Source organism: Saccostrea echinata, unplaced genomic scaffold (genome assembly GCF_033153115.1).
Source record: "Saccostrea echinata isolate AGI-Se365-2 ecotype Australia unplaced genomic scaffold, CSIRO_AGI_Sech_v1 ptg000025l, whole genome shotgun sequence".
NCBI classification, from domain to species: domain Eukaryota; kingdom Metazoa; phylum Mollusca; class Bivalvia; order Ostreida; family Ostreidae; genus Saccostrea; species Saccostrea echinata.
The window spans coordinates 26,751,303-26,895,481 of record NW_026889774.1 but is presented as its reverse complement, the minus strand read 5'-3'; the positions used below and the strand labels follow the sequence as shown (position 1 = coordinate 26,895,481).

The window sequence follows — 144,179 nt, the reverse complement described above, 5'->3', positions numbered from 1 at the left end:
CAAAATAAAATTTCATGGTTAAAATGTGATTTGCATCTTAAATTAAGATGTTTGAACTTGTGTGATGGTAGAATGTAACCTCTAGATCTGACATCCCCTTTTTTACAAACTGCAGTAAACTACAGTAAAATCTCACTATTTAGACACAGTGAAAAGGGATGAAGAGAGAAGGGAAGTAAGTTTTATTTCTCATATATTTCTTCATATAGAGAGGGGAGATTTTCTCTTAATTAAATAGGATGCCAGTGAAACATGGTATTTCAGTGAAACTATTTCAGAAAAGTGCAGTTCCTATTGACTGGATTCCATGTGGAATTCCTCAGAGAGAATCTATGTAAACCTCCTCATCAAATATGTGGTCAGACAGACAAGAGAGATAACTCTCCTCACCTCTTCACAGAGTTCCTCATCAGACAAGGTCCCAGTAGATAGAGAGAGGGAAATATCAGAGCTGAGGGATGTGTCTTCTTCATCATAGCCATAAAAAGTTTCCTTTACACCCTGTAATTAAACAAAGTTCTTAACTAACATTATTAGCAAGGTATTGAATACTGCATAGGGGGAAAATAACTTGCGGTGTAAATATTTGCTATATTCACGGTGTTAACAAATCCGTGAATTCAAGAAACAGTCAATACGTTTTCAATAAACGTTTTTTTTTTTTAAATATAAGTATATAGACTACAATAGGTATATATACATATGTACAGTACGTAGACATTCAGTAATTAAGAATGATGCTTGTCATTCAATTATTTTAATTATCATGCTTTATTTAAATTCAAATCAGCAGAAAATGACCTGTATTTTTTGTTAAAAAGCTGTTTGAATTAAAAAGCTGTTTTAATGCTTGAACAATCAAAACACATGGGTCGTGGATTTTGATTACCCATGCGTAACTAAAATTACCAAGTGTATTTGTTACCTGATCATGCGTATCAGTTTTTATCAACATCTAGGTGTTATTCAAATTAACTCTTAGCATTGCTGTTGATATGGAAAAAAAAATTTTTGTTGAGGTACATTTTTTATCGTCCAGTGGTTTTCGCAGTGATGTGTTATTCCTTTGGAGAGATCTTGGGGTGTACATGTACTCATTGTAATAGCATACAGGAAAGTCATTCGACGTTTATAGTCGAAGACGTTTAATGGCTCTTGTTTCAATTAATTGTAAGTTAATTACCAAATCTAACCACTTTATTTAAACCTCCCCGAGTATTGTTCATGAAGTGACTACATAACGCTGGTGAATGTCGTTCTTGCTATACTGGATACACAAAAGGGAGGTAACTTTAATAATATACCTATTCCGTGAATTCATCAAACCATGATCTTGTCAGGGAAGAGAAAAACGTGAAAATTACAACCCGTGAAATTAATCCCCTAATAGCTATATAGTATCAAAAATCCAACATTTTTTAAAACAACTGAACAATTATTAATTATATAATAAATGTAATTACAGCATATCAAAAATCCAAAAATTCAAAACTGTAAAAAAAATATCTATAAAATAAAACATTTTTATGTACTTTTTTCAAAACACACTTTGAATTTACATGAACATAGCTATATGCCCATACATTTATATCCTTTAAAAAAGCTTTTGGATAAAGTTGCTACCTTCTCATGAGGCCTTAGGGATTTTTTCTTCCTTTTTCTGTGCTGTACCAACTCTATCCTTCTGTCTTTCTCCTGTAAATAGAAAAGACAATCATTTAAATGGAATTATTAATACCTGAATTTACCAGAGTCGACGGAGTCAGCAGTCCTACCTTTACTAAGAATACAAACTTCATTAAAATCATTTTGCCTTAATCAGGGCCTAAGATGATTGAAAGTTATGATGCTAGTTTATTCATCTCACCGATCATTAAACACAAAATTTAACACTGACAACAAGAGGCCCATGGGCCACAATGCTCATCTGAGTCACTTTGACCCTGCTGTTCTGCATCACATTTTCCCCCTATATATATATATATATATATATATATATATATATATATATATATATATATATATATATATATATATATATATATATATATATATTCCAATGTAAATTAAACTTTAATTGCCTTTTGTGGCTCCAACCAATTTACAGGGGGCCATGATTTGACCACCCAATTTACAGGGGGCCATGATTTGAACAAAAATGAATCCACACTACCAAAGGATGCTTCCAAGTCAATAATATGATTCATCATGACTTTACTGTTCTTGAGAGATTTTCCTATATAATCCTATGTAAAACTATGATTCCCTATTGTGGCCTCATATACTCCCAGGGGCCATGATATAACCAATTTTGAATCTATACTACCTCAGGGAACTTCCATATAAGTTTCAGCTTTTCTAGCCAAATGTTTTTTAAGAAGATTTCAAAAAATTTTCCTATGTATTCCTATGTAAAATTTTGATTCCCTATTGTGGCCCCACCCTATGCAGGGGGCCATGATTTAAACAATTTAGAATCTACTCTACCTAAGGAAGCTTCCTCCTATTTTGTTTCAGCTTTTCTGGCTCAGTGATTCTTGAAAAGATTTTTTAATGACCTAACCTTATTTTTGCCTTTTCTTGATTAACTCTCCTTGGAAAAGGGCTTGGCCCTTCATTTGAACAATTTAGTATCCCTTTGCCCAAGAATGCTTTGTACTAACTTTGGTTAGAATTGGCCCAGATTCTTGAGAAGAAGTTGAAAATGGGAAAAGTTTACAGACGAACAGATGGCAGACAACCAGTGATCAGAAAAGCTCAATTGAGCTTTCAGCTCAGGTGAGCTAATAAAGTAATCATGACAATGACCAACAGGACTTTTCACACTTAATTCAGAAAATCTGAAAAATTGTACATATCACTTTCAATTTTTTTCTGGTTCAAATGAATATCCCAATTTGTGTACCACGTAGTATAAACCTGTATGTTTACAATTCATTGCATATCTAGGTGTCATACTGAATAAATGTAAAGTCCAACTTCAAAATCTGTAGTTATCTAATCTGCACACTAAAAAGTAGGTCATTCAGGTAGGCAAAACATGGCTGCCGGTACAGTCAAAAACTATTCATTAGGTTCTCCTCTTGTGCACATGAAAACATGTGAAACCCATGAATTACCTATTGATATTATATGTGAGGAGTGTGATAAATTCATTTGTGCTAAGTCTGCCAAAACAGATCATAGAGATCATGACTGGAAAACTTTACCCACGGCCGCCACTGAAAGGAGAAGAGATCTACCTAAATTTCTGAAGAAAATCAAGGAAGAGGATCTGCCTGGGATTAGTGAGAAGATAGCAAAACAGATCGCAGAAAATAAAGAACTCTGTAACTCTGAGGTTAAAAAGCTTCAGAAGCATTATGATGAGATAATGACCAGATTGACAGAAATCAAAGAACACCATGAAAAAACACTGATAGACAACTTGGTTAAAAAGAATAATCAACTGAACCATGTGAAATCTGAGTTAGACAAGAAGAAGAAAGGAATTCTTAACACACTGGAATTCATGGAGAACAACAGTACCATGTCAGATTACAGCTTGATTGACAACCACAGAGAACTGACAAAAATGCGGCACCGTGTAATTCATGGACTGGAGGCATGGAGTGGAGTTATGGAGTGGAGTTTGGAGTCAAATTTTGGAGTCTGATATTTTTTTATTTGATTTTTGCTATTTAGAACAAAATTCTACAGGTGACAACTCTCTAGTCTTATTATATTCCCATGTTGCTATAAAGCACCAGCTATTGCAACGTTTAACATAACTCCTGTTACTAAAATTAGGTTACGGGTATCTTGTTGAATCACCTTAAAATCTGCTCAAAAACAGACAAATAATGTTTCTTGCTACTTTTTTAGATGGTGTCATTCATGCCTGTTTGATACTCCATAATCCATTTTAGATATTTTTCTGCTCCTTTGGCCTGAAGTTTTCCGATTGTTTAAGCAAATATATTCTTTCTTGCAATACCCCCAAAATAAGAGTTACTGAATGTGAGCTTTACATTGATCAATCTTGGTATAAATGTGAGATTTTAATCTGTCTTACTGATGTATAGAATAAAGATACAAAATTCTTCAGGTGACAACTCTTTAGTTTTATTATATTCCCATGTTGCTATTAAAAGTGATGCGTGCGTTCCTTGGAAAAGTGTAGATGAACATTTTAGTTTATATTTCTGTAATTTAAAACTAGAAATATTTTCATAGGACATGAATGCCCCGTCCAGTGTATATTAGTAATGCAACATGAAAATTTGTATTAGTGTATGAAGTTTGAAGCAAATGTCTTGAATAGTTTCTTAAAAATTGAAATTGAAATCTTAAAATATTGGATATAGATGATAAATTATCACCAAATTATGTATAAGTGCATAAGCTTACATAAAAATACCTTAAATGTTTTTTTTAAACTAAGCAAAATGCAAATTAAAGAAAATTGAGGTCAAGATCACAGGAAAGCCTAAGGTTAAAAGATTTCATACAGTTGAATATCCCTCACTAATAGGTATCAGCATATTAATTTTCATAAACATATCTTGAATGGTTTATTTAAAACTGAGGTGAACACTGATTTAAGAAAAGTGAGGCCAAGGTGAAAAAAATGTTGATGCAGTTGATAGCTCTCATCAGTATGTTTTAGCATGTGAAGTTTGATGAAAATATCTTGAATTCTTTATTTAAAATTGAGCTGAACATTATTTAGAAGAAAAGTGAGGTCAAGGTCAAAAGAAAGGTCAAGGTAAAAAAAAATGTTAACATCAGTATGTATCAGCGTATGAAGTTTGATTACACTATCCTGAATGATTTCCTTAAAACTGTGCTAAACACTAATTTAAGAAAAGTAGGTCAAGGTCAAAGGAAAGGTCAAAGTCAAAAAATGTTTACAGAATTGAAAAGCTCTCACCAATACCTATCAACATATGAAGCTTTATAAAAATTATCTTGAAAAATATCTTTGAAACTGAGCTTTGAACTGAGCTAAATGCAAAGCTTGACGGAAGGAAAGAAGGACGGAAGACAGACATGACAAACTCAATATGCCCCAGCCATATTCATGGCGGGACATAAAAATATTTTGAAGTAGACTAGTGGTATGCTTTTTTAAATGTTTATTTGAATTATTAAAAAATATCAATTTTGATGATTTTTCATAATAATCATTTATCAAATTTCTTAGTAATATCAATTAGAGCTTTCTTTCACAACCAAATTTATACTTATGAAGGACATTGTATCAGTCATATTTGAAAGCTTATGTTCTAGGATTTGAGATAATAACAAATATTCATTTAAGATATTGATGGTTAGAACAAGTCAGTCGAAGATCACATTATCTATTACCTAAATCTCAGGATTGATATTATATTAATGTTTAATTTTATTTAGACAGATCAATCTTCTGCTCCAACTCTTCGAAAATGAATTACCCATAATTATTGTACAATGTACTTAAGTTTAATGAATAGAATACTGATGTGAATAAATGGGTCTGTTATAATTGCCTAACACTGCCTGCATGCTCTTGTATAAATAACTCTTGACAGATTATGTGGGACATACAGTGGCTGCATCAAATTCCCGCAAATTCTTTCAGACAAGGTCGTGGGTATTAATTTCACTCTCATTGTCAAAAAGTGTGTTATCTAAAACACTGACAGTTTATTCTATGTTTTAATCAAATTTAACTGTTACATAAATAATGATCACCAAAGCTTTCAACACATAATTGGAAGGTGATAAAACCCTTTGAACTAAATTTTAGCTTTCTGTCACATCTTTGTTATGTCTGCTAAAACTTTGATAGGTTTTTGACCACACAGCTGAACAATGTAGGTTAATACATTGTTACAAGGTTTGTTTGTAGAATAAGATTGATGATTTTTCTCTCTATATAATTTACTGTAGATTTGAAACCATCTATTTTGTATCTTAAAATGTGAATTAAAAAAAAAGATTATCAGTAATTGACATACATTTACTTAAATAATTAAATAATATTATGATACTGTAATATGAATACAATACATTGGTGACTCACAATTTTTATCAATTTAGAAGTTAATGGGAAGGAATGCACTGTGATGCTAGTTAAGGGATGATAATATTTATATAAACTCCTAAAGAATGTGATAATTTTAATATATGCATGCTGTTCAAGTTAATTCAACACTAGATCACATACTCCAAAATTAAATGATCATCGTTCAAAGTTTAATCAGCATCTCTGAAACTGGGTGTGAGGATTCTGGCTTTTCTGTATGAGCCAGTGCAGTCTTACATAGCTTTCACTATCAATTAGAAAACTGAAAATTTATTCAATGTTTTATAAAGATAAACTGGAGTAAAAACAATTAACACATTGCTTTCACTTGAAGTGTGATATGACCCATAGTTGATTTGTTGTTTTTGAGGATGAGGGAGTGACAACCCAAGGAAAAGGGAGAGATATTAGTATGATAATTGCTATGTCGCTGAAGTAAGGGAGTGAGTGAACCTTTTAGTACTAACACCATATAATAGTGGTATAAAGTGTGAAACTTATTTTAAAACTGATTATAATTTCTTTTTTTTTATTTAACATGGAAGGTAATGAATAAGTGAGTGTATATACTGACACTTATAAATTGCTTTAAACACAGAACCTAGTAGCTCTTGACAGGTTTGTTAACACGTAAATTAAATTGTATTAAAACAATCAGTAAGACGGACTATATCTGTTGATTAATTATATTCAACAGTTTCCAAATATTTTTAAAGAACAGGGGTTATCTTGTCAGTATCATGTCTGTCTATTCAATACTGATGTAATTTTCTAAAGTTACAAATACATTCTTAAGTACTTACTTAAGTTTCAGAAACTTACAAATTTTAATTAAGTCATAGTACCTATGAATTGTCAATCTGTTTAGTACAAGACAAGAAACAGCAAACAAATGTCCAAAAAAGAATTGAAGACTTTCATAATAATGCAATTTCCTGAACATCTTTTTCCATTCATGTTTTAAAAAAAAATACAAGACTCCAAAATTTGACTCCAAACTCCACTCCATAACTCCACTCCATGCCTCCAGTCCATGAATTACACGGTGCCCAAAAATGCTGTCTGAATGGAAGGTTCATACGACTAACTGTAAACATTCAGCAAGATACACTAAAGGTGAAATAAATGATGACTTACTTGAGTCTTTGGTTGGAAAGACATTGGACTTGGATAATATTGGTGTGACTCAAATAAACTCATTTCAATATAGATATAAAGGAATACTTTCATTGGAGACATTCAGTGAAGATCAATGTTACATACATGAACTAAATGCAATTTGCATAGAAAAAGTCATTCGGCTAGGCATAAAAGAACATAGATTTAGTATTTTTCCTAATGACATGTGTATGTCTGATAATGGTGAAGTTTATTTCACTGATGGTAGTAACAATTCCATCAGTCGTCTGTCACCATCAGGATCTGTCTCTACAGTCATCAGTACAGCTCCACTAAGACCACTAGGAATCTGTCAGTCAGTGGACGGTGGACTACTGGTCACCTTGAGAGACAATGAATCAGATCGTTACAAAGTAGAGTCAGACAGCAGACGTCTGGTGAGACACATCACAGTGACAGGTGATGTCATCCATGAGTATGAGTACCAGGAGGACAGTCATACCAGACTGTTTACATTGCCAGTCATAGTCACACAGAACAGTAACAGTGATATATGTGTTGTGAGCCGTACAAGTGACACAAAAGGTGATCTAATGATTATGTCTGCCTCTGGTCGTGTGAAGTCTGTCTACCATGGACAGAACCTGGTAGAGAAATTTAGACCAATTGATGTGGTGTGTGACTCCCTCTGTAACATCCTTGTAACTGACCTTTACAACAAACAAATCCATCTGCTGAGTCCTGATGGGGAGTTCATAAAGTTCTTACTGACAGACAATGAAGTGAATAGTCCATTCTCACTGTCTCTGTACAAGTCTACACTGTGGGTCAGATACTTTGAAGGATTTGTAAAAGTGTTTCATTACAGAATGTGAATATAGAAGATACCTGACTTGAGAATACACAGTTATCTGAAATTATGTCTTCACAAAAGTTATCAAACAGTAAATCCATACAAGGGCAGTGTACATGTATAAACTGGATATATATTTTTTTCCTTTGCTTGATATCTACCTGCAGTGGATAATTACACTTGTAGAAAATTACAGTACCATACTATTGATACCACTGAAACGTTTAGTTATCAAACTTTATATTCACAACATTAACAGAACTAGAAATCTGACCAGTCAGCAAGGGCCCCGCTGAGGGGTAGAAATATAAGGGTGCAGATTACGGGATGAGAATTTTACTTGATTACAAAAATTTAAAAATATATAAAGAAGAATAAGCAACAACAACTGCTAAATATCCAACAACCTGTAAATAGCATCCTTGTATTTACATAAGGCAGTAAAAACATCATATCTATAATGACTCAATTAAATGTATATTTAAAGAAGAATGAAGCATGTGTTTTCTAAAATGCCAGTCTTCAGTGAATGCAAATATCACCCAGGCTTGACCTTAACTTCAAAATAAACATCAGTTGCAGACAAAGGTGTTAATTAATCTTAAAGTGACAGAAACACAACCCTCTAAAATTTTCTGCGACCAGCAAGATAATTAATCCCAGGGGATTAACTATACTGCTCTCTCAACCTTTTCTTCTAAATTTACAACAAGAACTCTTTCAGCAATGATAGAATGAGGTTATTATCTGATTACCTCTTAAAGTAAATAATATTCTTGAATTTACATAAGGCAGAAAAAAGAAAGAAAAAAGAAAAAAAAGAAAATAATTATAAAAAAAGATATCTTTATCTATATCTTGTTTTTAGAATTCAACAAAATCATAAATAACTCACTGTGTATTTTACCAAAATAAAGTATGAACATTATTTAAATCCACATTCAGAGAATGTAAACATCATTCAGAATTGACCTTAACTTCAAAACAAACTTCATTTGCAGACAGAGGTGTTAATTAATCTCAATGTGACAGATAAAGATAAATGCTTTGGATTTTCTTCAAGAGAAAAGTTAATTAATCCCAAGAGACTCATTGCAGCCTTTCATAGTTTACAATAGGAACATTCTCCGCAGTTATCTCTCTTTGCCGATTCACTCTTATATAAAGTTAAGGAATCTACCCCACCACCCCAGCTCCAAACCAGATGACATAGAGAACCAAACTTAGCATCAAAATATGTCTTACTGTCTATTTAACCAACATACCAAATTTGAACTTAATTGGTCAACCTTAAAAAAAGTTATTAGAAAAAAACAGAAAATTTGTGGACGGAAGAATGACAGACGGACAGACAGACGGACGGACAGACAGACAGACAGAGTGATTACTATAGGGCACCAGCAAATCCTTTGCGGGGCCCTAATTATATTAACTGTGTTTATAATCATTGTTTTAATACAAAACCTCCATTTGTTTATATGTTATGTTTGATTTTGTGAATTAAATACCATAAATATATTAACCTGTGATCACAATTTACAACATTTTCAAAATCAGAGGAATATTTTCCCTATTGTAGGGACATATTCAAATTTTTGATGCAGGTCCATTAATGTAAGTGACGAATCGTATAGTAAATCCTACCTTGAACGAACTTCCATGGACAATGCACTAAGAATGCACACTACCAGACTAGCTTCATGGCCAAGTTTAAGGTTGGAGCGGATTCATTCCTTAGCACCCATAGGCTTAATGCCTTACTTATACAGTGTATATAACAATTGTGGAGACAAGCTCCATTATCTGTTTACATGTTTTCATGCCCCTGTAATTGAAGATATATTCCTTGTCACAAGACCATCCCTTGGATACCAACAATTTTGACTCTTTGACCTTAACCTTGGAGTTTGACCTACTTTTGGAAAACTTAAACCTTGGTCATAACTTTTGAACAGTTGGTGCTAGGGCTTTCATATCTCACAAGCTGCCATATGGAGGCATCAGTGTTTCACAAACACATCTTGTTATTCAAGCAATACACAGTATATGTACTATCTGTTTTATTGTACTTCACCTAAAATCTGAACATGTCACCCAATTCAGTATCAAAATAAAAATGGGAAGTCAATTCAAAGAATACATTCAAGTTTACTCTACAGTGAGTTTTTATGGCTAATTTTATATCAAGTGTGAGAATGCCTATATCTGAATTTTACACACAAAGAGGATGATAGTTAATTCTATGATGGTTGTGGAAAGAATATATGACGTATCACATTCAGTGGTCAGCAATTAGGGAAACAGAACAATTTACTCACAATGATTAAACTAAGGAAACTAAACATGTACCTGATTTTCACTTTCTTCCATTGCAACAGTTCACATTTCTAGACATCAAACAATATTCTATTTCTGTGAAACTCGGTCTACAAATGTCCACACATGCTTGACACAAGGGAAGTAACAAATTAACAGAGCAGTGCTATAGTACATAACATACTTCCTTAAAACAAGGAATAATTTCTGGGATTATGAATTGATTGAGTAACAGTTTAAAATTATAGATATATTGTGTTAAAATGATCAAGGGATTAAATTTCCCACACATAATTTCTCTTCAAGAGCCAAAAAACTTCTTTAAGTAGTGAGCTGGTATTCCAATGCACGGTCATTTATTGTAAAAAAAAAAAAATTTACTGTACCAGGTACATATTTCCAGTACAGGTTTCCATTCTTAAAACTGTGTTATTGTTGTTTTTTTGGTTTTGTTTTGTTGTTTGTTTTTTTTTATCAGGATCAAATACTCATCCATTCAAATCAAACAGTGATTCAAGAGGAGGAATTTAAATACATGTTAACAAACTTTGAGCAGGCAATTAACACATTCTGATAAATATTCTGTTTTACTAAATTTGATATTTTATCCATTGTAAAATATTCTCACCTGTACACTGAGTTTGAGAGCTGTCAAAGCACTCTCCAGGTCAGCACACCTCTGTTTGAGTGTCTTACCTGTACATTGAGTTTGAGAGCTGTCAAAGCTTTCTCCTGGTCAGCACACCTCTGTTTGAGTGTCTTACCTGTACACTGAGTTTGAGAGCTGTCAAAGCTTTCTCTTGGTCAGCACACTTCTGTTTGAGTGTCTTACCTGTACACTGAGTTTGAGAGCTGTCAAAGCACTCTCCTGGTCAGCAAACCTCTGTTTGATTGTCTTACCTGTACACTGAGTTTGAGAGCTGTCAAAGCTTTCTCCTGGTCAGCACACTTCTGTTTGAGTGTCTTACCTGTACACTGAGTTTGAGAGCTGTCAAAGCACTCTCCTGGTCAGCACACCTCTGTTTGAGTGTCTTACCTGTACATTGAGTTTGAGAGCTGTCAAAGCTTTCTCCTGGTCAGCACACCTCTGTTTGAGTGTCTTACCTGTACACTGAGTTTGAGAGCTGTCAAAGCTTTCTCCTGGTCAGCACACCTCTGTTTGAGTGTCTTACCTGTACATTGAGTTTGAGAGCTGTCAAAGCTTTCTCCTGGTCAGCACACCTCTGTTTGAGTGTCTTACCTGTACACTGAGTTTGAGAGCTGTCAAAGCACTCTCCTGGTCAGCACACCTCTGTTTGATTGTCTTACCTGTACACTGAGTTTGAGAGCTGTCAAAGCACTTACCTGGTCAGCACACCTCTGTTTGAGTTTCTTACCTGTACACTGAGTTTGAGAGCTGTCAAAGCACTTACCTGGTCAGCACACCTCTGTTTGAGTTTCTTACCTGTACACTGAGTTTGAGAGCTGTCAAAGCTTTCTCTTGGTCAGCACACCTCTGTTTGAGTGTCTTACCTGTACACTGAGTTTGAGAGCTGTCAAAGCTTTCTCTTGGTCAGCACACCTCTGTTTGAGTGTCTTACCTGTACACTGAGTTTGAGAGCTGTCAAAGCTTTCTCCTGGTCAGCACACCTCTGTTTGAGTGTCTTACCTGTACATTGAGTTTGAGAGCTGTCAAAGCTTTCTCCTGGTCAGCACACCTCTGTTTGAGTGTCTTACCTGTACACTGAGTTTGAGAGCTGTCAAAGCTTTTTCCTGGTCAGCACACCTCTGTTTGAGTGTCTTACCTGTACACTGAGTTTGAGAGCTGTCAAAGCACTCTCCAGGTCAGCACACCTCTGTTTGAGTGTCTTACCTGTACATTGAGTTTGAGAGCTGTCAAAGCTTTCTCTTGGTCAGCACACTTCTGTTTGAGTGTCTTACCTGTACATTGAGTTTGAGAGCTGTCAAAGCTTTCTCCTGGTCAGCACACCTCTGTTTGAGTGTCTTACCTGTACACTGAGTTTGAGAGCTGTCAAAGCTTTCTCTTGGTCAGCACACTTCTGTTTGAGTGTCTTACCTGTACACTGAGTTTGAGAGCTGTCAAAGCACTCTCCTGGTCAGCACACCTCTGTTTGAGTGTCTTACCTGTACACTGAGTTTGAGAGCTGTCAAAGCTTTCTCCTGGTCAGCACACTTCTGTTTGAGTCTCTTACCTGTACACTTAGCTTGAGAGCTGTCAAAGCTTTCTCCTGGTCAGCACACCTTTGTTTGAGTTTCTTACCTGTACACTGAGTCTGAGAGCTGTCAAAGCTTTCTCCTGGTCACCACACCTTTGTTTGAGTTTCTTACCTGTACACTGAGTTTGAGAGCTGTCAAAGCTTTCTCTTGGTCCCCACACCTCTGTTTGAGTCTCTTACCTGTACACTGAGTTTGAGAGCTGTCAAAGCTTTCTCCTGGTCAGCACACCTCTGTCTGAGTGTCTTACCTGTACACTGAGTTTGAGAGCTGTCAAAGCACTCTCCTGGTCAGCACACCTCTGTTTGAGTGTCTTACCTGTACACTGAGTTTGAGAGCTGTCAAAGCACTCTCCTGGTCAGCACACCTCTGTTTGATTGTCTTACCTGTACACTGAGTTTGAGAGCTGTCAAAGCACTTACCTGGTCAGCACACCTCTGTTTGAGTTTCTTACCTGTACACTGAGTTTGAGAGCTGTCAAAGCTTTCTCTTGGTCAGCACACCTCTGTTTGAGTGTCTTACCTGTACACTGAGTTTGAGAGCTGTCAAAGCTTTCTCTTGGTCAGCACACCTCTGTTTGAGTGTCTTACCTGTACACTGAGTTTGAGAGCTGTCAAAGCTTTCTCCTGGTCAGCACACCTCTGTTTGAGTGTCTTACCTGTACATTGAGTTTGAGAGCTGTCAAAGCTTTCTCCTGGTCAGCACACCTCTGTTTGAGTGTCTTACCTGTACACTGAGTTTGAGAGCTGTCAAAGCTTTTTCCTGGTCAGCACACCTCTGTTTGAGTGTCTTACCTGTACACTGAGTTTGAGAGCTGTCAAAGCACTCTCCAGGTCAGCACACCTCTGTTTGAGTGTCTTACCTGTACATTGAGTTTGAGAGCTGTCAAAGCTTTCTCTTGGTCAGCACACTTCTGTTTGAGTGTCTTACCTGTACATTGAGTTTGAGAGCTGTCAAAGCTTTCTCCTGGTCAGCACACCTCTGTTTGAGTGTCTTACCTGTACACTGAGTTTGAGAGCTGTCAAAGCTTTCTCTTGGTCAGCACACTTCTGTTTGAGTGTCTTACCTGTACACTGAGTTTGAGAGCTGTCAAAGCACTCTCCTGGTCAGCACACCTCTGTTTGAGTGTCTTACCTGTACACTGAGTTTGAGAGCTGTCAAAGCTTTCTCCTGGTCAGCACACTTCTGTTTGAGTCTCTTACCTGTACACTTAGCTTGAGAGCTGTCAAAGCTTTCTCCTGGTCAGCACACCTTTGTTTGAGTTTCTTACCTGTACACTGAGTCTGAGAGCTGTCAAAGCTTTCTCCTGGTCACCACACCTTTGTTTGAGTTTCTTACCTGTACACTGAGTTTGAGAGCTGTCAAAGCTTTCTCTTGGTCCCCACACCTCTGTTTGAGTCTCTTACCTGTACACTGAGTTTGAGAGCTGTCAAAGCTTTCTCCTGGTCAGCACACCTCTGTCTGAGTGTCTTACCTGTACACTGAGTTTGAGAGCTGTCAAAGCACTCTCCTGGTCAGCACACCTCTGTTTGAGTGTCTTACCTGTACACTGAGTTTGAGAGCTGTCAAAGCACTCTCCTGGTCAGCACACCTCTGTTTGATTGTCTTACCTGTACACTGAGTTTGAGAGCTGTCAAAGCACTTACCTGGTCAGCACACCTCTGTTTGAGTTTCTTACCTGTACACTGAGTTTGAGAGCTGTCAAAGCTTTCTCCTGGTCTGTACACTTCTGTTTGAGTGTCTTACCTGTACACTGAGTTTGAGAGCTGTCAAAGCTTTCTCTTGGTCAGCACACCTCTGTTTGAGTGTCTTACCTGTACACTGAGTTTGAGAGCTGTCAAAGCTTTCTCTTGGTCAGCACACCTCTGTTTGAGTGTCTTACCTGTACACTGAGTTTGAGAGCTGTCAAAGCTTTCTCCTGGTCAGCACACCTCTGTTTGAGTGTCTTACCTGTACATTGAGTTTGAGAGCTGTCAAAGCTTTCTCCTGGTCAGCACACCTCTGTTTGAGTGTCTTACCTGTACACTGAGTTTGAGAGCTGTCAAAGCTTTCTCCTGGTCAGCACACCTCTGTTTGAGTGTCTTACCTGTACACTGAGTTTGAGAGCTGTCAAAGCTTTCTCTTGGTCAGCACACTTCTGTTTGAGTGTCTTACCTGTACACTGAGTTTGAGAGCTGTCAAAGCACTCTCCTGGTCAGCACACCTCTGTTTGAGTGTCTTACCTGTACACTGAGTTTGAGAGCTGTCAAAGCTTTCTCCTGGTCAGCACACTTCTGTTTGAGTCTCTTACCTGTACACTTAGCTTGAGAGCTGTCAAAGCTTTCTCCTGGTCACCACACCTTTGAGTTTCTTACCTGTACACTGAGTCTGAGAGCTGTCAAAGCTTTCTCCTGGTCACCACACCTTTGTTTGAGTTTCTTACCTGTACACTGAGTTTGAGAGCTGTCAAAGCTTTCTCTTGGTCCCCACACCTCTGTTTGAGTCTCTTACCTGTACACTGAGTTTGAGAGCTGTCAAAGCTTTCTCCTGGTCAGCACATTTCTGTTTGAGCTCCAGTAAGTTCTGAGTCTGCAGCTCGAGTGTTCCCTTCTCCAGCTTCTCCTGATTTAACTGCTGAGTCATCTGTTTTATCTTCTTCTTACAATGCTCATATTGGTCCTTCTGTAATGGTTAATATTTAAATGTTTATTAATTAACAGAGTGTGGCAGAAGGAAAGGCTACTAGTAGCAACATGCTTGTTGTGAATTTGTTGTTGGATGGCATAAAATTCACAAGCGAGTTTATTGGTCTGTAGAGAAGACTATAAAGGGTTAGGAATTGGATAAAATATACAGGTTGGTTATAGAATATGTCTAGAACTAGGGGATGAAAGGTCGTTGACTGACCAATGCTAAAAGTGGTGAAATACATCCCCAAAGTGCGCAGAAAATCTTGTGCCGTAAATTGCACTTTATTTACATTACAGGATCTGTAGCATTATGGTCAAAGACTAAAATATAAAACCATAACGCTACAGTTCTGCAGCTAGGTTGTCTGTATCATGTACTTACCAGTTTTTATTGTCCTCTTTGGACTCTGTAGTTGGTCCTTCAGACTTCTAGTTAAGGTTGTCAGCTGTACTTACCAGTTTTTTATTGTCCTGTGTTGTACTCTGTAGTTGGTCCTTCAGATTTCTAGTTAAGGTTGTCAGCCCCATGTGCTGCTTACCAGTTTTTTATTGTCTTCCATTGTACTCTGTAGCTGGTCCTTAAGACTTCTAGTTAAGGTTGTCAGCCCCATGTACGTACCAGTTTTTTATTGTCCTCTGTTGTACTCTGTAGCTGGTCCTTCAGAATTCTAGTTAAGGTTGTCAGCCCCATGTACTTACCAGTTTTTTATTGTCCTCTGTTGTATTCTGTAGTTGGTCCTTCAGACTTCTAGTTAAGGTCATCAGCTCCATGTACTTACCAGTTTTTTATTGTCCTCTGTTGTACTCTGTAGTTGGTCCTTCAGACTTCTAGTTAAGGTCATCAGCTCCATGTACTTACCAGTTTTTTATTGTCCTCTGTTGTACTCTGTAGTTGGTCCTTCAGATTTCTAGTTAAGGTCGTCAGCTCCATATTCTTCTCCAGAAACCTCCTATTTTTCTCATTAAGAGGCTTCAGCCTCTGTTCCAGGGTCTTGATACTCTGGTGCTAGAAAAGGAAATAAATTTCAGTCTTCCATAAACATGATAAAGATTACTTTCTACCTTGCGCCGTAAATAATTTCATAAAGATTTCAATTCTAAAAATCAACAACGTTCATTAATGTTTCTTTTTTTCAGTTTTCAAAAATATGGTTGACCTTAACTAGACCTGACATTGTATGGAACAAATAATGAGTATTTTCTTTAATTCCAACTTTCTACATTTGCAGCTACGTTAATTAGGCTGTCTGAAGGCTTAATATGCATTATTAACATTATCTTTTATTTCGAGGTAGGTTTTTTATTTTATTTTGTAAACTATGTATACATGTACAGCCAATATGCTAAAAGAGTTTTATCAGGTATTACAATAAAGCATATTTGTCATGTAACATGACTTTGTTGATCATGTGACGGACACTTATAATTTTTCCTCAAAGCTGCACAAAAATCGCTTTGGAACAAGTGATAATCAAAATTTTTGTGAAGATTTTGTTTAAGTCAATTATACCTATGCTATTGTATACAGGAAGTGCTGGGGGCAAGTCTAAGTTTTACTTGTAAAGTAAATATTTCACGAGAACTTTAAGTTACCCACACACTAGGGCATTTTGCACTCTTCATCGCAATTTATGCAAAATAGGCTATTATAGACACAATCCCCCAGCAAGGTTCTGTTAGAGGACATAAATCTCTTATTGAATCACAAAAAATATTTTTAATTTATCTTTTTTTATCACTTGTGCCAGTCTAATATATAAACGATTTACAAATTCTAACTCTGTATGGACGTGTAAGGGGGTCATTTCACATTCTACTTTTAGTTATTGTTTGAATACATTGTATATCAGACAAGCGAAAGGCACATTGAAGCTTAAAACAATAATCCAGACATCTTAATTTAACATCAATGTAAATAAGATTCTCCATGTCATAAGGAAGGAATGTAAAAGTTATGACACTTTCCCCTTCATGTCAGCTCAAATTTGCAGTGACTTGATGTCATATCTAGGTAGTTGGGAGAAGTTACTACTGCTGGTACACTAGTACTGTGATATTTTATGGACAGCCTTATCCTAGCTGCATTTTCAAACTTTAAAGCTATTTAACTTTTTGTATATATTCAATTTTCCAATCAATTTCTATTGGTTCTATTAGTCAGACAGTTCTAACAGATGTCCCTAAACTGGTTCCCGTACCTGACTGATGTTCTCCTGTGCCAGACTCTCATTGGACTGTTGTAGTTTTCTGAGCTCCAGTTCCAGTGTACCAATCACCTGGGGAACATGTCAAAACTTATTATTGAGGAAGATAGTTTAATGTATAATATTAAAACCTTAATTTTTATTTTTTTCACATTTAATGAATACTTTGTATGAGATAGTTCTATGTTAATTTATATATATTAATAAAACCACTGTAATGAATATCTAAAATCATGAAAACAAATAATCATGATTTAATCAGATGCCACATCTTGAATAAGAGATAAACATCACAACTTCTTAATGCCTCACAATTAACAGATATACTAATTTATTTTCAGTGTTAAGATCATCTCATCTGAACTTAGAGTAGATAACTGTTTTGATTGCCAAGTGTTAGACTGACTTACAGTTGATAACTGTTTTGTATGGCCATATTAGATTGACTTGCAGTAGATACCTGTTTTGATTGGATAATGTTAGACTGACTTAGATAACTGTTTTGTTTGGCCATAAGCTGCCATTTTAGATTGACTTACAGTAGATAACTGTTTTGATTGGATAATGTTAGACTGACTTACAGTAGATAACTGTTTTGATTGGATAATGTTAGACTGACTTACAGTAGATAACTGTTTTGATTGGCCAGTCCCACTGATTCCCTCCATCCTGTCCCTGCCCTGTTCACGCTCTAACCACCTCAAACCATTGTCTATGTCTGGCACTGCATAGTCTCTGTTTCGAAGTTTCTCAATCTGAAAAAATAAAAATCATGAAACTAAATAGTTTAACTTACTAAACAGAAGCCTGCAAGTATTTTAAGAACCAGTGAGTGAATTTAATCTCTCCTGTACATATCACTCTCATAAAGTATCTCAGTTTTGTAGATAAATTACATTTTCTTCCAAATGTAAGTATCCTAGCTGATTAATAAGTAATTAAACATGTCATCATTTTGAACTGTGTTAATTCACTAGTAAAAAGTACAAACTAGTCTAAATAAAATTTCTGCTAAAAATTAATGTATATCAGCCATAGAAGAATTTGAATTAACAAGAAGTCAAAATAAACATTTCATCAGCAAAATTACTAGTTAATTTATAATCTTGAAGATAACTGGCAATTAAATCTAAAGAATACATTAAATCATGTCACCAATAAATAAATTCAGTGGTTTTTTTTCCCCAATCATGTAGATCTATGTTCAACATGATTCCTTGAAGTTCTTTCTGTAAATTCTGTCTCCCAGTCATTTGTCTGAAATCCATCCGCAACTATAAATTTTGGCATAGCTCCAGCTGAAAGAGCACCTGCTTTCTAGAAATGAGGGGACTTGGGTTTGAATCCTGGTCTGATCCATTGCTTTTTCCTTTGCTGTTACATATGCATCCATATATTCATAACAACACGAAACTTATTACTCTTTGTTCATTTCCTATATGAGGAGAGTTGTGTTATTTAAATATTATAGAACTACTATTTATAAATAAATGGAATGTTTCTATGGAGGGCCATTTATGGTTTTTCATGTCACCTTTGAACGTGTTGAACCTTAAATAAAGCACCTGAAAGATGTTCCATTCTATTTTACAACAGTATACTACCTCATTCTGCCAATGAATACTTTGCTCTGATTTCAGTATAATTTGTTGTGAGTTGTAGTGTATTCATAGCATGTATAAAGTGGTTTTATGAATCTGGAAATGAAATGACTGGGGAAAGGGTCCAGGAAATAAATTCCTCTGGTTTTCTGTATGTTCACCATTCTGTTACACTTGTTGCTTTGATCTACAACTGGAAAGGAGAAAGATGCAATGGACCAGACCAGATATCAAACCTGGGTCCCCTGAATCTCCAGTCAGCTATCTGTCCACCACGATTGAACCCATTTGACTGCCACATACCAATCCCCTTGAAAGTACTGTGAGGGTTACATCAGGGTTGTGTCTTCCAGGATGAAGAAATTTAATTACGAAAGAATCTGACCAGGTTGAATGTGATGAAGACACAATAATTGACAGAGTAGTTCATCTGCTTTGTGAGCAGATGGTCTATTGGTTAATGAATCACCAGTAAGATCTCTGTATTTTAGCCCTTAAATTTCAACAAGTCGATCATGTTTAGATTAATCCAACATACTCTGTAACCAGTGACAAATGTTCTTATTTGTATGTATTGTATGAATTCATCAAGAACATGAATTGAAGCAGGAGTTCTAGAGTATAATGAATTTTCAATGTATGGGCAACTTACTTTAAGCCTAATCCTGGGGCCTAAACCCTGAACCAAGTGAACATAAATTTTCAAAATTCTGATAGAGGTTTAACTGCTTATGTCTTATGATAAGGATGATGTTTCCTTGCTTGATAATTATCATGATTATGAGTAAAGAGAGTATTTTTGTAAATGATAATAAATGTTCTGTAAGTAATTAAATTTCTTTTCGTTTTCATAATATCTATAAATGTTAAGCGTAATGTTTTTGCGCACTTATTTCTGTGTGCTTAGGTCAAGGGTATTTAAATCCGGTCTTAGGGCGTTTTGGTCATTCGAGTTAGTACTCAGCTATAAATAGCAACAATACCATGAATATTGATATCGAACACGAAGAAAGAGCACGTGAAAAAGAACCGCCTGGGGAGGATTCTAGTCAATCTACGGAGAGTAATATTACTATAGAAGAAGCTTTAAGTCTTTTTTCATCAAGACTGAAGTCAGTTTTAAGAGATGAAAGGGCCATTTTTAGACACAAATTAGAGGAACAGGTATCCAATATTAGACGTGAATTGGTTCTCAAGAAACCGGACAGTAAAAGCACTGTACACTTCAAATACTCAGGTTGTATAAACCAGTTTGACTTTAACTCCGAAAGAATAGACGAATTACAACTGGAAGACAATTATTTTAAGTTTGGTAGGATTGAAGAGGCTCATGAAATTGTGAAACAAGCAAAAGAAAAGTTATCGAAACGAAACACTCATATTAAAATAGCCGACAAATATGGATGGGACACGCTTGAAGAATATCTGGGGGATGATTTTGTTAATGGTCCTGACGAATTGGCAAAACTACGAAAAGCAGAATCCCGCACCATCAAATGAAGGAAGGAAGCTAAGGATAAGAAGCCTTAAGATAGAAACAGCAACTCAGGCATGTGGAATGATCTTTTTGTGTTGACAATTCACATGCTTCTTCAGGTACATTGGAATACAAAAAAGTAAGCTAAAAATTTTCTAGATTTGTTAGAGAAACTTGAAAATAATTTGTGTGTGTGTGTGTGTCTACAGGAATATTAGCTAAAGTTACAGTGAAAAAATATCTTTTTTAGCAAGCTTGGGTGCAGTGTGCAGATTTACGACAAGGCATATGTATTTGTCTACATGTTCAAAAAATAAATCGTGGTACACATTTTTTTTCAGCTGTCCAATGAAACAATTGCTAAGATCAATTTTCTGGGAAATTAATTTATGTGTTTATCTTTTAAGAAAATTTTTAAAGAGTACTAGTATGTATTGACTCTAAGGGTGCAACGATAAACCGTTTGACGGTATATCGCGGTATATTTTTCCACGGTTCAATTCACGATACGCTAAACTGATATCGCGGTTCGGTTCAATCGGTCCAGAATTATCCGAATCGTCCGTTTTGTTTCCTTTTTTTACAATTTCAAAATGGCTTCCGCGCTAAACGTGAGGTAGCCGATAACGCATTAACGGAAGTTAAACTCATCTCCAGCATCTTACAGACCTCAGATTTAACACGGAGAAGGACTTAATGTGATTATAAGTTTTAGATGTTAAGACAAATGATAAACCCTTTAGATCTAAACGTATTCTTTGGTAATACACGATATTTCATCACGTGTGTATTTCGATGAAAATTCACTTTCTTGTTGACTAAAACGTGTTAACACGAGAAATATGACAACTGGTTTTCTACGTAAATAAAATGAATAAAAGAATGGATGTCTTCCTTTTTCATTCCAATTTAAAAGGAAGATTATTAGGAAAGGTCCCCGTAGTTCCCTGTAAGTGTTCATCACTGGTTTAGAAAATTGTCAAAACTCAACGATCTACCTACAATCCAATTCAAGTTAACAAAATTTTATTTTATTTATTATAAAAAAAATATGAACATTTTATAAAACCCTGTCAAGTTTAAAAAAAATATGACACAAACTTGAAAGACTTTTTAACCTTGTCATGTATCGTGATACGTATCGTATCGTGAACTGAATACCATGATACGTATCGTATCGTGAGGTTAGTGTATCGTTGCACCCCTAATTGACTCATTTACACTGATGCAAGCGATCACGCAGGTACTGGTTGTTGTTTAGCAAATTCTTGGTAAGATTTTTCATACACTGTGGACCGTGAGTGAGAGGAGGAATTCAGGAGGAGTTCAACTTGGAGAGAACTCAAGGTATAGAATTGATATTAGACTAATTTAAGGTAGAAGTTAGAGGTAAGTGCATGGATGTAAATGCGGATAATTAAAATGCGGCAAATATCATGCTATAATAGCTTTCGTCATTGTCAAGATATGTTTTTTTTATGTACAGAATAACATTTGATGTACATACTACATATGTATATTGGTTACCACGAAATGAAAATATAATTGCTGATTATTTCAATAAATTGTATGATCCAGATAATTGGGCCATTAATAAAAGAATTGTTTTTTTTAATAAAATGGGGTCCATTAATTTACTCGCGATTTGTTTGCCAATTACTACATGTACTATCATATGCATAAGGTAAAGAAGTTTTATTCAAAATTTGCAGATAATTGAAATTCAGGTGCTTGTGAATTTTCTTTCGACTGGAGTGTAGACAATAACTTGATTGTTTTCCAGGTAATTTTTTTTCTAAAGTTGATCTGCATTTATTTTCACGTAAAGGAAAAGGTGTTCTGGTTGCGCCTAAATATCATCCCTTTTTTGGTCCAGTGTTGTAAATTGTTAAAGTTTTGTAAAGGATGATGTCGAGTTTGAATATCCGTTCAGATTTTTTGTCAAGAGGTCACAGAGGAACAGAGTTTTTAATGAAGGAAGGTTTCATTACACTAATCAGAATATTTGAATTGACTAATACGTAATAATCAGTGTTTCAATGAATGCTATGTTGAATTTGTACTATGTTTCACTCGCGAGTGCTTCGTAATATGTACTAATATAAACTGCATTGAACTATGTTTCACTCGACTATGTGAGTTCTTTGTTATACGTACCATTTTGCTGAATAATTATGTTATATATTTATTTTTTCACGTATTATCTCTATATATTTACATTTCCAAATATTTTCCCTTAATATTCTTTGCAAATTAGAAGACTGTTCATTTTCTTATGAACTACCATGGATGAGCATGAATATCCCCATTGTTACGTCATAATACCGCACTTGACGTCAAAAGTATAGTGCAAACTATTTTGCTTTAAAAAATGACAGTTGAATGGTGTAATTAATAGCAACTCATCAGAAAAATAATGTAAATATAAGAAATGAATTTATTTTTTGAAAATTCATGAGGTACATGAACTACAACGCTTCACGCCGGCATATTTATCATAAAGCGCTAACGCGCTTCATGAAATATGCCGGCGTGATGCGTCGTAGTTCATGTCCTCATGAACCTTCAAAAATTAAATCATTTCTTAAATATACGTGGATTATGTTTATTATTTAGCATCGTTATTATGCTATATTGTACTGTATTGTTTGTTTTTTGTAGAGGATGATCAGTTCCACCACTTTTCAATATAATGAGCTAGAAGGAAAAAAGGATAATCAGAATTATCCTGCTTATAATTAGTAAACGAAGTTGGAAACATGTACAGCGGAAAATACTAATAAACAATAAGTGTCTTTATTTTAGAAAAAAAAAATCAGAATAATGTCTCGGTTATCACTTTTCAGCCTTACCTGCTGATGTTTGCACAATGGTGAAATACATTTCATTTTTGGTTCAATATAATGTTTAAGTCTCTAAATTTGGTTATTGATATTTAATTTATATTTTAGCTTTGTTGTTTTGAGCTGGGTACATGACTCATATCTGTAAGTTAATAGGTTCTTCATTTGTTGTTATGGATTAGAAAAGAAATGTTTTATTTGCGGATGAACAGAGTGAAGTAGAAAATAACCAACATCTTGGTTCACAGACTATTCTGGGACCTAAATCCTGAACCCAGAGGACAGGAATTTCAAATTTGTGGCAGAATTAGTCCATGTAGCTGGTCATAATGTCATTTAACATGCTACTGTACTTCCAGGAGTGCAGCAGATTTTTAAAGATGACAAAATTTTTGTTAGGTTGGCCCCCTCAGGGCTCTTCATGCCCCATGGGAGGGGGGAAGGTGATGGAATGAAATTGGTTTAGTTATTTCAGAAAGGAAACTGGAATAGTTCAAGTTTTTAATAACAATGCACAGGCACATTTATACATGTATACATGTATACACTTTAATTCATAAGATTTTCCTACTCAGACATGTCAGAATAGCTTCCACTTTCTAACCAACTTAACAAAAATACAAAGTTAATAAATCTGTCAAAATCTTTAAAATAACACAGTATCTACTGATACAAGCATATATATGCCAATATCTTAACTATTTACATCTACAGACAAAGCTGGAATGTAGCCGTAAGTCAAGAGGTTTGTTTTGGCAAAGTGATCAACCCAAACGAACTTTGTACAACCCACACTCCAATGAACAAACCAGCCATTAAAACAGGGTATTAGTGCCAAAAATTCTATTAATTTCTCCTCATAGATTTGAGAAAGATTATTTATCAAAATAGCTTGAATATTTCAAAAGTATAATTTCATCTTTTAACCTAAAAGTTTTAAGTCTTATTATTATTTGATAGATAACAGTTTCATGAAGTTATTTATCTGCATGTTTAATCAGTGTATTCCACTGGGAAAATTTATAAATCAACAATATTGTCTCACAAGTGCTTAAATAGCAAACTGCAGTAGTTTGTACCTATAGTTTTGTCAAATTACCAGGTACTGAGAGCTTGATAAAAGATGGTGATCATTTGAACAAATTTTCAGTATAACAATACTAGTACATTAAATTCTTACTATCTAATTCACCTACACATGGTACATGTATGCTAAATGCTGATTCACAAATATTGGTAAGTTCCTCATGGTGGGAAATAAAATATATATATAATAAATGTCAAAGATAACAGCTTGATAAAAATAAATGTGTTGCATCATTAGGTGCATCATGCTGTGTTCTGATTCAGACAGAAAACATGCTGCATCATAAGAAGCTCTCAGCATATTCAGCAAACAACTCTATTGTCACCATAGGTCCTTTAATTCAAGGTACCTTACATGGAAGGGACATAATCTCAATCTTTCATTCCGAGTGACCTTGATCTTTTAATTATGACCTTCAGTCAAGATTGTGATACACATTGGATATTCAGCAACAACATACTCAAGTTTGTATCCATTCTAAACAATGGTAAAAAACTTAAGATTTATGGCCAGAACATGATTTTGTAACAGACAAACAACCACATTAAGACCCTAGTTGGGAGTACAGTAAAAGATGCTTATAGAAAACAAAAGTTTATAATGAACTGACACTTACAGCAAAGAGATTTTCATTCCCCCTGACTTCAAAATATATTGTGAACTTAACAGATACTGTGAAATCACTTACATGTATTTTCGTTGTTGTTTAATGTTCATTGTTTTCCAGGTATGGGGAGACCCAGAATTCATGTCCACCATGAAATGTAAAATGTCATGTACATATCTACTCAACAACTCCTCAACCACGAAAAATCAAAACCCCACGAACCTATAGTTTTTCCCCAAACCAAGAAAATGTGACCCGACGAAAATATGTGATTTTACAGTATAATCATGATAATGAAGTTTGCTTATAATGAGGCAAAATTGTCCATCCCTGGCACTTTGTGTTTTACTGTACCTTGATAAAAAATTAGTCTAGAAGTTTCAAATTCTCTGCCTCTGTGTCTAAGTTCATCCTTATCTACTATCATGTTTGCTAATGATTTCATCTTATTTAATCACCACAACAATTGGCATGATGTGTGTATTTCATTTTAAAATAAAACATCATGATGATAATAATGATTTATTACTATGTTGATTCCAATTTTTTCCCTTGATTATTTTTTTGTCTTCAAGATAACACTCAAGTAAAACTAATCTGGATTCCACTGACTCCATAGAAATTGGCCAGATTAGGCCATCCTTAAAAAAAAAGTTTGTTTGGAATTGCTGCCTGGGAGGTTTCAGACCCAGGAGGGAGGGAGGGAAATTATTTTTTTTTTTTTCAAAATTAAAGTTAAATTAAAAATCAATGATAAAAATCTCAATAAGCAGTGAACCCAATATTTTCTGCCTTTTTGTAAAGGGTATCTCCCATCAACCAGGACCCCAGTTTTGCTTAGATCCTACACTTATTAAGTGATTGGGTGGCACATGTGGTAACAGGCCAAGAATTGATTGAATGAAAAAAAAAATCTTATTTTTGGTCAATAAAATTTTTCCAGGAGGGGTCATTTCAATGAGGTGGGAGGCAACTCCAAACAAACCTTAGACAAGCCTTAGACAAATTACTGAAATGGACTTAAAGTTTACATCACATTAGGCAAGATTTCAGAATGCACAAAACAGGATTAGACAAGTTTCATTATAGAGTACTTTCAATGCCATGGCATCGGACTTTTTATTCTGAACTCCTCTTATGAGTAAAAAAATAAACCTTTTACTGGCCATTCAGGATCCATATATAGCAACAAACAAAAAATTTGTCTGGTCAATTTGATTTCAAAATCTTAATGATCAGAAAGGACCACATCTTTCTTAAGTTGATTCAACTTAGAACCTTCTACGGACGCAGTGAAAACTTCATATGTAGATTCAGAATATGATTGATATAAAAGCTGTCATCTTCATAACAACAGAGTATAATTAAATAGGTAATAATTAATAACATACTAATTACTGTGCAAAGTACATACATGATATGCAAGTAAACAAATAAATATATTTCAAACTAAGTATTCATTTTTTTTTTGGGGGGGGGGGATTAATAAGAAACAAATCAGTCATAACTAAACCATACCCTAAAAAATAATTGACAAAAATATTACTTACAATTTTAATGAGGTGTCCTAGCGTTGAATACACAGGGAGGTGACAAGGATTCCGTGGTGGAGAGATTAATTGATTATCTGTATAATTAACAGAATGACACGATTCCATTTTAATTCATTAATTAACCTGAGCAGTTAATTAATTAACCTTGGCAGAGGAAGGAGACAGGTCTACACTACAACAGTTCTCGGATGTTACTGAGGAGGGATTCTATGTTTGCTGGAGTTTGAGGGAGGTTTGGGGGGATGCCAGAAAATTAATGTACATCTCTGAAGTAATGAAGGGGGGAGAAGTAGGGGGTCCTGGATGTCTACATCAGGGGTAATTACACCTGATTTTTAATTATTAGGCAACAAACATCACATGCCGAGATGGAATGCTTTTAGAAATTAATAATTTAAAATTGAAAGTGTCTTCTTTAAGCTTTAAAAATTTTATCATAAGCCACGTCATGTATCGTGTTGGTTAATTATGAAACAACTTGAAAGTTACAAATGATTACAGTTTCTTAATCAATAAATTAATTTACATCATGTACATGTACTAGTAATTCAAAATAAAAATATTAAATTACATTTTTCATTAATCTCTTTCAAAATTTAAAATTTCTTTTCCTTTATTTATTTCTAACAGTGATATTGAATAATGAAATTAATTTGCTTCTTCAAAATATTTACATACAAAATAAAATTACAGGCTCTATCTTGTATGATCAATCATGTCCGACTCAATGGAGAAAAAAGTTAGTGAATCCAGACATCCAATGTAAACATCCCAGTATGTGTAGTTTGTTAATGCTACCAATGTTTTGGTTGGTAATACATGTAATATGTCAACCCATAAGTCTGACACAGTACACAATCACACCAAAGTCACCTGTAAGTAGGAAAATAAAAGGTGTGTTTGTCTTATTGGTAACGTTACACAAGTCATTTCTGACTGAACAATTTGTCTGGTATATATATAGTGAATTATTATTCATTTTCAAGGATTATTTGAGCTACATTTTATAGTCTAAATTGAAATAAACTGTACAGTTATATTATTTGAGAATATACATTTATAAAGTTTAAAATCAAATGTGAGTAGATTTAAAGACACCCCTTCCCTCCCTCACAGTATAGTTCACTGCAGAATGATATACAATGTTCAGATTTGTACAACAGCTGGGCAATAGAAGCAATGTACTATAGAAGTGCTTAATTGTTTGTATGTGGTGGGGAGGGGGAGGGGCTACTTAATAATCCCCCTACTCTGAAAAACATCAACAAATCTCTCTTTTCTCCTCTGCTTAAAAATGGTGGTGATGGGGGGGGGGGGGGGGTATGAGGACTCTTCACCTCTTACCCTGGATCTTCATAAACCCCACCCTCTTTCCAAAGTTTAATAAAATTGTTCCCTTTTCGGAACACTTGAATCTCTTCAAAAATCATGTGGGATTCTTGATAAACTTCCCTAGCATCCTGCAGAAACATAAATGTAAATCAATTTGTTCCCAACAGTTGCCGATGTCTAATAAAACGTAATCATTGAGAGATTCTGCAGATCAACAAAGAATTCAAAAACGTCAGAGAAAGAACAGTATTGAAAAACCGATCTGGCGGGATTTCAAGAAAACTTCCGAAACTTATTCGTACAAAGCCATTTCCACTTAAAGTCTAACATCAATTGATTCTAGCATAAAACATTAATTCAACATGGAATTTTACAACGAGAGATGCTATTTTTAACTTCTGGCAATCAACATGCCTTTGTCGGTACAACTTTGGAACTGCTCGACACATCTGAGCATTTCCAAGAATCCCGGTGACTGTTTCACACGTGTAAATACACTGCACATTATCACAATAATGGTGTTACGAAGGATATAGGTGTATTAAGTAGAAACAAAAGCACTCACCCATCGCTTGTTGTGTTAACGCATCATCCCGCCACATGGAATTTCTACACATTAGTCACAGCAGCCAAGCTTGTGATAGCGCGAGTTAAAAGCGAGATTAACTCTGATTACCATTAATACGTATTAACTCAGCTAAATGCAGTTCTAAACGCACAAATGTCATTTAACTATATTGATATATCATAATACCAAAATAGATATTACAATAGAACTTGATATATTGGTTACAAATCCACTTTAGGCTGGAGTTATTCCGCTTTGATCGCTGCCTTGTACTTGTATAATATGATGCTGCTAAACCACGAGTTATTTCCCTTGGAGGACAACCCAACCCCCGATTTTTTCCAACTGAACTGTTAAATAGCTGTAAATAAAACGGATTCCTTTGTGTTAAGGCCCCCTTCACATGACACAGGACATCTTCGTCTTTATGTCTGTCAATGATTCAATCCAGGTTCAGGCCCGAGTATGTTGTTCACTAATAAGGGCAAAGGCACTGGGCAGAGCCACATTGAAATCATGTCTGGACCATCTTTCTGGAATCATTGACCTGTTTAGTTACTTGATGTTCTAATACTGATTCATGTCACCAAGGCCAAAGAGAGATGATATGGATACAGATAAGGAAGTCAGGCACGTAGTATTAGGGTGGGGGGGGGGGGGAGGGCTGCAACTCTCACTTTTTTCCAAAAATATTCCTTGAAATGCCCCCCCCCCCCCAACTTTTTGTTGCGGTATAGTTAAATCATAGTGATGTGGTAATGTATTTATAAAATTTGGTTGTGAAAAAAGGCATGCACCCATCCGCTCCCAACCCCACCCCACGAAATAGGATTTTGGAGTTTGGACAATTTACGTGTTTTCTTTTTCTTTCTTTTTTTCAAAGTTTTTTAAACATGAATATTTTTTAAAAAATGTATAATTATACATATAATTATACAATGAATTCATGCAACTCCAAGCATGCGCGGATCTTGAGGTGAAGGGTTCTGGATCCCCCTGAGATTTTCAGAGTTACAAAATTTCTATGTTAAGTAACAAAAAAAAAATACTTTAGAACCCCCTTAAGGAAACACGGACCCCGTGTAAAGTGGTAAGGAAAGTCATGTATTTGAAGAAAATATACTTTACCCAAAATTCCTTTCCCTATCCAGAAAATTTCTTGCCAAGCAAAAAAAAAAAAAAACAAACAAACAAACAAACAAAAACAAAAAAAACCCCGTAAAACCCATTTCCAAAACGTGAAAAACACCTATTTTGTGGTGGTGATGGTGGGGTCCACGTTTTCTTAAGGGGGGGGGGGGGTCCAAAGTCATTTTTTATTTGCTTCAGTATATACATGTACTTCTAGTAACTCCGCAAATTATGGGGGGGGGGGGGGGGTCCGGACCACCACCACCCTGAACCCCCTCTAGATCCGCACATCAGGTGTGGGTAAGTTTATTGTATTTTTTTTTTTATTGGCTTGCCAAACAGTTTCGGAGTTGGTGTTGACCCCTGAAAAAAAATTCCTGGATCCGCGCATGCTACTGATGCTAGGACTTGAATACCTCACTACAACCATCATAAAATTGTGTAAGAAGTGGCTACCTCTTCTGAGGTCTGCTGTTCTCCTAAATCAAAAAAAAGTTTCTCTTCACACTCACATAATTTTAACACTTTTCATAGAATCTTATTAGTCTGTCTCAAGAAGATAAACTACGTGGTTTGATCTAGAAGTAATGTCATAACTGCTATACATCTTTCATAATAAAATGTTATCAAAAAAAGACATACTAATCCCCCTATCTATTTTGATTTTTGCCATAATATATCATTCAGTTATAATATAAAATACTTTTTAAATATTAAGATAAGCAAAATGTCAGGTTTTGTCTGTCGCCGCGAGGCAAGAATGTAACCAAAGTCGTAATGACCTTACTCTCGGCACTCATTTTCAGTTCACCCGCATATATTTTTAATTAAAACATTGCTGTGATGTCATTCCTTTATTATTGCAGCCTAAAAATTTTACCTTTGGCAGTCCGATATTAGTGAGCAGACTGATATTAATTGTAATATCAGACTGTCTCAGCACTGATATCCTTCAAAATTGGACTGTTACTGAACAAAAGAAATAAAAAGTGTGATTATTTAGCTAACATCAAATTAGTAAAATTTCATATATACAATGATGATTTTGAAACAGAATAATGATCATACAGAATTGGAAAATAAAAAATTAAACTTCCAAACCGAATATACTGTAACAGGAAGGAAGAACATACGACGGAACAAACCATGCAAACAAGAGGCCCAGGGGCCACATCGCTCACCCGAGCACTTTGGCTAGGAAAAAGCAGAAATCAGTTCAGTATTGAAAAGTTTAAATATAAAAGTGGTTGGGGGGGATGATTTGAACAAGGTTAAATATGACATATAATGGCTTTGCTGTTTTTAAGATGAAAATTTTTATTGATATATCCTTTATATTCGGATATTATTCCTTTGTATAACTATGATCCCCTATTATGGCCCCTCTATTCTCCTGGGGGGGGGGGATGATTTAAACAAATTTAAAATCTATATGTACATTACCTTTTGGGATGCTTTTATATATTTATGACCAATCATGGCTTTGTTATTCTTAAGAAGAATTTCAAAGATTTTTCATTTGTATTCCTATTTAAAGTAAAACTTTGATCACCCATTGTGGCCCCACCCTACCCCCGGGGGTCATGATTTGAATAAATTTGAATCTACACTACCTTTTTAGATGCTTTTTTTAATTCACCTAAGCCGAAGGCTCAAGTGAGCTTTTCTGATCGAAATTTGTCCATTGTCTGTCGTCGTTGTCGTCCTTTGGCGTCGTTGTTGTCGTTGTAAACTTTTCACAATTTCATCTTCTTCTCCAGAACTACTGTACCAATTTCAACCAAACTTGGCACAGAGTATCCTTGGGTAAAGAGGATTCAAGTTTGTTCAAACGAAGGGCCATGCCCTTTTCAAAAGGGAAATAATTACAAATTAGTGAAAAATTAATGGCAATTTTTAAAAATCTTCTTATCAAGAACCACTAGGCAAAGAAAGATGAAACTGATAAGGAATCATCTTCAGGTAGTGTAGATTCAGATTTCTTAAAATCATGACCCCCGGGGGTAGGGTGGGGCCACAATGGACGATCAAAGTTTTACATAGGAATATATAGGAAAAATCTTTTTAAAAAATCCTTCTTCTCAAGAACCACTGGGTCAGGAAGGATGAAACTCATGTGAAATCATCCTCAGGTAGTGTAGAATCAAGTTTGTTCAAATCTTGACCTCCGGAGGTAGAGTGGGGCCACAATGGACGATCAAAGTTTTACATAGGAATATATAGGAAAAATCTTTAAAAATCTTCTGAAGAAGAACAGCAAAGCCATAATTGTTCTTATTTATATGGAAGCATTCTCATGTGGTTTAGATTTAAGTTTGTTCAAATCATGACCCCGGGGGGTAAGGTGGGGCCACAATGGACGATCAAAGTTTTACATAGGAATACATAGGAAAAATCTTTAAAAATCTTCTTCTGAAGAACAGCAAAGCCATAATCGTTCATATTTATATGGAAGCATCCTCATGTGGTGTTGATTCAAGTTTGTTCAAATCATGACCCCCGGGGGTAGGGTGGGGCCACAATGGAAAATCAAAGTTATACATAGGAATATATAATTTTTTTTAAAATCTTCTTCTGAAGAACAGCAAAGCCATAATTGTTCATATTTATATGGGAGCATCCTCAGGTGGTGTAGATTCAAATTTGTTCAAATCATGAACTCGGGGGGTAAGATGGGGCCACAATGGACAATCAAAGTTTTACATAGAAATATATATAGGAAAAATCTTCTCAAGAACAGCAAAGCCATGATTGGTTATTAACTATTCGGGAGCATCCTAAGGTAGTGTAGATTCATATTTGATAAACATCATGACCTCCCCCCCCCCTCTGGGGATAGCGTGGGGTCACAATTGATGATTAAAGTTATGCATTGGAATACATAAGACTTTTTTTTAAAAAAAAATCTTGTTCTCAAGAAGAGCAAAGCTATGATTGGTCATATTTATATGGACCATCCTCAGATTGTGTAGATTCAGATTCTTTCAAATCATGACACCGGGTGTATTGTGGGACCATAATGAAAGTTTAAACTTGTAGGGAAAAAAGTCACAGTTAGTCAATGAAATATGTACATGTAAGCATCTTTAGTTAGTGTAGATTAAATTTTGTTCAAATCACCCCCCCCCCCTTTTAGAGGTAGGTCGGGACCACTTATGCATTAAAGCTTTTCAATACTGAACTAATTTTTGCTTTTTTCCTAGCTACAGTGCTCAGGTGAGCGATGTGACCCACAGGCCTCTTGTTATCTTTATGACTAATCATGGCTTTGTTGTTCTTGTGAACAATTTTAAAGATTTTTCCTATGTATCCCAATGTAAAACTTTGATCACCCATTGTGGCCCCCACCCTACCCCCGAGGGTCATGATTTGAACAAATTTGAATCTACACTACCTGCGGATGCTTCCATATAAATATGACCGATCACAGCTTTGCTGCTCTCGAAAGGAAGATTTTTAAAGATTTTTTCCTATATTTTCCTACGTAAAACATTGATCACCCATGGTTGGCCCACCCCTACCCCGGGGGTCATGATTTGAACAGACTTGAATCTACACCACCTGAGGATGCTTCTTTATAAATATGACCAATTATGGCTTTGCTATTGAATAGAAGATTTTTAATTGTTTTCCCAACGTATTCCTATGTAAAACGTTGATCACCCATTGTTGCCCCACCCTACCCCAGGGGGTCATGATTTGAACAAATTTGAATCTACACTACCCGAGGATGCTTCCATATAAATATGCCAAATCACAGTTTTGCTGCTCTCGAAAAGATGATTTTTAAAGATTTTTCATATATATTCCTATGTAAAATATTGATCACCCATTGTTGCCCCACCCTACCCGGGGTCATGATTTGAACAAACTTGAATCTAGACTACCTGAGGATGCTTCTATATAAAAATGTCTAAGCATGGCTTTGCTATTCTTGAGAAGAAGATTTTAATGGTTTTCCCAATGTATTCCTATGTTAAACTTTGATCACCCATTGTGGCCCCACCCTTTCCCCGGGGGTCATTATTTGAAATGAACAACCTTGAATCTACACCACCTGAAGATGCTTCCATGTAAATATGACCAATCATGGCTTTGCTGTTCTCGAAAAGAAGGTTTTTAAAGATTTTTCCTAGATATATTACTATGTAAAACGTTGATCACCCATTGTTTCCCAACCCTACCCCAGGGGGTAATGATTTGAACAGACTTGAATCTACACCACCTGAGGATGCTTCCATATAAATATGACCAATCATAGCTTTGCTGCTCTTGAGAAGAAGATTTTTGAAGATAATTCTTATGTATTCCTAGTGACATTTTGATCCCTCATTGTGGCCCCATCCTACCTCCGGAGGTCATGATTTGAACAATTTGAATCTACACTACCTCACAATGATTCCACATAAGTTTTATATTTTCAAGCACATTGGTTCTTGAGAAGAAGATTTTTAAATGATGCCATTAATCATATTTTTTTCACGAAATCATAACTATCTCCCCTTGGAAAAAGACGTGGCCCTCTATTTGATCAAACTTGAATCCCCTTTACCCAAGGATACTTTGTGGCAAGTTTGATTGAAACTGGCCTGGAGTGGTTCTTGAGAAGAAGATGAAAATGTGAAAAGTTTACGACAAAGACGACGACAACGTCGACGACAGACAATAGACAAATTTCCCTCAGAAAAGCAAGTTTAGGGACCTGTTTTCAGCTCACCTGACCCGAAGGCTCAAATGAGCTAAAAATGGGTCCCTAAACTTGTGGTAAACTTAATAAACTTTAAGAAATGTTTCAACCCCTTTCTCTGGTTTTCGAAAAAGAGAAGGCTCACAGCTTAGGGTCGCCAGAGAAAACCAAAAACTTTCAAAAACCCAAAAATAAATTCAATAAAAAAAAAAAAACCCAACAAAACTTAGACACTATAAAGAACAACATTAAAATAATTTTATTTTTTTATTCCATTTTTCTCGTAGAAAGCTAAATGTCTTTGCAAAATCAAGGCAATATATGAAGGAATTGCTTCAGTGGTCATTAACACTTTTGTCTTCTGTTATAATATCGGACTATCTCAGGTAAATCAAAAAGCAATTAATGTTTCAAGTACGATACATGTATATACCGAATACAATAACTAACGGACTAACTGTCTGATGTTTTTTCATACAGAACTCTATTCGGCATATATCAAATACACAACTCACGTGCTTCCTTTTAATAATCTTTACTGCCATTTTGCTCTAAAGCGTCTTAATGTTCTGAGTTGTTGTTTTAAAATTACTTGAGCTATCTGGAGAAGAAGTCGAAAATTTGAAAATTTTAGAGAAAACATAAATATTATGAATTCTGTGGACGATTACGCCAAGCGATGGGTCAAACATAAAAAAGAAAACTTTGACACTTTGTCAGAATGGATTAAAAGTATCAGATGGATGCTGAAATCTCGCATTAAACGGTTAAGGGTCAATATGAAAACCATCTATCCTCTATCTTTAATTATTCAGAAGTGAAAAAAGAATTAGATATATTGCACGATCAATATGTACTGGTCCCAACTGACAAAGCAGGTAACAACAATGTCTTGTTTGTTCGTAAGGCTCATTATTTTAGTTGTATTTTATAGAGGAACTTAGATTTAATTCTGCAAGTGGTAATCCAACTTATACTCATAATTCTCTTTCTCAGGAGGAAATTCTCCAAAACCATATATCAGTTTTAAATATTTTTAATATTCCCAACAATCAAATTGAATTTGAATTTATTTACGAATTACGATACTATACTGGATTCCTAAACTTCATAAAAATCTTTACAAACAAAATACATAGCGGGTTCCACCAAGACTTTCTTTACTTCTTACTAAAATATTAACAGCAGTAAAGGAGAAACTTCAAAAAATTAAGACAGGGGATGCTTACTCCTCCATGGCTCCTGATCCCACCTCTGATATTTTTAGAGGTCCGTGTTTGTTCTGCTCCAAAATTATATTGTTGAATTTTTTAGCTTGATTACTGTTCGCTTTTTTCTTATATCACGAGAGACGACACACGGCAGACAGACGGACGCCAGACACTTTTCGATCTGAAAAGTTTAGTTAAGCCTTCGGCTCAGGTGAACTAAAAACCGAAGGAGCAGCTACCTTTCAAAATATCTATTCCATAAATTATGCACACCCAGAACTATTCATTTCATAGTACCATGAATGAGAAGATAACGAACAGTGATCGATATAAAAAACAAAAAAATAAAAACCTAAAACCATACAAATCTGTGAACAGGGCATAAAACACGGAACCCGGAAATTCAGGAGGTGGGATCAGGATCCAGTGCCATAAAACTTAGATGAGCTCACTTTTGATCTCAGTCTCACTTTTCCCTTATACATTCCTTTAGTAAAAGTGAGACTGAGATCAAAAGTGAGCTCATCTAAATTTTATGGCCCCGAAGCCAGGTGCCTAGGAGGAGTAAGCATCACCTGTATCTAAGATCTTAGCAATGTTGTTTTATTATCATTTATTATGTTATTCGTTTTAACTCAAACGAACATAAATAATTCATAAAACAAATAACATATATAGGTACAATAGCGGTCCTCTTGCAAGTGCAGTTTAATAATATAAATACTTCTGTACAATGTCGACTTTATCTTCTAAGAGCTCTTTTCGATCTATCTAAAAAGATAAAATAAAAATGTATAAGCAAAAAAGGATTGCATATTGTGGGGACGTCTGTCTGTATAATAAGCAATCAGACCGGCAGTTTCACGTGTACAAACAACGAGTAAACACGTGTTCGACTGAGACACATGTTTTTACAACTCCAAAAATACATGCTTAAGGTTCTAGTGTTATCGAATCCAAACAAGGACAATAATTTTCTTTATAATTTTTCCAATCCTTATTTGTCAAAGAATTCTCATATGATATACATATACGAAATGAGCATCACATTTACACGTAGGACAATGTGTGTATGTATTCGATTTTATGTTTGTTTTTTATTCATGTTCTTGGTTTAAAAAAAAAAAGAAGTCCTTTTGATAGTTCATCTGTAATGGATTGGACTAACCTACTTATGTAAATATAACACAATTACGTATTTTCAATGCTATATGTAGATGAAAATTAAAGCGCAGCCTATACACGTATTTCATCATCACAAAAAAAATCTATAAATTTTTGAAATCTGATCGGACCATCATGCTGGAATCTCGACTCCGAACATTTAACAAATCCATTGGGAACTTAGACGAAATCGGACGATCTTTGATAACAAACAGAGGATATTTGAATTGCAATAGCTTAACAGAGTCAAAACTGCTAGAAATACAAACCTTTGTTGATTTGCCAGATGATAGCAATCCGAATCAATTGAGTGTTTTGTTCGACAGAGTTCTCTGTAATACGTCTGTGAGACATGTATGAGTTTTGTGCAGTCTATATTTTTTCTGTCGAGTCATTGGTAGGTCGATTGTGAAGCACCCTGAAATCAATGACAGAGATTCTTTGCCCATTATGATTAGGGCAGACAGAATTTTAATGAAAGACATAGACAACCAGGATTCAGAACAAATTGAGGACCTTGAAACTTTTTGGTAAAGGCCATTTGTCCAGAAGAAATCAGTGGAATTCAGTCTTCTAAATATCAAATATAAACTGATACTAAAAATTCTAAGAGAAGAACTTTTTAGTGACATAATCGTAAATAATACTTTTGTCTTGAACACTTGACTTGTACATCATTTCAGAAACTTTAACTTAAGCTGAGGATATTCATTATCCCAGGTTCAGAATTGATATTTTACAAAAGGCAGTGACAAAGCTCACCCGAATCACCTTTTCCGCCTGGCAAATTAATATTCTCATCACTGAAATACAGAACTGTGGCCATCAAAACCTAAGTGTAGCTCTGTTAATATTGTTATTTTGAAAGTCTATACATACACGAACTTCTTTCCCCGTTATGATTCAACCCTAAACCAAGGAGCCACGTATGATTTGAACAAAAAGAATCTCTATTATATTGGGATAATTTAATTTTACTATAGTAATTGTACTAATTATGGCCTCGCTGTACTTGAAAAAAAAATGAGTTTTTTTTACTATTTGTATTTCTATGTAAAACTTTGATCTTCTGTTCTAGCTCCATCCTAACCCTGATGGCCATGATCGGAAGAAATTTTAGCGGCACTTCATGGGGATGTTTGCTTATTAATGTTCTTGAAGGTCGGTATTTAAAAACACAGTAAAGGTTTGACCTACCATAATTTAGTAAAGATCTGGGGTGCTAGAAGCTATTAAAGATGTGGCCTTCTACCGTAGAATGTAGTAAAGAATTGGGCTACTAGAAGCTATTAAAGATTTGGCCTTCTACCGTAGAATGTAGTAAAGATGTGGGCTACTAGAAGCTTTTAAAGATGTGGACTTTAGAATGTAAGAAAGATGTGGATTACAACTACCAGAACGTAGTAAAGATGTGGGCTACCAGAACGTAGTAAAGATGTGAGATGCCAAAATAAAGATTTGGGATGCCAAAACAGTAAAGATATGGACTGTCAGAATTCAGTAAATATGTAAATACAACAAGAATGAAGTAAGAATATAAGCTACCAGATGTGGGCTACCAGATGTGGGCTACCAGAAGTGCAGAACGAACGTAGTAAAGATGTGGGATGCTAAAAAGTGGTAAAGATGGGGACTACCTTATTCAGTAGAGCCTACATGTAGTAAATATGTGGATAACTAGAATGTAGTTTAAGATGCTGTCTACCAGAATTCTTGAAGACGTGGATTTTCAAAATTCAGTAAAAATGTGGGCTACCCGGAGATTGGGGTAAAGATGTTGACTACCAGAATGTAGCAAAGAACTGGTCTACCAGAATTCAGCAGAGATGTGGGCTACCATGCAGAACGTAGTAAAGATGTGGACTACCAGAATTTAATTAAGGTGTGCATGTATACATTTATCTTGTCAGAATTTAAATAAATCTTGTTGATGAAGAAAAAGAGGAAATGTTTATATATAGCATACCTGGTACCACGAGACGATCGTAGACCGTTTGTAGGATACCTGGTACCTCGTGACCATCGTAGACCGTTTATAGGATACCTGGTACCATGTGACCATCGTAGACCGTTTATAGGATACCTGGTACCATTTGACCATCGTAGACCGTTTATAGGATACCTGGTACCATCGTAGACCGTTTATAGGATACCTGGTACCATGTGACCATCGTAGACCGTTTATAGGATACCTGGTACATGTACCATGTGACCATCGTAGACCGTTTATAGGATACCTGGTACCATTTGACCATCGTAGACCGTTTATAGGATACCTGGTACCATGTGACCATCGTAGACCGGAGTTTGTTCCCGTTTTGCACACATTTGAATTTTAGGTATTGAAAAAATGTGTGAAAAATGGGAAATTGTCCAGGTAAGATAATTATTTAATTCCTATAGTCTATATCATAGTTGTGAATTTGGAGAAAGAGACTCTACGGAAAGAATAGGAAGAAAAAAATGTTAATTTTCCACTTGATATTTTGACTTATTTCTTGAAAAAAAATATTTTAAAACATAAAAAATATCACAAATACCAATCAAAACTATAATTATATTCACATGATACTAACTTGACGGGTTATTTTATTATTTTTTTTTTTTATTAATTAAGATTGAATCCATTTACTTATTCATTTTATCGTTATGAAATAAAGAAACAGGGTGAACTGCGACAGGGATATTTGTCTAACCTATTAACTTCATCTTCGGTTGAATAAGTAAAATTTTCCTAATGTATTCCCTTTAATATTTATCATAATGCATTGGTAAAATACAGATAATTCCAGGTAGATCCCAGAAGGAGTTCAGACTATAATTGCTATCAAAACATATTTCACACCTATTGTTTTATACTTAGTTATCAAATGTGTGCAAAACGGGAACATACCTAGACCGGTGATGGCTTTTATTTTAGTATTCTTTTGTTTATCTTGTGAGAATGTAACATTAAACGCGAAGACTGCTAGATTTAGCAATGGGGTAGACCGCTAATTAGTAAACAACATATTAGGCTGCTAAATAGTAAAGAATGGGATAGGCCGCTACAAAGTAAACAATGGTATAGGCTGCTAAATAATAAACAATGGAATAGACCGCTAATTAGTCAACAAGATGATAGGCCGCTAAACTGTAAATAAGGGGATAGGCCGCTACATAGTTAACAATGGGATAGGCCGCTACATAGTTAACAATGATATAGGCCACTAATTAGTAAGCTATGAAATCACACGAATAAGCTGTATTTAATTTTATTGCTTCTTCTTATCTTTTTAATTTTTTTACGAACAAGTAATGAAGATTTTGGAAAAAAAATTATGCTTTGTTCTTTCCTGAATTATAGTTTTTAATTCACTTGCACAGGTCTCTAGCGGTTCTCTTAAATCCCAGAAACATGTCATTTCATTCAGAATGTCAGAAAATGCCAATGAATGCGATTTTGATGTTGCGTTAATACTAAAGGTTTTATTTATTAACATTTTAACACATTAATAATTTGAATGTTCTTTTTTCTCCCTTGACGTAACAGACTATGTAGGAACTTGACATTAACTAATCAAGCGAATGGTTGATGTTTTTTCAATGATTTTCACGTTACTAAGTTGGCATACATATTGTTGTGAAAACCAAAAAATTAATCTGATAAAAAAAATGTTCCCCTTCTTTCAAGGTTAAAAAAATGATACAAAGTGCAGTAGTTGTAACGGATTGTACAATAGTTTGCCTTGTGTGTTGTTGCACATGGTGTAAATCAGATGTGGATACTTAAAAATTCCAAGGAACTCTTGGAAAATTTGAAATCACAAAATTTATCCAAAATCAACAACATAAAAACTGACGATTTTTCAACTTTATATACAACTATTCCCCAAGATAAATTAAAGTCCAGGCTTTTTGATATCATTGACAGCTGCCTTTTTAATAAATATGGAACTCGTAAATTTATTTACCTTGTCATTGGTCATTTGCAAAATCATTTTGTTTAAGAAACATTCAGATTGTAGACACAGGAAGTTGATATTAAAAAGATGCTTGAGTTTCTGATTGACCAGGCCTTCCAACAATCTGTTGGAATTTCCATGGATACTGATTGCGCCCCTTTATTAGCAGATCTACTTTTGAAATCATATGAAGCAGAATTTGTTCAAAATCTTATACGTGAAAGGAAGAAAACACTTGCTGTGGCCTTCAACTCGACATTTAGATATATCGACGACGTACTGTCAATTAACAATGGTTATTTCCATTCTTATGTCGATACGATATATCCCGGTGAGCTTGAAATAAAAGATACCACAGAGTCTAACACATCTGTTTCATATTTGGATATTTTACTAGAAAAAGACGTTAATGGTAATCTAACAACCAAGCTATATGATAAACGTGATGACTTTAACTTTTCAATCGTCAACTTCCATTACTTATGCAGCAATATACCTTCATCACCTGCATACGGGGTTTATATCTCTCAGATGATTCGATACGCAAGAGCATGCTCTACGCATGAACAATTTCTAAAACGAGGTAAGTTGTTAACAAACAAGTTGATGAAACAAGAATATCAGCAGTCTCGTTCAAAGTTGTCATTTCGTAAGTTCTATCATGGTAGATACAATGACCTTGTCAGCAAATACAATTTATCATTAAGTCAAATGCTGACTGGCGTTTTTCATACTAATTGTTAGGCCATTATTTATACACTGAATTGTCGACGGATTTTTCCGTTATTTCCCAGTCATGACAAGGAGCACACGGTGGGTGTGACCGTGACCGGTCGGTAGGGGATGCTCACTCCTCCGTGGCACCTGATCCCACCTCTGATGTTTTAGAGGTTTGCTCTGCTCCAAAATTTGTATTGTGTAATGGACTTCTGAACTTGAATACTGTTCGTTATCTCCATATATTTCATGAGAACACAGTTCTGAGATCATGAACATTGATGGAACAACAGAGTGAGTAGAAGTACGTCATGATCATTGATCAGCGGTCGTCACGTGGTACCAGGGATCCTCAAAACACCTCTACTTTTTTCATAAAAGGAACTTTTTTTAAATTTATTTATTTATTTATTTTTGAATAAAAAGGAAAACAATTAAGTAGGTTTATTTTTGGTTATGTTTGTTTATTTGTTTTTCTAGTTTACTCCAAATAAGTATTTAGAATTTGCATTCTCCGTGAATCTCCTATCTAAAATTAGAACCCCATCCCGTTATGTTAAAGGAATGGAAAATTCTGTTTCGAAGTCAGACAGGCAAAGAAACAGTGTTTTGCTATATTGATAATTCTCTTTTGTTTTGAGCCATTCTTTGATCATGGATTTTCTCGAATCTTCCTATATAGTAGGAGTAGGCCTTCATCCTACACCAGACTTAAAACCTTTGATTATTTGTTTGCTAAATTTCCATGGCAACGGACCTTAAAGTTGAAAAAAAGATATTTTTATAACTCTTTTTTGATTTCTCAGTGTGGTTTTGAACAGGTACAACGAATGTTATTGACCACGTATGTATGAATGACAATTCTTATCATCTATATTTCTTTTTTAAACATGGATATAAACTGATGCATGCACTTTAAACTAATAACCTAACAACCAATGACGATCTGGATATAAATAAAGTTTCGGCTCATTATAAAGTTAAAAAAAAAAATAAACTTATTATACATGGATTAAGATCTTTGAACTTTATAGGGGGTAAATATAGGATTTCCGGGTAACAGGGGTGAGGGCTTTCTGAAAAAAAAGTTTAAGAGGACAGAAACTCACAAAACGCGTAGTTAATTATTCAATATAAAAGTATCCAGTAACTAACTTTAACCCGCCATTGTTATTAACTTTGGGTACCCTAATAGTTTTCAGTGGTTTACTATTTTTCTGTTACAAAATGTAAAAAAAAAAGTGTTTAGATAATCGAATGTTACATTGCTATGTCAACAATATTCACGATTTCTTAACTTTCGCGGACAATCCTTTGATCGCGAACATAGTGAAATCAAACCAATGCAATAAATTCCACTTTTACAGTATAGAGAGAGAGAGAGAGAGAGAGAGAGAGAGAGAGAGAGAGAGAGAATTTCAATTCAAAGCATACACAATTTCAGAAAATGAATTTCGACTTAGTTACCTCGAAAATATAGCTCAGAGTTCATCGATCATAGATGCATGTTCTAAATGGTATCAACCTCATCCAGATCGGGTATAAAGCAGGGCTATGAAGTCTTATTCATGGAAGCCGTCAATAACTTAGCCAAACATCATATTCATTAATAGACTTCCCGCCGATTAAACACAGATTTTTTTGAATGGAATATCGGTTCTCCATTGTGACGTTAGTATCAGACTCGTTTTACTGAATGGACAAAGAGTAGGTCTAAATCGTTTTTTTTAATGATAATATTATTGGAATTTTATTTTCCGTGAAGCGACATAAAATGAAACGTAGCAAATATATACATTTATAAGTGAGTTTAAAAAACACAACTTACAAGAAGACCACGGGAAACCTTTATTAGTAATCCCCTATCTTGGAATCGACCACGTGACTATAACTTACTACTTCCGATGCCAATATATCCGTATGCGTTCTATAGTAACGCAAGCCTAAGAGCTTTCACTATCGTGTCAAAACTTCTGTGGTAACGAAATTGCAACAATTAGTTTAAACGGAGAAATTACTGCGGCCATGCTTTAAACTAAAGGGATTAAAAAGTTTACATTGGACGATAAAAGGTGAGTACTTTTTATTCGTGTTCTAATATTTGATTTGCAGCCTGCAGAACTTAAAAAACGATTCTGGGTTTTCTTCTCATAACCGGTATATTTTCTTGAGATACTTATTCATATTTTCCTCTTAAATGTTTCTTCAGTGTACATGTATGGAATTGTTATAGGGATATTTCGCTATTGATTGTAATACCACGAAAACACCAATGACAATGTGTGATATTTTGACAGAAATTATGAAGTATAGTTTGATCTACGTAATTCACACTAATTAATTGAATTTAATTCAATTAATCAATTTAATTAATTGAATTAATAGGTGTTAAAAAGTCAATCAAACTCAACAAACATAAAAAAATCTTAAATGTATCTTAAATTTCTTAAAAATCGAACATAATTAGCGGATACTGATTCTCTCGTGCTGATTATGTCTAAATATATCGAAAAGAAACACGGGTTTTTAAAGTTTCATTTTTCATTCAAATTTAAAGAAAAATATTGTTTTTGAAAAAGAATATTATCCCTGCTAATAAAAGTTGTTCATAAATTATACAATATGGGACATTGATGTGCTTTTATGGGAAGTCATCGGAAAAGATTTTAAACAAGCGAATCAATACATTAAAAGTAAATGCAAACATGGATCAATTAAGGCCCCAAAAACCTTGTCATAAAGTTACATAAAGCGCCAAATGCTCTTGCCATTAATCTGTATTGTTATAAATGGAAATTTCTTTCAATTCGTCAATTACTATTGCGTTATAAATAACATTGGAATATTCTATGGTACTTATAAAATGGATCGATGGATCGGGATCGGAGTTCCGTGTTTGCAATTCCCCCTTTTCATCTGCCTGTCGGTCGCCCTAAGCTAACTATGAATAGTAAATATGTTTCTTGTTTTCTTGACAAAGAATTTGCGTCTGTCATTACTCGATATGACCCTAAAATATTCCACAAAAGAAAAAGCCTTACGTTTATCTGAGAAATTGGGAAATGAATGTAAAATACGTCAACATGGTTTGACAGCACTTGTCCTGCTTTTCCATCTCTGCGTAGCATTTAATTTACACGTACTTCTTTAATATTCTTGCCCGTCCGCACGTCCAATACTATATACACTGTAGTAATTTTGCAGCAGTGTTGACAATTTATAATTTTTTAAAAATATTTTTATTATCTTCGTGGCAGGTATTTTTTAACGAGTTTCGTACACAACCATCAACCAATTCATTTTTTAAATCCGGCAGATCAAAATAAATATCCTGTTCGGGTATTTATTTTGATGAAAATAAATTTTTACCTCCATTATAAGAAGAAATTTTCTTGGAACAATTGTTTTTCTTCTGAAAATACGAACGAGAAATGAAACAAATTCTTTTTATCTATACAATAATAACTTTCACGTCCTGACTTTAGATCAATATTTTAAATCAGTGTGTTTAACTTTGATCCCCACTATTAACAATCAAATTTCATGTTTTACTCTTAATTTAAATCTACAGGGTTACAAGTACATTTTTTCAGAAGCCAATGGTCATAAATATTTTTAACGTAAAGTGTAAAAAGTGTATTTAATAGAAAGATTATTTAAAGGCAGTCTTTATATCAACAGGAAGTTTACCAAAAAAAGTTTACTGTGACGAATCGAACACATGCGTGGTCAAATGGACTATTTTGGGATGAGCACAAGTCAGTCTTGTATAGACATTGGGCACTTATTAGAATTCATATCTTTGTTTGTGGTGTGCTGAGTCGAAGATACTTGTAAATATAAGAGAGTTTTAACGTAATAGAGCATACAAACCATTTCTTTACATTTTCTTCAGTACGTACATGTACGTATGACTCTTCAGTTTTTTAAAAAATGAAACTCAAACTTAGCCATAGACATTTTTATGTAATTAATTTAGTATTTTCGAATTAGAATAAAGTGGCTCAGAATAAGTAAATGTTAATCAAAAAATTGGAATTAACATTAATTAAAAGTATAGTAAGAACAATCCCATTTCCCGCGGATTAAGGCAGTCTTTGTTCAAGATCTGTATATTTTGTTTTCATTGTTTTGTGAAATTAAAGAAAAAAGTTAAGATTCCACATGATAGACTTTTGAAAAGGTTATAATATTTGTAAAAACTGAAATGATTTTCTAAATCCTCCATGGTATGAATACATTGTGCAACTACCTGTAGTCAGATTTAAAGTGAATCGACCCATACTGGAATTTTAAAGATGTCACCACAATATTAAATGTTGATAAACATTCTTAATAAAAAAAATGAATAGGCGGTTTCAATTCAAAACAAAACTTTGAAAGTATTCCTTTTCAGTTCTTGTAAAGCATTATTATTAGATATTTGAGTATAAAAAAGAAAAAACACATAGCTATTTAGGAAGACACGCATGTTTCTTTCGGTCGAAGTCGAGATAAGTTTATCTTTTAAAACAGTTCAGTTTAAATAGAGTTTTTTATCTCATAAAAAAAATGCAGTCCCAATCTAGTGCAGAAATGTCCGAATAGGGAGGAGAGAATCGGTAATTATTTTGCCAATGGCATGTTTTACGAACCGAAATATCCTAATATAACACCTTAAGAAAAGAAAATAAAATACGTTAAGTAATAAGGGCCGTAATTGTGCATATTTAAAGTTTAAAATATGGTTAACGTTAATGCATGTAAACATTATTTTAACGAGAAAATATTCTTTAATTTTGACAAATATCTGGAGACATCAGCTGGTAAACAATTATGTTAGGAATATTCATCAGCGAACTTCGTATGACCTCACGTGACACCTGACGATGAATAGGCCTCACTTGCTTCAAACAAGCATGCTTTTTGGTCTTATTGAACCTGATATAAATTTCATTCATTAACTTTTTTTATCATGTTCACGCATATTTTGGTCCTTGTACATGTTTGTATGAAGAGATGCTTGGGTCGCCAGTATGACAATCTGAGGTTTTAAATTTTGCAATTACCAGGTCGCTTAAATTGTAGTTAAAGTCGCGGAGTAAGGAACTGGTCCTTATATGGAAGGTTCGATTCCATTGTGGGAAGTAGGGACCAGTCCTTCGGATGAGACCGTATTCATCGAGATCCCAATTCGCATTAGAAGTTGGCACGAAAAATGTCCCTCACTGCTCACGATCAATGGCCATAAGTGCCGAGTACAAGTCTAATTTTGCAACCTTCCACCGGCAATAGGTGGTGTCCTATGAGTGAAAAATTCTCCAAAGGACGTAACGAAAACAAACATAGCGCAATAATCATAACCGCATTTACTTTGATTAAGTTTGTTTGCCAAGTAATTTTCGCTATCGAAATATACAAAAAGTTACGGAACATTTCGTTTGAACAGTTAAAAGGAACAGGATGATTATTTTGTTCGCAGAATCATGTAATAGCCATTTTTTTTTCGTTTAAACGTTCTGATATAATTACAAAAGTTCAAAGACAAATTAGAAGAATGAAATTTCGATAAACTGTTGTAAATCGTTATACAGTGACACGTTGAACTGTGAAAACGAATTCAACTGCCTTGTGAATAATAAAATTTTATTGGAAATTAGTTGGTTTTTTTTTTTTTTTTTTTTTTTTTTTTTTTTTTTTTTTTGATACAGTTCAGTGTCATAACGTCAATGCAACCATACAAATTAAAAAAAAAAATTGCCCAACCCTCACAACTATGTCGTTTGATCGACTGACGGGGGTCTATTTCCATTGGTAACAGCCCACCTCTTAGGTGCGACAGAAAGCACTTCCGTTCAGTCAGAAGATACCATACAGAAAAAGACACACCCAATTCTGCTGACGTCACAATCCGTGGTAGGGTCAGCATGGACTTTTTAGCACTTTATTAGTGCGAAATACAATATCAAAATGTATGTCTTGTGTTGATAGAGTAATATTGAGTCTTAATTCACACTTTATTAATGTTTTGCAGTTTTCCGTGAAGTAGGGGGATTAGATCGATGGCTGACAACATTTATTCGACGTGAACACTGTTGTAAACTGTCTGGATTACTCTTAGGAAATTAATTATTGAGCAATATGTCCACAATTTAGGTTCCCATTAATAGACAACCTTCGGATTCATGTTTGATGTTCAATTAAAAATTCTATTGTAAGCCTCCATTCACTTAGTCTAGAATAAAGAAAGGGACATTTCGGTTTCTTGGTAATCGTCAGTACGGATAAGCTGCAATATTCCGTCTACCCATGTCCTGTCCTGTTGATATATTTTGTAATGGAGTGTATGTACCTACTGAACTTGTCTGTACTCGGTATGTGGGGGTTGTATTTTTGTTAATCGCCGGAAATGAATTTATGTTCCTACGATTGTACAATAATTTTTACGTTTTAATAAATGAATCTATATATAGATCCAAACCTTTCCTCCGTATAAAACTGTAGGCCATTTTGCACATCATTCCGCCGTCTTTTTATTATTGTCCAAGAAAAACTCGCTTTTTAATTCATACATGATAATTTCTAAAGGGTAATTCCTCTTTGTTTTTAATGTTTATATTCAGGGTGTCTCAGATGTGACATCAAAGACAGATCCAAAAGGGCTTTGAGGGGGTGGTGGGATCAGAATAACCCCTTCCAATTTTCTGTTACTAAATCGACTAAAGTATCTGCATTGAAAGTTAACTTAAGTGTGGGATACGTCTGAAGACGTGAGACCACGCCTATTAAGTTAAGAGACCATAGGGTGGTCTGGATTGTGATGTTTTTGTTGATCCCGTTGTGCCTTTATTTGATTTCTAAATATACCCCCTCCCCCTTTATTTGGTCTCTTATGATCCACTACTAGTCTGAGCTGGGAATGTTCTCGATATCTCCACAGAAACAGCCAAGTGTTAAATCAAACTTCGTCATCTGTTGTGGAATCTGACGACACAGAGTAGATATCGAGAGAGATAAAGCACACTGAAGCTATGTAAATTGTACTTCTATGAATATAAATGTTCCTCCAAGACCAGGAATTCCGACTCCAATGCATGACAAATACGCTCGAGTGCGGTCAGTCCTATAATGCACAAATACATCAGGTTTTTCAGAGAGGCGGAATCTGTCCACATTAATGTTAATTATGTCAGTTCTAAATGTAATCCGGACCAATTTATGGCGTAGGACAGGCTGTTAAAGCGAGGGTTCCGTACTGTATGATGCTGATAAATCCATTGTGAATGGCGAGGAAAATTGGCGAATCTAAGCAAGACAACAACGTCTCATCAACGCTCGTTTTTTTTCTTTCCCTATTTTTTTCAAACATTACTCATTTGTATGTTTTTGTCACTAATCAAATCTGATTTTATATAAATCAATTTAAAAGAAAAGTACCAAATGAATCTGAATATTCGTGATTGGATCGAAATAATACCACTGCCAGATACATGCATTGGAAATGCATATTTATGCCAAATTAGATTATATACATTGAAATGTAAATTTCTATGTAAAAATCTACGGTTCGTATCCACGTCAGATTTGGGTTCAGAATAATTCCATAAATGTTTAATGAGAATTCAAAGCGTGTAGATTTTGTCCCGGCCTTACCAGCAGACGGCAGCATCGGTCAGACCGGAAACAGCAAGAACATCAGCCCCGCACTGAATCAACGAACAATTTGTTTGCCGTATTTAATTTCCGTCTATTTGTTGTCACCCAGATGTGCTTAGTATTGGTAATTGCTTCACATGAACAAAGGGGGTTCTCAAAATCGTTTGATTCACGACAAAAACCAGATCTGTAGAAACTCTCACTATTTTTAGCATGGCTTCTTCTGGATGAAGAAATATTCAAGATAATTAATCTTTTGTGTAAAGGACATGAGACGCATGGTTAGATTTCTCTTATTTTCTGTTTGTCTCCTACACGTCACACCCAACTAATCAGGCGACAATCTACAATCAAATGTCAAGTGAACGCGAAAAAACAGTGCCGATTAGACCATTATTCTAAGAGTTTCTCACGAGTTCCTAGGATATGTTTTGAGTCCATGAATTTGAATTCAGTATTCTATACATGTACATATATGTTCGAATAGATAAAATTAAGCCTCACAAATAAGATTTCAAAGCTTTACAATTTTAAAAACCGAATCCGTATCCTGATTTCCATTGACCAGGCACGTAGTATTGGGGGGGGGGGGAACTGCCCCTCCACTTTATTCCAAAGTTGAAATACAACCTCTTACTGTTAAAAATGAATAAATAAAATTTGGTTGTGAAAGAATTAATTGGAACCTACATGCACATGTACTTTACATGTACATTATGGAATAAGAAGAAAACTAATTTTTTTTTTATCAATAACATGTATAAGCTTTCTGGGGAAAAAAACAGTCAACATGATAATTCTTGTAGAAGTATGTCGATTCCCTTTCATTAAATTTAATACTATAATATTAAATACAGATGTGAAAATATGTATGTATATGTCCACAGTACTTTTTCTTTCTAAGAATTATATTCACTAAACAAAGTGTGTTAGGGACATTGAGAAAGATACCCTATATAAATTAAAGCATTGAGCTATTTATTTCATTTTCAACATAGAGTACCTGACATTTACCCAAAAGAAAATGTTCAGAGACTCCATTACACTTCTGTGGGATGCAGTCATTCTAAATTTTTCTGGTATCATCATCAATTTCATCACTTTTATGTCGTAAAACAAATATAAATTTAAAATAATAAATCTTCAGTTTTGGGATCCTACAATCGACCCCTATGACTCTGTTAGCCTAAACACCTCCACACTTTTGGTAAATATGCGGGCCTGCGGCCTAAAAGTGCCAGATATTGATTATTGGAGCTCTTATGAATCGTCTAAATAAACATATCGGTTATTGTCGAACACGAAATCTGCCGTTTATAATTGTTCTTTTTACAACAAACCAATTAGGGTTTTGTCTGTCGCATAATACAAAACCATCATCTAATCCCCCCAAATAGGTCGAACACAGAGTGTAAGTCGGTATTCCAGTAGACAGTGGCATTTAACATAGCACGTTTGATACTGTCCATATAACGTAGATCTATACAACAATTTAATGAATGTTTATTTTTCTCTTTAACCGACTGCAGAAATATTGACTTCCAAAGATTAATTCAATACAATATAAAGTCGTACATCCAAACAGGGACCAATTCTCTCTCCCTGAGTTTACTGGGGAGTTCTTTTTACGTATTATGTTTTTCAACACTGATTGTTTGAGCAATTAACTGAAAAAGGCAGTTCCAATATGCGGGTAAAAATAACATTACACATTGCCAATTTGTAACATAGTCGAATGAAACATATCTGAACTAGAGTTCAAATAAGTTCATTTCCCCCATAGAAACCCTGATTCAGAGAATTTATTTTGAAATTTACGTGCTAGTTTTATTCCTAAAATTGCATTATCAATTATAAAATTTGATAATTGATACTTGGGTTTTTCAGAAAGCTTATACACTTTCTTGATACAGAATTTTTTCTTCTTATTCTATAATGTACATGTAAAGTGCATGCAGGTTCCATTAAATTACCAATAAAAATGCATAAACACAAAATATACGAGCTGTTCATGATAGCTCATTGTTTTGCAATTGAGGGACTTTCTTTAACATTCTGAAAATGAAAGGACAATATAAATGATATTTATTTATATATTCTTAATCATTTTTTTTTTTTACTGATGAAGTGTTTTTTGCTAATGTACAGCATTTATTTATCTTACAGGTGAATTAAAATTGTAACTGTACATGAATTCAGAATCAAATTTCACTCTGTAGTCACCTTTTATTCACGAAAGTTTTATTTTCGCGCAACAACGTGAGGCCGTCTACATGTTTGTGAAAATTTCATTTTACCATATAAAAAAAAAGAATTCGTGAAAATTTTGTCTCGCTTATACATACCAAATGACTATATCGTAAAATTGGGGTATCACGAAAATTTTCTGATCTACAATAGAAGGGTCCTCCTTCATAGAAGTGGTCAAATATGCCTTATTAAATACATAAAGCCATGGCTTAGATTGTTTTCAAATTAAACATTCGATAAGTTTTAAACTAAGTTTGATACTATCAGTATTTCCAAAAGTTTATAAAAATAAATCGAGGCTGTATCAGCAAATAGTAAAAAATTGAATTCAAATGTAATACGATATCTCTCTCCAGGTAAAACGTTTTACAACATCTGGAATGCAAATCATCAAAATAAACTCACTGAAGCAGCTTACATCAGGACACCACTATATATGGAATGCCTATATATAGGCATAGCTGATGCCTGACTCCTTACTCGAATTACACTGTCCACATAACATTTTTTGAAAGTTATTGTCAAAAATATCAAGCACTGAATCATAAAGATGTAAAACTGTAAATGTTTGCTGTATCTAAATGCTAATCAAGTTATTCTTTTTAAAGAAAATGTTCTGGAACAGTTATGTTTTCTTGATTTCTTTAGGCAAAATGCTGCACAGAAATGTGCAGAAAGATCTTAATATAATGGACAAATTACGATTCGTGTTTAACTAACCATCTAGGAATTAAATATGGAAATAACGAACCGTATTCAAGCTCATAGTCCAATCTGGAGCAAAACAAACACGGACCTCCAAAAACATCAGAGGCGGGATCAGGTGCCATGGAGGAGTAAGCATCCCCTGTCGACTGGTCACACCTGACGTGTGCTCCTTGTCATGATTGGGTAAAAGGGAAAACCCGTAGAAATGTCAGAGTGTAAATGTTGGCCTAACAATTAGTATGAAAAACGTCAAGTCAGCATTTTACTTAGTGATAGATTGTATTTGGTGATAATGTCATTGTATCGACCATAGAATTTGCAAAATGATGACTTCAAACGAGACTGTTTATATCCTTGTTTCTTCAACTTTTTTATTAATAGCTTGCCTCGTTTTAGAAATTGTTCATGCATATAGCATGCTTTTGCTTATCGAATCAACTGGGAGACATACACCCCATATGCAGGTGATAAGGGTATATTGCTACATAAGTAAGGGAAGTTGATGATAGAAAAGTTGAAGTCATCACGTTTATCATAAAGTTTTGTGGTTAGGATGCCATTAACGTCTTTTTCTAGTGAAATATCCAAATATGAAACAGATGTGTCAGACTCTATGGTGTCTTTTATTTGAAGTTCACCGGGATATATCGAGTCGACATATGAACGGAAGTAACTATTGTTAGTTGATAATACGTCGTCGATATATCTAAATGTCGAGTTGAAGGCCACAGCAAGCGTTAATTTTCTTCTTCTCCTGATCTCCGATCACTGTTAATTAGAAACTCAAGCATCTTTTTAATATCAACTTCGGCGTACGTACTTGTGTGTACAATCAAAATGTTTTTAACAAAATAATTTTGCAAATGACCATTGACAAGGTAAGTATATTTACGAGTTCCATTTTTATTGAAAAAGCAACTGTCGATGACGTCAAAAAGTCGTTCGTTTTAATGTTATTAATTTTGATAAATTTGTGATTTCAAATTTTCTAAAAGTTCCTTGGAGTTTTTAAGTATCCACACGTGATTTACACCACTTCTCGAATATACTTTAAAAATTTGTACGGTACTCTTGAAGTTTCTCCTTCACTACTGTTAATATCTTAGTGAGGAGTACAGACAGAGGTTTGCTAGAACATTTACTGGAACCTGCTATGTATCTTCGTAAGGATTTTATGGAGTTTTGAAATCTAGTATAGGTATGGTAATACAAATTAATTTTGATTGTTGGGAATATTAAAAATATTTAAAACTGACATATGGTTTTGAAGAATTTTATCCTTAGAACGAGAATTGTGAGTATAAGTTGGATTTCCACTTGCAAAGTTAAATCCTAGTTTCTCTAAAATACAATTCAAATACTCGAGCCTTACAAACAAAGACAATGTTGTTACCTGCTTTGTCAGAGGGACCAGTACGTACTGATCGTGTAATCTATCTAATTCTTGTTTCACTTCTGAATTATGTAAGACAGAAGGATAGTTGGTTTTCATGTTGCCCCTCAATCGCTGAATGCGACATTTTAACATCCATCTGATACTTTTGATCCATTCTGACAAAGTCTCAGGAAGCAATCATATTGAATGTCGTTGAATTCAGATTCAAATGATGTACACCCCTAGCTTACTTGTGACTGTCCACTCTGAACTTGTCATCGTGTGCCTCCACATACGATCAATTTAGAATACTTTTACAATACCTGTTTTCTACAAGTTTTGCGTTGATTCTCACAATAAAGAAAATAATGTTTTAAGTAAGAAAAAGGCCCCAAACTCTCCATTCTGTCTGAGAAAGAACTGATCTCTGTCCCATTGGCAGTGTTCTGTGATGTGCAATAAATTGTCGCAACGTTCATTTTTGCCCTGAGCCAAATTTTGTGTGGAAAACGACGTTTTTCTACGATAATCTGGTTTTGTGTTTTTTTTTTTTTTTTTTTTTTTTTGTCGCATTAGTCGAATCATCTTTTGGAATATGATTAGTGTTGTCCTAAAATTGAGCAATAGGTTTTGAAATTTTCTATTTTATTCCATTTTATTATGCCAATTAGGGCCGAAAAAAAAAGTTTTCCTAGATAATCCATGTTCAAAAAGCTCCCATCACATTTTATGTAGTAGCTTTCAAAGCCTCTTTACACATCTTCAGGACACCACAAGTCGTATTCCAACTTCTACAAGATACCACAATTCACATTCAGAATGATGAATTGGCTACTGTTTAAAATGTAAAATGAGTTTGATGAAGAAGATAGTGTGACAAACGGACAGACAGACTGGGATAACATTATACCCAAACTTTCCTCAGAAAGCCTGGATATGATTTAGAAGATTTTAAAACAGTTGCAATTATTCTACCGAATAATGATGAAAAATATTTTCATGAGGGCTTGAAACACAAACCAAAAGGAAACTGAGAAGATAAGAAGTTAAGATGGGATGTTCAGGGTCGATCTGTAGAAATGTTTTGCTTTGTGTTCTCACAATCCAAGATTTTAACCTTTTGAAATATGTAAATGATTTTAGAAATATAAAGTAATTTGTAATATGCTGATTCAAAAAAGAAAGTACACGACAAAATGTAAACCGGACAAGAGAATAAGTTTACATACTGAGTAACTGTAATGCAATAAGTAGCATTTACAGAATGTAATCTGATGTTGAATGGCAAACAAAAAAGCAAACTGTAATTTATTGATTAAAAGTGGAAAAACACGAGGATAATTTATATTAATGTCGAAAAATGTCTATAAATAATGAATTCCAATTTTACTAGAATGTATTTTAATCAAATGCATAAGGTTTGTATAATATTTCTCAATTGCAAAGCAATTTATCAACCTTGTACAATATGTTACTTTTGTATACAAATGGTCCATCAATTTCAGAACATATGTCGTAAAGCTGTTTTAAAATCCTCAGAATTCCATAATTAAATTCTTCCGTTGTTATGTTTTAAATAAGTTTTAAATGTAATATATTTACAATTATTCTTTATAAAATGTACATTCTTATAATAGTATTATATTCAAAGGTTGTATTTTAAAAAGTCGTTAATCTAATGTGCAATATTTCCACGAATTTAATGAAGGAGCTAACAGACTTTCCTGTATTAAAAAGTAAAAATATAAAATTAATATTAAAACGGAATTGCATTCTGTAAAATTTTGCTTTCTGGTTGCATAAAAATATAAATCAAATCTTTGATACATGATAAAATGAAGTTTATAGCCTTTGCAAAATAATTAGAACTAAAATTTTTAACAATATACAAGCACTTGTCAAATGTTTAGTATGTTTTGATTTTTTTTTTTTACAGTTTACAATGAAAGGTCTTAAATTAATGGTAGAATTAGTTGTTGCCTTTTAAAAACAGCATTTGCTGGCTAATGCACAGATTACTGTCTTATTTCAACTTTTTAAAATCTGTAAATCCACTCTTCTGTGATAAGAGAATTATTATATACTAGGATTGTCCATTTTCTACCACCTGTCATCTGAGCTACTAATGAATGCTGTAAGCATCCCTCAATATTTGCTATATTTAAAATTGAAAAATGAATTGATTTTCTCTGTAAGTGTTAACCAATCGTGAAAACATTTCAGGGAACACCGGTTAGTCCATTTGACGAACGACGGTTGTGCCCCGTCTTGGTACAATATCCAGTTCTGTTGATGTCGAGGATTTAATTATGAAATAATGAAGGAGAGGAATTATTAAAAGTGAGCTGATGGTATCGGTGTGACTACGTCAACAGACATAGAAAGACATAGAAATTGATATTTATATTTACATAGGTAAGAATATGTAGTTTTATACCAGTTTTATCCCCTAAAACAGACATTTACAATAATATTGAGTGAATTTAAATTGTCATATTAACAAATTTATTCACAATTATCTTATGTATCAAATTTCGTGATGCATTTAAAATACTAGTATACTAATGTGGAGGTAGATAGTATGTTTGTTAAATTCTAGGAAGCAAGATAAAGATGAGTAAAGATAGGTTAATTAAAAGATAAAGTTAATTATTAAGAGGTCATAAAACTTGTAATTTTTTTTAAATCAGGGAATTTTAAATTCATCTCCCTGCATAAATTCACCAGTCGGACTGCCAGCTCTAAAATTCGTTTTCAAAATATATCATCAAGGGTTCTGAAATCCATTTTATATCATACTCGTAGCAAGAATAATAACTTAATTCTGCAGTTTATTTTTTTTATTTTCATTGTTATAATTGATTTTAGAGCAATATGTTATCGTTTACAAAATTGGTCCAGTTCTAGGTACGTCATCTGCATGATAAACCTCATGGTATTTTTTCTTTACGCTGTTGCAATTATCTTGATGAAAGAGCAAGTTACATGTTTTAAAGTACAGCAAAGGGAAAGTGCGTCATATGTTTTAAGTGTTAATTAATGACGTTGATATTTAAGAATGATGTAACAAGATGGAAGGCTTATACCTTAGCTTTTATGTTACATATTGACTTTTTTAATAAATATTTGAAGTTTTGTCTTAAATAACAGCTTTGTCAAACTTTGTTACTTTGGCACAACGTAATAACTAATCATGAAATTCATTAGGGAAACCATGAGACGTTGAAATGTTTACGTTGAGGAAAAATATCACCTTGTATTGCAAAACTTATCTAAAATTTTCCTTATACAAAAAAGAATTTCAGACAAGATTTCCACAAGAGTATATTTTTATCTTTTTGGAAACAAAAAATGAAAGAGTATTGAATTATCAATCTCCGAATAATATGGAATATTAGTATAGTTCAATGTTGACTTTAGATCCGCTCCAGTTTTAGAGCAGTTTATGTCCATTTGGTCCGGATCGCCTGCATGGCGCAGTGATTAGAGCGTTTGCTCTAGAGTTGCGGAGTAAGGAGTTGATCCTTGCGTCGCGGGTTCAAATCCCACTGCGGGACGTGGAGACCAGTCCTTTGGATGAAACGTATAAACCGAGGTCCGTGTCGCAGTACATGAAGGTGCTGGCACGAAAAAGATCCCTCACTGCTCATTGGTCCTGAGTGCCGAGTGTAGGTATAAAATTTGCAGCCCTCCACCTGCAAGTGGTGGCGTCTCAATATGAGTAAAAAAAATTCTCGAAAGGGACGTTAAACAAAACAACCTACCATTTGATCCCCACTTCGTGCAAATGATAAGAATTTTACAGCTCGGGTTAGAAATCACAATGAATTTAGAAATTTACAGTTTGGGTTAGAAATCACAATGAATTAATCTCTTATTATATTTATCTCGTCAGGGTTATATCGGTTACAGTATCTTCAAGTTTTTTTTAACTATTGATCGTCAAAACGATAAACAGCAGAAGTTACAGTTAGACACGTCCATACATTTAACGAATAAGGATTATATACAATGAGTCTTGAAATAACTAAAAAAAAATTCATAAGATCACATGTATACCAGTTCATGCATCCAATTATTTTCTTGTAGCATGTGTCTTTTAGTATTATTCTTAAAAGTTGTTGTTTTATAAAATCTCATATCATAGTTGTATTATTGAAGTTTCAACATCGCACTATTCCTATTATTAGACAGTTTGCCTTATTATATATTTTAAAGAAAATGCTTACTATGGCCCATTCCTTATTACATGATAAAGATTTAAATTCTTTTACTAGGACGATTTATTTCATATTCACAATTTTGTATTTTATCGTCAAGGCCTTTGCTTTGTTATGATTTTACATATGAATATTGTGAAGTTGATATTAAAAAGATGCCGAAGTTCTTTATTGACAATATCTATGTAGTCTTAAGGAACAATCTGTTAGAATTACGATGGAATTAATTGTGCTCCTTCATTAACTGTTCATACATTTAACTTTTGTTAAAAACTACTACATGAAAAGAAGAAACTCGACATGCCTTTCAATGTAACATTTCGATAATTAGACGACGTTTTTTTTCAATTAACGAGTGTTGTCCGATGAATAACGTACTACTGAAAGTCTTAGAACGCAGCGTTGATTATTTTTAACTCTAGGTAACTTGTCTACGATTTTAAAGGGCAACCTTCGTAGTTTTTTTTATGCAGTTGTCAACGGAATATATCCCAGTGAACTCGAAAGAGTCTCCAACATCTGTTTCATACGTAGATGTTCTGCTAACTATAGATGGCTAACTAACAACTAAACTATGTGTCAAACGGAACCAACTTTCCCTTTGTTATGTACTACTTCTACAATCACGCGTAAATGGCATTTATGTCTCCCAGTTGATTCAATACCCTAGAGCCTGTTCTGAGTACGATTAATTTTTTTAAACAGAAGAAGGCTACTTACAAATAAGTTAATGTTACAGCGGCTTCAACTATCTCGGTTAGAGTCTGCATTTCGCAATAATGACTTTGTTTGCATATACAACCTAACTGAGACCTATTTTTACTGACGTGTTTCATACCAATTGTTAAGCCATTGTTTTAATCGAATTTTGACTACGGATAACAGCGTTTTCCTGATCAATGCAGAGGGCTTACAGCGGGTGTGACAGGTCGACAGAGAATGCACTCTTCCTAAGCACCTGATCCCACCTCCCAGGTTTCCAGGGGTCCGTGTTTCCTCCTGTTCACGATTCGTAATTGTTTACTGGATTTATAAGTTTAATCACTGTTTAGTTATCTTCACCTTTTTCATTACCTATTAAAAATTATATTTTATTATTAGGACCCTTGGTTACCTGTTGGACCCTTATTGGTCATAATTTTATCAAAATGATCCTTACTTTTTACATATTTACAGGTTTGGACGTGAGAGCATGACAGTGAAGGAGGTAGTCTCCCTTAGTAAGGTGTCGGGATGCATCAACAGATGTCGCCAGTCTCGCTACCTCGTCCTTGTCATCGTCTTCATCGCACTCTTCCTCGACAACATGCTACTCTCTGTTGTCGGTCAGTATCAAACAGTCATCAATCTATCAAATAATCAATATCATATCAATCAACCAATCAATAAAAAGCCTGCAGTGCAAACACTGCTTTCTACAAATGACATTCGATTGTTAGCTGGATTGATACGGATTACTCCTAGCTGTGGTCTAATGATATTAATTTGACAACAATTGTAACTGTTTATTTTATACTTTTATGCCTATTTAAAAAGTTGTTAACAAATTAGAAATGTCAACAAAAACACAAGACGTTTTTTAACACAATATGCCTTCTGATGAGAGGTAATGCAGAGAAAGTAACTTTGGTAGCCATTCCATCTGATGGACCTTATGGCAAAAGACAATTTTTTTTTACCCTGAAAACGCTTTATGATATTATATCTCTCTATTAAAAAACCCCAATATATTTGTAATTATTATTTAATTTCAGTTCTCATTATACCAAATACCTATTATCTCTCACCCTAAATGTCTTAATCATCATTCTGTATATCTTAGTGCCCATTATACCAAATTTCTTGCGGAAACTGGAGAGTCCATACGAATATGTGAATAAAACTGTGAACAAAACTGCCCTAGTTACCACGTGTGTTCCCTTGAATGTAACGTTTCAATCAAATATCCAAAGATTCGTCAGTACCTACAACAAAAGATTTAGCTATGCAGAGAGTCCGAACAACATTGACTGCATTAACATAACTGTGAACGAAACAATTCGAGATGTTGATGAGATTCCAATCGAGACTCGACGACATGCAGAATTAGCCAACGAGAATGTAGAAGTTGGTCTGATGTTTGCATCTAAGGCCCTAGTACAACTAATCGCCAATCCTTTTGTGGGACATCTTACAAATAGGTAATGAGAGAGAGTATTCCAATCCCTATCAATTTATTATAGAACTATATTATTTTTAATCCGTTCTTTTCATTTTTGCCAATATGGGAATATAACCCATGAGGTGGAAACTCCCACATCATATACATGTATGTAGCGTAACACAACCTTCAAAGGGTGTATGCTTTGTTTTCTGGTCAGAAAATTATTAAAATAGGAATTGAAGGACATTTGGTAATAAAAAGCCATTGCTAGAAAAGAACTATATCAAATTGACATTTTAATTCAAATTGTTCATCTCCAACTAACATTATTTGTGGTAGGAATGTCTTTGAAGTTGGGGACTGCAATATCGGAAGGTATGTCAATAATTGTAACTGATGCGATATTAACTTTTCCTGCAATTAGTGCAAGGCAATCGATACTGTTTAGAAACATTTACTTTTCGGTTTCAATGTGTACTGCCCATCATTATATCAGATCACCATTTTGCGATCTCTTTTAATCACTGGTATACGTTTAATCAATCCCCGTGATTTTACGCTATCGATATTTTTTATTCCTCCCAATAAGAACTGCGTCGGTGCCTTAATGGTGTAGAAATAATTGTTTGACTGATCATAACTAGGTGCTTTGAAATTTTAGCCATCAGTACATAAAATGTCTTTTAGTAAAAGTCGATTTCATAAGTTATTGAAAGTAGTTCTATCAAAGCGCGGATTAATTTTGTAATCAAGTCACTTTATTGAGTAAAACCGTTTCAATAGAGACCAAGTTCCTCAGTAAATTACATCGACTTCCTGCAGGTTTCTCGTTTAATTGCACTTTAAATTTGTGATGACGATTTGTCCGACGTCCTTCTAATTTAAACATTCTTGGGGGCACAACTTTTAAAGGAAAAACTTTAAGTACTCAATATCAAAGCACTTTACTATTAAAACAAACGACAAAAGGGAGCAGAGTACTACTTACAGCATGCAGTTATTGATAAATTGTGCTTCTTTCACGTTATTGTCCACGTACACTAATTTTAGTACTGACCTCAACTAAGAATTCTATCTACCACAATATTATTTTAAAATTGAAAAAAAGATATAACACTTCAATAAGAATTGGTACCTTGCAGTTTTTGAAACAAATGCTTGTAAGCAGCTTGTTGTAATCTTTACAACTAAAAGTGAAAATGAATTGCTATAAAAATTTGTCTTTCTAAGGTTGAACATGCGATTTAAATATTGCAACCCTGCTACACTTAAAATGATTATGTTCCTGTACATCCCTTTGTAAATCTCTTGATTCCTTTTCCAACCCAACCAAACGTATAGTTCGTTATTATTTTAAACGTTATGTATTTTTTAAAAACCTCTCATTTAATTCTAAGGATGGGGTACATAATAATGACGAGGCCTAAAGACTGTATATTTTGTATCTAGGATTGGATTCACATTTTCCCCATATTTATTTTTTTAGTTATATTTGTTAGATTCCACATTTACATTTACATTTTTTCTCAAATATATTTATAAGATTCAACTAATGCTATATATGGGCGATACAATGACCTTGTTTGCAAATACAATCTGTCTTTAGTCGAATGTTGACTAAAGTCTTTCTAAACAAATTTTCAGGTCATTATTTTCACATTTGTCTACGGACATTTTTTCGTTTGCCCGATAATGACAGGGAGCACACGGCAGGTGTGACCGGTTGATAGGGGATGCTTAATTCTCCATGGCTCCTAATCCCACCTCTGCTGTTTTTAGAGATCCGCGCTGGCTATGCTCACATTTTGTAATGTTTGATTGGACTTTTGAGCATGATTGTTATACATTATCTTTACATTTAATTTATAAGATTCCAAAGCATACAGTTTCTCTTCACTCTATATACGATTCTATTGCGTACCGTCCATTCTATGTATTTTACTTTTAAATAGTTACACTACTCCATCTTTTACCATTTTTAGGTCTTTTTTAATTGTAAAAGATCCCAACTTTAACAGTCCCTGTGTTTCACTTTCAGGGTTGGATACACGATTCCAATGTTTACTGGATTCGTGGTTATGTTTGTGTCTACAGTCAGTAAGTAAAATAGTCTCTATAAATACACTACAAAAGAGTTTGGAACTTTGTGAATGGCATAGCGAGATTTAGAAACAACCAATCTAGAAGAGGCCCATTTCTTTCACAATAACTCTGACTTACAAGAGTAATATATATATATATATATATATATATATATATATATATATATATATATATATATATATATATATATATATATATATATCAGGCATAGTCATACAAACCGAGAAAGTCCCTCTTCTCTCAGTTTGTTAGCAGGATTCTGCAAAACGGTTATTAAGATTTATAACAAAAATATATAACAAAAGGATTTTTTTTTCCTCGGCAGTTTTACAGTTTTGGAGAAATACATGTTTGATACATGTTTTTGGATATTCACCTCTATATGTGTTATTTTTAGTATTTGCTTTTGGGGAAAACTACTGGGTCCTTGTTTTTGCCAGAGCAGTCCAAGGAATTGGTTCTTCCTGCTCAAGTGTCGCAGGTAAATCTGAAAGTAATCATTACTGTGCTAAATGATCATATTAAATCAACTCATGATACATTTATATTAATTGTAAATACGATACACTGTGCATGCAAACGAGATTCTGATTTTTTTTTTTATACTAATGTCTTAGTACAGATACCTTTTTTTAGCCACACACACACACACACACGATCTTTTAACATTTTGTCTTGTACGCTATTTTTAGGAATGGGGATGTTGGCAATGACTTACCCAGATGACAAGGAGAGAGGAAATGCTATGGGTCTGGCCTTAGGTGGTCTAGCTATGGGGGTACTTGGTAAGTTCATGGTCTAATCAATGGGGTATTTGGTAAGTTCATAGCTGGGGTGGCCACAGGGACACTTGTTAAGTTTCTATTTTAGGTGGTCTAGCCATGGGGGTTCTTGATAAGTTCATGGCTTGGGTGGCACTTTGTTTGTCGATTATCCCATTGATATACTTGGATAGTTTATGCCTTATGTGGTCTAGGTGGAGCTAGCCATGGTAGCACTTTATAAGTTAATACTTAATTGGTGTTGATTGGGTGGTTCGAATGATGTGAAAATCGATGTTTTTTGTGGTTTAGATTCAGGTGATTTATTGCATTGTAAACAAACAATTCACTGAGAAATGAGAATATGAAGTAAGTTGTGTGTGACCATTAGAGTGTAAGGTTAGTTTACCATAAAAAAAGAATTTTGTATGTTCAGGCTGTAGATAATCTTAGCATAAAAATAGCTGGTGTTTTGAAGTTTCGGGTGTAATTCATCTGATCTGAGGGAAGTTATGAACTGTATGAATGATCCGTATTTTTACTGCAGAATTTCAACTATAGCATGTCAGATTGATTTTTGAAAACATACGTACAGATTGTTCTGATTCCATATCTTCTTTAGCATATGTTGCAGTTCTTAATGCTTTGAACTTTTTTTTAAATCAGTACCACGATAAGAAAAATTTTGAATTTTTATTCTTCATTTTAGTTTTTATTGTTACTTTACAGTTGGGCCACCATTTGGAGGTATAATGTATGAATTTGCTGGAAAAGAAGCACCTTTTCTCATTCTATCTTCACTTGCCCTACTTGATGGCAGTAAGTAAACTAACCTTAAATATCGAAAACCTAATAAAAGAATATTGAAAATCTCAATTTGTGAAGGAGTAACTTGAACACTTTCTGTTTTCTAGTACTACAGATGTTTATGCTGCAGCCGTCTGTAAAGCCAGAGTCCCAATTAGGAGCCCCGTTATCAGAGCTTCTAAAGGATCCATACATACTTATAGCAGCGGGTATAGTAGTTTTAACAATTTTTGTAGTAGGTAACAAAGAAGATTACAAAAAAATATTTTGTTCAATGGCTCTTGGTTTTGAACGTATCAATTTAAAACAAAAAATGTTTTAACATTTTTACGAGAATCAAATTCTATACATAGCACAGTTTAATCTATTCAAAAATGTTTTTTCAAAAATAAATTTAGGATCCATAACATTTGCTAACATGGGTATTGCGATGATGGAACCCTCCCTGCCGATATGGATGTTTGAGACCATGGGATCTCCAGAATGGCAGCAAGGTATTAAGACGTTCTTATCATAAAGCATTCATTGAGCTCAGATAGTCATTAGGGGGCATTCACAAGGCTCAGATAGTCATACTAAGGGGGCATTCACTAGGCTCAAATAGTCATACCAACAGGGCATTCACTAGGCTCATATAGTCAAATAAGGGGGCATTCACTAGGCTTAGATAGTCATAATAAGGGGGCATTCACTAGGCTCAAATAGTCATACCAACGGGGCATTCACTAGGCTCAAATACTTAGTACTCATAAGGGGTATTCACTAGGCTCAGATAGTGGATTCCATACTATGGGGACATTTTAAACTCATGCATCCATCAAACTCTGCATGAACAAAAATTTAAAAATCATTGTTTCTTTATACTTCGAAAATTCTTAGACAATTTTTGAAAGCTTTATCTTGCAAAGGTTCAATCATGTCTTTATTACGTACATGTATATGTACATTGTTGAAAAATGAAATTTGATTATAAGAATTTATTATTACGAATATTACTAGTTTAAAACATAAAATAAAATCAAAACTGATTTTCTTACTTTAAATGAAAATTTGTTGCATAATTTATGGATGATCAATAAGTAAGAGACGTTTGTTCCAGAGGAATGATATTTTTTTTTACAATAAATTCCGTTCGTTTCAGGTGCTGCCTTTTTACCGGCCAGTATATCATACTTAATAGGAACAAATACTTTTGGTCCACTAGCCCACAAGATGGGGAGGTACGTCCTATATAAATAGTAACACTCCTTATATTATGTAGAAACAGGAAATAAAGATGTTTTATAAAGAATTTCTTAACTTGCACATACTCTATTGCATGGTATGAAATCTTGTTTACTTTCAACAGTTATTTTCAGTCGTGTGGATTTGATTTTTTTTTTCTAATAAAGACCTTTATTAATTTACGTATACTCTTTTGTAGAATATCAATCCCTGCTTATTTTTATAAAGATTTTTTCTATAAGTGTGTTATCAAACTAATGATTATTGAGTTAAAAAAAAGTTTTGTTCTACAGGTGGCTCAGTGCATTAATCGGAATGATTATCATAGGTGTATGCTTAATAGCCGTAAGTGTTTCCGGTTATTTATATATCGATATTTTAATTATCTATAGATATCCTAATTATCTGTCGATAATTCTTGAATGAATCGTATTTATACATCTACTTCTTTCATTTTCAGATTCCATTCTCAAGAAATATATATCATTTGATAGCACCAAATTTTGGACTTGGTTTTGCAATAGGTAAGAAGAACACAGTCAAATTTGTTCATTAAGAATTTCTTTGAACATAATGTTATCATTTAAGATCCTTGTAACCTTACGGAGGAATTCTATATATTGGTACACATGACGGTAATAACTTATGTTCAAAAATGCATTAGTATTTGCCATAAGTGCGTGTTATTTGCTTCTCAACATTAAGTTTTTTGTGCATTTATATACTTTGTTTCATAAACACTGTCAGTTATTGGAGATTTATTTTAAAATACAGAATAAATATGCAAAGGATGAAATACTTCACAATATAATAGGACAATCTTTTTCAGTCATTTTTGGAGAATAGCAGGTGTTGAATAGCGGTTTAGTTTTTAGCTTTATGAAATTCAAATTAAACTGTCTTTTGCATAGTAATTTTGAGAAGGAGATCTGACATTAATATTGAACTGCTTTGAAATGCCTCTAAAGATCCAGGCTCGCGTTTTACAAAAGAATTGACGATTAAATTCAGAAATTACTTTTGCAATTCATCTTATTTTTATGAGAATTTAATTGTGATTTTAATATTGATAAGAACAATTCAATTATGTAATTTTATGAAAGTGGGATCTCACAAAATTATGAAGTTGGTGAGATTTAGAACTATGTGAAAATTTAGACTTTGTCTAAGTTCTTTTGTAATATGCGGTCCTTTTTTAAACATATTTTATCTGATTACCTATATTTACGCAGGTATGGTAGATTCCTCCATGATGCCACACATGGGGTATCTGGTAGATCTACGTCATGTGTCTGTGTATGGTAGTGTGTATGCTATTGCAGACGTCGCCTTTTGCTTAGGATTTGCCTTTGGTAAGAAAAAGACATACTTTATATATAATTATATAATTTTTCATGATTAATGTATGAATTTACACATTTTAGTTTCTTTTTATGTAAAGCAACTACTGAATATTGTAGAATATTTACTGAGTAATTTTTAATTTTAGGTCCTGCAATTAGTGGAACCTTGGTGAAAGAAATAGGATTCAACTGGTAAAAATTTAAACTTTTTTTAAAGCTGTAAATAGAAGGATGTTTTGGAACCAAGGGAACAAATTAAAGAATATAAAGGGCTAAATCGGGCCAATCAAGAGAAATAAAGAGCATATTAATCGTACATAACATTCAACTGATATTTTTAAAAAAATCTTGATACACTATCATGTATACGAATATCAGGTAGTGATGTATTTGTTTACCTGTAGGATGTTGTGGATTATAGCAATAATTAACTTGATGTACTCACCTCTTCTATACTGGATAAGGAGTCCTCCTGGACGAGAAGAGAAAATGGTAAAATATTTATTTTTTCTCAAAATCAATCTTTTTATTCATGAATCATTTTGTTCTGTTTACGAGGTTTTTTTTTTCATTCTCTTGCCTTCAATATGTCTAGGTTCAACATTTTATAGAATTTAGGGATATGTTGTAAAGATCTTAATTCCATTGTAGCTAACATTTTGTAACATTGGAAGAAAAAAGGATGTCTCTTTTGTTCGACTAAAGCAGGAAAAATACGATTGTTATTACTGAATCATAAATCAGTTCCTATCTATATAAATAAGCAGATAATGAAAACTTACTTTGTTTTGACCATAGTTATACTTATTTTTATGGTAGTATGAATTTTTGAAACATGTAAGAAAAATATTCAATACACTTCCCTTGGCTAAAACAAAAAAGAGATATTATATTATATATAAATCTTAGATCTCCATATATAATTTATTATCTATATGATATTTTCCCCTTCAGTCCCTGATTATGAATGACCAATGTCCTGTTCAATATGTCACGTACAATCAGACCGGAAAGAGTTTACCTACTTCCGATGACGAAGACCCGTACGGGAACGACTACTAGAACGCCAGTGTACCACGTGATCTGTATCATTACCCAAAACAATGATACGCCAAATTTTAATGTTTCTGAGCGATTTGGAAATATTGTTGTTAGAAGTTCGCTGAAAGAAAACAATGTCTTTTAATGCTTCCAAACTCATGAATATGCATTAGAATGTTTAAATGATCCGAATGTGTCCATGTTAAACTGTTATATGTAAAGTATATTCATGTATATAAAATGTTATAGAGCATTGTCATTCTTTATTTTCATATAGATATAAACATTTTTTAAAATTTTGTTTATCATGTCGCAAAGTAGATATTTTGCGAAATAATCTGATATACAACTTCAGAAAGAAGAGTTTCATTTTATATAATTTTTAATAGTTACATGTAAATTGAGAAAATAAAACCCATATTTTACCCGGATTTTAAAAACTTTTATCACAATAAGGACGTAATTTTGTGTTCTTATATTCTGTGTAATTGAAGAGCTCCAATATTTGAACGACCTGTGTGCAAAATTTATTATACTTATGATGCTGAAACAAATCAGAGAAAATACCAGTTAAAACTATATGTTGGGTATTTTTCTGCATGTACATCTTTCTTTGAATACACTGTAAGTCAAGGATTTTCAACATTTGAAACCTATTCAAAATCCCTGGTAATGTATGCTGTTTTTGTAGAAGATTGCCTGATGGCATTAAATTGAGATTATCTTGAAAAAAATATCAATGGGTAAGATAAACTGTAAGGTAATATGTTGTGCATAACCTTGAGTAGAGAATTTTGGAGAAATCTTGGAGAATTCTAAGAGACATTGCTATTTTGTAAGGCGGGCTCGATCCGTTTTACCAAAAAAGATCATGACCAACATTTAGTATTAATCTCTAATACTATTTTAGTGCAAAGAACTTAATGTTATTATTACATTTTTACGAAGTAAAATATGTTTTTAAAAGATTGAGAATTCTGAGATGTTGTGGTATTTACTTATAATAAAAAGACAAATTGGATGACTGTATGATTGAGGTCTTACAATGTATACTTAAACTACTAAAGAAAAATGTGATATCGTTTTATTTTATTGTTCATATCTAATTTTTACTTTATCATTTTTAAAATAATGTTACGGTAAATACACTTGTTATTCAAATGCATGTACCACTAGTGAATGTACATTGAGCAAGCAAGGGTAACGAAAGATGACATGTACACGTAGAATAAAGGGTTGACATGAAGTTAGAGAATATTTAAAAAAAAACATACGTAACAGATATTACGAGGGTCAAAATAGGTGATAAAAATGACCTATTTTATGCAGAAACTTGCATTTTATACAAATGACAATGATACAATGTTAAAATAATTGTCACGTGATTTGTTGACATAGACTCTATATAATATCATCTGTATATTCCTGTTGTCTCGGTGCTAATTACCTGTTGTAGACTAATTAGCCTTAATTAAATATACTGCAGATAAGAATTGAGAGTTCCTTTGTTTATTAATTAATGGTATCGTATGTAAGGGATACAAGACGAAGATGGTCTAATATGTAAGGTATGGGACTGGGACGAGGTGCGAAGCACTGAGACATATATTGTCAACAAATAAATGGAAGAAACTATAATTGCTTAGTGATAAACGTCGTCGAATAAGGAGACATAATCACTAGATCAGCTGTAATGGCACTTGCACCGTTAACAACACATATACTAGTATCACTGTACTATTCTGTGTGACTCTGGTTGGAAATGTAAACAGATGTAAACAGTCTGGTCTGACCGTCCTCTTGGTACTCATACTCGTGGATGACGTCACCTGTCACTGTGATGTGTCTCACCAGACGTCTGCTGTGTGAGTCTTACTTGTAACGATCTGATTTCTTGCCTCTCAAGGTGACCAGTTGTCCACCGTCCACTGTCTGACAGATTCCCCATGGTACCAGAGGATCTGTACAGATGACTATAGAGGCAGATCCTGATGGTGACAGACAACTGATGGAATTGTTACTATAATCAGTGAAATAAACATCACCATCATCAGTCACACATATTTTTCAATTTCTGTGCCTTCTTTTGAAACTTTTTCTATATATTTGAATTATCTTTAATTTAACGTTGGTCTTCACTGAACTATTTCCATATTGAAATGAGTTTATGTGAGTCACACCCATATCATCTATATCCAAAGTGTAGCTAACAGAAGACTCGAGAAAGTCATCATTGGTTTCACCTCTAATGTACCTCACAGAATGACCACAGTTTGTCATATGAACCTCCAATTCAGACAGCATTTTTGTCAGTTCTCTGTGGATGTCAATCAAGCCGTAATCTGACATGGTGCTGTTGTTCTCCTCTATGAATTCCACTGTGTCAACATTTCCTTTCTTTTTGTGAAAAAGGTGAAGATAACGAACAATGATCGATCAAAAAAAAATCTTCAAACAATACATATCTATGAACACTGCGTAAAATACGGACCCACGGAAATTCCAGAGGTGGGATCAGGTGCCTTGGAAGAGTAAGCATCCCCTGTTGATTAGTCACACCCGCTGGGAACCCTGTATTGATCAGATAGACGGAATATTCCGTAGTCAAAATTAGTATCTTATCAAAGTCCTAACAATTGATATGAAACACGTCAGCAAGAATACGACCCAATGACAGGTAATATTTGCTAAGAAGGTCATAAAACAAAGAGATATTAGGACACATCTCATAAAATAAAACAGAATTGATAGAATTTTCCGATATTATTTGGAATTTTTTTTTACTAATCATAAATGTATAAACTTTCAGAAAATTACAAGTTTCGTGATTAATTCATTAAAATTAATGATTATTTATATATGTGTTAGGGGTTCCACATTCCATGCTATTCACGCATGCGTACTTCTCATAAACAAAACAGCATGGTAAAAGAGGGTAGCACGGTAGGCCTGCTACCTAAACAAAGTAGACCAAGAAGAAAAAGAAACTGAAAATAGAACTTTAAAAAGCAAATTTCCTGACCAATTAAATTTTAGTGGGGGATTAATATAATCGTTTGACGAGGAAGAAACGGGATCTCAGCGACACTCACATGTTATCATTTCTCATATCTCTATCGCTTTTTTCAAGAAAAAATATGTATAACTCAACATAAAATACATCTATGATATATAAATTTTAATGGAACTGTCCTGAAATATTTTTGACGTTTTGCGATTCGTAGGATTAGATGGTTTTCCCTTCTTGGACCCCAATACACAAAACGTCAACATTTGTACTTTTAATTCTTTAAAATTCGTCTGAAAGCAGATTAAAATGTTCACGATTAATAATTTATCGGAAAAGTTGTAATATTTTGCTTTCAAAAATTGCTCTTACCTCATATTCGATTATAATTGTAAACTCTACAGTTCAGGCATGTACCATTCAGAATTCACGTGGGATAAATAAACAGATCTTACATTGCTCCGCTTTGTATAGTATGACCCTTGGATTTCTGGCAGATTCTAACTACTAGTACGTTAATTTTGTTTGACGAGAGAATATTCATGTTTCTCAAACTGTTGACACCAACTTTATACCTTATTTCTTAATGTATATTGGATAAATTTGCATGAAAAAAAAAAAAAACAGGTTTTGCAGCCGTACTGTCGCTTTGACGAAATGCTGACTTTAAACAATTTTGTTGAAATCCCTGTAACATCAATTTATCTGTCAGTAGTCTGCCTCGGTTTAAAAATTGATAGTGCTCAAAGCATGCTTTTGAGTATCGAATAAGTTGGGAGACGTAAACACCATATGCAGGTGATAGCGGAATATTACTACATAAATAAAGAAGGTTGACGATGGAAAAGCTGAAGTCATCACGTTTGTCATAAAATTTAGTTGCCCTTACCGTCTATAGTCAGTAAAACATCCATATATGAAACGGATGTGGCAAACTCTGCGGTGTCTTCTCTGGGATATATCGAGTCCATTTACGAATAGAAGTAACTATTGTAAATTGATAAAACGTCGTCGATATATTGAATGTTAAGTTAAAGGCCACAGCAACTGTCTTCTTCTCATGTACAAGTTTTTGAGAGAGAAAAAATCTGCTTCATAGTTTGTTGGAAGATATAATCTCCAAAAACTACGCAGATATATGTTAAGGAGGAACTCCAGCATCCTTTTAACATCAACTTCAGAGTACTTCTGTGAAGAATCAGAGAGATTTTTAACAAAGTAATTTTGTTGATGACCAATCAGGCCCGTAGGAAGCAATTTCAGTTTGGGGGGCACAGCCGGACATTTTCAGTTGAGGGGGTACTATCAACTACCAAAAATTCCTTGACAAGCAAAAAAAAAAAAAAAAAAAAAAAAAAAAAGGTCATCAGACGTTTTAAGTGAGGGGGCACAAGCATATAGCAGCTATGTTTTCTATAGTAATCTATATATCGGCAAAATTATTGGGGGGGCACCCCCCCCCCCCGGTTCCTACGGCCATGCCAATCACAAGATATGAAAATTCCCGAGTTCCATTTTAATTGAAAAAGCAGTTGTCCATGATATCAAAAAAGCCTAGTTTTTAATATATCGTTGGGAATGGCTGTATAAAGTGTTGAGAGTACATACACGTACGTTTCGTTGTTACTAACTTTTGAAAAAAATTGTGATTTTTAATTTAAATAAAAATAAATTAAATAAAAGTTCTTTGGAGTTTTTGAGAATCCACATTCATTTGATTTACACCACCGTGAACACCACTTCTAGAATATGCTGTAGCACAGTACGTCTGAAGTTTCTCCTTAACAGCAGTAATATTTTTGTGAGGAGTAAAGATAGGTGCTTGGTAGAACATTTGCTGAATCCGGAAATGAATCTTTGTAAGAATTTTTATGAAGTTTAGAAATCCAGTATAAGTAGGATGGATCGAAGTCACCTTCGTTGACTGGAATGTTATAAAAGTATTCAAGACTGAAATTTGATTTTGAAGAATGTCATCCTTAGAAACGGAACCGTGAGTACTGTAGATTCCTAAATATACGCTAGGAATAAATTATCGAGTAATTACGCGAGAAGCACCACTCGCGAAATAAAATTACTCAATTTTATTTTTATGGTGCTTTAAAGTATGTAAAATCTCTAGATAAATCACCCATTCGCAAATTATTTTTCTCGCGATTTGACGCCCTTTAGCCATTTCGCGATATTAAGTACTCGCGTAAAATAAGGAATCTACAGTATAAGTAGGGTTTCCAGATGTAGAATTAAAACCAATTTTTTTTTAAAATGCATTTATAATAATGAGCCTTACAAACAAAGACGATATTGTTATAAGACTTGTCTGCTGAATCCATTACATTTTGTTCATGTAATCTTTCTATTTTCTGATTAATCACATCTTGCGTTTGCGTCTTTGTTTAGTGCCAATATATTTATTTCCAAAAATGTGCATGTAATCAGTTCACAAAAGCAGTTTAGGTTAAAATTCTTTTGAGCTGTATTGTCGTCCCTGTAAAATGGCGCTAAAACTGTAACATTAATATGAGTATAGTCAGATAATTTCCCATGTCGACTTAATATATTACTCCTTTGAGCAAAATTCCTCCAGTAGAGTATCCTACCTACAGTCCAGATTTGTGTAGGAAAGTGAAATTGGAACGTTCACTTCATTCTCTGTCAGCAAGAACTTTAAGAAACTCCCTGTAAAGACTCAGAAGATAAATCCGGTGGTTAAAAATTTCAGTAGCGAGAACGTTACAGAACGATTTATACATCAGTTGGACGAAAGTCCTCTGTCAGTTTCTGTCCATGGCAGACTTCATACTACCAGCTGCAGAGGGAGACATAATCTCTATATAACCTGATGTTTTACTTGTAAAGTTCACGGACATCATTGTTACTGTTCTCTGTGACTCTGTATGGCATAGTAAACAGTCTGGTCTGAACGTCCTCCTGGTACTCATACTCATGGATGACGTCACCTGTCACTGTGATGTGTGACATAATTTGTAAAGATCTGATTCTTTATCTGTCAAGGTGACCAGTAGTCCACCGTCCACTGACTTACAAATTCCTAATGGTGTCAGTGGATCTGTACTGATGACTGTAGAGGCAGATCATGATGGTGACAGACAGCTGATGGACTTGTTTCCAACATCAATGAAATGAAAATTACTGTTATTTGTCACACATCTGTCATCATAAGGAAAGATACCGTTTTTTTCTAGGCCATAACTATTAAACGGTTGGTGATAGGACTTTCATATTTCACATTTGTATAAATTTCTTGTGACAAGACCTTTCTGTGGGTACCAAAATTTTGACCTCATGGCCTTTTACAAAAACATTCTGAACAGTTGGTGCTAGGGCTGCCATATTTCACATGCAATCCTTGTGACAAGACCTTTCTTTGGGTACCAACGTTTGACCTCCTGACCTTGTCCTGGGTTTGAAAGATTACTATTAACAAAATGGCTGTGTCGATTTCAGCATGTTTAATACTGCATCAAGTGTGAATAAAAATTTCTTCACAGAAAGCCAAATGCAATTTGCACAACCAAAAGATTTGCATCCCTATTGTTCATTTTAATTGTGCATTCTCCAAACAGCTAAGAGCACTTCATATACATGTATAAATATTTTATGTAATTTTTAGTAATCAAAGCCATCAAAAAACTGTGAAAAATAAGGAAAAAAAAGATATTTTGTGCAATTCTCAATAAAGTCTAATAGTAAATAAAATTGCAGACTTAATCAGCAGAACATTTTCTCCTTCTTATTTACATTGTAAAATGTTTTATGTATGCAAACTAACCAATACTCGCATTGTTGGATGATTAACTAGGTACTCATTGACAACACTAATATAAATACAGGAGATAACACTGAATAAAGTGAATGTCAAACTTTAATAGCGCTAGACATCATGCCTTTATTTTTACAAGTAATAAAAATTTGACAATGTTTTCACTTAAATTCAGTCAAAAAGAAAATTTATCTATCACATTCAAAGCAAATTGATAATGATATTTAATTAATATTAGTACATAAGATACATGATTTTTACATCTATGTGTTCAAATTTGGTTCCCTCTTCCCAACGTTTTATCATCTCATTTACATCAGAATCATATAACAGATTCAAAATAAACTGAACACAGAATTACATGAACATAATCATTGTTAAGCTTTTGACAGTTCAACACATCATCTATAATAAATAGTAAATGGGTTTCAATGGTCTTTAAATTATAGTCTTCCGTCACAAGTTTCCATGACAACATAATAACTCCAGCTGTTCCAGTAACAAGTATTACTCCCTCCTCAGTAGCGAACAGTGGTCCATCCATCATCTTCAGCTCCAGGGCCCCTTTTGGCTGTAGAAGAAATACATTTTACAGAATACTATCAATGACTCACCTAAATTTGTTTTAAATTTTCTCTTCATTGCAACAAAACGTATAATCATTTTGCATTCATGGAATTGTAAGACAACCCCATTTCTAACATTAATAAGAGATTTCTGGATTTGCTCTTATTTATGACACCACATACCTCCACTGTCGGACTGTTTATCTCTTCAGATTTTTCCTCCTTCACGACCTGATGGAGCTTCAAAAGATAATGACCAAATTCACCAACATGCTGCTAGATAGACATGTATCCATAAAGGTGTTAAGTATCATTAACTTTTGTATTTAGAAGTGAATTATTTTCCACAAAAGCAAATCAATCCTTTTGCTCAACGTCTCAACAGTGTTTCCTTAATAGATACTTTTCTCATTCTCCACCAGATACCCCAGTGAATCTCCATGTATAAATTTTAAGTTTGCTTTGACAATCTGACTTTCACAGTATACATTCTATCTGTCATTACCATACTGTCAGTTTGCATTGTTATCTTAAGGCATGGATTAATCTAATCAATGGTCTTACATACAACCATAACTGACTGACCTCTTCTAGAGTCCTCTCGTCTGTCATCTCTGGCCGGCCCCGTGTCCTCTCGTCCCCTCCAGCCGTCCCTGTCTTTATCCCCGGCTCTGTCCCTCCAGCCTTCTCCTCCACTTCTACCATCCCCTCTCCATGCTCCCCCTCCTCTCTCCTCTCCCTCATCGTTACGTCTGTCTCTCCACGATTCACCTCCTCGGCGGTCATCTCCAAATCTATCATCACGTCCTCCTCCTCTTCCCCAATCATCCCTTGGTGGAGCTCTGTCTGAGAATCCCTCTCGATCCCTGTCTGATCTCCAGCGATCCTCTCTAGGTGGAGCTCTCCTGTCACCAAAGTCTCGATCTCTGTCATCTCTAGCAGGTGGACGACGATCATAATCATCTCTACGACGATCACCAATGTCACGATCAATGTCACCAATGTCACGATCATCTCTACGACCAAAGTCACGTTCATCTCTCCTTCCAAAATCTCTATCTTTATCATCTCTCCTTCCAAAATCTCTGTCTCTGTCATCCCTTCTACCGAAATCCCTATCATCTCTTCTACCAAAGTCTCTATCGTCCCTTCTTCTAAATTCTCTATAGTCTCTTCGTCCAAAATCTCTATCATCCTTTCTACCAAAATCACGATCATCTTTTCTGCGATCTCCAAATCCACCATAATCACCTCCATAACTTGAAGGACCTCTATCATCACCCATGCCACCTCTCCACCAGTACTAAAACACTGACACAAGTCCTTCAAGGCATCCTACCCACAGCGTAGTCTTGTGCAGAGACAGTTCAAACGGACCAATTACTTCATTTTCTTTCAATAAGAACTTCAAGAACTCCCCTACAGGACTCAGCAGATGAATTTGATTGTTAAAGGGATCACTAACAAGGATGTTACAGAAGGAGTCACATACTGCATTACCTGGGCTAAAGTTTTTAGTCAGGTTCTGTCCACGGTAGACAGACTTTATTTGACCAGAGGGAGACATAACCACTAGATTACCTGTAGTGTCACTTGTACGGTTCACAACACAGATATCACTATTATTGTTTTGTGTGACTCTGGCTGGCCATGTAAACAGTCTGGTCTGACCGTCCTCCTGGTACTCATACTCATGGAAGACATCACCTGTCAATGTGATGTGTCTCACCAGACGTCTGCTGTGTGACTCTAAGTTGTAGGCATCCGATTCCTTGTCCCTCAGGGTGACCAATAATCCACTGTCCACTGGCTGACAGATTCCTCCTGGTACAAGTGGATCTGTACTGATGATTGTAGAGACAGATCCTGATGGTGACAGACATCTGATGGACTTGTTACTACTATCAGTGAAATAAACGTTACTGTTATCATTCACAGATATGTCACTGGGAGTAATAGTAAACTTACGGTGTTTTGAACCTTGTTTGTCGACCACCTCTGTATATTCTGATTCATAATATTTTACGTAACACTGGTCTTCACTTAGTGTTTCTAAAATGAGTTTTAAATTATCTGCATATTGAAATGAGTTTATTCGAGTCAAGTTAATATCATTTAAATCCAAACACTTTACAAACAAAGATTCAAGTAAGACATCATTGATTTCCCCTCTAGTGAACCTCACTGAATGTTGACAGTTTGTCATATGAACCTCCAATTCAGACAGCATTTTTGTCAGCTCGATGTGGTTGTCAATCAAGCTGTAATCTGACATGGTGCTGTTGTTCTCCTCCATAAATTCCACTGTGTGAGCAATTCCTTTTTTCTTCTTCTCTAACTCAGATTTCATAAGGTTCAATTGATTATATTTTTTAACCAAGTTCTCTATCAGTGTTTTTTCATAGTGAATTTTTATTTCTGCCAACCTGGCCATTATCTCTTCAAAATGCTTCTGTAGCTTCTTAATCTCAGAGTCACATTGTTCTTTATTTTCTTTGATTTGTTTTGACACCTTCTCTATCTTCTCATCAATTCCAGGCAGATCCTCTTCCTTGACCTTTTTCAGAAATTTAAATAGACCTCTCCTCCTCAGGCTACCTGCCGTGGGTATAGTTTTCCAATCATGATCTCTATGATCTGTTTTGACACAATTAGCACAAATAAATTTAACACAGTCTTCACATATTATATCAATAGGTAATTCATGGGATTCACACATTTCAATGTGCTCTTGCAGAGAGCCCAATAGGTATTTTTTTGGCATACCGGCAGCCATGTTTACTGGGTTATATCTACCTATAAGTGTGCATGCTAGATAACAACAAAGACTGTAAATTGGGATTAAAAATATCCTTTATGAACAACTATCTCTGAAATGTAAACATACAGGTATATTATGATATTTACATGAGATATTTATTTAACTAAAAAAAATTGATAATGAGGACTTGGTTTTAGTACAATTTAACAGATGTACTAAAAAGGGCTGAAAATCAGTTTTAAAATAAATATGAAAAATCCTGTCATTTTCATAGATCCTGTTTAGTTAACCTCAAAGAATCTGGGGGAAATAGTATATGCATATGCATACAAAACGATAGATAAAAAAAATTGGAAAAAATATTTCCCACAAATTCCACTTTTTATTTAATTTATGAAATATTTACAACCATATGCATACATGTACAATATTGACAATATCTGAAAACATTGACTGCAAAATTAATTATGATAACACACAAAATGGCAAAAATAATGTCGACCATCACGGTAGCTCATTCGGTAGAGCGCTCTCTCCGTGATCGGAAGATTATAGGTTCAAACCCTGGCAGCGACTGACCTACGTCGGAAAAAAATAGGTTACAACTGTTCCTTCCCCAAGCGCTCGGCACCTTGAAGTAAAAGTTACGGGTCGTTCGGATGAGACCTTAAAAACCAAGGCCCCGTGACTTAAAACGAAACACGGATGCACATTCCTGGTCCCTTTAGCTTTCTTAAAAATATAGTGAAATTTTTATAGTGATTTCAATACTCCTGCTCGATCGTTTAATACATGGGATGCGCCATTTGGGAAAAAACATAGAATTGTCTACTTTTTGATACAGTCCATGTATATTGAAATCCTCCTATGCAAATGTATTAAGAAAGTTTAGTTGGAACTTACCAGACTCCCCACCCAATTTATTTATTTGAGTGCGATTAATAATCGCGAGTTTCGCGACCTACTTATCCTCGGGAATATTAATCGCCGAGAACCAATTTTTTTGCTTTGTATTTATAGAAAATGTTTCCTCAGTCGCAAAAATTCATTATTGCGTATTGATTTCAAATTGACAATTCGCGAATAAAAGATGACGCGAATGATAGTTGGTTTACAGTATATAATTTTCAAAAATACTCTAAAGCGCGTAACATAGGTACATGAAATATAAATTAAATATTGGAATATTTGCTGTAAAATGTAGCAATGAACAAAAGGCCCAAGGGCCTTACCGGTCACTGAGTACAATACAACAATGTAAAGGATCCACTGAAGTATGAAATAAAACAAAATAAACTAATAGAGATATGTTGTCCCAAAGCAAGAGAAAAAGGATAATCTGGGATCAACAAAATAGTTATAATGTAGTCTAGTTCTCAGTAATAAATCATAAAGTAGAGATATTTACTTGCCAGTACTTATATACTCTCTTCTGTCACTGTCATGATGCAGATTAAACAATTATATAGTGCTTGAGAACATACCATTTCATCACACATTGACCTCTCTTGGTCTTGAAGAATATATGGTGTATGAAGATAATGTATTTTTGTCTCATTTCTACATATCTATTATTTACAAGTCTACCTGTCCATTAAAAACAACGAGAGTACTTTTGAATTATACATTAAAATTTTTTGTTTAATTCTTTATTCAATTTGACCTATTTGCAGTAATCAATAATCATAAGTAAATAGCAAAGGGGAATAACTTCTCTCAGAAGAGTACAAATTCTCCTATCAATAGAGCCCTGTCCAGCACCAGAACACTTAATCAATTGGTAAAGAATTTCACAAATCTGTTAAAACACACCCTTGATCATTACAACTAAGATTTTCAAAGAATTTATGCATTTTCACTGTCCCCACCCTAACACCAGAACCCCTGACTCTTTGGCCATGAATTTCACAATTTTGGAAGAAGCAACCTTCTTCAATATAACCATGCACATACTTTGTTTGCTTGTTTGATAAATACCTAGGGGCAGAAAAGAAGATTTTTAAAGAAATTTTGTATTTCAATGAAGCCCCTCTCTCTTGCGGACAAACAGACAAACAGACAGACAGACGGACGGACGGACAGGGCAAAAACTATATAACCCCGAATCTTCGATACGGGGGCATAAAAATCAGTGGAAACTCAACATAAAAATACACCCATGATATATTTATCATTTAAAGTGCCAATTTTAATGAAACTGTCCTGAAATATTTTCTGATTTTGCGATACGAACGATAACGTACGATATGGTGGTTTTCCCTTCTTGGACCCCAATACACAAAACGTCAACATTTGTACTTTTAATTCTTTAAAATTCGTCTGAAAGCAGATTAAAATGTTCATGATTAATAATTTATCGGAAAAGTTATGATATTTTGCTTTTAAAAACTGCTATTACCTCATATTCAATTATAATTTTTAAACTCTACAGTTAAGGCACGTGCCATTCAGAATTCACGTGGTACAAATAAACAGATCTAACATTGCTCCGGTTTGCATGACCCTTGAATTTCCGGCAGATTCTAATTACGTTAATTTTGTTTTACGAGAGAATATACATGTGTCTCAAACTGTTGACACCAACTTTTTTTCATTATATTTCTTAATGATATATTGGGTAAATTTGAATGAAAAAAACATACGTTTTGCAGCCGTACTGTCGCTTTAACGAAATGCTGACTTTAAAGTTTTTGTTTTGGTTTTGTTGAAATCCCTGTAACATCAACTTATCTGTCAGTGGTCTGCCTCGGTTTAAAAATTGATAGTGCTCAGAGGCATGCTTTTTAGTATCGTACATGTATAAGTTTGGTGACGTAAACACTATATGCAGGTGATAGCGGAATAAGGAGATATGACGATGGAAAAGCTGAAGCCATCGCGTTTGTTATAAAATTAAGTTGCCCTTATCGTCTACAGTCAGTAAAACATCCAAAAATGAAACATATGTGGCAGACTCTGTGGTGTCTTTTTACATCTATAGTTCACTGGCATATCGAGTAGACATACAAATAGAAGTAACAATTGTAAATTAATAAAACGCCGTAGATATAATGAATGTTCAGTTGAAGGCCACAGCAAGCGTTTTCTTCTTCTCATGTACAAGTTTTTAAGAAAAAAAACTCTTCTTCCTAGGTTGGAAGATATAGTCTCCAAAAACTAAGCAGACCTTGTCAATGAGGAACTTCAGCATCCTTTTAACATCAACTTCAGAGTAAATGTGTGTAGAGTCAGGGAGATTTTTAACAAAGTAATTTTGTTGATGACCAATTTCAAGATATGAAAATTCCCGAGTTCCATTTTTATTGAAGAAGTAGTTGTCCATATGATATCAAAAAACCTAGTTTTTAATTTATCGTGAGGAATGGTTGTATAAAGTGTAGAGAGTTGTACGTTTCGATATTACTAACTTTTGAAAAAAAATTGACTTTGAATTTTCTAAAAGTTCTTTGGAGTTTTTGAGAATCCACATCTGATTTACACTTCTAGAATATACTGTAGCACGTACAGTAGGTCTGAAGTTTCTCATTAATAGCAGTAATAATTTTGTGAGGAGTAAAGATAGGTGCTTGGTATAGAACATTTGCTGAATTCGGCAATGAATCTTTGTAAGAATTTTTTTTTATGAAGTTACGGAATCCAGTATAAGTGGGGTGGATCGAAGTCACCTTCGGTGACTTGAATATTAAAAGTATTCGAGACTGAAATTTGATTTTGAAAAAATTCATACTTAAAAATGGAACAGTGAGTATAAGTAGGATTTCCAGATGTAGAATTAAAACCAAGTTATTCTAAAATACAGTTATAATAATGAGCCTTACAAACAAAGACGATATTGTTATAAGACTTGTCTGCTGAATCCATTACATTTTGTTCATGTAATCTTTCTAATTTCTGATTAATCACATCTTGCGTTTGCGTCTTTCTTTAGTGCCAATATATTTATTTCCAAAAATGTGCATGTAATCAGTTCACAAAAGCATGTTAGGTTAACAATTCTTTTGAGCTGTATTGTCGTCCCTGTAAAATGGCGCTAAAACTGTAACATTAATATGAGTATAGTCAGATAATTTCCCATGTCGGTGTAATACCAGGTATATTACTCCTTTGAGCAAAATTCCTCCAGTAGAGTATCCTACCTACAGTCCTGATTTGTGTAGGAAAGTGAAATTGGAACGTTCACTTCATTCTCTGTCAGCAAGAACTTTAAGAAACTCCCTGTAAAGACTCAGAAGATAAATCCGGTGGTTAAAAATTTCAGTAGCGAGAACGTTACAGAACGATTTATACATCAGTTGGACGAAAGTCCTCTGTCAGTTTCTGTCCATGGCAGACTTCATACTACCAGCTGCAGAGGGAGACATAATCTCTATATAACCTGATGTTTTACTTGTAAAGTTCACGGATATCATTGTTACCGTTCTCTGTGACTCTGTATGGCATAGTAAACAGTCTGGTCTGACAGTCCTCCTGGTACTCATACTCATGGATGACATCACCTGTCACCGTGATGTGTCTCACCAGACTGTGTGACTCTAATTTGTAAAGATCTGATTCCTTGTCTATTAAGGTGACCAGTAGTCCACCGTCTACTGACTGACAAATTCCTACTGGTACCAGTGGATCTGTACTGATGACTGTAGAGACAGATGCTGATGGTGACAGACAGCTGATGGACTTGTTTCCAACATTAATGAAATGAAAATTACTGTTATTTGTCACACATCTGTCATCATAAGGAAAGATACCGTTTTTTTCTAGGCCATAACTATTAAACGATTGGTGATAGGACTTTCATATTTCACATTTATATAAATTTCTTGAGACAAGACCTTTCTGTGGGTACCAAAATTTTGACCTCATGACCTTTTAAAAAAACATTCTGAACAGTTGGTGCTAGGGCTGCCATATTTCACATGCAATCCTTGTGACAAGACCTTTCTGTGGGTACCAACGTTTGACCTCCTGACCTTGTCCTGGGTTTGAAAGATTACTATTAACAAAATGGCTGTGTCGATTTCTGCATTGCTCAATATTGCATCAAGTATGAATAAAAATTTCTACACAGAAAGCCAAGTGCAATTTGCACAACCAAAAGATTTGCATCCCTATTGTTCATTTTAATTGTGCATTCTCCAAACAGCTAAGAGCACTTCATATACATGTATAAATATTTTATGTAATTTTTAGTAATCAAAGCCATCAGAATAAGTGTGAAAAATAACAAAAAAAAGGTCATATTTTGTGCAATGCTCAATAAAGTCTAATAGTAAATATAATTGCAGACTTAATCAGCAGAACATTTTCTCCTTCTTATTTACATTGTAAAATGTTTTATGTAAGCAAACTAACCAATACTTGCATTGTTCGACAATTAACCAGGTACTCATTGACAACACTAATATAAATACCGGAGATAACACTGAATAAAGTAAATGTCAAACTTTAATAGCACTAGACATCATGCATTTATTTTTACAAGTAATAAAAATTTGACAATGTTTTCACTTAAATTCAGTCAAAAAGAAAATTTATCTATCACATTCAAAGCAAATTGATAATGATATTTAATTAATATTAGTACACAGGATACATGATTTTTACATCTATGTGTTCAAATGTGGTTCCCTCTTCCCAACGTTTTATCATCTCATTTACACCAGAATCATATAACAGATTCAAAATAAACTGAACACAGAATTACATAAACATGATCATTGTTAAGCTTTTGACAGCTCAACACATTATTATAATAAATAGTAAATGGGTTTTAATGGTCTTTAAATTATAGTCTTCCATCACAAGTTTCCATGACAACATAATAACTCCAGCTGTTCCAGTAACAAGTTTTACTCCCTCCTCAGTAGCGAACAGTGGTCCATCCGTCATCTTCATCTCCAGGCCCTCTTTTGGCTGTAGAAGAAATACATAATACAGAATACTGTCAACCACTCACCTAAATTTGTTTTAAATTTTCTCTTCAATCGAACAAAATGTATAATCATTTTCTGTATATGGGGAATTGTACAACAACCTTTATCTCTAACATAAGTGAGAGTTTTCTAGATTTCCTCTTATTTAAGGCACAACATACCTCCACTGTCGGACTGTTTATCTCTCCAGCTTTTTCCTCCTTCACGACCTGATGGGGTGTCACCTACAAAAGATAATGACCAAATTCACCAACATGCTGCTAGATAGACATGTATCCATAAAGGTGTTGAGTATAATTAACTTTTGTATTTTAGAAGTGAATTATTTTCCACACAAGCAAATCAATACTTTTTGCTCAACATCTCAACAGTGTTTCCTCAATAGACACTTTTCTCATTCTCTACCAGATATCCCAGTTTATCTCCATGAATAAATTTTAAGTTTCCTTTGCCAATCTGACTTTCACAGTACACATTCTGTCTGTCATTACCATACTGTCAGTTTGCCATTGTTATCTTAAGGCATGGATTAATCTAATCAATGGTCTTACATACAACCATAACTGACTGACCTCTTCTAGAGTCCTCTCGTCTGTCATCTCTGGCCGGCCCCCTGTCCTCTCGTCCCCTCCAGCCGTCCCTGTCTTTATCCCCGGCTCTGTCCCTCCAGCCTTCTCCTCCACTTCTTCCACCCCCTCTCCATGCTCCCCCTCCTCTCTCCTCTCCCTCATCCTTACGCCTGTCCCTCCACGATTCACCTCCTCGGCGGTCATCTCCAAATCTATCATCACGTCCTCCTCCTCTTCCCCAATCATCCCTTGGTGGAGCTCTGTCTGAAAATCCCTCTCGATCCCTGTCTGATCTCCAGCGATCCTCTCTAGGTGGAGCTCTCCTGTCACCAAAGTCTCGATCTCTGTCATCTCTAGCAGGTGGACGGCGATCAAAATCTTCTCTACGACGATCACCAAAGTCACGATCATCTCTACGGCCAAAGTCACGGTCATCTCTACGGCCAAAATCTTTGTCTCTATCATCTCTCCTTCCAAAATCTCTGTCCCTGTCATCTCTTCTACCAAAATCTCTATCATCTCTTCTACCAAAGTCTCTATCATCTCTTCTTCCAAAATCTCTATCATCTCTTCTGCCAAAATCTCTATCCTCCCTTCTTCCAAAATCTCTATCATCTCTTCGTCCAAAATCTCTATCATCCCTTCTACCAAAATCACGATCATCTCTTCTGCGATCTCCAAATCCACCACGATCACCACCATCCCTTGAAGGACCTCTATCATCACCCCTGCCACCTCTCCAGCTGTCCCTGGGGGGTGAGGATCCCCTGGGTGGTGGTCTGTCATCCCTGGGTCCTGCCCTCCATCTATCTCCTTTAGGCTCCTCTTCCTCATCATATCTACAGAACACAATATTTATGAACATCAATTTTGTCCAAATATGACCAGGAAATGATTCTTTTATCACCTTGTCTTCCCATAGACTTTGATATTTCAAAAACAATATCTTCCTCATATGATACGCTACCTATTTTGAAGTGTGAATTGAATAAAGTAATCCATTAAAGTTATCCTACAAAAAAACCCCTTACCTTTTGGTGGGACTAGGCTCTTTCTTCCAGGCATCAATTCTCTGTTTCTCCCTTTCTCTCCAGCTTGAAGCTCCTGGTTCCCGAGATGGTCGCCAAGCTCGGCTATCCTCCTCTTTCTCGCGTTCACGATCTCGCCAACTCGGCTTCTCTCCAGGACGTCCAGGGGTTCTGGTACGATCATCTCTTTGATCATCTCTAAAGTTACAATCATAGTATAAATTTAATGAAACCTGCAGTTAGAAAAATCCTTTTTGCATTAAGTGGCTTTTAGTAACTTGTATGTACACATGTTTAAAAAGTTAAACTATACCCTGATCTCTCCATCTCCATCCTTCGTTTGGCTTCTTTCTCCTCTATCTCTCTCTCCCTCCTTCTCTGTTTTTCTGCCTGTTCCTCCAGTTTAGCCAATCTCTCTTCATATTCCTTCTTTTCTGCCTCCAACTTTTCTCTTTCTTCTCTCTCCTTCTCCTCTCGTTCTGATTGAAACATTTATTTTTTAATATACATACATATTTTTATTTTAGATTTTGTTCTCTCCTTTTTTTAGTCCTGTCAAATTATTCATTCAAAAAGTATGATGTAGCATAAGCATGATCAACACATCCACATTTCTTTCTTCCCATTATACAGACCTGTTTACCCAAATTAGTGTCTCTCAGTATTTTTCATTAGATTTGTCAGTGAGATTTGGCATTTGCCTGTAACATTTCACTTTTCATCGACTGTACATATATTACTAGAAAACAACTATATTTCTGATTACCAAAACATGGTTTAATAACAAAGAAAAACATCATACACTGCTCTCGTTTGAATGATTTCTGTCATTTTTTAAACCACCGCGTTTTGGCAACTTAAATGTTTGAAAATTTTCTCTTCTTTAGCGATTTAAAAGCGTCAAACTGAGACATATAACGAACACTAATTGATAAAATCCATATGAACGGATTTCCGTATTTTCGTTATAGCAAAACGTAAGACGTATTTTGGACTGAAAATCCGTACAAAATACGGCGAAATCGTAAGAGTAAACAGGTCTGCATTATATCAAAACATTACTTCCCTCTGATTATCCCCACCAACACCCCTTTCTCTCCCCTTTGGGCTGCTCATCTCTAAATCCTCCCCTTTGCCAAACATTACTCCATTTCAGCTGTTCATCATTAAATCCTCCCTTTACCTCTAACATTACCTCTCTAAAGCTTTTTATGTTTAAATCTCCACCTGATATTACCCCAATACTCCTCCTTTTCTCCCTTAACATTACCTCGTTTTAGCTGTTTGACCTTACCTCGTTTGAGCTGTTCATCCCTCCTCCTCTGTTCTTCCTCTGCCTTCTCCTGTAACCACCTCTGTCTCCTCTCCTCCCTTCGCTTCTCCTTCCTCTCATACAGCCTCTTCTTCCTCTCCTCGGCTACCTTCGTCTCAAATTCAACCAACTTTTTCTGTAAAATAAAACAGTATTTCTTATAAAGATAGATAGAAACATTCATAAGAAAAGTAACTATCTCCATATGGCTAGAGATTGTAAGCTCGTTTTAGTAAACTGTTTTCAGGTCATGTGATACAGTTTGTGGAGCGAGCTGATTTGTTCTTTGCCTCATTTGACGCCACAGCAACAATCATATTGTCATGGTAACATTCAAGGCAGTTAAAACTTTTTGATGTGTTCCTGATTAATCTTACAAACCATTTTATGCTCCAGATACCATGTCAGGACAAGAACAAAATTTTTCTTCATTAAATTGTTGATTTTAAATAATCATAAGCATAATAATCATAAAAGAGATCAGTCATGAATTGTGAGTCAACTTGTGTAATTAAAGTGTGCAATCTACATAAATGCTTTAATATATATCTAGATGTTTGCTGTTATGTAAAGTTGTAGAAAATCTACATCTTGTGTAAGCAGCAATTTGCTTTGTGCCCTTTATGACACCACAGGACCAACATGATCCTGAGGCAACGCTACAGGCAAATATGTTTTTAAATGCTTTATTTTTTAAGCCTTTTTTCATATAACTAAAGGTAAACATGATACCACAGAATTGAAGACCCAAGTTAATGCTGCAGGTGTCCATCTTTTCCTCATTATGTTCTCAATTTTTTTTTTTTAAACCATGTAAATAATATGGTCACTGATATTTTAACAACTTTATACTAAGTATTGTAAGCTCGTTTTAGTAAACTGTTTTCAGGTCATGTGATACAGTTTGTGGAGCGAGCTGATTTGATCTTTGCCTCGTTTGACGCCACAGCAACAATCATGTTGTCATGGTAACATTCAAGGCAGACAAAATACTGCATATCCTTTGGAGGCATGTTTAACAGAGTGGGGCTAACCCGTGCTCATAAACTTTTGTTAGAGGGACAGTGAATTTTGGCAAGCACTCGTATGAGCTCGTGTTGTTGAACAATCTTCTGGTATAGATTCAGGAGACCATGTTGAACTTTGATAGCTTGTTAGGACCTTTTTGTTAAGGCCTAGATAAATAAATAGTGTGTTTCCGGTTCCCTGACTGACCCTTAATATATGAGCTGACCCTAAAAAATTTATCCTCAGATATCTTTCCAGGAGTAAACTATTCCAGTTTCACTATTAAAAATCCTAATCTTGATCAATTCCGTGTTTCAGAAAATGCATATCCTACACACATTAATTAGAAATGCTTTGACAATGATTTCCCTGGGAAAAATTGGTAGCGTGCTTGCCAATAAAATATTAAAATAAAATAAAATGTTTTCCCTACCTACCAGGTTGGAATAGGAAACAAACTATTTATTTATCTTGGCCTAATGATTTTTAAAAATCACACAAGATAAACTACATGAACAAGTGTTAATGATGTTGCCATTCTAAAAACTGTCTCCAATTCAATGAATGCTTTGGCTGATCATATATGTTCAGTAAAACTTTATTATGAACTATAAATCATTTGTATGCTGGTTTGTAGGACCTATACTGATTGCTCTAAGTCCTGTGTATGCAGCAAGTTCCTTTCTGCCCCTTGAGACACTGCAAACTGGTAATAAGAGTGCAGTAACGCTGAAGGCATAGGAATAAAGAATATCAGATGATGTGCTACACTCACTAATAATGTGAATGGTCTAGCTGCTGCCTTTTTTTATCAATCAGAATTTTAAAAGTTGAGAGTCATTTCTGTCTGATTAAATATGTAAATCTGTATGCTGGTTTGAAGGATCTACATGATTGCTATAAACCCTTTGTATGCAGCAAGTTTCTCTCTGCCCATTGACACACCGCAAATAAACATACAATAGATTTGCAGTAACCTAAAGGCACTGTGGTCACAAATATCAGGAAGGGTCATTTCTGGTCCACAGACATACCATTCAAGTCATCTAATAGTCAAATAAATGAGGAAAGAGCTTACATACATGTACATTTTACAGTCTAAATGCAACATGAGTGCTAAATATAAAGGTACATGTTCAAGAACAGTTTATAGCACCAAAAACCTTTTAGTTCCAATAGCACTAGAGTTTGTGGTGCACTTTTAAAAGCTTTTACATCACTACCCTATTCAGATTAGCAGGTGAGAATCAATCACCTACACACAGAACTGACTAACCTGTATACTGAACAGGTAGAAAATATTTGACAAGTAGCAACCAAATTGTAGGAAAGAAAAAGAAAACAGAAACTTCAGTGCTTACATTTTCTTCTCATCTAAATGTAAATAACGTGCCGATTCTCTATAGACCATTACATTAATGCTAATCTTATTTACATTCTGGCAGCCAAAACAACTTTGAACTAGTGTAAGTGTTGTACTATTTTTTTCTTTCTGTTTTGTCTTTGGGCTGTACTAATTGTATGTCTCACACACTGATCAACAATTCCAAAACGTCTCAAGTTACTTATCCATTTTAATTATGCTCACCTTGAAGATCTCCTTCCTCTGCCCTCTCAGTAGATTCAGGAATTCCTCTTTTTCTGACTTCATCCTGTGGAGACGATCACGACTGGCTAATGCCATCTGGCGATCCTTCTTCAGCTGTTCAATCTATTAGGAAACAAATCAGTGCTGATTAGATTATGTTGTTTTATTTAAATACAAGCATTGTCAAATATATAAGTTTCACAAAACACACACACACTTTATTGCATTAAAAATTCAGTTAATAATAATGTGCAGTTTACCCTCACACCCAAGTTCTGATGTTAAAAACTATCGACAGTCAAAACTGAAGAAAAATGTTCTTTTTGCTCAGCACACAATAAACTTAATACATGGAAACAACAAAGCTTTTCACAACTCCAAGAATGTCTTCTTTATATTCATGCATGAAACAACTGCCTTCAAATATTGGAATTATTATACAAACAGCAAGTCTTTGTATATTACCTACAAGTCTTTGTAAATTACTACAAGTCTTTTTTCATGTATATTACCCATAAGTCTTTGTATATTACCCATAAGTCTTTGTATATTACCCATAAGTCTTTGTATATTACCCACAAGTCTTTGTACATTACCCACAGGTCTTTGTACATTACCCACAGGTCTTTGTATTTTACATACAAATCTTTGTACATTACCCACAAGTCTTTGTACAAGTATATTACCCACAGGTCTTTGTTCTTTAACCATACAAAACAGGTTGAGATGTCAATGACATACTAAGAGCCATTTTATGAATCACAAACCTTTTCTGCTTCCTGCTGTTCAAAGAATTCACGGGCCAACTTTTTCTCCTTATCATACTGTTCTTTCAAAAGGGGGATTTCTTCTAATCGCTTTGCTCGTGCAAAATGGTCAATCTAAAATGCAAACATTCTGAACAATCATTTTTCATTCCTCTTTTCACAAATTGTTTTAGAAAGTTTCCATTACAACATAACTGATATTGTGTTAAAATTTTAGTGTTTTTAAGCCCTGACCTTTTTCTCCTGGTTTTTAAGTCGGTCCATCAGTTCTTTCTTCTCTTTCTCTAACTGTTCCACTTGTTTAGCCATTATGTCCTCTACATCTAAAGTGGCAAAGTCCTAAAAAAACAGTATCCAATTATACACCCTCCACATCTAATGTGAAAGAAGTCCCGAAACAAAACAGTATTCACTTATACACCCTCCACATCTAATGTGGCTAAGTCCTGAAACACAATATTCACTTATACACATTCACTTTACCACAAAGAAACAATCCAGCATTAATTCCACAATTTATATTTTTGCTCATAAATCTAATTCCTGATAATATGGGTTCTTCTCATTTCAGGAATAAATACTTGCTACCTCTTCAACTGAAAAAAGTGATAAATCCTTTTAGATCTTGATAATTGTTCTGTAAGTTGACTAGAATTCACAGAACAGAATTGCACATCACAAAACTTTGATAAACCTATGTCTCTGTACTAAGGATAAGATTTTACATACTGCCGTCGCGTCTTACCTCTTCGTCCAGATTCTGTAGGACCTTGGCCCCTATGTCAGTCTTTTTATTTTATTTTTGTATTTATGATATTGAGATAGTTGTATACTGTCATCCCTGCTTACCTCTTCGTCCAGATTCTGTAGGACCTTGGCCCCTATGTCAGTCTTTTTATTTTATTTTTGTATTTATGGTATTGAGATAGTTGTATACTGCCGTCGCGTCTTACCTCTTCATCCAGATTCTGTAGGACCTTGGCCCCTATGTCAGTCTTTTTATTTTATTTTTGTATTTATGGTATTGAGATAGTTGTATACTGCCGTCGCGTCTTACCTCCTCGTCCAGATTCTGTAGGACCTTGGCCCCTATGTCAGTCTTTTTATTTTATTTTTGTATTTATGGTATTGAGATAGTTGTATACTGCCGTCGCGTCTTACCTCTTCGTCCAGATTCTGTAGGACCTTGGCCCCTATGTCAGTCTTTTTATTTTATTTTTGTATTTATGATATTGAGATAGTTGTATACTGTCGTCCCTGCTTACCTCTTCGTCCAGATTCTGTAGGACCTTGGCCCCTATGTCAGTCTTTTTATTTTATTTTTGTATTTATGGTATTGAGATAGTTGTATACTGCCGTCGCGTCTTACCTCCTCGTCCAGATTCTGTAGGACCTTGGCCCCTATGTCAGTCTTTTTATTTTATTTTTGTATTTATGGTATTGAGATAGTTGTATACTGCCGTCGCGTCTTACCTCTTCATCCAGATTCTGTAGGACCTTGGCCCCTATGTCAGTCTTTTTATTTTATTTTTGTATTTATGATATTGAGATAGTTGTATACTGCCGTCGCGTCTTACCTCTTCATCCAGATTCTGTAGGACCTTGGCCCCTATGTCAGTCTTTTTATTTTATTTTTGTATTTATGGTATTGAGATAGTTGTATACTGCCGTCGCGTCTTACCTCTTCGTCCAGATTCTGTAGGACCTTGGCCCCTATGTCAGTCTTTTTATTTTATTTTTGTATTTATGGTATTGAGATAGTTGTATACTGCCGTCGCGTCTTACCTCTTCATCCAGATTCTGTAGGACCTTGGCCCCTATGTCAGTCTTTTTATTTTATTTTTGTATTTATGATATTGAGATAGTTGTATACTGCCGTCGCGTCTTACCTCTTCATCCAGATTCTGTAGGACCTTGGCCCCTATGTCAGTCTTTTTATTTTATTTTTGTATTTATGGTATTGAGATAGTTGTATACTGCCGTCGCGTCTTACCTCCTCGTCCAGATTCTGTAGGACCTTGGCCCCTATGTCAGTCTTTTTATTTTATTTTTGTATTTATGGTATTGAGATAGTTGTATACTGCCGTCGCGTCTTACCTCTTCGTCCAGATTCTGTAGGACCTTGGCCCCTATGTCAGTCTTTTTATTTTATTTTTGTATTTATGATATTGAGATAGTTGTATACTGTCGTCCCTGCTTACCTCTTCGTCCAGATTCTGTAGGACCTTGGCCCCTATGTCAGTCTTTTTATTTTATTTTTGTATTTATGGTATTGAGATAGTTGTATACCGTCCTCCCTGCTTACCTCTTCGTCCAGATTCTGTAGGACCTTGGCCCCTATGTCAGTCTTTTTATTTTATTTTTGTATTTATGGTATTGAGATAGTTGTATACCGTCGTCCCTGCTAACCTCTTCGTCCAGATTCTGTAGGACCTTGGCCCCTATGTCAGTCTTTTTATTTTATTTTTGTATTTATGGTATTGAGATAGTTGTATACTGTCGTCGCGTCTTACCTCTTCGTCCAGATTCTGTAGGACCTTGGCCCCTATGTCAGTCTTTTTATTTTATTTTTGTATTTATGGTATTGAGATAGTTGTATACCGTCCTCCCTGCTTACCTCTTCGTCCAGATTCTGTAGGACCTTGGCCCCTATGTCAGTCTTTTTATTTTATTTTTGTATTTATGGTATTGAGATAGTTGTATACTGCCGTCGCGTCTTACCTCTTCGTCCAGATTCTGTAGGACCTTGGCCTCTATGTCAGTCTTTTTATTTTATTTTTGTATTTATGGTATTGAGATAGTTGTATACCGTCGTCCCTGCTTACCTCTTCGTCCAGATTCTGTAGGACCTTGGCCCCTATGTCAGTCTTTTTATTTTATTTTTGTATTTATGGTATTGAGATAGTTGTATACCGTCGTCCCTGCTTACCTCTTCGTCCAGATTCTGTAGGACCTTGGCCCCTATGTCAGTCTTTTTATTTTATTTTTGTATTTATGGTATTGAGATAGTTGTATACTGCCGTCACGTCTTACCTCTTCATCCAGATTCTGTAGGACCTTGGCCCCTATGTCAGTCTTTTTATTTTATTTTTGTATTTATGGTATTGAGATAGTTGTATACCGTCCTCCCTGCTTACCTCTTCGTCCAGATTCTGTAGGACCTTGGCCCCTATGTCAGTCTTTTTATTTTATTTTTGTATTTATGATATTGAGATAGTTGTATACTGTCATCCCTGCTTACCTCTTCGTCCAGATTCTGTAGGACCTTGGCCCCTATGTCGGTCTTTTTGAGCTGTTCGATCCTCTCCATTGCGTGTTTTTTCTGGATTTCTTTGTGTTCCTCAATCTTTCTAAGTCTCTCTCTCTCCTTGGCTTCCCGTTCTAGACGAGCCATCTCGGCATCATACGCCTTCTTTCTCTGCTCCTCTATCTGCTCTTGTTCTTCCCGCTCCTATGTATAAGAAATACATCAACATAATATACATACTTGTGTATGATTTCATTTTCATATTTAAGGATAAATAACACAAACTTTTTTTTCACAAACCAGCAATATTTCTCATAGATTTATATTCAAATAGGTAACCTGTAAAATGTTTGCCATGTAAAGTGGGAGAATTTTGTACGATTTTGCCACAATGTTAACAAGAGGCCCATGGGCCACATCGCTCATTTGAGCACATTGGCTAGGCAAAAGCACAAATCAGTTCAGTATTGAAAAGATTACTGGGGGGTGGGGGTGGGAGGGGGAGCTTGAATTTTAAACTACCTGATGTTGCTTCCATGTCAATATAACAAATGGCTTTGTTGTACTTGAGAAGATTTGAAAATTTTTTTCCCATACATTATTTTGTAAAAATTTGATCCCCCATTGTGGCTCCTCCCTACCCCAGGGGTCATGATTTGAACAAACTTGAATCGACACTACCTGAGGATGCTTCCATATCAATATGACTAAACATAGCTTTTCTGTTCTTGAGGAGAAATATTTTTTCTGTATGTTCTTATGTAAAACTTTCTACTCCCCCCCCATTGGGCCCCACCCTACCCCCGGGGGTCATTATTTGAAAACAAAATTGAATTTATACTACCAGAGGATGCTATCATATCAAAATGACTTAACACAATTTTCGTTCTTGAGAAGAAGATATTTTCCTATATGTTCCTATGTAAAATTTTCGATCCCCCATTGTTGCCCTACGCTATCCCCGGGGGTCATCATTTTAACAAACTTGATTCTACACTACCTGAGGATGCTTCCATATCAAAACGACTAATAAAGGCTTTGCAGTTCTTCAGAAGTAGAGATTTTCCTCTATATTTCTATTAAAAACTTTGATCCTCCATAGTGGTCCCACCCTACCCCCGGGGGTCATGATTTGAAAAAATTGAATCTACACTACCTGAGGATGCTTCCATATAAATATGACTCATCATGGCTTTGCTTTTCTTGAGAAAAAGATTTTCAAAGGTTTTTCCTATATATTTCTATGTAAAACTTTGATCCTCCATTGTGGCCCCGCCCTACCTCCGGGGGTCATGATTTGAACAATCTACACTACCTGAAGATGCTTCCACATAAATATAACTTATCATGGCTTTGCTTTTCTTGAGAAGAAGATTTTTAAAGGTTTTTCCTATATATTTCTATGTAAAACGTTGATCCTCCATTGTGGCCCCACCCTACCCCAGGGGTCATGATTTGAACAAAATTGAATCTACACTACCTGAGGATGCTTCCACATAAATATAACTTATCATGGCTCTGCTGTTCTTGAGAAGAAGATTTTTAAAGATTTTTCCTTTACATTTCTATGTAAAAATTTGATCCTCCAATGTGGCCCCACCCTACCCCGGGGGCCATGATTTGAACAAACTTGAATCTACACTACCTGAGGATGCTTATATATATAAATATGACTCATCATGGCTTTGCTTTTCTTGAGAAAAAGATTTTTAAAGGTTTTTCTTATATATTTCTATGTAAAACTTTGATCCTCCATTTTGGCCCCGCCCTACCCCCGGGGGTCATGATTTGAACAAATTTGAATGTACACTACCTGAGGATGCTTCCATATGAGTTTCATCTTTCCTGGCCCTGTGGTTCTTGAGAAGAAGATTTTTAAAAGATGCTATTAATTTTTCTCTAATTCTTTATTATCTCCCCTTGAAAGAGGGCGTGGCCCTTCATTTGAACAAACTTGAATCTCCTTACCCCAAGGATACTTTGTGCCAAGTTTGGTTGAAATTTGCCCAGTAGTTCTAGAGAAGAAGATGAAAATGTGAAAAGTTTACGACAACGACGACAACAACAACACCAACGACGACAGACAACGGACAAATTTCGATCAGAAAAGCTCACTTAAGCTTTCGGCTTAGGTGAGCTAAAAATATGTGCAAAATTTTGCATAGAATTACGAAGAAAACGATACAAAGTCGCATATCTAAGTACCAAAGAAAACTTACGATTTCTTTATATTTTAGGGATTTATTATTTACATCATTTCTAATCAAATTCAGTCAAAAAATATATATCAATCCATGCATCAAATTTTTGTTTGTGTTATGTATCCTTAAGACTATAATTTTTATATTAAGGATAACAACATGCAGATTTTTTTAAACATTCAACTGAATTACGCTCCCTGGTTGTTTAGAGTTCCCTTCTGTACTCCCCAACATGATAAGCTTACTGTCCACCCTTAACACGCCTCTCTTCCTGACTTCAGTAGATCCCTCCCTCCCCCAGAATTAAAGCTACTCACCCTCTGATCATTGAGGTGTTCCAGCTGCTCCTTTCGATCCTCAATAATCTGTCTCCTCTGTAGGATCCTCTGATGTTCCTTTTTAGCTGTCATCCTGTAGCTGTTTGCAATCTGTACTTGAAGCTCGTGTCTTTGTACCTAAGGAAAGATAAAGATTCATTCCAAGTGTCTTGTCCTTGAATTTAATGTACATGAACTCATGGTTTCTTCCAAATTTCCTCTAAACAAACCAAACAGTTCCTAATAACTTTGTGGTGGTTACAATGGTTTTGTTGCAAAAATCTACTCATCTTAATTTTATCTCAACAGATGCCGGTTGATAAGGAAGCAATGTTAATACCATGACCCTTTCACTAGGGACCACATAAACCAGGTTTTTTTTTAAAAAATAGCATTGTCATTTTTCAAATCCATGCATCCTGGCCTTGACCTCTCACCTTTCTATCTTTAGGTTCGATTCTATCCACTGCTCGGTGGAGAGCTCTAGCCATGGAGATCAGCTGATTACGGATGCCCTCGCTGGGCATGCTCTGTATATAGGGCCCCTCTGGGACATCCTCTTTCTGTGCCACCATTAAATCAGTACCAAAACTCAGCGACTTGCTTCTGTGGTCTATTCTTACCTGTTGTTTCACAAAAAACATGTAAACTTTATGTACATTAAACCACGTCTGGGCAAATGATATAATTTTTACACTTAGTCCCTTATCTTTAAGAATACTATGTCCATCTATGCAAGATTAAAACATTGCAGAATTACAGTATTGAGTAAATTAATAAATTCATTTTTTAGTCCTAAAATATCTGCTATACACATATAAGAAGCATTCACAAGACATAAATATGAATAAGATATTATACGGTAGTAAATTGTTGCTGTGTTTGGAGACCTCATGAACAAGATTAACAGACCTGTAATTCTAGAGTCTTGGCTGCATCCACAATAACTCTCTCCAGGCGGAACTTGGAGGCGAATGGAATTAGGTCTGCCAGTCGGGAAAAGGCAATGGTCTGATACACCTGGGAGACCTGGTCAAGCACACAATATCAGTTTATATCAAATGAAATACTGTTTTCTCAAAATCATTTTAAACCTTTCTCTTGAACAAATTCAAGAACCTAGAAATATTTTTTTAAAATTCTGGTTAATGTTTTGTACCTGTTTTAAGACCCTGGTGATGATAATTTCCTCCAGGGCTGGGATATACTGACTCAGCTCCTCATTTTCACTGATAAACTCAATGGAAGATTTCACTCGATCATGAAGTCTCAGGGGATGGAACTCTACCTCCAGGTATTTATACAGGTTCTGTAACTCCGGGTGGACATACTGGATAATACTGTACTTCACCTAATGACAGACAATACTGACTTGTAATAAATATTCCGTTACAACAACCCTATACTTTAAGGAACTATCACTAGTTCTAACTAAAACTAAATTTCTTTTGAATAATGTGTATAAAATTCCTCGGTTGGTGTAAACTGTCATTAGAGCTTGTTACACTAATGGATTATAGATAGTTTTACAATGAATACAAAGCCTGTTTATATTCTTCTTTACAACTTTTAATGCAGTATTACATTCACACTGCTTCCTAATGTGTTGCTTATCACAAACTAAACAAATAAAACATTTTATAACACCCTATCTGAATTGTTCAGCACATTAGGATGGCCTACCAGGTCCTTGATCATAGATTGTCTGGTGGGAGCTGTATTCAGCATCAGAAGGGTGGCCAGTCTCCTTTTCTTTTCCATGGTCGCCTCGTCTGTTTCTAACAGCTGATCAATTGTGTTCCTTGAGGCCGGAATCGGTACAGCTAGGGTGGCACACAAAACTTTGGAGGCCATTCTGTTGACAAATTAAAACATTTAATAATCTACAGGTATATTGACAATAAGTCACATTACTGAAATGGACTCAATGCCATTTTGTCAACAGAACAGAACAGTAAGCAGTACAAAATACCATAAAAGGCCCACTTTTTACCAGTGTTTACAATCAGCACAACCTAATGTTCTGTATTGCTTTCAAAACCTTCAATTTGCCTCCCACCATATGCATCAAAGAATAAGCATTATCATAATATGTACTGTATGTACACTACATCCCATAAACCTTTAAAAAGAAATCCTTACTTTTGTAACTCGTCAGCAGATAGATTTTTCCTCTGTTCCCTGGACAAGATGTACAATCTGTGGAGTGTACTGGCATGGAACAGACCACTGCCAGACTTCCAGAACACCATACCCAGCTTCTGGTAGTAGTTAGCCATCAGGGACGGCTTGGGGGATTTCTTAGACAGCTGGATTAGTCCATGAATGTCCTCCACTGCTTTGAAAGCCTCCTACAAAAAAACAATGTTTACAATCATTAACCTTTAACCATGTACATTCCCAGTTTATGATCTGAAATTAGAATTCAACTCTGGAATACCTAGTTTTAATTAGTAACATAAGACCAAGTTCATTCCCTGTTAAACAAACATTCTATCTCTCCCTAGTCTGAAATTAGGACTCAATTTTGGGATACCTAGTGAGAGGTGGATCAATTCTATTTATCACCAAATTTTCTTTCTATCAATTTCAATCCTTATTTGCTTCTGTGTTTACATCTTCGCTAGCCAAGGGTTTCTGATATGCTACTCTCCTCATAAGCCCTTGGCATACGGTGTTAAAAAAAGTTGGGATTTTTTTCTCAAGTTGTGATTGGAGTTGATCGACATCATTCGACCAATCAGCAATTGTTTTTTGTAAATGACGATATTTGCGTTCGGGATATATCTTGACTCTTTCATATCGGGAATGAAAAACGCAAGTAAACAACGATCCGTGAGATAACATGCCATTCTATGAATAGCTATATGGTGTCATCCAATATCTTAAGCTACGTGCAAAATATGTCATTAAGAATCTATTCTGAAGATGTAGATTTGCATTTTAACATGTTTAAATAACAAATTAAATAACTCAATACCTTCTTGTTAATTATTCTTCAAAAACATTATTTTTTCAAATACGCTTTTTATTTCTGTCGATGACGCAATCTGTGCGTACCTGGTAAGAAGCGTGATCACGTGACGAAAACAATCCCGTCTTTTGTCAGCACCGTATGCCAAGGGTTTATGAGGAGAGTAGCGTATCAGAAACCCTTGGCTAGCGAAGATGCTGTGTTTAAAACACTGAGAATCCTGTATCCAATATTATCAAATTAAAAATACCAGATTTGCACCACACCCATATTTAGCTGCATTTAACATGCCCTATCCTTAATTACTATCAGACAAAATTCTTATTGTCCTCTATTTCTAACAGGATGATCTGACTGGATATCATACCTGCCACAGCTCCATCTTGATGGCACTGTCCAGTTGTTCCAGACGAGTTTCCAGGTGCATGGCCTGGGAGTCCGGGTTGTTCAGGTTAATGGCAGTTGCCTGGTGCTGGTGTTTGTGGATGTGGCCCAAATGAGTTCTCAGCTGTAAAATATTTGAATGCATTAGCTATAGTATTCTATGTTCTATTAACAAATATTTGGGCTTTGAATGTCCTGATTTTTTATATATATAATCCACGCTAGTTTATTTCTTTTTCAATAAGAAAAGTCATTAACTTGATGTAGATTAAGGAAATTGTTTCTTTTGGAATATATTTGTATTCATCAATTAAAAGTAACTCCAGAATAACAAATTGAATCAAATTTTTGTGTATTTTACAATAAATGAGGTAATTTCCTTACATTATCACATAGCTTTCTGAACTCAGTTTTCCTGTTGTACTTCAAGCAAAACTTGAAAGCTGTAATAAAATAGTTAACATAGTAAATGCTTAAAAGTTAGATTATCCAAAATATCGACTCTTTGTTGAAAAGTTAATAGTTTCTTTTTACTTCATACTAATTAATTCCATAACTTTTACAATGCTCATTTATAGATAGTATTATTGCACCGTCACCTTGCTGTGCGATATCTTGGTACAGCCGCTCTACGCGGGAATTATTACGAAGCAGATCCAGGCATTGTCTGTACGATTCCCACAGGAATTTGACCCATGGGGTCAGAATGGCACGGTCAGTTCTGTCCTGAGTGTCCTCTCCACTCACTGCCTTCAATAGCAGGCTGAAATTAGTATCCAGAATTAAAATCTGAAGGTAAACTAGAGGTCAGAAAGAATTTGTATTTTATAACAGAAAATTTCCAAGTCAAAGCAGAATTACTGTGGGGTTTTATGTTGTTAAGGGACAGCTGAATACTTGTCCTTGACTGACCTTTCTGGAGTGTCTGGATTGTCAAGGTCATCGATGTCGACCACTGCTTGATGGGATTCCGCCCTGGCTGCATCGGTTTTGGACTCGGCGAGACTGATGTACTTCCTGACAACATCCTCTAGAGACTTTATATTTACCTAACACCAAAAGAGAAAATTAAAGTTAAATAATTACCAACAGAGTTTTCTAGGTACTGTACATTGGTTTCAGTTTGGCTTATTATCTCCTATGGCACTTATTGCCATTGCTCGACTTCACACGAACTCAATGTGTTCAAATCTGTCTTTTAACAAATAGATTATTCCCCATTTCTAGAATGAGGGCATGATTATAGTTTTAATGAACACTGCAAGTTATGCATCCTCCCTATAAAATAATTCAACAGGGTGCTGTTAAATTTGATTTTAAGATGAAAGACAGAGTGGATAATATGAGATCACCTGCTGACAGATGTTCTTGTATTGGTACAGCCCCTCCTTGGCTATGTGGCTTTTCCTCAATTCGACACACAGCTGGAGGTACTTCTCCATGATGGGCTCGTGAATCTTCTGCCATGTTCGATGTTTCTTGCTTTTAATTACGTCATACAAAGCATCTAGAGCCCGCTGTTTCTTCCCAACATCAATGAATTCTACAATACAAAATGTCTTTGTATAATATCAATTCCATACTCAATTATACAGGTGCAACTTTTCTTTGAAATACTCAAAAAATTGCCTTTCTTTACAAAACTAGTAAATTTACTAAATAAAACTGATTGAAACTCTATGTCTAATTCAAGCCACATTGTCAAAACTTTGAAAACTGTACCAGACTTGAAAAGGGTGTTCAATAAAAGTATTACTGAATCAGAATACAATTCATGTTCTGATCAATTTAATACATACTGGTCTAAGATTACATATGAAGTATGTGTATCAATCTGCAACAGTTTCTGATATTGTTTTAGCATGTTTTATCAAACAATATGCTAGGATGTACTACGTCATGAAACCCGGATTGACCATGTGCATCCCAAGGCCAACATGTATCTTACCATTTGCCCGCTTAAGGGCGTTTTCCGGTCTTTGAAAGTAAGTTGGCATAGTGTCTTAATAAGACATGTGGAACTTCCTGGTAAAAACGTGAATTTTGAGCCAAGGTTATCACTTTCTTCTTAGATCATAGATTTGGTCCCTGCAAAACCAATATGGCTCCAACCACTCGCACATGTGCGGAAAACGAATTATGACGTCATCAATATTGAGATAACTCATTCGTATATTTACTCGTATTTTACAAACTATACAGATAACATTTTATTTTTATCGTCGGATTTCTTTATGCACCATTCAATATAACTATTGAATATAATTGTAATCTAAAATAAAAGTTTTTTTTTTTGTTTTTTTGTTTTTTTTTTTTTAATTTCGAAGTAAATTGGTCCTAGTTATTAAAAGAGGACTAGCAAATTAAAAATGAAACAAGGAACACAATGACGAATACACATCAGTTTTTGAGTGCAAAATCGACAGGATTGATCGGTAACTGTTGATGTAGAAATATTTATTCAGCAAATTCATGTAGAATTCTTAAATTTTATGTTTTTGTACATGAGACTGCTATTATAGTGGGGAAAACAAACCCACATGCAATGTAATTATATACGCCCCTTTCTACTTTCACTTTATTAATAGTTTGGAATGTTTCTGAACATGTGTACTGTAGGTCGTTAAATTTCTTAACTAAAAATTTTTTTTTTCAATCTTACGTACATGTACATCAATCTGATAAAGCTTGGTCTCCCTGTTTTGATTCATAATTGAAAACCTCTGTAGCATTTAGAAAGCAGGGCAAGACCCAAGTACCTGTAGGGCTAAACATTAGGAGTGCAACGATACACCAACCTCACGATACGATACGTATCACGGTATTCAGCTCACGATACGATACGTATCACGATACATCACAAGGTTAAGAAGTCTTAACTTGACAAGTTTAAAGCAAATGTTCATATTTTTTTTGATAATAATTAAAAATATCAATTTGTTAACTTGAATTGGATGGATAGATCTTTGAGTTGTGACAATATTCTAAACCAAAGACGAACATTTACAGGGAACTACGGGGACCTTTCCTTGTTTTTTTCTTTTAAACTGGGATGAAAAAGGAAGACTTTTATTCATTTATTTCTTTCATTTAAGTAGAAAATCAGTCGTCATATTTCTCATGTTAACACGTTTTAGTCAACAAGACAGCGAATTTTCATCGAAATACATGCAGAATGAGATATCGTGTATTACAATAGAATACGTTTAGATCTAAAGGGCTTATGATTTGTATTAACATCTATAACTTTTAATCACATTAGGGGTGAGATAAAGTCTTTCGTGTTAAATCTGAGGTTTGTAAGATGCTGGAGATGAATTTAACTGCCGATAGAATAGATAAGGCGCTATCATCGACCTCATGTTTTGCAAGGAAGCCATTTTGAAATTGTAAACAAGGAAACAAAACGGACAATTCAGATAATTCTGGACCGATTGAACCGAACCGCGATATCAGTTTAGCATATCGTGAATTGAACCGTGGAAAAATATACCGCGAAATACCGTCATTGCACTCTTGCTAAACATTCACTTTCTGTAACATTTGATGTTATATGTATTTTCTTATCACAAAAAATGCTACTTAATAAATCATATTAGGTAAGAGACTGAGTTAATTATTTTTGTGATAAGAAAAATACTTAACATTAAACATCGATGTTAAATGGCATGCATGTGCACTGAGGGAAATTTTAATCACATAATTCATATTGATTGTACATATATCAGAATTTAAACAGGTGTTTTGTTGAGAAATGGTTAGCGTCAAAATTTTAAAAAAAAAATGCAACTACCTGTCTGCATGGGTTCAGGTTCATTTGGGCAACCTCAAATTTCCTTTGACAACTTGTTGTCCTCATGAATGGTTGATAGGCAATTTTCTGTAGAGTATTAACGAGGTTTGCTCCTGAGCTTTTGAGCAGATTTTTATTTTAACCTATATTTAAAAAGTTCTGCATAATGTTTTAATTCTTACAATAAATTTGGATTCTACATTGCCAAACAAACTATATTAAGTTAAAACTCCATGATTAAATTCCATACCAAAAGCATTATGTGAGGAACTATATTTTGTGGTGGAAGGTTTTTTTAGAAGAAAATGATCATTTTTTCTCTTTCGAAGTATTTAAAGTATGTTAAGTTTGGATTCCTATTTTTACATGCAGTCTGCACAGAGTTATTTTGTGCAGTGAACTGTTTTATACTGGTCTTAAATTATACATTAAATAAACTGTCATGAATTCTATCATCATATTTGATAAATATAGCAAATATGTTGTGAAAATTTAGGAAGAAAATAGCCCTAATTTAAGCTGAAAATTAGCACTATTTTAGTAATATCTAAAAATTAACATCAAAGACCCCCACTTTTAATTTTCTTTTCTGAATATATAAGATACTTTTAACCATTCTTCTTAAATTCAGTAAAATGTCATTACTTTTAAATGAGTTTTTTGCTTGTTAAATTTTTAATGCTAGCAAAATGAAATTTTTTGAGTGCAAAAAGGTCAAATAATGGAACATGTGGAGTAATTTGAAAAATTTTTCGTTGTCAAAAATTTTAATGGATCTATTCAAGATGAAATAAGACTGTGTTTGTTCCCATAACTTATTTGAATAAAAAATATTGGAGGAAAAAAACTTTAAAAATTGATTTATGTGTAAGATGTATTTACAATGCAAAAAGGTCAAACTAAATGCTCTGTAGCACCAAAAGAAGCGCATTGACCTCCATTTTTTGTTTTGATTTTTAATTAAGTTATGTGTATAAATTCTGAAAATATACTTGATAAAAAATTCTCATTACTTTTGATGGCAGGAACCAACCTCCTTAAGTCCTGATAGATAACTGACTTAAATGTTATTCAAAAACTATTGTTTTACTTTTGTAGAGCGAGATGTAAATGGGGATGTGCTATGGACGTGGTCCTATCCATCTGTGAGCGAAGCAGACAGAGAATTCTTTATTCGGAAGTCTCGGCTTGATGCCCCAGACAATGCGGTACCGTTTCTGTACAGTCAGAGACATCACACATGGTACTACATCTTTACCTTTGTTGTAGATGACTCTGACCACCTTCCTAAAGTAAGCATTGGCTTGACACATGGTGCAAATTTCATATTTTTACCAAAATTAAGAAAAAAACAAGCACAAAACAAAATCAAAATATTTATTAATAAGCAGGTGTTCAGTTTTGTATTTCCAGATTTTTTTTCTTCTAAACAGTAGTTATTTCATTATCATTGTCTGCAAATCAGCTGTCATAATTTTCTTTATTATATAATGGTATTAATGCTCTAATTAGATAAAAAGTCACTGACCTTTTAATTAAATCATATATAATTTGACTTTCGTATATTGTTAATATATTAAAAATAATTCATTTGAAACCTAGCAGTGTATGTGAATTTACAAAATTTTGAAGTACGTGTCTTATTTTCCTTAAACTGCAGACAATGTTTCACATCATCTGAGGCATTCTGTTTTTTTTTGTTTTTTTTTCAGGTGACACATGTTTCCATTGTTCTAGTCACCAAAGATTTCAACCCAGAAAAATATGAGATACTTTGTAGGATCTTGCTGAAGAAATACCGAAAATCTGGCAACCCAGCACAATTACTGGAGAGTTATCTCAGCGTCACCACCAGGGGGAGCTGTTCTACTGAGGAAAATGGACGATTTTCTGTACAGGACTATGACATCAGAAGATCATATGCCAACACCAAGCTAAAAGGTATGCACATATAAGGTCGTCAATGAATTACATGTTATTTACTTTGTCAATGAATAAAACTTGACCTTTGTAGATCACCAAAATATCATGACATCTTATTTTGATGATATTTTTTTAATATTTACATAAGCGAGGCAATTTTTAAAAGAATTTCAATCATTGTTGTAAATAATATTTGATATTGAAAATATGCACAAGATTGAAATTTTCACAAAAGAGGCAAAAATGGTTCTCGCAAATTAAAAGTTATTTTACAGTATTTTTAAATGATATACATGTAAATATCATTTTAAAAATCATTGATAGTCCAGGAAAGCTTTTTTATGTTATACACTTCAACCCATATAAAACAACTGACATACAGAATATCTGCAACGTATCTTTAAATTAGTCCATGAAATCTATATTTCCCTTCAAAAATGAGATGATTTTTTTGACAGATTTTATTTTAACCTATGGAGTGGAGTCCATCATTGTTTACACAGCTCTACTTCTCAAAAAGAGGCTGGTGGTTTACTGTCCAGAGAATCAAGTTCAACAATTAATGTCCATAGTCAGGTACTGGTCTTCTATCTGACCAATAACAATCAATTGACCCTGCATGTAATGAATTCACCCATCTGTGGATTAATCCATCAATTAATACAGTGTTTACTTATGTGATCAATAAAGCAGTCTGATTAAAGTCGTCTTCTAGATGGGAGGGGGTGGGGTGGTGGTCTGGTTTTAATCAAACTGTCTATAAATTTGATCCAATAAAATAGATTAATTCATCAATACTTCTATTAAACACTTCCATGATAAGGTTGTGTTTTTAACTAATTATACTTTGAAATATGATTTGATTTAAAGTAACAGCAGCTAGATTTAATCAGTAAGTAACCAACTTGCATTCGCGTACGAGAAATATTCGCAAGTTTCGCGACCTACTTTAACTCCCAAATATTAATCGCCGCTAAACATTTATTTTGCTTTGTATTGGTAGAGAATGATTCCTCAGTCACAAAAATTAATTGTCACGGATTCATTTCAAACTGATGAATCGCGAATAAAAGTTGAAGCAAATAATAGTTGGTTTACAGTAATCAATTGTTCAATCAATCTCCCTACAGGTCCCTTCCTGCTCTAGTGTGGCACAGGCAGAACTGGGACATAGCCTTCCCTTTGATAGAGATGGAGGACTCAGAGGTGGATGTATTAAAACAGACCAGTAGTTATGTCGCAGGGGTCACAGATGCTTCAATGGAGGGCAGGTATGTATTCAGTAATTATGTGGCAGGGGTCACAGATGCTTCAGTGGAGGGAAGGTATGTATATTCGGTAATTATGTTGCAGGGGTCACAGATGTTTCATTGGGGAGGGCAGGTGTGCATGTGTTCAGTTATTATGTGGCAGGGGTCACAGATGCTTTGATAGAAGGCAGGTATGTGTTCAGTAGTCATGTAGCAAGGGTCACAGATGATTCCATGGAGGGTAGGGATATGTGTTCAAAGGTGTTGAATATTAACTTATTCCAGTAAAAGGTCACTTTCTACCAAATCAGTTTTGTTTTTACTTTCTACATTTAAGATTCATTCTTAACTTTGTTTCTGGATAATATTTTAGAACATTTTCAATGTTGGCACAAAACATATTATTTTGCAGGGCTGGCTTTGCCCTAAAACCTAGCTGTATATATATCTTACAGTTATTTTTCTTTTGAAGATCAGACTTGTATGATGTTTTTGTAAACACATCTACTGGACAGATTTCTATAGCACCAGAAGCCAAAGGTATCATTTTCTGAAAGTAAAATATGGACTTTGAAGTCATTCTGAAGTGTAAAACAATATGGTGAAAGATATGCTATCATAAAATTTGACAATTTCATTATGTTTTTAATTCAATTAGCATGCTCAGAATTCCACAAATTACATGTATGTAGAATTTTCAATATTTAAAGGAAAAAATGGATAAGTTATGTAACTTTATGACAAAAAAATGTCTATGAAAGGATCGAGTGACAGAATATCCTCCTTTCTTAATTTTCACATTTTTTTCTTTAGTGACTCATTCAAGGCATATGCCATTATTTTCTTCTTCTTTTAGAATCTTTTGCCATGGGTAAGCTGCACAAAGATATTGCAAAACACATGGTACAGTGTGCAGAGTCAGATGAAATGACTGAGGAACAACTTATCAAGGTAAACGTTTAATAGATAGGAAAAGATGAAATGACTGAGGAACGACTTATCAAGGTAAACTTTTAATAGATAGGTAAAGATGAAATGACTGAGGAACAACTTATCAAGGTAAATGTTTAGACAGGTAAAGATGAAATGACTGAGGAACAACTTATCAAGGTAAACGTTTAGATAGGTAAAGATGAAATGATAGGGGAACCACTAATCAAGGTAAATTTTGATCCTGAATTCTTTATATTCTGCTGCAGGAAATATCAAAAAAGACTGGAGAACTGCTAAATAACCTAAGGAGCCTCGCTACTGAAACCAAAGATGGAAAACATGTGATTCAACTGGAAACTCTGAAGGAACGCAAAATGGCACCTGCCACAGAGAGTTTCCTGTTTTCATTGGCAGCTTGTGAGGGATTAGTGGACGTTTAACATTGACTAGGAACAGTGCTTATGTGTGTGTGTGTCATTGTAATGCAATAAACTGAATAAAATAACAGTAGAACCACAGCTTTTCAGAACGACATTGATATGGATTGCTGGAAAGATCAATCGAACACTCAGATACAGACTGTAGATGTGAAATTTTATCTTGTTGATAAGAAAAGGACCAAGGTGAATGATTGATAATTGAGATATGTTCCATCAGATTCAATTAAAACCTCAATAAATTTAATCAAGTAGTCATTTTTTTTTTATCTTACATGTCTACACACATCAAGAATTAGGATGCCTATGACCAATGACAGACTATGATCAAATATATTATCACCATCCAAATGATGAATACTTTCCCAGTGTCTTTATTTTTCATTAATATGTACTATATTCATGGGCGTAGTCACGGGGGTGGGGGTGGGGGACAGTGGGGGCACTAGCCCCCCCCCTTTCAGATGGGGGGGGCAAGAGTATGTCTGTGCCCCCCCCCACTTAATGTAGAACAAAATCACAGCTATGTTGAAATTATATTAAACCTCATTTTATGGCAAATTTATTTTATTTTCAGCAACAACTGAGTATGCATTTCTTCTGAAGTAATAGTAATGTAATATACTTTAGAATATATCCTAGCCAATCCGAATCTCATCAAGATTAGTAATTTCTACAAGATAGCTGCAGTATTGGAGATTCTGATTTCGGTATACCTGTGATGAATGTCAATCAACTTTAAATCCTCTCATTCAACTTAGACAGCGGCTTGATATTAAACGTTTTACATCTTAATCATGGCCGTAGGAATCGGGGGGAGGGGGTGCCCCCTAACAATTTTGCCGATATATAGAATACTAAAGAAAACATAGCGACTATATGATTGTGCTTCCTCAATCATAACGTCTGATGACCTTGTCACATTAAAATCATCCTAACATACTTTTGGTAATGTATTTTAAATTTCATGTAAATATCCCGTGGGGAACCCCTTCGTTTTAAATGCGTTATTACTGTACATATCCTTCACTGAACCTCAATTCACTGGACCTTAAAACCCGCCAGTCCGTGCCAGTTAGTTTGGACGCGGCAGTCCAGAGAGGAGGACGCCTCTATCTCCTCTTATATCTTTGTTTTTTACATGTATGTACCCTTGTGATTGATGGCAGTGCTTGCCCTGGTCTGATATAATTTTTAGCAGTGTAATGGTCAAGCTTTTCTGAGGTAAGGCTTATATTTATAATTCTATTTTAGTTATTTCCTACATACTATTCATTTGTCCTAAAACATCCAGTCACCGCATTTCTCATCATTTTTAGCATGTGTGTTTCCTTTAATTTGATTTCTATCTATAGTAACACGTATTTAAATATTTCAAAGTACGGTGTACAATTTCTGTCAAAATTGTTGTCCGTAAAGTAGCAATTCGCAATATTGCATTTGTGTAAGAGTTGTATGTATAATTTAAACAACTCATGTGTGTGTAATTGAGTCTTATCTAAGACGTGTCCATTATCTATAAATTTGATAATGAGTGTAATGTGTATTTGTGTAAAGCCACTAGAGCTTGTAAGTAAAACTTGTATGTATATGTTGGAGCAGGTTCCATCCCTATGTCAGAGTTTTTGTACAACAGTGAGGCCACCCAGTGCCTAAAGTCCGCCCATGGCGTGTAGTAGATAGGCCAGCCAGCTTTGGAACCTAGAGTGCATCCTCCAGCCTGTGAGGTGGAAAAGCCAGCGGCGAGACGGGAAATTACGACAAACAACAACAATGACATTTGTATATAGTATCATCATTAATTAAACATGTAAATTGTAAACAAAAGCATTTGAGTTGTATTTTAATTAGTTAAAAGATAAATTCGCTCGACAATCTGTGACAGACCTTTTTTTTTTATTTTGCTTGTAAGGAATTTTGGTAGTTGATAGTGCCCCCCAACTGAAAATATCTGGTTGTGCCCCCTCAAAGTGAAATTGCTAATTTCTTTATATTACACGTTTTACATCTTTCTTGGATTTTAGCCCCCCCCCCCCCCTTTAAGTTTGTGACTACGTCTCTGATATTTCACACAATTTCAACATTTGTTAGATAAATGTTGATAAGGCTGTGTTGGTTAAAGTAAATGCATTGTAGATATAACTTTGATTAGGTATTTAAGTTTGTCCAGGTGTATACATGGGTTCGTTGTATAAAGGAGATGCCTTGTGAGGGACAGTTACGTGTCCAGTGTCTCCTCGTAACAAACCCCATCCCCCTCCCCCTTGAATTATTTATATTAATTAAAAGTAAAAGGTAAGGTTTTTTTGAATTAAGCAATAGAAAGAGAAAACATTGATATACATGCATCTATACAGAAGTATATACATATGTATATATCTTTATATATATTGCCACATACTTGTACAGAAGATGCATATATCTCTATGATGACATTCCTGTCATGCTAATGCATAGTTTTATAAACTAAAGTTAAATGATAAATGTCTTTTATAAAGAATCCACACTTTGCAAAAATTATGTCCCTTGACTGCCATCTTTTGGGGAAAACCCATAGAATTCTCACAGTGGTTTTTTATAGATTTTTTTGGTTTGTAAATTTGCCATTTGACAGAAAAAATCGTTTGCATCTTGTTTTTTTTTTTTTTTTTTTTTTTTAATTTTTTTTTTGATAGCCCCAGAATGGGCCTAAAATCAAAATTATATTTTTAAAAATATTTTTTTAATAATTCGAGGGGTCACAACTTGAAAGAACCTGAAATTGGCAATTTTTTGGCTGATCATCAGAACTAATAACCACCCTTCACTACCCCCTTTAATTTGTTGGGAGAAAAACCCTTGCGAGTAATAATATAATTATTCATCGAATGCCATCAGGCTTTTGATCCATAAAAAGCGTATATGAATATTGAAATCAGGTCTTTAACAGGCGCAGATCCAGGATTTTTTTTAGGGGGGGGGGGGCAACTTCAACTGTAACAGAAGTCAGACTCGGAAATTTTTGACAAGCAATTAAAAAAATGTTATCAACTACCTCAAACCTGAAAAAAAACGTATTTCGTGGTGGTGGTGATGGGAGGGAGCACTTACCTTAGTCTAAGTGTAATCTTCTTAGATACATTATTCCTTTTACCATTTTAAGAGGGATCCTTGATTCCTGGGACGGGAAGGGGGTTCCATAGGATTAATAATTTTGCAAATATATAATCTTTACAGCAGAGAAAAGTTCATTTTCTTACGATTGTGTCTCATCAATCTTCTACAGGTCCAGGAAGGGATTTCATTGGGGGCACAATTTAACATAAATTAAAAAGTCTGTTAATTGAAACTAATCGGATCAAAATTTTCGTAGGGGACGACCATTTGAATCGGGGAGGGGGGTTGCTAAACATTGAAAACAAATAATCTGTCTTCGAAAATGTTGAAAATAAATAAACTGTCCTTGTCTGGTGATTACCCCCCCCCCCCCGAAATAATGTAGAGTTTGGGAGCTTGGCAGTTTTCAATTTCTTTTTTGTTTGTTTGTTTGTTGTTGTTTGGATTTTGTTTGTAACTTTGTTTTAACTTTGTTTTGAGGTTTTTTGCAAATTGTCAAACTTTTTTCAATGCAGAAGAAAACAAATAATCTGTCCTTGATCATCTTGAAAATAAACAATCTGTTCTTGACTGACATATTTTTATAATTAATTTGCCAGTTCCCGCTCTTGGTCCTCACCTTTGAATCAAATTTAATTATCGTCCCCTTAGATTTATTTAAATTTAATTTCATATTTATAGTAGGCCTATATGTTGGCAAAATTATTGAAGAAGGGTGTTCCGGAGGAGGGGGTGTTCAAACAGGGTCTGCGCTGTGTATACGAAGTCCTTGCAAACGGATCGGGATCGGAGTACTAAATTATTCCAGCAGACGACGTTGGATTAAAAAAAAATATTATAATGTATTTCATCATATATTTTGCATCTTGTGGGTGATCAGTGACACTCAAGTCCATAAATGTGAAGAATATGGACTCTTACCAATGTAAGTAGGGTTATTTCTTTAAGAATGAAATAAAATCGCCTTTTCTATAAGAAAAGGCATCTGCGGCAGACTTAGGATACATTTGCTGTATGCTTGAGTTGATAATGATTGTATTATGCAAATAAATAAAATATTTAGAGATAATTGTTCATGTTTTGTAAAATTTATAATCTTTTTAGGACTTTTTTTCTCAAGTGTCAATATTTTATACCTTTTGGTTAACATGTGCATAAAAGTTCCACTATGATTATCTGCATTTCAAGATGTCGTTTTATAATATTGAAACTTTTTTTCAGTGATCATTCTTGCCAGCTTTATGATAAGTCAGACTTCGGTAAGAAACAAGTTTATTTTTGCATGTCTTTTGACAATACAGACAAATTATACAGTAAAGTTTGAACAATAATTTGACCCTAAGAATTTGCACGAATGATTAATTAAAGGGATCTAATTATAAATATAATAACTAATATGCACAAAAAGACGTACAACACAGTTTGGGAGATAACTCTTTGGATTTCAATTGAAAGTTTAACTTGACGTTAGATTTGACGTAAGTTATTTAGCGTCAAAATGACGAATGAAACGATCCCGATGTACTTAAAGGATGCAATAAATCCCCTCTCCTCCGTAAAAAGGAAGAAAAGACAGATTATCCCCTAAATTTCTTTAATTTAAATGTAGTTAATTAATTCTTTAAATTTGTGATTACACCAAGGCATTTTTTATCTGAAAATCTTTATGCTACACTGTTTTTTTCCCCATTACAATGTAGGATATGTATGTTTTTCCTCCCCTTAGCATAGTTACTCCTCCTCTTTTCAGAACAATTATATTTTTTTCACAAATACAGAGATACATTTGCAGTGAGTTTTCTGAACGCAAGAACTGAAAGCCAAAGTATATACAAATTAAAGTAAGTATCAAATGTGGAAAAGAATTGTTTACTGAAATTAATATAACATCCCATTGAGAAAATCTTTTACTATTTAAGCAGTTTCAGTTCGCATTTCCTTGAATAAAAGCAAATAGTTTAATTTTGGTTATAACGCGTCATTTGATTGGATAAAAAATTAGAATATATCGTATAACCTGGGTTGCCTACGTCACAATGACTTACGTCAAAAACGTATCAATCCGCTTGACGTAACATTTAAAATACATACAATTTAAAGTCATTTTCGAAGTAGAAATTGTCTTATTTTTTACACTTAATGATGGAAAATTAAATTCGCGGTTTATAAAGCGTAAACTGCCCCAACCCAGGTTATACTAGTATAACTTGGGTAGCTATTAAATTCATTCCTTAAATAGTTTAATTTTGGTTGTAACGCGTCATTTGATTGGATAAAAAATTAGAATATATCGTATAACCTGGGTTGCCTACGTCACAATGACTTACGTCAAAAACGTATCAATCCGCTTGTTGTTACATTTAAAATAACAAACTGAAGGCATGTTGAAGGAGAAAATGTCTTTCTTTTTTTTTTTTTTTTTTTTTTTTTTTTTTTTTTTTAACACTTAATGATGGAAAATTAAATTATAAGGAATGAATTTAATAGCTACGCAAGTTATACTGGTATAACCTGGGTTGGAACAGTTTACGCTTTATAAACCGCGAAGCGATTCAATCAAATGCAATTTGATACATTGAAGTTAATATGGACGAATACGTAATTTCCATTTTAATTATTGAAACAACAGAATATCCGAGGGGGGCACCCCTCTCCTTTGAAATAACCTATATATATTCCATTTTTATCACAGGAGAGTTGTACATACAAATAAAATTCAATGCAAGTAGAATTCATATAGAGGTGTGAAACTGAATTCTTGTAAATGCGTGTATGGACTACAAACCAGACACTTGGACATAAAATCCTTAGAAAATTAGTTTTATTCAAAATAAAAATCAATTAAAAATTTATATAAAAACAAAACATATTCGTATTCAATATTCAATATGAATACATGAATGAACGAAGAAGTACATGTACTTCAGGGATTCAGTATACCAATTATATCTGCAGACATAACCGATGTTTTTCAAGTTCGAATGGTCTGTAGTGCAGAGAAGGAAGGGGGAGGAGGAGTCTTAAAATTTCAGAAACTGTTTATACCTCTTTATTTCAATGCAAATGTAAAGTTTTAAGTTTGTGATAAATATAATCTAAATTACATTTTAGAAGTAACAGATATTTTCCAGCTTGGCATTTTTATGTTGTATTTGTAGATTCATAGCATTGTTTTCGTCCCAAGTCTGAAAGATGCTGTGAAAAACGTAACTTATGGAGATAGGGGAAGGGGGGATTTTCCGCTTTAAATTCAAAACGTGTCGTTTAAAAAAAAAAATTATCAAGATTATTTTGACAACCAGTTACACGAAGGAAGTATTTTTTCCAAATTTAAACAAATGAGTCACCAAATTTTGACAGTTTGGCTAACCTGATATTTTTGAAAATAGAGAATTTTACAGTTAGTCGGTTGAAAATTTCTTCTCCTCGTGAACAGCCAAAGGGGGGTAACTTTTGGAACTTCCTGTCCAAATACGACTCGAACGATTTTATCTGAAATGTGCATACACATTGTCTTTATAGTCATATATAAAATATAGAAAAATTGCGAAATTTAAACGACAGAAAATTTCTGGGGGTGGGTGTGTTGTACATCCTTAAATTTAATGTAAAATTTGATTTAATTTGTTGCTGATATTATTTGAATCTCATCTCTTTAATTTTACACGTACATGTACAGATACGATGCTAAACTTTTGCAAGGATTGGGAAACATCTTTTGGAAGAAAAAAAAATCTATTTTCACACCCAAAAGATTAGGTCTCTTTTTTTCTTTTTGCTTTATGTGTGGCTAATATGACTGAATAGATACTACATTAATATGGCAATGTTTATAGAAGTAGCATTTACGACTTAAATTTAAAGTCAGACGAGGCATTTTTCTATAATATATATAAATTTACCCAAGAACTTGTGATTGAAGTACTGCTACTTTAAGAAGTTTCATCACAAAAATTGAGATACATTATCAGGCATTTGTGCAAGATCTAATCCAACTGGATATCACTTGAATTGCTGATATCACAATTTTTAGTATGTATCTTTAAAGTAAACTTTCCTTATAATATTTATGTAGTAAGATTCCGCTATCACCTGTCTATGGCGTTTATGTCTCCCAACTCATTCGATACTCAGGAGCATTCTCTGAATACTATCGATTTTTAAACCGAGACAGGCTACTGCCAGATAAGTTGATGTAACATTGATTTCAACAACATCGTTTTAAGTCAGCATTTCGTAAATTCTATGGTCGTTAAAATGACCTTGTAAGCAAATAAAACCTATTATTTGGTCGTAATTTGACTGAGATATTTAATACCAATTGCTAGGCCTTTGCTTTTTTTTTTTTTTTTACTGAATTTGACTACGGAATGTTCCGTCTACCTGTAGTGATCAATACATAACATTCCATGGGTCCGTTTTTTATGCCCTGTTCACAGATGTGTATTATCTGTAGATTTTTTTGAGATCGATTACTGCTTGTTATCTTCACCTTTTTCATATTGACCAATGAAATCACTGCTGCAATTATGGGTACGTTTACATACGGCACCCATAATGAAATCGTGTTCACTATGTGTGGTAGATTTATTAATAAAATACGATAGATCCTGAGTAGCAGAGGCGAGTTAAATATATTCCAGAATACTGACAAATATCGCCAAGATGTCGATGGATAATTCATAAAGTTAAACAGTGATTTGACAACACTTGCCATGTAAAAAAATTAGTTGTTGTTTCAACGCGGAACAAAACAATGCTTTTTTTTTTTTTACAGAGGGTACTAAAACTTTGATAAGGATTCATGGATAGAATGACAATAAATTATGGGTCTTGTTTTGACAGCGGCGTGTCTTGTAATTTCTTTATTAATTGGTCGATTAATTGCAGATTTCAGATTCAAAACGCTTCCTAAAAGTTTACCTTTGGGAAAAAATTTAAAAGCATATGTCTAATAAAAAAAAAATATCGAATAATCGGTTATAGAAAATTGTAACCGGTTAACCGACCGATTAGTCGTTGCCATCCCTACTTTTAAGAGTTAAGAAATTATCACAAGACAATTATTATTACAATTATTTTTAGTGTGTTACAAAGAGATACAAAATCAGATATTCTAGGACCAGAACTTTAAAAAAATATCCGTATCTGATGAATATTATACAATTATTGCTGGTTTTTGAGGTCAATACGATGATTTAGACACCTGAGGAGTATAATATTCACTGAACCCGAAGGGCGAGGTGAATATTGTACTTCGAAGGTGGCTAAATCATCGTATTGACCGAAAAAACAGCAATAATTGTTTTATTATATGATTCAATGATTAAATGACACACACTCATTAAGCAATTCGTGCCATCTTACTTGTTCGCATCTACTGAAGTACTAGCCGAACATAATAAGAGAAACGGGGTTAAAAAAAACCAGGTGTATTATTTTGTAATTTTTAATTTTAGTTTAGGTGCAGTGTAGAAAAAATAAATGTCAGGCACATATATAAGATCTATTTTGAAAAAGCGGGCATTAAAAGGGGAAAAAAATGACAACTTACCTGAAAACAAATCTTTGACTACCCCCCCCCCCCAATAAAAAAGGAAAAAAATTCTCCCAAATCAAAATTTTATTTGGTGGAATGTAAAGGTCCGTAACTTTTTGGAGGGGAGGAGGGCTTTCATTGAAATTTTTTATCCTTAAAATAAAAACTTAACATTCTCAAAAGGTGGGGAGAGGGACAGGCCTCCTGCACCCCCCCCCCCCCGATCCCTCACCCAAGAATCTGTGTCCCTTAATGTTATGTTCATATGAGTGGACGTCAGGTGCAAGTGAAATAACTTTCCAAAACTATTTGCATCAATTTGGAATTTCCCTATCTATTTTTGGTCCAATGTAGAATAAATAATTCCTTATATTGACCTGGAAGGTCACGTGCAGGTCAATTTAACGTAGTATTTTTCTAACATTGTTGGATCTCAGCCAATCATAGAGATGGGAATTATTCAATCATATAATAATATGAATTATACAGCTTCCAAAGATACTGAAAAAAATCACTTTGATATTTGCAGATGAACACGGGAAAGACAAAACCGACATTGTACAACTCCAAAGACCTGACCAAACGTGAAGAGTTATCACCACTGCTTTTAAACGGTTTGTAGGGAGACTTCATACTATTATAAGTATTGCGTACCCCCTCCTGGTGTTCAGTGTTAACTAATATGTAAGGGATATATAAGATAAGATGACCTATATATTAAGTCAGAGATTGGAATGGATGGCAATCCATTTCTTAAATCAAGTTCAAAGTAATAAAAATGTCTAGACGATAACTTGAGAACCCTTTGAAATTAAGACTTAAGATATTTTGAACAGTATCATAGAAGATGGACGAAATGTTATAAGCCATGTAGACTGACCCTTGATATTTCGCACATTATACATGTATCCGATCAATCAATAATGTTCCCTGTTATAAGAAAACCAAACTTAGAGGGGAAGACATATGTTTGTGTTGATTAACAAATACCCAATTTATTCAAAGAAATATCAAGGTCATAGCTCACAGGTGTCATCTGATGACACCCTTCCCCAACAAACATAACCATCCTATTTCTACGGATAAATATATAGGATTTTGTGACAATTCAGGAAATAAAGAAGTTTTTGTGCGATGACCTATACCCAATAACTTTAATAAACAGTTAATTGTGATATTTATGCATGCATTATTACTTATATATTATATTACTCATATATTATATTACTTATATATTATACATGTATTACTTATATAATACTTATATATTACTTAGATAGGAGGAATCTTGACTTTGAAGGCAGTATCCAGAATGCAGACGACGCCAAAGTTGTGATCCTGACATGTAAACCGAATATGGCGGCAAAAGCCAAGGATGGCCAACTGCTTTACAAACAAAAGGTCAAGGAAAATATACGTTTCATCATTGGGTGGATGCCAAATGAAAAACAGAAATATATTATTTTAGGTGAATACAGCCTTCATCTGTTTTCATTTTCAGAATATTGCAGTATTATTTAGGCCTATAGTATGTTAACTTTGTTTTGCAGAGTATGATAGATCTAGACAACGCGAGGAGTGCATGCAAATTCAATTTAAATTTTACTGTTTATACTTAACTTCTTTTACTCCTTGACCCTATTCTAAAACAGTTTATCATTATGAGGTCACTTGCAATTGATAGGTACATGTATCGCACAATTTTTTTTTTTTACAAGTAAACGAAAGTTTTTCAGAGTTGAAAAGATAAACATTTTTTTATTTCAAAACGGTATATAAAGCAGCTAAAGCAAATTATTAAATTTACTTATGACAATCACTTCTGGCACTGTAATTAATGTCTGGAAACTCAAAACGACTTACATTCATATCTTAAACACTCCCATGTACCTATTGTAAACCCTTTTAAAATCATTAATTAATAACCTGATGACAAATGATCATAAGATTGAAACATGCTTGTATAAGTAATAACTACAACAACTAATTAAGACTTAGACTAAAGGAAGTTTTTAAAATATTTTACTCGTAATTTTCATATATGTTATCAATATGGAAAAAAAATTCATCGAACTGCTAAAAAAATAACGTCTCGTTTCCCCATGTGCACTTTGTTTCCAACACAACCACAAATAGATCGGTTGCTCCCGCGACCGGTAAAAATAATGGAGAAGGTAACATTTTAATGTTGAACTTTCGGACTTTAGAATGTTGCAAAATGTATCTCAATTTAATGATTATTGATACATTTTAAAATTCAATCATCTTCTGTAACAAATTCAAATTTGATGACTTAAGTTTGAATGTTGTGTTAAATTATTCATTTTTTCTATTTTACTTCTTGGCATCTGACACATAAACTGTTTATATTTACAGTGCAGGGGGCAATAAAATCCATGTGCACAATATTAGCGGTTAAAATCAAAGTTTCAACAAAATATTTCACCTGTGGAGACAAGATAAATTTGGCACAAATATCACTAATACAGTTTTCTAAAATCATCCATAACCATTCCCGCCATTTTCAAGATGTTTGCTGGTAAAACAAAATAGCAACATTTCCATATCTCATGGCCGCACGTACATGTAAGGTCTATATAATTTATCATAGTTTGGCTGTTTGTGAAATATTTTGGTATCATTAAATTCTGTGCAAGATATTTTAGTAATCATGCTTTAAAAGAAAGGCAAATGACGTTCTGATAACGTAATTTAAAAATAATATTAAAAAGAGAAATCTATATGTATTAAATTATCGTGACACAATGGTGCAATTTATTGCCTTGAAAATTGGGGTTCAGCGTAACTTTTTTTTTTAAAATTGCAAACAGTCTACCAAATACAGTACGATCCAGCCAATAAGTCTTGGAATCGTATCAACATTGACGGAGTTTGCTAACACATTAGTGCATGAACAAGTTCATCCGGTATTCACAATAAAGCATGCTATGGATAAAGTAAAGAAGATTTCATCTTTTCTTAAATATCCAAGACAAACGCATGTGATGGCTTGTGACCCACATTTATTTGTCTTTGCCAAACAGTTACATAGGAATGACTGGAAATTGAAGGTTTTTTGTTAGTTTAATTTGTTCGGTTGCATATTGAAATGACAGCTATTAAGCTACTGGGTAATATGTTGGAAGGAACCGGCTGGGTGTAGAATAAGCTTAAGTAGACATTATAACTTTTGGAACTTGAGAGTCCTTTCTCAAAGTTTATTGAAATGGCAGCTATTAAGCTACTGGGTAATTCGTTGGAAGTTACTCCTTATATCGCAGGTTCGAATCCCACTGCGGGACGTGTAGACCGGTCGTTTGAATGAGGCCGTATAAACCGAGGTCCCGTGTCGCAGTAGGTGCTGGCACGAAAAAGATCCCTCACTGCTCAAAGGCGCTAAGTGCCGAGTACAGGTCTAAATTTGCAGCCCTCCACCGGCAAGTGGTGGCGTTTCAATATGAGTGAAAAATTCTCGAAGGGACATTAAATAAACAAACAAAAGCAAATCTTGGAACCTGTGAGTCATTCCTCCAAAAAAATTCCTAAAAGTAATTTACATGTAGTAGTATTTTAGAATGGGAAAAACTATATGAAGAAAAATTACGAGATTTGTATAATTTGGATACCGAAAATGTTGTCAAAATTGGAATTGCAGATCTATAAAATATCAAAATTAGCAACAACGTCAAAAACATGGGAAAGTGACGCCGTATTGAAAATCGTGATTGCCGTTTTGAAAATGGTCAAAACTTGAATAGAAAAGTTGAAATTTCTGTAAAATCTTAGAAAAGTAGAGATTCAATTTTGTTCTAATTATGGCCCTTGGGTGTAGGACGGGACCTTAATAAGTGATCAAACTTTTACAAGGATTAAAATAAAATCCTGTCAAGGAGAGCAAGGACATAGTACTCATATTAATATTCAAGCATCTCCTCAGGTAGAACAGATTCAATTTTATTCGAATCATGACGCCCGGAAGTTCAGTGGATCAAATTTTTACTGGGGAATATATATAAGAAAAAAAATTCTATTCAAGAACAGCAAGGTCATGGTTATCATACTGATATACATGTACAACAATTCTTGTGTAGTGCAGATTCAATTTTTTCAAGTCATCCCCGGGCTGGTAGGATGAGGCCACAACGAAGGATAAAAATTTACATAAGAATATCTTTTCTGGTCCAGTGGTTCATGAGGAGAGGATTTTTACAAAGATTCCGTCAGATTTTCACTAATTCTTAATTATCACCCTTTAAAGAGGGCGTAACTCTTCATTTAAAAAAAAATTTGAATCCGCTTTATTCATGGATGCTTTGTGACAAGTTTGACTGAAATTGGTCCACTAGTTCTGAAGAAGAAAATGAAAATGTTAAACGTTTACAGTCACGGACAGACTGGCTGACGAAGGGACAGACAAATGGACAGACGCCGGACAAAATGTGACCAAGAAAAACTCACATGAGCCCGGACAAATGAATGAACGAAAGTTTAAATCCTAATTTTTTATTTTGCCTATTTTAAACTCGTCTATAAAGCAATTTAGCTTCTTAAAAAAACTGTGATTTTTTTAAATTTCAGATTCAAGGTTTAAAGACTCTGAGATGTTTGGTTCGAGCAATGTTAGATGGTTGAGGAAGAAAGGTTTAAAGCATATGCCGCGTTCGTTTATTACAGCACTGGGAAATACGAATATCCAAGCTTCTGTTACGAATAGTCAGTATTTCAAGCCCATATGAATTACATTGTTTTTATAAAAGCCGATATATTACAACGTTTATCTGACATATACTAAATATTTTTTTGTTCTTTGCTTTGTATAGCATAGGGATCGCTTTTTTTCGTCTGCCCTTCCATCTGTCTCTCTGTTTAGAAGTCTACGATGAAATATTGAGATAACGAACAGTATTCAAGTTCAAAGTCCATTTAGACAATGCATACCGGGAGCGGAGCAAACACGGACCTCCAAAACATTAGTGGTTGGATCAGGTGCCACGGAGGAGTGAGCATCCCCTACCGACCGGTCACACCCGCCATGTGCTCCTTGTCATGATCGGGAAAAACGGGAAAAATCCGTAGACAATTCAGTGTGTAAATAATGGACTAACAATTAATATGAAGAACGTCAGTCAGCATTTGACTTAATGATAAGTTGTATTTGCTGACAAGGTTATTGTATCGACCATAAAACTTGCGAAATGATGACTTCAAATGAGACTGTTGATATCCTTGTTTCAACTTGTTTGTCAATACTGAATAGCTTGCCTCGTTTTAGAAATTGTTCATACGCAGAGCATGCTCTTGCGTATGGAATCAACTAGGAGACAAAACCCCCATATGCAGGTGAAAAGGGTATTTTGCTTCTTAAGTAAGGGAAGTTGCCTTATTTCAAATCACTTCAACGTGAAAATTTACGAAAAAATGCTTTAGTTGTGACTAAGATACAAATATTGCAATGAGGTTTAATGATCCGTTCAAAAGCATTTTAACACCATGTTAACACAAAAATGTGTGTGAAATATATCTAGATAACGAACAGTATTCAAGCTCAAAAGTCCATTATACAATACAAAATAGGAGCAGAGCAAACACGGACCTCCAAACATCAGAGGTGGGATCAGGTGCCATGGAGGAGTGAGCATCCCCTGCCGACCGGTCACACCCGCCGTGTGCTCCTTGTCATGATCGGGAAATAACGGAAAAATCCGTCGACAATTCAGTGTGTAAATAATGGCCTAACAATTAGTATGAAAAACGTCAGTCAGCATTTGACTCAATGATAAATTGTATTTGCTGATAAGGTCATTGTATCGACCATAGAACTTACGAAATGATGACTTTAAACGAGACAGCTGATATTCTTGTTTCATCAACTTATTTGTCAATAATTTACCTCGTTTTAGAAATTGTACATACGTAGAGCATGCTCTTGCGTATCGAATCAACTGAGAGATATATACCCCGTATGCAGGTGATGAAGGTATATTGCTGCATAAGTAAGGGAAGTTGACGATTGAAAAGTTAAAGTCATCACGTTTATCATAAAGCTTGGTTGTTAGATTACCATTAACGTCTTTTTCAAGTAAAATATCCAAATATAAACAGATGTGTCAGACTCTGTGGTATCTTTTATCTCAAGTTCACCAGGATATATCGTATCGACATAAGAATGAAAATAGCCATTGTTAATTGACAATACGTCGTCGATATATCTAAATGTCGAGTTGAACGCCACAGCAAGTGTTTTCTTCTTTTCACGTACAAGATTTTGGACAAATTCTGCTTCATATGAATACAAAAAAGGTCTGCTAATAACGGGGCGCAATTGGTACCCATAGAAATTCCAATAGATTATTGGAAGACCTGGTCTCCAAAAACCACATAGATATTGTTAATCAGAAGCTCAAGCATCTTTTTAATGTCGAATGAAACCTTAATATATATATATACTTAGCCGAGCGGTCTAGCGCGCTGTCCATGTACTGCTAAGAGACAGGTTCCGTTGGTCGAGAGTTCAACCCCGGGCTGGGGCGGAAGTGGGTATCCTTGTAAAAGTGAATTTCTTTGTGCTTTCTCTCTCTCTCTCTCTCTCTCTCTCTCTCTCTCTATATATATATATATATATATAGAGATACTCGACGTATTTGATGTTGTGTGACTGGAAAAATTACATACGTTAAATACAGTGTTAATTTACTACTACGGATTTGAATTTATTTTAATGTAAAGGTTAAAGGTCCGTGAATCAATTAAATCTTTTTGTCATCGATCAGCAGCAGGATTTTTGTTTTTTTTCAAAATCTTTTCGTCATCGGGGTCGATCAACATCATGATTTTTGTTTGATATTAGGCCAAGGAATATATATATATATATATATATATATATATATATATATATATATATATATATATATATATATATATATATATATATATATACAAAAGAAATGGATCTAATTTTTGAAAATAATGCCCTGTTCACACGGAGAGTTTAATTCGAATTAAACGTTACTGCGAATTAAATTTGAACCGCGTTCACACGAGGAATTTAATGCGAATTATTTTAATTCGAATTAATTTACTGCGCATTAAATTACTTCGCATTAGCTCCGTGTGAACGCTAAGCGAAGCTAATTCGAATTAAATTTCGACGCATGCCACATGTTGGTGGTCAGATATAGGTACTTATTGCTATTTTTAGTGGAAAACAAAGAAAGATTATGTTAATTGTTAATCACTGAAATGTGTATTGACACAATGACAGAATGTCATATGGGTCTGCTCCGCATAAGGTGACGTGATTTGAAAATAACGTCATAATAGCCTTACTAAATAGCCTTACTGTAGAAATAAAATTTTAATTCGCATTGGTTTACTTCGCATTAGTTGTCGTGTGAACGCAATTTAATTCGCATTATTTTAATTCGCGTTATTTTACTTCGCATTAATTTACTGCGAATTAAACTCTCCGTGTGAACAGGGCATTAAATTCATTTCTTATATTTACATTATTTTTCTGATGAGTTGCCCCAATTCAACTGTCATTTTTAAAGCAAAACAGTTTGCTCTTTAGTTTTGACGTCAAGACTGAAGTACGGTATTATGACGTAACAATAGAGATATTTATGCTCATCCATGGTAGTTCATGAGAAAATGAACAGTCTTCTTATTGCGAAGAATCTTAAGAAAAAGTATTTGGATATATATATATATATATATATATATATATATATATATATATATATATATATATATATATATATATATATATATATATGGTGAGAGAGAGAAGTGTAATCCCGCGCCATTTGTATTTGTTGCAGTCTTCAAGGTCACCTTTCTTAGGCGGCTTGATTATGCCTTTCTTCCAGTCATCTGGAATATCCTCTTTATCCCATATATCTTGGATGATACGCTGCAACATGTGGTGTGTTTCTTTTCCTTCTGCTTTCAGCATCTTGGGACATACACCATGCTCTAATGGGCTCGACCATTCTTCAGTTTATGGATTGCATTTGTAACTTCATTCATTTTTATCTTCCGTCTCTGTCTCATCATTGTCAGGGAGTATCAATGAATCGGTTCAAAATCTTCTCAAAATGCTCTCTCCACCTCTCTAGTTTTGCCAATTCCTCTGTAATCGCTGAGTCATCTTCTGCGTTTACAGGGAGGTCTTGGTTGATCACCTCTTATTTTCTTCGAGATCTGGTAAACGGTTTTCATGTATTTCCTTTCATCTGCTACATATGCTTCCTCAGCAAGTTGCTCCGTATAGTGGCGCTTATCTCTCCTCGCTGACTTCTTCACTTCCTTATCTTTCTTTCTGTACGAGGCGACTGCCCTTGACTTCAGTCATGATGGACCACAGGTCACAGTAGCCTAGTGGTAGGGCGCTCGCTTCGTTCGCCGCGCCGCTTCAAAACTACGACGTAAACATAGGTAGTGACTGTTGCTTGGTCAAGCGCACGGCATTAGAAGTGAAAGTCACGGGTCACTATATAAGTGAAAAATTCTCGCATGGGACGTAAAACAACATAAAATCAGTCAATCAATGATGGATCATGTGTCTTTGGCACATCTCTTGCAGTCGTAGACTTCTGCAACAACAATTCATTACCTGATGGAATTTGTCGATATTGATAGCTGTCGCGTTTTGGAGTGTGCTGTATCGGTTCCTGAGTGTGATGTTAAATTCTTCTCTGACACCTGGGTTTTTGAGCTTGGTAACATCGAATCGCTTGCTCTTACTAGTCCCGATCTTGGCCTTTGTAGCTTAAGACTTATATTTGCTATAACAAGGTTGTGGTCACTATACCAATATCGGCATGGCGCATTGCTTGCACGTCCTTTAGAGAGTGCCTTCATTTACTGTTTATCAGAATGTGATTGATTTGGCTTGTGACATTCCATCTGGTGATGTTCAAGTCAGCTTGTTTATGGTTGTATGAGCAAAAAGAGTGCCATCAATGACAATTTCCTCGCACATGTTGATGAGCCTCTCGCCAGCGTCTGTGAGGTCGCCCATTACATGTGGACCCATTACTCTTCTCATGTTGTGGTTACCCAACTTTTGCATTGAAATCGCTCATCAGTTGTTTAACATCATGCCTTGGCGTGTCATCAAGTATTGCTTGTAGAGAGCTGTAGAAGTTGTCTAATGCTTTTTCTTGTGCATTGTCAATAAGCACTCGCAATGGAGACCTTCGTATACCTGGAGTTGAGTCCATTGATAGGCTTCCACTGAAGGACGGTATTGGGAAACTTCTGTCTGATGAGAAGAGCTACTCCCTCATGATGGTTGTTATCATTTTGTCCAGACCATATAATGACTTCCCCTGAGTTCAGTCACTCTTTTCCTGTTCCTGTCCACCTGATGTCACTCATGCCCAGCAGTGATAAGTTGTACTGTTTCATCTCATTTATCGCTTGAACAAGTCTTCCGGTTTGGTATAGCATTCGGACATTCCAGCACCCAACTCGGATGTTTTAGTGTCGGGAGATCTGCTATAGTGCTGTTTACCGTCATAATTCCAGATGTATAGCTTGCTTCACTCCATCTACTAGATGAAATATAATTCCTTCTCGTCGTTTCCGTAGCATATGTGGATATTATGAGGTAGGGTAGCTGGCCTTACATGTACGCCATACCCTCCTCCTTTCTCATCCCGGCTTGGGATTGCAATGGCAGAGTTATTGAAAACATTTTTGCACTATTTAAATTGATTTCCATTTTTTATTCATACGCTGTAACTTCCGGTAGACATTGAATTTTAGTAATCATGTCCAACGCGTTATGCTCCAAATAAAATACTAGTTTTTTTTAAAGGGGCATAGACACAGATTTGAAGTTTATATCCTTCAAAATATTTGGTAGAATTTTCTTTACGTACATGTTTGGTTTCAGACCGATAATCATTTTTAAACAAGTGCTAAAACTACGAATTCGGGCGTGTTTAATTGTTATACATACATGTACTTGAATTTTCAGGAACTAAAATTTATCCTTAACATTGAACAAAATTGGAAAATCTATTATGTATTAATTGAAGATATTAAAAAACTTTAATCAAGAAAAATCAAAATATAAATATTTGAAAGCAGAACCAATACAGAAGCGTTGTCATTTCGTGTTCAGTGATGTGTGCAGTGATAGCAAATCGAACACACCCGGTAAATCAAAGAGGTCGGACCGTCTTCACAGTGTTTGGTGTATCGTTATGGAAAAAATGCCCATGAATACATATTATGACTTTTTATATTAGTTCAAATCAGATCAAATCAAGTTGATGAAACAAGAACATCAGCAATCTCGTTTAAAGTCATCATTTCGTAAGTTCTATGGTCGATACAATGACCTTGTCAGCAAATACAGTCTATCATTAAGTCAAATGCTGCCCGCCTTTTTCATACAAATTGTTAGGCCATTATTTACACACTGAATTGTCGACGGATTTTCCCGTTATTTCCCGATCTTGACAAGGAGCACACGGCGGGTGTGACCGGTCGGCAGGGGATACTCACTCCTCCATAGCACTTTATCCCACCTCTGATGTCTTAGAGGTCCGTGCTTGCTCTGCTCCTATTTTGTAATGTTTAATGGACTTTTGAACTCGAATACTGTTCGTTTTCTCCACATATTTCAATCATTGAACTAAACTTATTTTTAAAATAAAAAGGGAAATTCAATATTGTACAAAACGGCAGTGCAAGAGTTATTTATTTTATTTATTTATTTATCTATTTATTTCCATTCTTGCTGACCAGACTGTGGGAAAGTAAAAAAAAAATCTTGAGATATTTCATTTCAGGCTCTAGTAAAAGTTTTGTGACACTGTATTTGATACTTCATCGGTGTGACCATATTCCTGGAACCTTTAGGTGTTTGAATGTTGTGACTATGAGAGATATAAGAACAAACAATCACCGTTACCTAAGAGGTGACTTCAGATTTAAAGAAAATGAATCAAAATGTGAGTATCTTTAACAGTTCGTAAAATGTAACATTAAATAGGAACTATTTTCTTATACTTTAGTGTTTTTTTCCATGGTAAGATATACCATTTGAACAGGAACGATACTTCATAAAAGGTATGTGCCTATTATGGCAATATGTGAGTACGGGACCCGTGTTGGAAATCGAAAAGTGTAGAAATGTAGGTTTTTCATGCAAAACGCTGTTTACAATGACATATATTTACCAAAAAGTAGATTACTGTCCAGTTTTTGTTCTTTCGGGATAAGGTTAGTTAATAAAAGCAAGTCAATCGGTAAGTCGGTTAAAAAATATGCGAAATGTAAAATGAAGTGTCTTATTGTTAGCTCACCTGAGCCGAAGGCTCAAGTCGGCTTTTCTGATCACATTTTGACCGGCGTCCGTCTGTCTCTCTGTAAACCTTTCACATTTTCGACTTCTCAAAAATTCACCGGGCCAATTTCAACCAAATCTGCAACAAAGTATCCTTAAGTAAAGGGGATTCAAACTTTATCAAATGAAGGGGCACACGTTCTTCGAAGGGGAGATAATTTCGAATTAGTGAAAATTAATGCTTTTTAAAAAAAATTTTCTCAAGAACCATTAGGCCAGAAAATATAAAACTTAAGTGGAAGCATCCTCAGATAAAGTACATTCAAGTTTCTTTAAATCAGGTTGGAGCCAAAATGTACGATCAAAGTTTTACATAGGAAAAATCTTCAAAAATCTGCTTCTCAAGAACAGCAAAGCCTTGATTGGTCATTTTTATATGGAAGCATCCTCAGGTAATGTAGAATTGAGTTTATTCAAATCATGACCCCCCGGGGTAGGGTGGGGCCACAATTGTTCAAATCGTGCCGCCCCCGCGGTGCCACATATAATTCAAACTTTTCAATATTGAACTGATTTCTGCTTTTTCTTAGCGTATGTGTTCAGGTGAGCGATGTGGCCCATGGGTCTCTTGTATTTCTAACTCTATATGAGTGCGGGTTTGATCTTATATCGATAACATCGGCCCTTGTATTGTTGAATTGTTGAACAATACTTAATTACACTTTGATTATTATATATATCCTTGTCATTCTCTAGGTTCGAAGGGGAAACACAACGGTGGCTCCAATGAATTGGTACGTCTTGTACAGTATATAAGTACATGTATGTATTCCTGTATATTGCCAGATCAAATAGTTTTATGTATCCGTGTATGCTGCACTTGTGGTATCTTCTATGTAGAATAAGAAAAGTGGCGAGAGTAACCTTTGAATTTCCATATGAACGATTCTACTCAACTCTTTGGTTATTACAGGTCACTGAAAATTCAATATCTGACCATGTAAGTCCCAACTAAAGTGATTGTTTTAGAATACATGATCCAGAGTGTTTTACATGTGCTCTACCCAAACATTTTTCTTAGACGTGACAAACACATTCATACACATTTGGTTGGTGGCGCTCTCTATTCTAAAAGAGTTGGTGGTTGGGAGAGTTGGACTTTAACATGAGATAGTAGCTGGCCCGTAGGAATAAATTCCAGTTTAGGGGAGGGGGCATTGTAAAGGAGAGAGAATGAATACATTTCGGGAAAAAAGAATACGAAAACGAAGGACCTCAGTCTTCTAAATTTCTTCTAAATAGGTTTTGTTTGTTTATTGTTGTTTAACGTTCCTCTCGAGAATTTTTCACTTATATGGAGACGCCACCACTTGCCGGTGGAAAGCTGCAAATTCTGACTTATACTCGGCACTCAGAGCCATTGAGCAGTGAGGGATCTATTTCGTGCCAGCACCTACTGCGACACGGGACCTCGGTTTATATGGTCTCATCCGAAGGACCGGTCTCCACGTCCCACCGTGAGATTCAACCCTGCGAAGTAAGGATCAACTCCTTACTCCACGACTGTAGAGCAAACGCTCTAACCACTGCGCCACGCGGGCGACTACAAGACGTATCCGAAGCTTTGCATAGAAAGATAAAGTATGAAGATAAACAAAAAGAAATGGCAAAGGAGACTGCTTGTCTTCCTGGATCACCTGATTATTCATGCTGTGGCGAATCACAATACAAACTGAGAGCAGACTTTGAAAAGATTAGGGGTGGGATAAGGTGTCATGGAGGAGTAAGCAGCCCTGTCAAACGGTTACACCAACCGTGAGCCTTTTCTTACCGGAATAATCGTGTTCAGTATTGGAAATTAATGGCCTAATAATTTGTTTGTAAAATCAGGCATCATTCGATCTAACGACAGGTTCTATTTGCAAACAAGTTACTAAAATATTTAAAAAAATAAACTTTTGTTGAAATTCTGGTTCAAAAATATGAGCCTTTGAACTGTTCATAACATTCCCATACCCACAGAATGTCATCACTAATTGTTCTTTTATAAGCGTCGTCGCTATTTCAGCAGCCTGTGACTGCTATAGGTAGAGGAGGATTGATAAATTGTATGTTATTTTACGTCCCATTCGAGAATTTTACACTCATATAGAGAGACGTCACCATATAGCGGTGACGGGCTTCAAATATACACCTATACTCGGCACTCAGGGCCATTAAGCAGTGAGGTCAGTAAGGGCCAACACCTTCAGTGACAGGGGACCTCGGTTCTTAAGGTCTCATCCAAAAGACCCTTGACTTTCAGTGTCGGGCGCTTGGCGAAGGAACAGTCACTATCTATGTTTACGAAGTTTTGAAGTGTCGCGGCGAACGAGAATCGAACCGGGCCTCCCAGTCACGAAGCGAACGCCCTATCACTAGGCTACTGTGACCGGTCTGGTAAGGGAGGAATGCCATTGACTGTTGGCTCTTTCTTGTTTTCACCACTGCCACCATGGTCTGACTAACTGCTACATGCTATCGGAAAGAGTGAATTTATGTATCGATATAATGTCTTCATTTTAAGTAGCATTGCCTTTCCAGATCTAAATTTATCATTTTTACTCGATGTAAAATAGCAAATTCTAAACTTCCAACTTCATCTACGGAGATCTTCTTTAAACAGAACAATATCGCCATTTTTGCTGGTCTATTTTGTAGAATTCTCTTTCCTTTCAGTTAATTATAAGCCGTTATTTCCCTTAGACCTGCAAGATATTCATCTCTCCATGTTTATCAGAATGTATTATGTCACTGACATTTTTTCCAGATAGTAAAGTTTTTATAGAGCTAATATATACATAAAGTGATAATACAAAGATGTTAACAATCTAAGTTAAAGTCAACATTTCGAAAACTGTATGGTGGATACAATGGCCTTGTTTGCAAATACAATGCGTCATTAGGTCGAATGATGACTGAAGTCTTTCATACAAATTGTTAGACCATAATTTTCACACTGAATTGTCTAGGAATGTTTTTGTTCATCCGATCATGACAAGGGGCACACGCGGGTGTCACCTGTCCACAGGAGATGCTAACTCCGCCATGACAACTGATCCCATCTCTGTTTTCAGAGATGCGTATTGGCTCTGGTCACAATTGGACTCTTGAGCAAAATGACAATTCATTACAGGAACATCTACTGGATTATCTTTGTAGAGGCATGTTAAAAATTGATATCTCAAATGTTCCTGATTTCTTCTCCATTTTTTTCTTCAAAAGTTGTTAAAGATTTCAGGGCAATTTCAGTAGAAATCAGTCCAAAGGATCTGTTCTGTTGTATTTAAAGAACAAGGTTCACTTAGGGCCTTTTTTTGGCCCTGTGAATTTCTGAAAAACTGAAACCGCTTAATTTTAGTTGACAATGCATTAAAAATATTATTTAAATCTTTGGTGATTGCGTATCTATCAAAAATGACGTAATTTTCTGGCTAGTCAGTGCATTATGACGTCATGAAATGCGTCATTTTATCATATCGTGAAAAATTCTACAAAAACAGCCGATTTTAAAAGATATTTTTCGTTATTTTATTTAGAGCGCAACCTCTGATCTAAAATATGCACTAATTAAATGATAGAACTGTTTCTCAGAATTACAAAACACGTTTTATTTTTTAGATCAGAGGGTGCGCTCATATTATTTTTCTTCTCTGAAAGTACTCAAATATACCCGTTTTCCTTAAAAATTCTAGAACATTGCAATTCCATAAAGCCTGTTTTCCAAGACCTGGACTTTAAGGAGAAAATCTTTAATAGGAAATGAAAGTACTAAGTCTCTACTTTATCTTGATGTTTAAAATGGAACATAAAGTCTTAGTCAATAGATTGGTATATCTACAGGGCCATTTTATGCCTAAAGTGAATCTAGATCTTTATATTCCGTATTCCACAGGTAATAGTTCTAGTTTAGGCAGTTTTATTTTTAAAGGACTAGTAGCACTAATCGAGTTTTAGAAAACGGCACGTTGATTGGTGTAAATTAAAACAGAGCAGGCATATTCTTTAATGGCTGATTCATTAAAAGTACATTATTAAGTTTGTATGTCACTGTACCAGAAAGTCCAGTAAAACGATCGAGGAATGTGACAATTAGAAGTAATATTTAGATCTGAGGATATATTTTTCCATCGTTGAATGTCTTCTTCAGTAAATTCTGCCTCCCATTATTTGGTGTCATAATGTTTGTAGAACAACTTTCTCCTCAAAGTAACACGCTGTAATTTGAAGCTTGTTGGTGAAAACTTTAAAAATTCTCTTCTATATTGGACATCTAACAGGCAAACTGTTTACATGCATACAATGAGCAGTTAGCCTTCTACCAAAATTTTAATTCCTGTCTCCATCATTTAGGTTCCGGGGTGGAAATGAACTAGTTTTTACACATAAAAAAATTATTCAGTAAATGGTAAATGTGCCACTTAATGTTTGTGTCTCCAGTGGTCATATCCAGGGGTGGAACCAAGTTGATCCAATATATATGTGTGTGTGTAGTGTAGGGTAGCGCCGCGAGAATTCCATCGGCATCGAAAGGAAGTTTTTTGACTTGCCTAGATAGCCGAGCAGTCTAGCGCGCTGTTCCTGTACTGATAGGAGACAGATTCTGTAGGTCGAGAGTTCACAACCCCGGGCTGGGGCGGAAGTGGGTATCCTTTTAATAGTGAATTCCTTGTGCTTTCTTTATATATATATATATATATATATATATATATATATATATATATATATATATATATATATATATATATATATATATATATATATATATATATATATATATATATATATATTGTATCTTTAAAACCTTTATTCTGTACATATCATACATCATACATTGTGTAAATGTAATCAACCTCCCTGGATTGCAAATCTCATCTTTAGAGTCAAAAGATCTAGTCCCAGGCGGGACCGACTTAATCATAGCCTAAGAGAAACGTAGGAAAATCAGATGAATGTCAAGGACGAGGGGTCTCTTTTAAAAAAATCAATATGATAAGGGCATTCGAAAGTTGGACAAAAGATGGATCAAACAGGGTCTTAATCTACCTTGGTCTTTTGTTTTGGTAAGGTGAGTTAAAGGTATTATTTACGGGAAAAAATACGTGTGGAAATAAAAACATTAATATTGTTTTTTCTTCTAGAACAATCTTTCTAAAGAGTATAGAAGATTTATGGCAGAGAGTTTCAATAGAGAAGGTATTTGTTGAATCCAATGTTTAAATTCAGCAGACTGCTGCTTTTTGGATCTTCTGAGTAAGAGGCTCGAGTATTATTTTGATGTTTAAAATGTATGTATCAAGAATTCTGACTTTCTCCCCAGAAAAAAATGGGCAAATGACAATCAATATAGCATATTTGGCCAGAGGAGATAAAACGATCATACACAGGTCCCAAATTGTGTTTGAGAGATAATTATATTTTCAATTTGAACTTGGCCATTAAGCAAATCACCTCAAAATCCATAGGGATGTGTATACTCTGTACCTAGCAGTTTTGACCATTGAAGTGAATTAATTCTTTCACAGTAAAATACATTACATTAAAAATATTTTCGTCGACAAATGTCCTTTGACTGAATGACTTCAAGATCTGTATACGTCATCGTTTAAGTGAAGTTTTTATGTTTAAGAAGGATCACCTTGCCTGAACGCACTATTATCATATTCCACCAACATAGAATATGTGATGTCTATATGTTAAATATATTTGAGTTATTGCATAACTATGAGCATTTTTCGCTCACGACGTTTGAGCTTAACCTCCTACCTATGGAATTTAATATTGAATTCCTCTGACCATCATTTCCTTATGTGTAACTTGTATAGATGATTGTTAAAAATTCTGCGTTCTTGAAGCATATAGATATTCATAAAAGGATACAGCACCGATCCCGACATTGACCTTCGCGTTTTAGACTGCAGATCTAGAATCAAGTAACAAAATTTTAAGGACACAGTAAACTTGAACAAAAAAGATTAACAGATGTTTTAATTACTGATCTTTGATTGAATGTTTATTTGGAAGATTGTTGTAGAAGATTTAGATACTTCTTTGAAGTTTTCTTTTATAACTTAACTGCATTTAAAATTGAGGTTTTGGAGTGGCAGAAATAAAACTTCAGGAAATGAAGAAAGGTGATAAGAGACAAATAAGTGTACAGTGTAAAATTGAACAGAAGTACATTTACGATGTGACAGAAGTGGGGGGATTTTTCATCTTTTACCAGCCCTTGTGGATGGTGCCTCAAGCTCGCGTCCTACTAGTAGGACTGACAAAAACGGAATTGTGGACGAACCCCTACAATATCCGAATGTTCCCACAGTTCAAGGCAATGCTGAAGGCCAAAGATGCGAGTGGCAAATTGGGTCAAGGTGAATTATTACATTTGAAAGGTGGAATAAATTTATCCTGTGATATTTTCTGATAACAAGAAAATTTAATTTGTTTTATAATCATTTAAAGGTTTCATTAAAAATAAGTAAAAGACGCATCTAAAATGTATATTAAGGATTGACTTAACTCTGTTTTACTCTAAACACAGCTGACGAAGCCCAGTTTACTGTGAAAATACCTCTGGACGAATGTGACGCCCTCGCAGGAAACTTTCAATGTGCAGTGGTAGCTAAGGTCAAAGGACATACAAAGCACCCAGAACATAAGCACTCGGAAGTAGAAATGGAGATAATTCGAGCTGTTTACAAACTGCAGAGAACAGCAGTATCAAAACCAACGGGAAAATGTAAGAAGAATACATAAGACGTTATACTAGTAGTTTATCTAATATCTCGTCTTTTCATCACTTCTCTCGTACCATTTAGTTTCTAATTATGCATAATTTATGTCTCGAATTTCCTTTGTTATTTGTTAAAACTTCTTTCATCTTAAGGTATAAAAGGTAAACCAAGCGCTGATGCATTTGTGTCGTTGACTGTAGAAAAGGGACAAAAAGTAGAAAAGGGACAAAAGGTAACTGGGAAGTCTGAGGGAATTAACATAAGTCCAACCGTCAACTGGATGATGGCTGCAGTAATGTTAGCGAGGATCATCTGTTAATCAGGGAATTTGAACATAAGTTCTTTATTTTTTTTTTGAGTGTATACCATCAAGTAAAAACTATAATCAAAACTTAATGTGTTGCAGTTCCTTAACTGTCGTCAGCTAATGAAGAAAGTAGATCTATTTTCAAAGCGTTTTTTTATCCGCTACATGTAAATATGAGTTAATTTTTATGCCCCCGTAATCGGAGATTCGGGGGCATATAGTTTTTGCCCTGTCCGTCTGTCTGTTTGTTCGCAAAAACGTTAACCTTGCCCATAACTTTTGATTGGTTGGAGCTATGGCTTTCATATTTCACATGTGTATTCCTTGTGACAAGACCTTTCTTTGGGTATCATCACATTTGACCTTTTGACCTTGGAATTTGACCCACTTATGCAAAATTTTATGAGACTTTAATTTAACCTTGGCCATAACATTTGAACGTTTGGTTCTAGGGCTTTCACATTTCATGAACATGTGTATCACTTGTGACAAGACCTTCCCTTGGGCACCATTTGACCTTGACTTTGACGTTTTACTTACTTTTAAAAAACTTTAACCTTTGCCACAACTTTTCAACAGTTGGTGCTAGGGCTTTCATATTTCACAAGTATATTCCCTGAGACAAGACCTTTCTTTGGGTACCAACATTTTTGATCTCTTGACCTGGAGTTTGACTTGCATTTGAGAAACTTTAACCTTCGCCATAAGCTGCCATACGGGGGCATCAGTGTTTCACAAACACATCTTGTTATGTTACATCTTGAATATAAGTTTTACATATTCGATAGATTAAATGAGACCATCTGTTTGGTTTTCATAGAAAAGCATCATAAAGTGGATCTGTTAGAAATTTGGCAAGAAAATACAGACTTAGCGTTTGTGGAGCTGTACTTTTGGCGTCATATACAAGATGAGACTGTTTAATGGTGGTCGTTTTGTCTTTTCTGTCGTTAGGAGTGACCATAAAACTAAACTCAATCAACATATATTACGTCATCATGAAACTTTCTGATAAGATTTGAATTAAAAAATTTGATAAAATTTGATAAACCCCCCCCCCCCCCCGGGAGATTTTAAGTTTTTTTTAAAGAATATATTTTTAAAATACATCTTGTGTTCGAATTTAAACATATACATGTATATGGAATCCGGAAAGGGCCACTTTGGAATCCAGATAGGGTCATGTAGTTCACTTACATGATGCGACGGTGCGATCGCGCGATAACGATGACGAGATGGCGTGATGATGCAATGACGAGGGTGTTGTAGTGCGATGAAGCAATAGTGAGCATTGCTTCATCGTCATCGTGCGATTGTCATCGCTATCGTACTGTCTTTCACTAATTAACAATTTTCAATACTTTCTATCTCCATTACTGGAACTCTTCAAATTAGAGGCGCGTTTGGTCGTCTGACTGGGACAACAATGACGTAGCGGAGAATTCAAAACATGCCGATCTCAGTCCAATTTTGAATCTTAAATGTATTTGTCATTCCAGTTAAAAAATAGAAGAACTTATAGGCATATGTGAGATTGCGAAAGCCCAGAATTTATCATCCATTGATAAACATTACGTTTCCGAGGCATGTATATTGTATTTAGAGACGAACCGTCAACACTAAGTCTTGTCAGCAACTTAAATTCCTGTGGTGAAAAAAAAATGGCGTTGTTGTTTCTACTTCTGATGCATGTTAAGTCCACAACAATACTGTGTCTCATTTGCATGTTTGTTAAGCATTTTTTCATCGACATTCAATATATTGTTTACATGTTGTTACGATTGACCCTGAAATCCCGCGAGATTTGTACATTTTCCGACTTTTTCACAAAAGAGTGCACCAAGAACTATGACTCTTCCTTGGTGGAAATAGAACGTATTGACAATGAGTACATGACTAATAAGTCATGTACTCATTGGCAATTGAAAATTGTTAATTAGTGAAAGACAGTACCATCGTCATTTGCATTACATGCACCCCTTCATCACTATCTCATCACCATCAGCGCTTTATCGCGTCACCAACCCACAGTTCGAATGCGCGATGGTGCGATAGTGAAAAACATGGCCCTATCAGGATTTCATAGGACAAATAGTTCTCTATCGCATTGTCAGGTTTGAGTCGATGATGCGATGGAACAATAGCACGACGACGCGATGATACGATGGTGATGACGATGAAGCAATGGCACGATGATGATGAAGCGAGATTCACCATCGCTGTTAGCACCATCGTCATCGCATCATCATCATCACACCAGCGTGTTGTCGCGCCATCGACCCAATAGTCAATGTGCAATGGTGTGCTACCTGGCCCTGTTGGGATTATATGCATGTATATAATCTATCGCTTGTGACATTCCATTTAGAATTAAGAACAGGTGGAAAATTTTCACTACTTTTATTGGAACAAGAGCTGCAAATGGCAGCCGAGGAATAACAAATCTAGAAGTCAAAGTTGACTGTCATGAGATGGTGATAATTCTGAAAAATTGTAAAATTGATTAAATGATGAATATTTCGGCTTACTGGTCGCTGATGTAAAATAGGTCACTCTGACATACTTGTGGATTGTCACACTTTATAAAGAGAAGGAAGGAGTGGGTGCAACCTCAATCTTCAAATTTGACAAACTAAGGAACAACATTGAAAAAAAAACCTTCCAAAAAATCATTCCTTCATTTATTTCGTTGCTTTTATGTAGAGATCCTTTAAGAAAAATACAGTTGATCTTTTTCAGCAAAAGACAATATTACAAGAATGTCGCTTCCCTTATATTTTAATTCCAAAATTGTGCTTACCTCCAATAAAAATGTAATAATCGCGACATATGAAAATATGCGAATAAAATAATTTAGATTCCAGTTATAAAAAAGTCAGTTTTATGTTTTTAGATTTATGTTGATGAAAATAATGCTTTATTTTAAAACATGAACAAATTCGAAAGAAGCTTTCAATTTGTTTTTCTTTTAAATTTACGAGTTCTTTTGTGTTGATCGATCCCGATATTTTTAGAAATATGTTCATCAGAAGGGGGTATTTAGAAAAAAAATCATAAAAATTATAAATCAATGTATCAATAAATACTCTGCATCAAGAAAATGTATGTTTAATGTGCTACGGAATGAACAATAGTGTCTAAAGGTCACGGCGCAAGGGTCACCCTAACTAGAAGTTTGCGTGGAAGACTTTTTTGTTGCCTTTTTATGGTGCAAATTTTCTCTCCTTTCCTCTTTCCTTTTTCTTTGTCACCATCAACTGGGTTTTCTCTTTCAAGATTATGACGCCTATAGATTATGTGGTTATTAAGCAGAACCCATACCGGCAGGAGTTTGAAGGGTATGGACTTTCAAGATTATGACGCATTCGTAACTACTCGGCCATTTTCCGAGAGAGAAATCGTTCACGGAAATTGCCGGTTAGTTACGATTGGATTATGTGCCTAAGCGGAACCTAGATACCGACAAAAGTTTGAAGGTATGGAAATCCGGAGAAATGCTTTCATGAAACACCTATGCCTGTCGCCTATCTGAGGATCTATAAAATTAGGCGGTGTAAAGACAGAGCTTTGTAATTTTAATAACTGATGAAATACAACTTCATTTTAAATCGGTTTCAAGTATGTAAAGACACCCTGCCCTGGTTTTCAGCACAGGCTGTCAGAATTTCTAATTTTAGCCATTACGCATTTTTACACTATGGCTGTGGAAAGGATTTTGATCTTGATGAAAATGATTTCCTTTAAAGTATTAATCACATGTTTTATTCTACAAGTGATAGTGAAGTATTATGTTATTAACTTTCAATTGATTTTGATGCAAAAGTAGCGCTTCATTGAATTGCATTCTGCATAAAAATGTAAAAAAAAAAAAATATAGTAATTTATTTCAGTCGGCGAAATATCTGTAAATTAAAACATGACCAGAGTTATCTCCTTTGTAGACTTTTGTGAGGAAGATTTTGATGCCTTCATAATGGTCGTACATACTGTGTTCGAAATGTTTCATTTCAAAATTTCATAACTATGAATCAATCTTTTTATCACTTTATTCCGTCCTGTAGGCGGTAATTCGTGCGCGGGCTGTTTTATCTCCAAAATTTTATGCCACGCATGATTCCCCTGATATTACAAGATTATGCGATAACCGACATGACAAAAATATATTATAGTGATGTATTTCAATTTTGTCCTTGTATTTCAAAACATTAAAAAATCCATGAATAATGTATGTTTTAAGAGACTTTATTGCATTATAAAGCTGCAGGGTTTACGTGTTTGTTAAATCATAAAGCCATAAAAATGTTAGCAGAAGAGAGTGTGTTAGAACGCTAGCTAAACAGTGATTAAAATGTCAAAAATCTGCGTAAACCCTGATTCCAATTGATATGCATTTTTTTTTTACAAAATCTAAAAAAAAAATGCCAAAACTGTCTAAAATAATTATTCTAATAATTTATTCTACATTGTATGTAAGGTGTCTATGGATTTGGAAGAAAGTCTATCTGCATTGAACTATGTTCACAAATTGTACTCCAAGAGAGTTGAATATTTTGTTTCTTCTCCCCCATAATTCACGTTTAATGTTACGCGAGAGTCCTTCGTGATTTGAACTGGACCTTCCCATACATCACTTCCGGAGTTTTTAAGCTGAGTCCATGTATCATTAACAGTTACCGCTACTGCTTTTGCATTGGGTACAGTTGCCTTAAAATTGACAGTCCCGTTGTTATTGGCGATTGTTAGCGGCTCATACAAATAACAGCCTTCTTTCCACTGAGCATATTGTTTGGGGAAAGGTTGCACTGCTTTAGGGGCTCGGGTACAGTTGATCAGGTAGTTATACACTCCCGGAAGTGTCTTACTTTCGTCGCTGACGGGGAGGGCGTAGATTTGTAACTTGTAATAGCCGGGGTTTGGCATCTGGACGATATAACTGACCACATCCCCCTGGTTTTGGGTGAAGAGGAGATTGGAATAGTCTTTGGTTGAGCTGCATTCTATCAGGTTACCAGTGACCTTGACCGGTTGACCCATGCGAAATTTGACCTCAATCTGGAAATGAAAATAATGGAGTTTAAAGGAAAAAAAAGAATATGTATGATTAATGAGCACTAAAGATATGTAGAGTGTTTTAATTAAAGCTACATGAATATGGTTTTGCTTTAGATAAATTTAAAAATATCTCTGTCAGTCGTGGGTGTTTTTGTTATCAGAATTTTTAACTTGAGATGTTTTTTCTTCTTTTTTCATTTTCTTTTATCAGCAAAGCTGTTGGAATCAACTCATCTAAGACTAATCACCAACAACCCTTTTAGATAACCACGCGTTTAATCATATTACTGACCAGTTCAACGCTTGCAAGCAGTTTTCCTTTCTGGACATAGCCGTGCTACAAGTGGCTCAATAAGATAACCCTTATCATAATTTCATTTCGCGCAAATGCACGGCAGATTTTCTACGGTATAATTCGACTCTTTTATATTATAGATCTTGTACCAGGAAGATTTACCACATAATTGAATAATTCCCTAACTTAGATAGCTAATCCCGATGTAATAGCATTTAACAAAAATATAATTTATTTACATTATAAATTATTTGATTTTTTTTATAACACAGTATAGATAACATATTCGGTTACGAAGATAAATCGGGAGTTATAGAATCAGTCAGCAACCAATTAAACAGCATTGCTAGCAGCACTTGTATTACTATCATGCAAAATTAACCCAATGTTAAATAAAGTTCATAGAACAGTTTATTCATGAGATTAAGTCCACGTGATTTATTTCTCATTAATATTCATAACTCTGTATAAATTTGCGAAATGTTAGAACTCTGTATGTTTATAAAAATGCTCCTATTAATCCGCGGAAGAACTGTGCCAACTTGTAAATATACACACATTTCATCAGCAAAATATAGACGCCAATTCTGTGTCTCTCCTTCTATAAAACATAACTTCCTCAAAACTTCCACTTGCATATCGATAATTATGCTTTTTCATACTCTCGGAACGGGCGCGATTGCACCCCTTTTTAAAAACATATTTTGAACACAAAATAATTATTCATTTCCTTAAAGTAATGCTGATTTTGTAAAAATGAAAAACATATGACTTCAAGAATGCACAAGAACACAACAAAATGGTAACTAATTATTCGAAAATTTCTGGCTGAGAGGAGAGGGTACTCCTCCCAGAGCACCCCCTCCTTTCCAAAAACCTGGCGGCAGCCTTGTATATGCGGAAGAAAATACCCGGTGTTAGGACGAATCACTCCTTGGGCAAAAGAACTGCATCCGAAATAGAATAGATGAAAATTCAAGTTGCGTGCTTTTGTATTTTTTAGAACTAAATTTAATTCTGTGGAATTCGATTCTACGATCATTACAGCTCTAATATGGCCGTTATGCAATTGAGCAGAATTGACTCTACTTTTCCATACTTGTTTTGCAACCAAAAATGGGGGGTTGGGGTTGCTAAATCATTCAGAATGCATAATGCAGGATTTTCATTATAGAAAACGAAACAATGAAACATAAATTAACGCTAAAACAGAAAGACATCTTTTGCTGTATCATACCAAACACTGAGTACTGTAAAAGCACAAATTTTCGTGGGGATAAAAGTTCTTTGAATTATGATCTAAAAAGGTCAGTTTCGTGGGCATTAAATTTCGTTGTTTAATGTATAATATACTGTATATAGTCATGTAAAAATTCCATGTGGGATTTAATTTAGTTGTTAAGTTTTCCATGAGTTCCATTTTCATGAATCATAATCGCCAAACAATACATACAAGGTTCATTGTGTCTGCTTCGTCTATAATTAGTCTGAACTCTGTGTGTTTTAGATTGACCCCTAAGGATTAGAAAACTTATCTCAGAAACATTTTGTTTAATATTCAGAGATAAGAATATGAATATAGACAATAAGTGACATCCTCAGATAATAAACATTATCGCTGTTTATTCTGTATCAGTTGGCGCTGAAACACATTTCGCGAAAATGGAAGTAAATCAAATATATGCCAGGTCAGAATGACTAGAAATGAAAATGTAATTCATGGTCTGCATCTGTCAGTTGTACATGTGGGCGAGACTTCGCCAGAGATCGCCCAAGATAGCGGTTTGTTTTGATTATCATGGACGACTCGACAGAGATATATTTTTCCTATACACAGAGATAATTCGGTCGTGATTTGTATCTTTTATCGCTGGAATCAGTTTAATGTTTTCAGAAATAGAACTCTTACAGTTTTTTGCCCTCCTCATCAGATCTTAAAGTTAGATGTTTTATAAAATGTTCTGTAATGTAGTCCTATATATCTGAAACCTTTCGTCCACACTACTGCATAGTTTGAGGATTCCGGCAAACTGTCAAGTTATAATTTGTTAACTGTACGGCTTATTATTGAAATATTGTGAGGTTTTTAAAATTTTATTTTTATTTATTTATTTTCATTGGAATACAGGTGCCATGTCTTATATAAACTGCCATTCTCGGCTGTAAATTTATTAAAATATTGTATAATTATTTATAAAATACTCTAAATCTTTCTTTTCTGCTACAGTGATCGGGAGTTCGAATCTCGGCCGACTGACCTAAGTCGATAAAAATGGGGTAACAACTGTTCCTTCGCCATGCGCTCGGCACTTTGAAGTGAAAGTTGCGGGTCCTTCGGATGAGACCTTAAAAACCGAGGCCCCGTGTCAAGGCAGACGTTGGCACGATAAAGAACCCAAACTGCTCAATGGCCTTGAGTGCCGAGTAAAGGTCAAAATTTTAAGCCCTTCACCGGTATATGGTGACGTCTCTATATGAGTGAAAAATTCTCGAATGGGACGTAAAACAACAATCAATCAATCAATCAATCTTTTCTGCTACATGTATCATCACAGGCGCCTTAAGTGTGGATCGATAACCCCCTCCCCCTTTTAAATAAAAAAATGTAAGAGCTTATAATTTCTCAAAAATATAAAAGTTTCCCCGTCAATCACATTCTTATGTCGTTCTATGAAAGCAGAATTTACTTTTTCTTAGTTTAGAGAATGGCCTTTTACGGTATGAATCAAAAATTACAAACAAACAGGGGGGGGGGGGGGTCCCTGCTTCGCGACATATTTCCAAGGTAATAACAGTGTTACCTATCATAACTTTGCAAGCACTCTGTCAGGGAGATGTTCTTCTACTAGTCTCTTTAACTTAAACCCCATCATTAGTGTTTTATATGCCGTAATCGGACGATTTATTAATCGGATACAGAAAATTTTCTCCATTGAATGCTTTGAAGGAGGTTTTAGAGTTTGCAGATCTGTTTCGCTTTATTTGATTGGTTAACAGTGATGCAGTTTAAATCTTTGACCAATCAGATTAAGCGAAACAGATCTGCAAACTCCCAAACCTTCTTCAAAGCAGTCAATGGAAAAAAAAAAAATCTAGCCCTTTAAAAAGAAGATTTGTTTGTTTATATCTTTTTAAAAAAAAAAATTAGTTTACATTCAAGACAAAGACGGTAATGAATATCGTGAAAGGATTGGAATTCATACAATTTGTGTGAATGTAGTGTTATATAGGAGGGCGAATGGCCCCTCTTTGACATCACTCAGTTATCATGTAAATTTTGAATTTACTAGGGGGAGGTAAATGCAAAATTTACAACATGATTACTAGTTAGCCTTCCCCTAGTTAATTCAAAATTTACAACATGATACAGTGTAGAAATAAAACAAAAATCCAATTTTCTTGTTTCGTGCATAAACACTTCAGTAAATGTTATTGCCGACATTCTTTGCGGTGACCTGATAAAATTTGGCTATGTAATCCTTTGTACATAGCAATTTTAATATTTGTTTGATAGCATGAATATTGAAGGCAATTATTTAAATCAACATGAGGTACTCATAGCTATATAATATCAAAGAAAGCCTTAAAGTATGCTTCATGGTAGTATTCTGCCGATGAAACCGGAGGGGAGTCACGGGACTATAGATTTCCTCCTTGTCTGTCTGTTAGTCTGTCCTACTTGATTTTCCGCACTTTTTTCCTAAACACTATCAGATATTGTGCTAATTTTTGGTACGTGAGTTTACCTTGATGAGTTACAGATCAAGTTTCATTTTGTTATACTTCGATGATTTTTGGCGGAATTGCGGCTTAAAAAAAAAAAAAAATTAAGGGAAACCACTTACACTTGCCTGTAGGGGACAAGTATTGCATATACAACTCTCAGAATGCTTGTTAAAGACTAAATTTACAATAATAGTTAACAATACATTTCTTTGCTTTGAATTCGATAATGTTGCCCAAATTCTCTATATGTTGATCCATCTCCCCATAAAATCGTGTAATCTCTTAAAAAATATGGCGGCATAGATCACCCCCCTTTTTTTAGTCCCCTACCGGTGAAACCGGAGGGGAATATAGGTTTTCTCTGAGTCTGTCCGTCCGTCTGTCTGTCTGTCTAGCTGTCTGTCTGTCCGTCTGTCTGTCTGTCTATCCCTCTGTCTGTCAGTCTGTCCCACTTGGTTTTCCGCATTTTTTTCCTAAACGCTTGCAGATATTGAGCTGATTTTTGGTATGTGAGTGTATCTTGATGGGTTACACATCAAGATTTCAATTCGTTCCGCTTCTTTGATTTTTGACGGAATTACGGCCTTTTCAATTTTTAGGGGTTTTCCGCAATTTTCTTCTAAACGCTTTTAGATATTGAGCTGATTTTTAGTAAATCACTTTACCTAGATTAGTTATAGGTCAAGTTTGCATTTCATTCTGCTTCATTGATTTTTGACGGATTTATGGCATTTTCAATTCTTAACGGGAACCAGATTACACTTGCCGGTAGGGGACTAGTATTGCTAATGCAATACTCTCAGAATGCTTGTTCTATTGCACAGGAAACTCTTCTGCGTGGATTGCTTTACTGCAAGGATTTGTAGGGAATTTGAATATCAAAAGTTCAATGTCTTTTCTATTTAGGATTTTCACTGTGAGTCAATAATTTCTGTGTGGGCGGGGGTCAAGTGTTTGGTTTCAACCTTTCGCTTTGATACGACTTTCTTACATAGATTAAGTAGCCAAAAGGAAATGTTGATTCATTGTGCAACACTGCACAATGTCTGAATTGGTTGAGAGATCTCATATATACGACTACAACAAAATACTGGAATTAACTATTGCACTCAATCCTTACAAAAAAATTTCCTCAATAGCTAGCCAGAAGAAGAATGTTCACGTGTGGCAAAATATATAGGAAGTGCACGATTGAGAGGAAGCGAAAAATGCCAACAATTGCGCCCCTGTTATTTTCGTGATTAGAAATCTGTCAAACAACTGTATTCCTTGTGTCTTCTGATGAGGAAAAAATTCGGATCTCTTCTCTTTTTTTATCATTATTATGGAGCTCTATTTCAACTCCGACATCACT

General features: G+C 34.8%; 7 protein-coding genes across 21 annotated transcripts in view; 3 read left to right on the top strand and 4 right to left on the bottom strand.

The window, feature by feature from the left end:
• LOC133192278 (golgin subfamily B member 1-like) overlaps positions 1-26,793 on the bottom strand; it is a 108,215-nt gene extending 81,422 nt beyond the window's left edge. For 3 of the 12 annotated variants that reach the window (XM_061328276.1, XM_061328274.1, XM_061328275.1), the window contains exons 1-7: positions 26,590-26,793; positions 18,048-18,179; positions 17,419-17,496; positions 16,080-16,226; positions 15,042-15,212; positions 1,624-1,695; positions 391-501 (exon numbers count right to left, since the gene is read on the bottom strand). In XM_061328276.1, coding sequence (XP_061184260.1) covers positions 391-501; positions 1,624-1,695; positions 15,042-15,212; positions 16,080-16,226; positions 17,419-17,496; positions 18,048-18,179; positions 26,590-26,697 — 819 coding nt within the window. In that variant the 5' untranslated portion in view covers positions 26,698-26,793. The other 9 variants (XM_061328281.1, XM_061328279.1, XM_061328278.1 and 6 more) reach the window with 9 other exon arrangements.
• Positions 26,794-43,220: 16,427 nt separating this feature from the next.
• LOC133192282 (synaptic vesicular amine transporter-like) lies at positions 43,221-68,437 on the top strand. The gene is made up of 17 exons (XM_061328293.1): positions 43,221-43,418; positions 55,538-55,729; positions 58,711-58,859; positions 59,357-59,714; positions 61,716-61,774; positions 62,178-62,261; positions 62,473-62,565; positions 63,271-63,360; positions 63,456-63,557; positions 63,747-63,842; positions 64,490-64,568; positions 64,866-64,917; positions 65,033-65,096; positions 65,805-65,924; positions 66,062-66,107; positions 66,320-66,407; positions 66,870-68,437. The coding sequence occupies exons 3-17, from the start codon at positions 58,727-58,729 to the stop codon at positions 66,975-66,977; spliced, it is 1,572 nt and encodes a 523-aa protein (XP_061184277.1). The 5' UTR covers positions 43,221-43,418; positions 55,538-55,729; positions 58,711-58,726; the 3' UTR covers positions 66,978-68,437.
• Positions 68,438-74,221: 5,784 nt separating this feature from the next.
• On the bottom strand, positions 74,222-100,517 carry LOC133192276 (eukaryotic translation initiation factor 3 subunit A-like). Of its 2 annotated transcripts, XR_009721798.1 has the most exons (23): positions 100,348-100,517; positions 99,752-99,942; positions 99,312-99,448; positions 98,999-99,162; positions 98,784-98,842; positions 98,383-98,523; positions 97,184-97,392; positions 96,725-96,896; positions 96,201-96,392; positions 95,954-96,070; positions 95,479-95,664; positions 95,042-95,179; positions 92,518-92,727; positions 89,511-89,615; positions 89,277-89,390; positions 88,510-88,632; positions 85,896-86,049; positions 84,915-85,080; positions 84,605-84,799; positions 83,577-84,412; positions 83,166-83,228; positions 82,874-82,984; positions 74,222-74,236 (listed from the first exon to the last, which is right to left on the bottom strand). XR_009721798.1 is itself a non-coding variant. In XM_061328272.1 (22 exons), the coding sequence occupies exons 1-22, from the start codon at positions 100,394-100,396 to the stop codon at positions 82,932-82,934; spliced, it is 3,774 nt and encodes a 1,257-aa protein (XP_061184256.1). In that variant the 5' UTR covers positions 100,397-100,517; the 3' UTR covers positions 82,849-82,931. The 2 variants fall into 2 exon arrangements, 1 of the variants encoding a protein (XP_061184256.1); XM_061328272.1 differs by lacking the exon at positions 74,222-74,236 and having other exon boundaries at positions 82,849-82,984.
• On the bottom strand, positions 75,617-77,089 carry LOC133193012 (uncharacterized). Its single transcript, XM_061329013.1, has one exon. It carries the CDS (start codon positions 77,087-77,089, stop codon positions 75,617-75,619), a length of 1,473 nt encoding a protein of 490 aa, XP_061184997.1.
• A 233-nt stretch (positions 100,518-100,750) lies between the features above and the next one.
• Positions 100,751-106,982, top strand: LOC133192789 (DENN domain-containing protein 10-like). Its single transcript, XM_061328798.1, has 8 exons — positions 100,751-100,834; positions 103,291-103,484; positions 103,905-104,133; positions 104,574-104,691; positions 105,246-105,386; positions 105,838-105,905; positions 106,222-106,316; positions 106,565-106,982. Exons 1-8 carry the CDS (start codon positions 100,786-100,788, stop codon positions 106,736-106,738), a joined length of 1,068 nt encoding a protein of 355 aa, XP_061184782.1. The 5' UTR covers positions 100,751-100,785; the 3' UTR covers positions 106,739-106,982.
• Positions 106,983-110,669: 3,687 nt separating this feature from the next.
• Positions 110,670-133,978, top strand: LOC133192788 (uncharacterized). 3 transcript variants are annotated; one of them, XM_061328796.1, is made up of 12 exons: positions 110,712-110,756; positions 111,053-111,090; positions 111,610-111,672; positions 115,900-115,984; positions 116,647-116,838; positions 119,949-120,083; positions 126,176-126,337; positions 127,429-127,466; positions 131,853-131,907; positions 132,804-133,082; positions 133,253-133,450; positions 133,598-133,977. In XM_061328796.1, exons 4-12 carry the CDS (start codon positions 115,900-115,902, stop codon positions 133,762-133,764), a joined length of 1,311 nt encoding a protein of 436 aa, XP_061184780.1. In that variant the 5' UTR covers positions 110,712-110,756; positions 111,053-111,090; positions 111,610-111,672; the 3' UTR covers positions 133,765-133,977. The 3 variants fall into 3 exon arrangements, with proteins under 3 accessions (XP_061184779.1, XP_061184781.1, XP_061184780.1); XM_061328795.1 differs by lacking the exon at positions 111,610-111,672 and having other exon boundaries at positions 110,670-110,756; XM_061328797.1 differs by lacking the exons at positions 111,610-111,672; positions 131,853-131,907 and having other exon boundaries at positions 110,670-110,756; positions 132,938-133,082; positions 133,598-133,978.
• A 4,000-nt stretch (positions 133,979-137,978) lies between these two features.
• Positions 137,979-144,179, bottom strand: part of LOC133192787 (kyphoscoliosis peptidase-like) — a 7,348-nt gene continuing 1,147 nt past the window's right edge. Inside the window, exon 2 of the mRNA XM_061328794.1 lies at positions 137,979-138,804. Coding sequence (XP_061184778.1) covers positions 138,271-138,804 — 534 coding nt within the window. The 3' untranslated portion in view covers positions 137,979-138,270. The remainder of the gene's footprint in view (positions 138,805-144,179) is intronic.

Coding starts and splice junctions, on each gene's coding strand:
- LOC133192282 (XM_061328293.1), top strand. CDS start 58,727: ATGACAGTGAAGGAGGTAGTCTCCCTTAGTAAGGTGTCGGGATGCATC. Junction 63,843..64,489: donor ATCTCCAGAATGGCAGCAAG/GTATTAAGACGT, acceptor CGTTCGTTTCAG/GTGCTGCCTTTTTACCGGCC. Junction 66,408..66,869: donor CTGGACGAGAAGAGAAAATG/GTAAAATATTTA, acceptor TTTCCCCTTCAG/TCCCTGATTATGAATGACCA.
- LOC133193012 (XM_061329013.1), bottom strand. CDS start 77,089: ATGGCTGCCGGTATGCCAAAAAAATACCTATTGGGCTCTCTGCAAGAG.
- LOC133192276 (XM_061328272.1), bottom strand. CDS start 100,396: ATGCCAACTTACTTTCAAAGACCGGAAAACGCCCTTAAGCGGGCAAAT. Junction 97,393..98,382: donor TCAAGATGGAGCTGTGGCAG/GTATGATATCCA, acceptor GTTTTTTTGTAG/GAGGCTTTCAAAGCAGTGGA. Junction 84,413..84,604: donor GAGCCTAGTCCCACCAAAAG/GTAAGGGGTTTT, acceptor TGTGTTCTGTAG/ATATGATGAGGAAGAGGAGC.
- LOC133192789 (XM_061328798.1), top strand. CDS start 100,786: ATGACGAATACACATCAGTTTTTGAGTGCAAAATCGACAGGATTGATC. Junction 104,692..105,245: donor CAATTAATGTCCATAGTCAG/GTACTGGTCTTC, acceptor ATCTCCCTACAG/GTCCCTTCCTGCTCTAGTGT. Junction 105,387..105,837: donor GATGCTTCAATGGAGGGCAG/GTATGTATTCAG, acceptor TTTCTTTTGAAG/ATCAGACTTGTATGATGTTT.
- LOC133192788 (XM_061328795.1), top strand. Junction 111,091..115,899: donor TTATGATAAGTCAGACTTCG/GTAAGAAACAAG, acceptor TGATATTTGCAG/ATGAACACGGGAAAGACAAA. Junction 127,467..131,852: donor ACGGTGGCTCCAATGAATTG/GTACGTCTTGTA, acceptor TTTTTCTTCTAG/AACAATCTTTCTAAAGAGTA.